Source organism: Rhyacophila brunnea, unplaced genomic scaffold, assembly GCF_057557595.1.
Source record: "Rhyacophila brunnea isolate RB1 unplaced genomic scaffold, BYU_Rbru_1.0 scaffold_6, whole genome shotgun sequence".
NCBI lineage: Eukaryota > Metazoa > Arthropoda > Insecta > Trichoptera > Rhyacophilidae > Rhyacophila > Rhyacophila brunnea.
This window is the reverse complement of record NW_028233276.1, coordinates 34,404,883-34,549,061: the sequence shown is the minus strand read 5'-3', so window position 1 is coordinate 34,549,061 and position 144,179 is coordinate 34,404,883. Positions and strand designations below refer to the sequence as shown.

Genomic DNA, 144,179 nt, shown 5'->3' with positions numbered 1-144,179 from the left:
TCAAAAACGTAAACGAGTGTGTTTTCTTAATACCGAAAATTTCGGTATTTTCGATTCTTAAAACCGGTATTTCGGTATTGATAAATACTGAAATACCGGTCTTGAAATACCGGTATTGCAATCCCCAATTGATGCGGAGCATACAAATTTGATTACATCTCGCGTAGGCAAGTTATTGAAATTAAAATTTCGTCTGCACTTTTATGTGGGCCGGCATCGTCCGGGAGAAATTATTTTGAGAGGTCGCCACACCACCAAAGTCGCCAGTTTGTGACTCGTTTCTTGCACCTTGCCACTTCGTAGAATGTAGCATGTCAATTATTACTGTTGCACAACTAAGAGAGTACATACATAACTCATTTGGGGATTTCCTGAACGCACCGCGCCTTCTTATTGAAACAGTGGCGTTCTCATTCGGGCAAAATAGTTAAATTAATATTATTTAATGAATCGACTACAATCGCGATGAAAGGTGTTAATGACATGTCTGTATAATATGTAGAGAAAATACATCTTGTCGGAAGTTGTCCAAATTAAAGAAGTGAATTTAAGATGAAATCTTTTAATCGAATTCTTTCAATGACATAATGTAACATGATAGTTTTATCCGAGTAGGTAGTGATACGGAGAAGAATGGGTTGGGGAACTCACATGTATGCTGGCAGCGTTCTTCACGAGTATCACCTTGATTGAGGGTTGTGTGGACATCAGGACATATGATTCAAGATAAAACACTTCTTTGATTTGACAATTTCCCTGCGCAGGGACGTTTAATTACATTAACTTTTCAGACATTGGTTGGATTACATCATTAATTACACTTGCACAGGAGTCTTAGATTTAGCTACCGCACAGTCATTATATGGGAACACGTGTTTCAACACGTTAGCCGGATCGGCGCGAAAGTGTTTTATCGAGGACGCGACACATGGTTTTTAGGTGGTTATAGGGATTACTATCGGGTCGCTTACACAAAAGGAATTCACTGATTTATAATAATGAAACGAGCGCGACTTTACAGTTTACATCGTAAAGACCCTGGGCCGCACCGAAGGTGCAACCCCGGATGTCCGCTTCCACTTTGGCGGGAGAATGAATACTGTCGGCCCTTAACTGCAACAACCCTATCGGTGGTGAGACAGCGGGGAGCGGTACGAAGGGAATCTTTCGGTCAAGTCAAAACCTAACGGTGATCTTTTCTGTCGGCAGGTACAATTTTTTTCGCCCATTGCTATTGTTTACTTAGCTTTGTCAGAGATTCTAAACGTTCGTCAGGGGAAATGGTGTTTTTGATTAAATCGCTGATCTGGAATTTGAAACTGTCGGGCACCAGGGCCTTTCTTTTTCTTTTGGTGACAGTAGATACTTCAGTTATTCATTCTATTACAAATCGATATTTCCAGCAGGGAATGGTTCGATTTGGATAGATGAGTTACATGATAAAGAATACACTAGCATTAACACACATTCTACAAATGTAATGCATATATCAATGCTAAATATTTTTTGGAAATCGATATTACCACCGGTTTTTGTGTGAATGACTAGTTTGACTTTGACAGCTGTTGAATAACAGGAATGTATATTATTTACAAATAACACTGATAGTTAATATATTTAATTTGAGATTTTTTTCTAATTCATTTTGAAACGAAAAAAGGTGAATCAATATGTCAAGCAATCTGGGATCTAATTTTGACAGCTGTGGACCACTCGTTGCTTGTGCAAAAATATATGCTCAAGCTTTATTAATCTAACGATGGCGCTGGCGTACCTTAAACTGAAATAACATACAATATTAAATTAAGATTTGTTCAAGCCGCATTAAACTTCTTATTATAAGATTGTCAGAAGCCAGTCTCGACGTAATCCCCGAATGTGGTCAATCTAGTGAATGTTACTAGGTATTTAATATTTTATGATTTGTGAAAATCATATTTTTTAAAATATAAATCTATTAACTTTAAATATTAAGAGGGGTCGTGCACCGCGTAGGTTAAAATGGAGATTTTATGCTATTTTCAAAGCATGATCCTGGACATTCCTTAACCGTTGTAGATAATATATTTATATCATTTTGAAGCCTTATTATCATTTATATTTATTTTAAACATTTGATGACTGCATAAAGTATTTTTATTACATAAAATAGTATTCTTTTAAACCGCTCAATCTAATGTTTTAGAATATAGTCATATTTCAGTACATCCATGTGCAGTGGTGTTAAGATTTTTTAGATTTATTAATTTTTAAAAGCATTTATAAAACCATTAGTAAAATATATGTTCACATTATTATAGTGAAATATTTACGATAAAAAAATATATTGATAATCTCTGTGATCCCAAATTTGACAAGAAGTAGGCATTTTATTATTTAAAAAATGGGCACGACTAACACATTTGAAGATAATTCTAAAGATACTGATTATAAGCTATGTCTTTGACCATTCAAATGTGATAAACATTATACGAATAATGTTTGCTTTATAATAATTATTGACCTAATAATAAGGTAGTATTTTTTTGAAATAGGCCATTTTTATTGGCATTTCCCAGTGGCTAAGCTACAACATACTACCGTAGCCATACATTTACAAAGTATAAATGAAGTAGGGAGTAAATTAAATAGATACATTTAAAATAGATACTTTATAGATGAGAGATTTGGTTGATAGCTATCTATGTTTTAATTACTAAAAAAATACTCATATATAGTACGTACATGAAATTTAGAGTTACCTAATTAATTATTTAGTTAGTCGATGACAACTTCCAGTGCGCCACTGCTAAAAGAGGCATGGGTACAGAGAAGTTACTTCATACTGCAGAGTCCAGTCATTTTTAATACGATGTGTTATTACAACACATACCCTTCAAATACGCAGAACTATTATAAAATTATAATATTATGTTAATATTATATCTACATAATATTTATAATATAAGATGACTGATAATTGATGTGTATTATAATGCATATAAAATAATATTCAAGCTAACGAACCTTCAAACAGTTAACTACTTTTGTTTTATTTTTACGTGTCGTATAAAGGTATAATAAACCTATAGTATAAGTACTGTAGTTAAGTACTCAAACTTAGTAAAATGTGTGTATATCATGTGATTACGATACGTCTTTTCTTGACATATAAATCAACATATTATTATCATGATATCGACGTGTTAATATTGATAATAAAGCCATAACCATGAGATAAATTGTTAATAAACATGAGATATCCATGGTGATTAGCACCTTTTTAAACTATTTTTTAGTCAACTATAACATTACTTTAATTGTTATCCAATATGAAACCATTGAAGTTTGCAATTTCGTGTGTAATTGCGACATTTTGGGATTTGTATTATCCATTATATTCTTTTCTTTTGATCATGTCCGATCCTAATAGGATCATATGGGCCTCCATAAAGTAGAGGTTTGTATTTACAGATTTTTGTTTTTACGAGAAATGGATGTTAGCCACTCGCTTAACCAATTAGGTCCATACTATGACTCCAAACACAAATTGAAAAACAATATGTGTATTTGCCAGACCCAGGATTCGAACTTGCGACCCACTACTTATAAGCCAACGCTTAAGCCGCTCGGCCATTGTGGGCCATCGTCCATTATACACTTATGTATATCGAGTGTGTTTAGGAAAAAGGACGTAACCCTCGATTTATCTAAAAGTCCTTTTATTATATATTAACAATGTATACAACTAAATACACGTTCTGTACAAAGGAAGTAAGCCACAAATGCCGATTTATTATCTAAATTCAGGTTTTAATTGAGCTTTATTTAAGTTTTAATTTAAGGAAAAAAGCATTTACCCTCAATTTTATTGATTTTTCTGTAATAACTTCTTTAATTATCAGTAGATCGAAAAGATATTACACCAAATCATCAATCATCATGCACCCAATGTCTGTGCCTATTTTTTTTTTATTAATATTGAACCAAAATCATTCAAAAAACGTTTTTTGCTTCTCCTGTAAAATTTGATCGGTGTGGGTTACGCCCTTTTTCCTAAACACTGTCGATATATTCATTTTAATATATTATTGTGTAAATGTCGATTTATTAATATTGTAATCATGGGAAAAAATATGTTGAAAATGTATATTAGACAGTTACATATTGGTTATTTTTTAGGAATCTAATGATATGCAAATCTTATAAGTACTAGAAAAAATATCAGTTGGCAGTGCCACCTGTCAGCATTCTGCATGCACTCAATAACACTATTTCGGTAACAATAATACTTTTTTTTATATCTTAGGAAAAGCAATATAGGATAGCAATATTCATAGCTACAGAATATGACGATTTCAATATCAATTAATGACAATGAAAGCCCGTGTATTTTACGTGAGTAAACGTATGAGTTTAAATTTAAATATTTTATATACATACTCAAATTTTGGCTTTTATATATTGGCCTATATGAATTGGGGATGCTTTCAACCGGATATGCTTGACAGCTGTAGCTGCCGATAACAAATTGGATATAATGGTAGTCCGTATTGATGAATGGACGGGTTTACAAAATACATTATTGCAAAAACCCGGATCTCTTTGATACAAATAACGTTGAAGTAAAAATAGGCTTTGAAAAAATGGACTATTATTCGGTTGGCACATACAAGACTTGTCGTCTAATCAAAAAGGCCATTTATTTTCACGAGCCTTCTTCACAATGGCCATCCATTATGAAAGCATTTCGTAAAAGTTCCTCTCTAATGGTCGAGGAATGCGGTAAAATGCCTTTTTCTTCGCGATGACAATCGTTCGCTAACATTAGAGTATCGCAAATTACTTCACAAATTGGAGAAATAAATTGAACCGACTCCCGTTTTTACAAAATAACAAACGACTTTTACGTTACATTATTGCAAACATTATTATCTTTATAGAAATGGCTCTGTAGAGACAAATACTGCAAGAACTACGTTTTGTAATAGTGACGCATATTTGACAATACTTTTTCATGAAATTCGGATTGATATTTCCTTGAAAATCTAATTAATAACTGCTCCTAATAAATTTTAGAACAAAGCAAATACCTATTTACAGCAGCCGATATTTAAATAATTTTGTTTGGAAAATATATACACTTGTAACAATGGATATGAGGAATCATGAATGATATCGAGTCAATTTACTGACTGAATGAAGGCCTCACTAAGCTCATTTTACTCCTCGAAGTCCTTAATTTTTCGCTGTCACGTATTTACAATGGGTTTAGGGTCTTAGAAGTTCTTTAGTTCCTATTGCGTACGACTGTATTTGTCCAGCGATTATCTAACGTTAGGCCTTGTCTACATGGCGCGTTTTGACTCGCGCGCATTCCAGGTACATGTGACCTCATCGAGCCGTCCACATGCAGTCGCGCCGTGACGACTGTCGCGCGCGGTCGAGGTACAGGTGACCTCATTGAGGTGTCCACATGCATTCGCGGCGAATCGCGACTAGTGACGATAAAAAATCTGACCACATAACTATTGTTGTATTGTTTTACCCATTGTAATACATATTGTAACGGCGGTTTATCACATATCTAAAATTTTCACAAGGGTGCCTCCAAACGACAGCCCTCCACTTACCTAAAATCCGTATCCGGAAATTTGTACGTAAACAGTTCACCGCATGACACTTATTCGAGCGCCGCAGTACGTGAAACATGAGTTCGTGTAACATTTAATCAAATGACGAGTTCTTCGTTGAACATTTCACCGTGGAGTATATATGTACGTATGCTACAACATGTGGCGAATTTTATGAGATGTCTTTACTAGGTTAGGTTAGGTTAGGTTAGGGTTAATCTAATTGGAACAGTACTATTTGCAAACTATCGCCGCATTTTGTAAGAGACGTACAAATGTATTCCACGGTGAAATGTTCAACGAAGAACTCGTCATTTGATAAAATGTTATACGAATTCATGTTTCACGTACTGCGGTGCACAAATAAGTGTCCCACGATGAACTGCATACGTACAACTTACATGTAACCCCTAAAACCACCATTATTTGAGTGAGGAAATATTGTTATTCGCAGTAGATGGTGTGTATATAAATTGAAATATTGTTATTTGTATATTTGTCTGTTCGAATTTGCATTTGCAGAAAATTTGAAACTAAAAATGAAAGAGACGGCATTTTAAGTCTTTTTAAGGGCGGTACTTTGCCTAGGGACGTCACTGGCCTCATCACAAACCTTTATATGCCTCATTCTATTTATTTTAAAAGTGATAACACTTTCTTTGTATGTTAGGTATGCACTCCAAAGATTATATTCTCTTTTTCTCGTTTGTCAATCTTTTGTAAAATTATATCTTGAATGTCTTTAAATTGTGAAACAGTTTTTGAGTTATTGTCTACCTTTAATTTCATATAAATATACTTATTTAATTGTATCAATATTACAATCTATTGTTTACTAATAATGGATTTCGTATTATTTGATAATACAACCTTGCATGCTCATATAAAACATATTATTTTTACATCTCGTTTTATTATAAACGATTTTAGTTGTTAACACAATATGTATTTCACTTTCTACCATGTATTACAGCGATTCTTAAAATGTTTTACTCAGTGAGTTCATCGTATTTACAAAATTAACATAAAATTACTTATATAATCTTTTCATTTGCTTTACACATTATAATAGAGAATACATTATTAATAAGACTGTATAAATTTAAACGTAATTCAAAAGGCATTCCTCTTGGCTATAAATTAGTCTTGATAGTTAATTGTAAATGGTTTACGTTTACAACAAAATGACTAGGTGAAAGCCTACATACTATAACACGTCTTACCTAATAGTTACGGGAGAGAACCCTGTCGGTTGTGTGATATTCATTTTTTTTTTTGTGATTTTACCGAGGCTTTGACTGCGACTCGCTGTCATATCGCCTCTTCTCTTCTAGAAGGGGATCCATCGACCAGGTCTTCACTCCTATTCTGTTAAATAACTTTACAATTTTGCCTAGCTCTTCCGTCTTACCCACCGCCAGGACACCCTTCAATTCGTCGACATTCTCATAGATATCCGCAATTCGCATCTGTACTCTGTGAATTTCATATTTGGGGCATTTGAGTGCTATATGTACAATGTCCTCTAAAACATGACATTCATCGCAGAGCTGCGATTCGCTTCTTCCCATGAGGACATCAAATCTTTTGCCAATGGTGTGCCCTGTTCTTAGCCTCAGTATTAACTTAAGTTCATTCCTCGTCAAAGAAGACTCTACAAACCAGGGCACCTCTCGTGGTGATGGTAGAATAGACTTACTCCATTTCCCCTTTTCTAATGATGCCCTATGGTGAAAATCTATCCACATACTTTGGCACATTTTCTTTATAGCCTCATTCCAGTCCAGGTTTTCTGGTATCCACTGATATGGTACCCCTGAATGGCCAGCTTCCTTCGCCAGATCATCTGCCCTTTCATTGCCCTCAATGCCCATGTGCTATGGGATCCATTGTAGGCATAGATCTCCTCCTCTATTTTTCTTGGCGTCGATCTGGTCAAGGATGTGGTATGCTATGGTTTTACTGTTATGTGAGCGAGTTGCTGCGGCAAGATGTTGTAAAGCGCTTTTGGAGTCTGTTAAAATGTCAGCGGATTGCGCCGAGAAATCATCGCTTAAAGTGTATTTAATTGCTTCGTTTATCGCAATGAGCTCCGCCGTCATTATTGGTATTGCTGGATTTAGCTTCCAGCTCTTGTTTATACCTACTTCTGCTATCACAAGAGCTGTTCCTGCTCTATTCTCATCTGTGGACCCATCTGTGTAAAAGTGGATCCATCCTGCGTACCTTTTTTCGCAGCATTTTTTCGACGAGCTGTTTTGCTTTATCGGATACCATGCTCCGTTTTGGTTTGTCTATTCCTTTGACCTCTAGTTTGATAACAGAGCTGCGGTCGTAGGTACCAACTGGCCTCCTCAGCAAATACATACCTAGATATTCATAATACTTTTTAAAAAACCAATATGTGTCCAATTCATATCCAATTCTTTTGTCCATCTCCACTCTTTAAATGGTGTATATGTATACTCCGTGGTGCCCTCAAGATTTTCTGTAGATCACCAGTAGTTATTAGGTTGAGACTCTATTGAAACATACATGCCACGTGGCCGAGCTAGGTCCAGTGGCACACCTTCACCTTAGATATGACGGGAGGCTGCATAGTTCGCTCTCTTATCTCCTTGTTTTTGACAAAATGACACCACGCAGTATTCATTGCAAATACAGATGTTCTGAGTATTTTAAGAGAAGCTCCTGAAGTCGGCCCGACCCTCAGTTAGACCGGTCAGCTATTGCGATTTGGCATCTATGAGGGAATAATTCTCAACCTTTAAAGTGTATGGCATTTTACGACGAGCGAGAAGGTCTTTTCTAATTGACCGTAACATAATATATCAAAGTAGGAATCACGCACACTCTTGAGCATGCCAACCAAGGTCTTGGGAAGTTACTCCTGGGATACTTTCGGCACAACTTTGAGGGGCGCCTAACGTTCTTTAGACCATGGTATACGCCTTCATAACAGGTGGGGAGAAGTGGCGGGAAAGAAAGTCTTTTTAGGATGCCAAGGCGCGTTACTATAAAGCAGAATCGTCAGAATGCAAGCGTTGAACAGGTTCTGACCAATTCGCACCGTGAGTGTAAATCCAACGCATCTGCAAATTTTTCAATATCGAGATTAAATGCAAAACAACTGCAAAAATCGTAAACCTGATAATGTAAAAGTGAAGTATCTGAAAGAACATGCAATATAATTTAGATATAAACCAAATATTATGGTGTTTTTAGAAACTCCATTTCTCCTAACAAAACGAAGACTTCAAACCCTAATATATCCAAAATATGTCTTTTGCAGTTGCTTTGGTTTTACTCTCACGGTGCGAATAATATCTAATTATTTATATTCGGATAACAGCCCCTTTTTGTGAAGTATCTACACTTCTTGGTACTTATTTAAACCTGTTAATATTCCTCGTGTATAATAAATCTTGAACGAATGAGTGAAAGCTAATCTTTCTAAAGACTCTGTTAAAATACTTACTTATCTATGTCCCAAATTGTGGTAGTCAAAATATTCCCACTGGAATGGAATAGTGACATTCCTTTATTAATCTTTGGACACTTGAAAGGGAAATTTCCTTTCTTGTCTATTGTATATTATATTGTAATATATTTGAATAAGAATAGTCAAAGACTGAAATATTCTCTGATTTATTGTATTATATTTGTATTTACATTGGCTATTATCGTAACTACAAATAAGGAATGGAGAAGTTTCTCTAACTTTTCAATTAATAAACGTCGCGTAGGTGTTTGTTTAGGCTATGTCCAAATCTTCTTATTTTTTTTTAAATGAGAAGTTCTACTTTCTTAATGTTATTATTGTCTTGCTTGTATGCGAAATAATAATATAATAAATGAAGTCTAATTATTATTTTAATGAAACCATGTCGTTAGAAATAATAAATAACTTACTATTAAATGATTCATCTTCATATTATTCTAGATCGAACATATTTGTTTGGTGGATTAGTTGCTTATTATTTATTGATATACTTTTGTTTCTGTACTCTTTAATCAGAAAACAAAATGATTTATTAGCATTTATTTAAAAAAAAAAATCGAATAATCAACAACCTACACATTCAATATTCAATATGTTATTTTATAAATTCTCTCAATCGTTGCCTTATTACTTTATCATGAGGAAGGAGTTCTTATTAAGCTAACGATTTTCGTCAGTTATCCCTGGACTCTGCTGACATAAATGAAGAATCTTTCGCGTTCGATTTGATTGATCCAGCGTGCGGGTGTTCTTCCACTTTCTATTTTACGGTTAACTGCCAAACATGACCAGTATCCCAGATGTCACCTCCACTCTGAGTCACATATCCAAATAACCTCACAGTCCATCACAGAGAGGCAGTTGAGCATAATATGTATTTTATACCTACTTTTATATCTTAGTACGCTTTTCAGGTAAACCTGATCATACGCCTATTAAAAGCATTAGGTACTCATTTTTAATCCGCTACTTTTATAATTTAATACCCCGTTTTCTCGTGCATGGATTTACTGTTGACAGTAAGTATTATCGCGGCCATACCAAGAAAATGTATTGGTTAACATGTATTATCCTGCAGTTGCAAGCTTGCATGCATGAATCAAAAACGTTTGGAAGCTTCTGAATTGTCATGCGACAGTAGGGATTTTTTCGATCTGCGCCTGCGCAGTAGTACGATAGTGGCGAACCGGCCGGCAAAAAAACGAACTATACTCATTTTGAGGTTAACCAATTGCCACTACCTATCAAATAGTACCATAAAATGACAACATCGCGTCTCCCTTACTCATGAAGAGTGGGATTGGAGAGACAGTCAGCACTTTTACGTGTAAACAGTTATTGTCACGATAGTTTAAAATACGCACTATTGCTGCCAGTAAATCCATGCACGTCTACAGGCGCTATTAGTTTCCGTTTCATAAAAATCAAGCTTTATGCAAGGTGGAGTTTAGTCAGCGTTGTGTTTTGTTTTGTTTCTGTCTTTCTATATAATTTTCCTATATTTCTATATTATTAGTATTTTCTACAGTCACGACATTTACAAATCTGAAATACTATATTATATTGTCGATTTTTTAGAATATTTATCACAAATATTAGATAAACATGTCATTTGTATAAATATTACGATAAAAGAGAGTACGACAAAAATTTGTTCGAATTTACATAAATCTTTCCTGTTTATTGTTTGTATCACATTTTCTCAAACTCTTCTATATAAAGAACCACGCCATAAGTCTGCCAAGTATTCTTGAAGGGCCAGGAGAAGGATGCCAATAAATAGACATTTAAAAAAGATTATAATATGATTAAAATTTATGATAATAATATTTTATTTTTTTGATTGCTTTCAGGATTTCTTTTAATATTGAGAACTTCAGCAAACGTAGAATACGATTCCTACTACAGTTTACAACGTCAGGGTAGGTGGGAATATTGTTAATAGATAATGATATCCATATTACAGCTAATTGAATCAAGTGTGAAGATGATATTGTGTTTAAAAAATTAGACATTATTTATTTAAAAGTACTTATACAATTTATTAATGATTTTTAGAAGTTATTAAAATATAATGTTGTTACTCGTATTCAAATAACTATTAAATTTACTTACTTATATGCTAAACGCTTTACAGTTCCTTCATTTCAGTCACCACAATGGAGCCCACCTTCGGGCAGAGCCACCTACTCGCCACCTGTTACGTATTATCAGAGGAACCAGGAGCCTTTTCACCAATACAGCGCACCGCGAAACTTCGAATGGCAAGATCCAGGAATACCTTACCAACAACGACAGGAGGAGGACCAGTTTGTCTTGAACACGGACAAACTTCTTGGGTCATTTCCAACACCAGCACAACAAACAACAGCCACAGGAGTTAGGGTTTATAGGAGTGGCGGAAAAGAAAATGTTGAAACAAATAAAGCTCTAGGTGTTGCGGCGGAAGAAATAAACTCTGGTGAAAGTGGAAGACTGTTATCAGATTCTGCATTTTCTGCGATATCAGAAACACTCGGAGCCATAAACACAGTTGGACATTATTTAGTGGATATGGTAGACCAAAGACAAGAAAAAGGAGATACGTCTGGAGAAGATGCTGATATACCAAATGCTTTATATACAATCAGTAAAAATGTATTAGGAAGAAATGTTACAGATACTATAGCGCCATTTGTCAGACAGGTTATCCCGTCACAAGAGATATCTGAAAAGGTAGATTCCGGTTCAAGATCTTGCACGACTCCAGAAGGGAAGCAAGGAACGTGTGAAGATTTGAGTAACTGTCCTCAGTTGTTGCTAAATCTCGGAAACTTACGGCAGAGTCTTTGTTTCAAGAGTTTGTTTGTTCCGGGAGTATGCTGTCCAAGATTAGGCGCAGGGTATAATGAGCTCCCTGTGCAGACGTTGACGCCGATTACGACAAGCAAGCCAACATTTGCCCATCCGGTGACCATTGTTACGACTAAGAAGCCTCCTGTGGTGTATCGGCCTCCGGCAACGACTGCCACATCAAGGCCTTTCTTCGGATCTACAACCATAAGACCAGTCCCTACCAGTACACAATTCGCATCACTGAACAACTACAGCTCGCAGCTTAATTACACGAACTACGTCAATCCTGAAGGTGAGCAATCCATAATAAATTCTTAATTATTTTAATAGTATATTGCCGTTAGGGATTGCAATACCGAATGAAAATGTTAATACCGGTTTTTTTATTGCATACCGGTATTATTTAATACATTAAAAAACTGAAGTATTCATCAGTAAATATACCTATTAAAATGTCTTTAAAAGATTATTTTATAACAAAAACCTACCTTCCTACATTTATTATATTGACATTTAAAAATATGTATTAATAATAACATACTAGAATATAGTAGAACTGGTGATTTTTAGAAATAATTTGTATATATTGATAATTTTAACTAAAGCCTCAAAAAGACTAGTTCATCAAGTGTAAATGAGTTCGTCTGCAGGAAAAGCTTATTAAATTCAACGCTTTTAGTCATCGGTAATTTTATTATAGAAAAAAATGAACATTAATTGTCACGGATGTTTTCTATTTAGAACTAATATTATGATAATTCATCGCGACAATTATATAAATATATTTGATGATTTTTTATTATTATTATTTCACCTCTGTTAGATTCGGTTAATATATTTTCATTTTAGCACCACATAACTTATAATTCATTTGCAAAAACATAAACGAGTGTAGTTTCTTAATACCGAAAATTCCGGTATTTTGTATTTTAAAACCGGTATTTCGGTATTGATAAATACTAGAATACCGGTTTTGAAATACCGGTATTGCAATCCCTAATTGCCGTAGGTTTGTAAGGTACGTGGCGATCTCAGGCACTGCCATTTTAAGCCCTTCTACAGCCTAAATTAAGATACACAAATTAGTGATACGTGATATGTATATAAATTATTTTTTATTGTTATTTTATATATTTATCACAAAGTTAGCTTTATTGCGTAAACAGATCGACGTGTATATTTAATACCGTGTTCGGAAACTTGTACGTATGCAGTTTCCCGTATCACACTTGTATCGGAAGTCGTGAAATGTTGTATCGGAAATATATGTCCGTATATTAAAGACCGTCCAATCTCTTTGTGTCGTATAGTACTGACATAAAATTCATGTCGAAATAAAACACGGTTCTTGTCGGTTTACACTTTACAGGAAGCCAGCAGCAAACAAAATTTGAAAATAGACGATATAATGGATTATTTTTTAGGTTAGGTTAGGTTTTCATTCTTTAATTCATGAATTTTACCAAAATCAGCTATGAAAATTGAATTAATGTTCATATTGAATCTAATAAAATTGGAGACCGTATAGTATACGGTCATCTCTTTCCAATAAGAAAGCTCACGGCGAACTATGCCACGGTGAAATGTTTTACGTACAATTTAATACGTATGTATTTCGTGATTTTATTGTTGTTATTGTATGACAGCTATGAAAGGCCGTTTGTGAAATTTAACCAGTGCCACAAGCCACCACTGAGTTTACAAAAAATGTACATATTAAGATATAGTAATAGACTTGTGCTGCACATTTACTTGCTGTTACATTTAAAATCCATGATTGAAAAACATGGGAATCTGTTTCAGTTGTTGTAACTTTTTAACGAAACGAACGCCTCCTGCGCTTCAAGTAAAACCAACGCAGGTCAATTGAAAAGTAATATAATCAACCAAGATTGAAAATGTTATTATCTTCTTTCGACCATGTCCGATCCTAATAGGATCATATGGGCCTCCACAGAGTAGAGGTTTGTATTAACATATTTTGTTATTTTACGAGAAATGGATGTCAGCCATTTGCTCAACTTATTAGGTCCATACCCTGACACACGCAAATTGAAAAACAATATGTGCACTCGCCAGCCCCAGGATTCGATCCTGGGACCCACGGCGTTATAGTCCAACGCTTAAGCCGCGCGGCTACCGTGGATGTATCACTCCACTATTAATATCTTGTCGTATATATTATTATGTTAGCGATTTTACTAAACTATATATATGTAATTTGTAAAGCGATTTCAGTAAGCCTGTCGAACTTTTTAATGTACACATATATTAAGAGAATGCCTACATATATGACATAGTTATTAGGTAACGTACTCACACGATGTTTTAATGTCATTGCGTAAATATCAATATATCGTAACCATTGCCTTAAATAATAGTCTAGTATGCCTATAAAGGAATTGCCTATTAAATAATAATATAATTGAAATATTCATAATATATTATACGATAACCTTATTTAAAAACCTTAAACCTATAATTATTATTGACAATAGTTACATTTTGTACAGATACGAACTTAGTAGATTATTTTTAAAACAATGCGGGTAAATAAGTATTATTTTTCTTCTGTTTATACCCATAGTAATAACATGATTGAGCGCTGCACTAAATTGAATGCTAATGTCAGTCATAAGGATTTGGATTTATAACCTGGTTTTTGAGTGTGTGGGGTGTTTTAGTATATCAATATTACACAGATGAATAATACATTAACAAATTGACTATGGAAAGAAAAAAGGGCGTAATCCACACAAATCAAATTTTACAGGAAGCACAGAAACGTTTTTGTTATGGTTAAAATACAAAATAGACATCACCTTAAAATGCATGATAATTAATAATTTGGTTTTTATACCCCTAATCTGATATTAATAATTATTGAGTTAATTAAAAAAAAAACCAACAAAAATGATGGTTAATTCGTTTTTCCTTCAAGGAAGTGCCTTTTTTTTTAATTGTTAGCTAAATTTAGATAATAAATCGCCATTTGCAGCTTACATCATTTGGAAACAACGTGTATTTAGTCGTCTACAATGTTATTATGCAATAAAACCTAGGGATTACGCCGTTTTTCCTTTATACAGTCGATTAAGAGGGCTCGCACATCAGAACTCGCCGTATGCGTCTTACGACGAATTCGTCGATGTGACGTCATCGTAAACCAAGAAACAAACGTTATCAAATGGAGCTTCGCAGATTGGCCGATGCAACTGCGACGCTCCTGCATGCGACGAATTGCGTTTGCTAGAGCCTGCATGTCGATATTGAAAAATGTCGATGCGCATGCGCACAGCTGCATAATCGGCCATTTCTGTCTCTGTCGCTGTCTACACTGTCATTGCTCGCTCATCGCTGGTCACCGCGTTTGACGTTTGTTCATACAATCAACACAATAAAAATGGCAGACGAGAGACTTCTCCTTTTTCGCGTTTGACGTTTGCCGCTAGGCAGATGTGCCAGGTTGTAGCATGCAACATTCGCCGGCGGTCTTGTAAGTTTTGATTTATGGCCGTCAGGCACACAAGGCGAGTTGTGATGTGCGAGCCGGCTAATAGTAATACGTGACTATATAGAAAGATGCCCGTGATGGCTGAGCTGTAATATATTCGCTTATAAAATCATAGGTATCTTTTTCGTTGTTTTTTAAATTTTCAAACATGTTTGAACCAGAGCAATATGGATTTAATAGATTGAGCAGATGTTTAACATTAATTATTCGTAAAAACAAATAACTTCTCTCACTAACTCTCTTCGTGAGGCCGCCTAAATCCAAGAATTCACTGTAATCTAAAATAATTGACTGGAAGTGCGGTAAATCTGTATTAATAATAACGTAATATATGTATGTCCGTTAGTTCCGTTATAACTAAAACACAATTATCCAAATATTTATGAAACTTACACAACTTCTACACCAAATAGTACCAACTAAACTTTGAGTGCACTTTCATCTCAATTTTCCATATCTTAAAAGAATATTTTCAACAATAACGTACTCACAATATGACATGAGGCGCAGGAAGAGAAACGTGTCATGAAATCTAACAAGTAATAATATGACATTGTGCATATAATATATCTATTTTCCGTATTTAATGCGGATTAAGTCGTGGGCGGTCGCTGCTTTTATAATACAATGAAATGAATCCGAGTTTTGAAAATGTGCTCAAATTGTTTACAACATATTGTATCAATTTTATTGTTGGCATATTATAATATTTACTGCATAGCCATTGTAATGTCAACTAATGACTCTTTGTAAGATCAGTCCATGTTAAATATAATGTATTATGGAGGAGAAGACGTATTGATCGATTAAATTTACTATAGGTACTTTTGATTTCAGAAACAATATCACCACACTTTTAAAATACTTATTAGAATACGTAAAACCGTGTATTAAACTCATAGTTTTTATCACGGATAAACTTTTTGGCATCCCAATAAATATGTATCTAAAATATATATTTTTTAAGTATACCGATATTCGAATATAAATCTTCCACAGAAAACTAATTATATATTAAATATTCCTATAACCATTCCAACCAATAAAACAAATCATTATAGAACATAGATAAATATTTTGAAAACACCTCAGATATATAATTATATATCTGAGGTAGGTACGTATATTATACCTATCAGAAAATCACGCCCGGTGAGACTTGAAACCACATAGGTAGGTACTATGGATTTGCGACAATATGCTTCACCAATTAATTGAGCTACGTGGATCCTATCTAATTACGACGAAATTAATTATTAGTTTTTTTTTATCTTTGTGCTTAACAAATTGCTTCAATTTTTGACAATCGACTTTTGTGGCTTAATCAAGGCATTAATTACATTAAGTCGTTCGACGTGGACGACACGGCTGCAGTGTCTCCGTTAAACGGCCATTAGATGCAATTAGCATGTTATTTAAATGTGGTAATTAAAAATTAATTAAAAGGTATGCAGTGATTGTGTTAATTACTAACCGACGTCAGGATTTCTGAAAAATTTAATTATAACGTACATACTTGCGCTTGCGAATAATTTAATTAACTATTTTATTATTCAACAAATAATTTATTCACAAGATTTTAGAATCACACATTTTTTTCATTATTAATCATCAGTTTTCCTGTGGTTGAGTGGTCTCGTGATCTTAAAAAAGCGTGTTAGTGTTGTAATAACATCCATTTTGTGAAAGCCCATATTAATCGATTAACGTATTTTTTCCAGAATGTGGAGAGCCAGAATGGAGTGCTGGGAGAGTGGTTGGCGGGACAGAGGCCGAAAGTGGAGCCTGGCCATGGATGGCTGCAGTCTTCCTCAGTGGACCGGCAAGAACTGAGTTCTGGTGTGGAGGTGCCCTTATTGGGAAAAGACACATTATAACAGCTGCTCATTGTACCAGAGACTCCAGACAAAGACCGTAATTTACATCTGATTAATTAATATCGATGAGAGTAAAATTATAATACATTATACTATAATATATAGCTTTCCACTATGCTTGTTATACGAATATTTTATAATAAACATTTTCCTTTTAATAATTCGTCAAACGATTACTTTCCGACTGCCTTTCTACAAGACATGCTCACTTTTCACTCTCTTGAATCTCGTAGGTTACTTCTGCTCTTGAAACATTTTTGCCTGCTATCACGAGGGATGGATTTCTAATCCTGGCATCCTAAAGAATTACAATTTATATGCGCCTGTCAATTACCTACGTGGTCGTAGCCATGACCTATTCTGGGTCAGAACTGTTTCCTTGAGTCATGTCTATCAGGGACCATTAGCGAGGGGTGCGAGATTAGTAAATGCGCTCCCTAAAGACATAGACATTTTCAATGATGCACTTTGCATTTTGTTTTTGAAACTTTATTTTATTGTATAAAATTGTTAATGCTTTTTTTTTTAATTATTATCATTATTATAATAATTATTCTCTCTTGTGAGAGTTGTTATAATGTAAATCTCATGCTATGAACGTCCTGAATTTTGATTTGTTATGTCCACATTGTTTTGTTTTCTTAAACAAATAAATAACATCTTCTTCTTCCACTGCGCTACATCCCGGGGTGGGATTTGGTCTCCTCCACAACCGCTCTCCACTCACTCCGGTCTCTCGCCACACTTCTCCAGTTACCGGGTCTTCCTATATGAAGCCAGTCCACTTCTGCGGCGTCAGCCCATCTCCTTCTTGGACGGCCTCTGGGTCTCTTCCGTTGGGGTAGCCACTTCATCATGATCCTTGGCGCTCTAACTTCAGGCATTCTCTCCACATGTCCCGCCCATCGTAGTCTTTGGGACTTACAGTATCTTATGATTGTTTGCTGTTCAATCAGCTCTTCCAACTCGTGGTTCATTTTTATTCTGTAGTTCCCATTTTCCAACGTGGGTCCAAAGATTTTTCGGAGTATTTTGCGCTCGAAGACAGCTAATTTGTTTTCCTCGTTTTGAGTTAAGCAAGCCATAAGTGACCACTGGCCTTATAATTGTTTTATAAATTAGAAGTTTACTTCTTCGGCCTAGAATTTTCGACCTCACCAGTCACTTGCAGGCATGCCAGCATTTATTCCCGGAGATAAGGCGGATTTTTATCGCCTCTGCTCTCTTATTTTGGGTATTTAGGCTGTATCCGAGATACGTCAACCTGTCCACCCCTTCATATGCATGCTGTCCTATGTCTATATTAAATAACATATTTAAGGAAAAAAATATTGGATTTTAGTCTTCATGAAAACTTACATCTTCGAAGCAATCGTTTAATGCGTATTAGCTTCTTTATGTGTTAATGTCAAAATAATTATGTTTGTTTACTCTATTTTGTTCTATTTAACTATAACCCACGTAGTTTTTTTTCTAATAGATGGTCAGGTATTTTAGGATTTTGCCGTTATTAGTATATTGTATAGATGTCATTAATAAAATACGGTGGCTAATATGAAACAAAGGGGAAAAACAAAAGAAATTTGCTTTAATTTTTTCTGTCTTGGCGATAACGTTTTCAAGTATTATTATTTTAAAATCATTACAAGATAAAAAGAACTTTTTATATACCACGTTTTTAAATTTTCTGTCGAATCATATAAACTTGACAATACTTCTATGTTTTAATAAATACTTTTTTGTACTTGATAGAAATACTGAATAAATATAGAATACTGAAATGTCATTTTGACATTTCATATTGATTTCCATAGTAACGCACGTATATATTATTTTTTTAGTTGCTAGGACCCCCTTAGCAACCAATAATAGTGTTTTACTTTTAACGATTTTTTTCCGAAACATACAAAACAGAATTAACTGAAAATGAATTCAATTCTGCTTAAAGATGGCCAAAAGTATTAAAAGAATGCATTGTCGTCGTGTTCTGATATATTCTAAAAGTTTCAAATGTCTAGATAGTCGGGAAATTAGTTAAAATCTTCAATCGTCCAATACAAATCTTGGACAAACAAGAAAAAGTTTGTACTGGACCCACAAGAAAAAATCTGTACTGGACAAACAAGAATACGAGCTAATAAAAACGTGGTAAAATAACCTGTTAGCTTCTTAATTTTGAGGCCGATTTAATTTTGTCAATTTACCCTAAAACTCAATTTAGCTTCAATGTATTCATTTGTTTTTTAATTGAAAATGCATCTTTTATTTGCTGACCGTATTAATTAATCAATGTTTGTAAAAATGTATTAAAAACTGTGCTATGTTGCTATATATTCAATAATGATAAGAAAAAAATAAAAATATTATTTATATTATAATATCCACCAAATTGATTGCACTCTAGGATTCTAAGAAGACTAATGCATATAATAAATTGTACCATGGTTCCAGATTTGCATCCAGGCAGTTCACAGTGCGACTCGGCGACGTGGACCTTCAGAGGGAAGATGAACCTTCGAGACCTGTCACTTTCAGGGTGTCTGAAGTTCGAGCACATCCGGAATTCTCTCGCGTGGGATTCTATAACGACATTGCTATATTGGTTTTAGATGGTAATGTATTATAATATCACATTAAATGATAGAAACTTGAAGAAAACAACACTAAAATGGCACTTAAAATATCGGAAATGGAATGTTAATGAAATGATAATAAATTCTCAATTAACATTAAACTTAACAGATATAAAATTCGTAAATGTGTGAATTATTTGTATTATATTTTAATTAATTAAAATTAATACTCCAATATATATAACTATCAGTAAGTTTACACCATTAAAGTGACATTATATATTGTTCTTAATCTTTATCATCCAATAAAGATTATAACAGGTTCCGCCCACTTATACTGCATCTTCGGTTTCCAAACTCAAACATTCCGGGGGGGGGGTGTACTTGTTAAAATTGGAGAGCGAGAGGTTTAACCTTTAATACATTTTTTAATATAGCTCCGAGTATTGAAATATTTGAGATATTTGCGCTTAGATTTTTTTAAATGTAGTACTTAACACAAATTTTGGAAACCTCTTCCTCAGAGACACATTGCGAACTGAATTTGTTCACGAAATTGGTCCAGATGCTTGTTTAATTATGTAGATAAGATATTGGTATTGCGATTATTATTGCACCATAGGAGACACAATATATTAAAAAAAATATAATATATAAGCCCAACGTAAATACGTCATCGTCACTTTCGGGTATTGATAAATTCCACTTGCGTACGGTGGACTTGGGTGGACGTTGTTCTACAAATTCTTAAAATAAGTTATTTAAATTCTCACTTGGTGTACTTACTTGTACCTTTAAGTATATAAGTATATAAGTTGGTAAGTCGATAATTTAGGAATTTTGAGTTAACAACGGATTATGTTATTTAAAAAAAATCGAGGTCATCTCATATATAGAACATGCACATAAAGCACAAAGAAATTAGCATTATCTCTAATTTCAAACGTCAAATTGCAATTACTCCACAACATGATTTCGAGACTTAACTTAATATGGCAGTAACCTCACGATATTTTAATCACACTGCTTCTTATATTCATATAATACATACAGTATGTTCACTTTTTTCATTATATTAATTATTTATATTTTATAGTTGTCGCCATTGGCTGTGTTCAACTGTGTTCCAACAAATTCGCTTCCCTATATTGAACTTACATTAGGGTGAGTTTAGGTTTTAGTGGAGGTTGTTTTACAGATTCTTAAATTCTTTTTTAAATTTTCTCTTGATACTGTTTTTTAATACCAGCATTTGATTTTGAATAGTGAATATCTTAAATAACTAAAAATAAACGTTCAGTCATAAAATAAAACATCATAAATACGGATTTTCTTCACGCATAGCATGAGTGTCGATTAAACATGATTTAATATTCAATTTCAAATTAATTTATATATCAAATCGTTTAACACCCACGGTGGCCGCGCGGCTAAAGCGTTGGACTATCACGCCGTGGGTCTCAGGTTCGAATCTTGGGTCTGGCAAGTACACATATTGTTTTTCAATCTGTGTGTAAGTCAGGGTATTACCTAATAGGTTGAGCAAGTGGCTGACATCCATTTCTCGTAAAAAAACAAAATCTGTTAATACAAACCTCTACCCTGTGGAGGCCCATAATATGACCCTATTAGGATCGGATATGGTCGGAAAAAAATATATATATATCAAATCGTCACCTCAATACTACAACTAGATAGCTTGATTTTCACTGTTTTTGAGATAGCTATTGAATATGATTCTACATTTCCTTCTATACAAAATGATATAACTCTAGGTAAGTCAGAAGTTAATGGGAATTGTATTAATTTTGTGTTTGAAAATATTAGATAACTTTAAAACTATAGATGCAATAAATACATACAATAATATTATATCTACAATATTTTTTCATGCAATTGAATATTATTTAATTGTTCCCAATTAGACAAGCACAATTTTCCATTTTTATTTTAAATAATAATTAATTATAGCCTAGAATTCCCTAACAATGACCAAATCAGAATTATCTAGTTGTGGTATTAAGGTGACGAAATAATGAAAAATAATAAGTATATTAAAATAGGTTTTTTCAGTAACATCTTGAATTAGCGATTTGATTTATGTAAAAATAAACAAATCAATGTATATTTGATGTATTTTGCTGAAGTAAATTATTTATATTCGACAACATGCAATTCAATGCCTCGGATGCCTTCGATCGGATTGTTATTTTATCAATATTTAAATTGTTCTTTGAAGCTAATCGTATCAGTTACTACAATAATTTTTATTGGTGGTTAACTTTCAAGTACCTAAAGGTTCGCGAGAAATCGACAGTTATCAGGGAAAGTGTTCTAAATCGTTAACCACAAAGAAAAGGCAAGTTTATTCAATTGTATATTAAACGTTACACAGTTCGATGAATAATTTGGAATAAAAAGTAAATAATAATTAGGTAGGTAACTATGATAAGCAATTTGTGATTTGATGGCTAGTCGCCGACAGCTTTGTCAGTTTTTTTATCATTGAGTACGATATTACAAGCAGTGACGTCTATAGATAAAGTGCGGCCCTTAATTAGACTTAGAATGCCATTATTTTAAGTTTCGTATTGTCTGCAAATATACTTATCAGTTTTATACTGTGTTAAACAGACAAATACATCAAAAATTTTGACATTAGCATACACCACCTACAGCATACCTAAGAATTTCCACGAAACCTACTCTCAAACAGTGGTAATTTTGGTAAATGTGCCGTAGATGCCGTCATAAGATTTTATAACTTTCTTTTTAGACCAAACCAAACCTAACCTAACCAAACCTACCCCAACCTAATATTACCTAATATAATCTTAGTTTGTGATAATGATGCATCAAAATGTATGAAAATTTCAAATTTTCAAAAATAATTACACTGGATCGAAAAGCCTATGCGCCGACAGAAAAGGGTATTTGTTATAATTGTCTACCTACATGGAATAAACTGTTTCCGTAAAAAAAATATAAAAGCCCATGACGGCATCTGCGGCACAATTACCATACTTTTATACTGACAGATTTGTGCGATAAACCGTCATTACAATATGTATACGATATTATGACAATATAACAGTAGTTACCTTGTCAGGACTTTTTATGCATCGATTATTTTTAAAATTAAGATATAAATTCTAATGAAATGACCGTATCAGCTGCTTCATAGAAAACCGCCATTGCTATCAAACGCTGTAATATTTGTATGTGTTCCTTCATTCGCCGCCCTTTATAATGTGTCGTTCCTATGCAACGCATGACCTGCGGAAGTGATTTAAAATTAAGAGGAATGGCGCAACATTGTATTTTACTTTTGCTACGGAGCTTTAGTGTGACAGAACAAAGTAATATCTAGTTACGCCGTCACGAACGCCAAGCTTCCTATTTAGGTATATATTTATTTAGATAACGCTGGGGTCTCACGCGTATGTCGGCATTTGTGGCGCTTCTAAAAATTGCCAATATGTTATAGTTAATAATTTAAACTTTTTGTCAAAATGCTTTTTTTTTTGCTATTCCAGGCCCAGTGCAGAAAACGAAATACGTGATCCCACTCTGTCTCCCCCCGCCCAGTCTCAGGGCCGAACTCTGGGCGGGCCGGAGGGCAACTGTCGTGGGGTGGGGTACAACGAGATACGGAGGCAGGGAGAGTACAGCACAAAGGCAGGCAGCGCTTCCTGTCTGGAGGAACGAGGACTGCAACAGAGCATACTTTCAGCCTATCTCTGAAGGCTTCATATGTGCCGGATATTCAGAGGGAGGTGTCGACGCTTGTCAGGTTAATATGATTTAATTTATTCCTTTTTTATTATATATAATGCAATTGATAGGACAATAATTAATTAGACTGTTACTTACGTATATATTTTATATATGTATGTACCTATATTAAAATTGTCGGTAGCATAGAAGTGCAGTTTACTATAGTACTAATATGAAAATTAGACTGCTCGTAACTAAATTCAATAAATAATACACACTGACCTCTTTATTTGTCTGCACAATTCGACTTAATGTAATATTTTATAAACTTTTGGTGCTGCCGTTTGAGAAAAGGAAAATGATATAGAAAAAATACTTACACGCGTCATTAAATTTATCGAATGTTATCTGAAAACCTTCCCTGGTAACAATGTATGTATTAAAACTCCAGTTGCTTGTGCCAAATATCCTTAAATTCCCTGTGACACAGTACAGTCATCTTAATTTCGGTTGTCCTGGTCTTAACTTGCCCTCAGAAAATGCTATATACTCGAAATGTATCTTGCTGGTAACACCTCGAACATTCTTTGCATTTTCAAATGCCACCTGATCTGTATAGTGCACAGTTCCTCATTACACATCTAATTCCAAATGTTATTTTCCATAACAGCCCCAAAGATTCTTTTTAGGACTCACCCCAGGATTTTCCAAGATATTTATTTCTCCTATTCTGTTTGCTAAGTGTCCAGCATTTTGATCCATACGTCTAACGCAGTGATCGCCAAACGGCTACCGGTTGCTCGCGTAAGATATTTTATCATATTTATAAATTTGAATGTGATTTGTCTCTTAAGATTACTCTCTTAGATACTTGCTTCAACTGTAGAATCTGATGGCCTTTCGTACCAACAGAAAAGTATCCAATTTTAGTTCGGATTGCGCTCAAAATGAAGGCATTGGTAAATATAGAAACAGACTCACAGATGTAGGTACATCTTGATAATTGCACTCAGATGGAAGTGACAAGTTACTCAACGAGAATTGAAAAAAATGTGTAGGAAGGTGAATGCTATTCTTTTCACTAATTATTTTTACTTCACTTATTTTAAGATATTTTTCAATTATTATTTTGTTTCTAAATAAATAGTTAAAGTACGCATTTTATGTTTTATTGGAATTTCGATGTCCTAATTTATTTTATGTAATGTAATAATATTATGTATGGTACGATAAAGGACGATGATACAAATTATAACGAAGGAATATGACGAATATGTATAACTAGCTCACCAGACAATTTCAATTTCTGAAAGTAGCTCAAATCTTTATTGGGTTTGGAGACCACTGGTCTAACGCATTGTTTAATAGCTGTTAATACAAAATACATACATACAAATAAATGATATTCTATCATTTTTGTCCTTATTTGTTCCTGTCCCCAAGTCCAGAAAATAGTTGAAAGAAAAACTAATAACTTTACTAATCATTAAATAATATATAATATATTTATTTAGTTTGGAATGCATAATATGACAAAAAATATCACTACATTGTTTGTATTTCGATAATTTTCAGGGTGATTCTGGTGGACCTCTAATGCTCCAAGGAGCTGGAGGCAGGTGGATCCAGGTTGGAGTTGTCTCCTTCGGAAACAAATGTGGTGAACCGGGGTATCCTGGAGTTTATACTCGAGTTTCACACTATCTCGATTGGATACAATCAAATTTAGTGTAATTTGTAATAATCAGTGCCAGTCAATGAATTACCAGCTAGTTATACGAACATTGTGGACTAATCAAACATTTTAAAGGAAAGGCTTTAGTCAAAATAGCGAGTATTGTAGTTAGTGCCAATACGTTTATTATTATTGATAATTTTAATATTTTTATCGTATGAAGATTGTTCCGGTTGCATGTGAAAAAAATATTTGTAAATATTAATTTATAAAAGAAAGTAAAAAAAATGTTATTATTAATTCATTCTTCATTTTTATGTTCAGTCTTCTAAATGAAAATCGTCAATCATAGTTTTAAATCCCATCTTATTAATTACGAATCTGGATGTAATACTAGCGCAAAATTTTCACACAAGAGATCGTTCTTATTAGTTGTCTTCTTTTCCCCTCTATCTTCCACAGTTATTGTATTATTAAGTTGATTAATCCAAAGTTAAAAAATATAATACAATTCCATCATGACCAGTGATATTCGAATAAATTGTCCGCCGCAAACAACCCCTAGGGCCTAGAGGCTATACAGACGTTAAAAAATAGAATGATCTTAATTCAATGTGATCATAATGATAGATTCGTATTTGTAGGGGCTGTTTCTTCAGGCGTTACTGGGCGGATTTTTTTGAGATGAAAATCGATCGATCGGAAAAAATTAAAAAGCTATTGACTTGGATTTAAAAAAAAACAGTCAAGTATAATTATTTTGAGAATATAGGCGTTACTGGGGGGGGGGGGTTTGAGATGAAAATCGCTCGATCAGAAAAAATTAAAAAGCTATTGACATGGATTAAAAAAAAACAGTCAAGTATAATTATTTTGAGAATATACATTTTTCAGGACACTAAAATATACACTAGGGCACCGTAGTTTTTAATCCACTGATAAATATGTTTTGTAAATTACAACTTGAATATAAATACATAGTTATTTACCTTATTATGTAGTACTTCATTTTCAATTTTAATAATACATTTTTTTTCAATTTTCTGTTGATTATTTCACAGATTAAAATAGGTTTAAACCAGTTTTAGATTTTAATGTATTATTATTTCAGTCAGATAACAATATTTTAAACAGCAATGTTCTCTTGCTTTATGTAATTAAATTTATCTGTCATTATTTTGATACACATACACAATTTATTTAATATAAGTATTTCGATCGCATTGTAAACTGTATCATGGCCAACCAATTTTAGCGTACGAGTATAATTATTAAACTGAATGAAACACGTGCGATATTAAAATACAATATATATGATAAGTATATGTTTTGAACACCACCTGATAAAATCAATTTTGTAATATTGTCATGAATTATCACCAAGTAAGCTCTGAATATCTGGAATATATAATACAATAATATATCAATGAATTATTGCCGTTTCCATTAATAACAGTTGTTATTTATTTATTATTCCCCATTAAATAAATATAAGATAATTTTATATTATTTAATATTGATATACATGGGCCATTATTGTGTAAGTTTTAGGTATAATACAATATTTTCTATGAAGATATTCAAGTTTATAAAATATAGAATTACGTAAATTAACTATCACGTAGGAATACTGTCATATTGTGATTGATTCTTAATGTTGATTCTTTACAGCCTGCTGAATGGAAATACTATACTTGTCATATTATAATATATATATATATATATATTGAAATGTAATTATGTAATTAATAATTATGCAATATTGATATATTTTTTTTATTATTATACCAAAAATGTTTTATACCTGACATTTAATATACATTGTCATTAATTTACTATTGTGAATATGTGTTAAATATTACTGAATAAAGTATTTATTAAGAAGAAAATCTTCCATCTAATTAAATGTATACCTACCTATATCATAATATTAATCAGTACTTAGTTACCAACTTTTAGTTGTCCTTATTCCCGATTCCTTTGGGAACTCAAAGATCGGATTAAAAAAAGATCGTCGAGAAGTCAAAGAAACAAAAATATAATTTAGGTACCTACCTTCAATTTTGCGCCGAAGAATATTGATTGTTGAGACGTGTGGAAGCAGGTCATTAATATCGGTTTGGGCTAAAGATGTTAGATAGATTCAATACAAGTCAAGTGAAATATTTTTTGTAAAATACACTTATTTTATTTTGTAAAACTGCTGACAGGTTTCCATGAAGCAGGCTTGGAGGTTTCTTTGTTAAATAGTTCATTTTTAAAGATGCATATTTTAACAATATTAATGTAAAAATCAATAGAAGCATAAAATATGATATCCATCCAATTGTCGGTTTAGCGCATATATGATTTTTTCGCAAGGAGGTTCCAAAGCTGTCAGGGCCTCGACTTTCGAAGTACTTTAAACTGTCATTCAAAAAAATGGAAATTGTTAGCATATCTCCCGCCATCCGGCTGTGGATAATGGGAAATAGATATAAGTAAAACGAATTGTAGGGTGGCAATTTAGCCGTTGTATTTTATTTTCTTAAATTAGAAAACAAAAAATTATCAATTGTTAGGCTTTAGTGATATATTTCATTATTAATAATCCAGAACTACGTATAAATTAGAAATAAACTATATCAGATATAAACTAATACCATAAGTTAGTAAAGTATTAAAAGTCGAAATAAAAATAAATAGACATACAAGTATTCAAGTAATAAACGTTACGTTTTATACAGTCATGAACATTTATAATGTTTAGTTAGATGTAATTTTTTTACTGGATTCATTTGACTTAAAATATAAACACAGCACTGTGCGATTATAATTACTTATATAATTTGATATTAATTTATTGTAATTAATACAATACACACATGAATTAATAATAGAAATATTATATCCCTGTAGTTTCAATATAATCGTCCATCTTTCGACAAAACTATAAAGTTCACCACGGACACAATCAATGAAAACACGATATTAAATAATATTTTGGATGTCAAGATAATTACTTTCATACCAAAATAACTATGAAAATAACTATTTAAAAAATCACAAGGTTAAATGAAAATATTTTTCAAATTTATATAATGAACGTAATGTAATAGTTTCATTACAAAAAATATGCATATTGGATAATAAACAATATTCGAAATACAATTGAATACATAATATTTTTTATAAATAATCTATATATTTTTTGAAATTATAATATTTGTAATAACTTTCATTCAAACTTTTTATAATGCTCTCATTTAAGACATATTTTTTAAGATGGTATAAAACACTACCGATGCGATATACACTAGTATTTTTTATATTAATTAATACAATATAAATGGCTTGTAAATTATTTAATTTCACTCAGACGTAATTAAAACACCCCAGTAAATAATACAATCATTCAAAAATACAATAATATCTGAAATTTATTCATCAACAATACAGTGATTAGCAGTAAGTAAAATAATATTATACATTTAAGTTGCTAAAGCTATGTTTTTGAAATACAAATTTATTTTAATTAAAAATAAATAATTAAAATTTTAATTAAAATAAAAAGAGAGGTGATTGGTATTATTTTAATTAATATAATATTGTGTTTTCAAAAAGAATTGTTAGCTAACAACATTAATAGTGCATACGTGTATACTTTCATTCTCAGGACTGATCAATATAGTTCAAGTTTTCAAATATATATTATTGTAGTTTTGAATAGTTCTTCTTCAATAATATTTTATCAATATCTTATATTATTTAACTGTATCATAAAATACTGACATAGATAATAAATATTTACCTTTTTCGGTTTACTGTGAACATTCGGGGAACATGTAGAAGTATTAAAATTTTAGTTATCATATTGTATTTGGTAGTTTATTAATTATTAAAACAGTTATTGTTTATGTGTATAAAGTAGTGTGTTGCTAAACATTTATATATTTGGCACATGTAAACATTAAATTATTATTTAAGTGAACATGTAGACATTTATTTCAGACGAACATTTAGTGATACATTCAGTATTTTCATGATTAAATATTTTACTGACTATAAATATTGTGTTGGTTCGTGATCTATTATTAATTTTATTTTATGAAATATAAATGGTAAGATTTTAATAAATTATAAAAGAAACTTAAAACTTTAATTTAAAATTTGAGAATGGTAGATATTTTGTAATGTAATAATTTACGAAAATTTGATAGTGAATTATATTGAACACGAGTTTGGTTATAGTGAGTGATATATATAAAATTGTGTATAGAGAATTATTCTCAGATAAACTATGAAAAATATTGAGCTCAGTATTGCTTATAAGTAATAAAGTAAAATAGCTAATAATGTAATGGACGTTGGACAGAATTCATATTTCTTTATTTTTATAATAATCACTAACAAAAAAGTTCACTCAACCTTCATGTGTTACATAATTAAATTAATGTCCGATTATTGCAAAGTTTGATCTAATTAAATAATTCTAGAATTACAATAAAGCATTATGGATGCCTTTTGAGTTTTAACATTTTATACTGTAAAAAAAGTTTTGGATTCAAAATACAAACGAAGGCTAATAAATAAAGGTATAACATACTTTTTAAATAATATTTAGGGGATTAAAGAATACACTTAAGTAATAAATTTAACAATAATTATAGTTAAATCATTCTTGATAAATGTATATTGTTTTCTAATTCTATTCAGCTACTCATACATTACGTAAATATTCTAATAATTATTATAAACGTATAACAAATAATTATATATTTAAAATTCATTCAAATCTCTCAAACTTCACTACTTATTTAATAATTTTATATAATTTCTTGCATCCAACACATCGTAATACTTACTAAAATATTCTTATTGAAAAATGTGTTTTTACAAGTATAATGGTCGAGCTAAAAACTATATTCCGCAATGACTTTAATCTAAAAAAATGATATAACTAAACAGTGTCAGCAAATTAGAAATATAATATAATATTTTTAATAACCATTATAGAAAATCATTTGTGGGAACATTCTTAAAAATATAATATATATATTATAAAGATTTTTGACGTAATAAAACAAACTTTATCTACATGTCTTTTTTTTTTTAAATAAGGAAATATTAATATATAAAGCTCGACACTCTCTAATTTACAGTACAATATTTACAAGTTTGTGACAGCACTTTTTAAACAAACACAAAATATATATTATCATAACATAATTAAGCTCATATCTTAAAAAATATAATAAATTAATCACAATCCTTGATATACTTTTAATAATAGTATACGAAGAAATTGATAAAATAGGCACAACCCGTATTATTACCAACAATTTTAAAGAACAATATAACATCTATGCCACAGTTCGTAGGTACACATAATTGGGAATTTGTACATTTTGACAGAATAATAATATAACAGATTTTACTCGGATTAATGAAGTCTTCTTCCAATGGACTGTTTTTCTTTTCATCTCGGATCATTAGCTTGGATTCAACATGTAATTTTCATCTCAAATTATTATTATATATTGAATAAATGTTCAATTTATCGTTATTAAAACGTTAATGAATAAAATTGGTTGTACATAGTAATAGATTTATTCTGTTTGTCAGAATGGACACCACATGTTGGTCAAAGTCTATGTGCTCATACCTACCCGTTTTGGATAAATCGAGGCATTTGATTATGATTTATGACACGTTGATTTTGTGTTCAATGTATATTGATGTAATTGGCAAAATTTACTTACTTAATAAAGCTTATCTACTTCTCAAGCTACGTATGAACTAAGCAAACATGATTGACATATTGAATATAAATATTGACCAACGTCTTATTTTTTAGACACACAATAATATATTCCAAGGTAAGACCACCCATACAAATCATTATTGCAATTTCATTGACAAGTCGAGATTATATATTTTGTCAACTTTTCTACAACGTTTGCACAGAAACGATTACAAGTTAGGTATTTAATTCGCAGTATAGTAAGACGATTCAGATTTCAAAGTTAATTCTGTGTGCGAAAAAAGGGGGAGAAGTATAAAATATATATATAAATGAGTTAAATTAGCTAAATTAACCTTGTTGCATACATTCGTAATAAAGACAATAAATCGGCACCGCTAAATTGATATTTTCATCTTTTGGTTCTCCTGCAAAGTAATGAGTCTAGACTCATCTCCTTTCTATATTCGCTCTCAGAGTTATGTCAGTTCCTATCCTAAATGTCTATTCAGTTAAGTCATTAATCCACAACTGAGAAAGTTGTGGTATTTTAAAGTACTTTAATGTTTAAATCATATATTAATTTTATGTACGAGTACATAACAACACTGTATACCTACTTTGTTACGTACCTACGTTTTTAAAATTGGTTGAAATGCACATTCAATATTATATTATGGTATTTTTACATTGATTTATGTACATTTACTTTATTTAACTACATACAAGTCAAATAGTATCTCAATGTATTTATTTAAAAAAAATAGTATAAGCATGTAATAGTATCTGGTGAGAGTTTTTATGTTTTGAAATATAATTAATGCATTTATTTGTTGATTTAACAACATCAAAATTAGACTTACACAGAATAACTTTTAAGCCCGAACCTGTCACTTTATCCCAACCTACCACGAGTGTTCGAATCATGTTTGTATCCACGACAAAAATGATATCTTTATTCCACCTATCTTCGAATCGTTGAAGTTTCTCGAGAATGATTTCGCGGACGGGATATTTCTTGCCCACGACCCCCATAGACCGCGATGGCATTTATTCGTATACATATTACCGTCACACAGTAGATTATCATATACATTTTATTAAATATACTGTACATATATTTAGAAGTTACGTTTACATACAATTTGTTTCATAAAAGTTTCGCCTAAATTTGTGTAGTTTAGGTTATTTTCATTCATTCGTTTTTAAAATGACCACAGCTTTTTCTTATAATGTCTAATGTCAAAAGGTTGAAGGGAGTTTTTTGATTTTCATATATCACTTTAATTATATAAATATTCCTTCTGACTGACATCGCAGGGTAAGGGTATCAAAGATAATAATATAACTGTTGTAAATCATCCGTCACCTGCAAATCCATTACCATTTCATAATTTAAGCAAATGGTTAGATAGATATGTATAATACTAGTAGGTGCGATTCGTCAATGGCAATTAGTATTCTCTAGTGCGCACTAGTGTCACAAATAGTAGTAATAATTTGTTAAAATTCCCAAGAGTTTTTTGTCAGAAATATCAGGCAAGTTTCGCAACAAATTTACCCTGCTCATAAACGACCGGTGGATCTTCCCGGCTTCCCAGCGGTATATATTACACTCGCAGTAGGTAAATGGAATAAAGCCGATGAAGTGAGTATTTTATCATGTTTGCTATGTTCATGTGCCTAGAATAAACTTATGCACAACAAAAGGTAAAATAGGAGCGTGTCACATAAGTCCCTCAGGTCGGATGAAAAAAATCAAGACATACCCGGCCATAAAACCGAAGCAGACGACAAACGCCATTGGCAGACCCCATCAGTTCTCTTCTTCTTCATCTCTGAATAGATAAGTAGACCAGTAGACGAGGTTGAAGAGCGCAAACACCAGAGGGAAGAGGATCCTCGATATGACGTCGATGCGCTTGGAGCGGGTCGGGAACTTGGAGAGCCAGGTCTTGCAGCAGTTGGGTCTGGGCGGCTGGAGATGAACTTCGCATGGGCGGGGCTTCTCCATTGATAACGGGTCAGATGAGTGCCGCATCAGCGGCTTCTGGACCAAAATCCAACACTGATAGTTTCGTCAACAAACATGGACGGAATGCCATTTGTAACTAGGCACTCAATCCCGAAATCCGACAATTATTTAATTCGTATTAAGTACGAATTATAAAAAGTAAAGTAAATTTTGCTATATATTATATTCTTGTTGCTCTTGTAATATTTTATTTAATAAAATAATGTATATATATATTGAAATACTAAAATATTTCATAAATATAGTAGGTACTATATTGTAGGCATGTCCATCATTATCCATAATTACCATTCTTGATAAATGTATTATGTTTGGCTGAATACTTGTTTATCAAAAATATATAATAAATGTACTCAATTTCCCATTAGTCATAAAAATGATAAATTTTGGTCTTCTTTTGGGCAAACATTGCACCCATCGTCAACCTATTATTCTACTGTGCAAAGAGTACAAAGTAAACTCGGCCTCGGTTTAATGCGCAGAGATTCATAATATTACATCTTTCATTAACTCCTGCGGCGGGCCGTGAGAGGTGCAATACGAATTTATCTTATATGTGCGGTCGGTCAAAATTCATCTCGTGATTGACCTGTCGATCGCTATCAATGCGTCGGACATGCCTGCTATAGAGTAACATTTAAATAAAATCAGTTAACGTATCTCGCAGTAAGTCTTAATAAATTAATATTTTCGTATGCAATTATTAGTGATATTAGTAATTGTCTTTCAAGAATTCGGAAAAATCTTAATATTAGTTATTTTAGTTTTTAATATTTACATGAATGCAGCAAATCATAAAAAAATGCTTTATTGTGTATATATTGAGTTGAATATAGATATTAATTAGATTCAATTTTGCAGCGAATTACTAAGAATTGATTAAAAAAAATATTTTTTACTCGGTTCCAGAATCCTACATGGGATCTGGGCCGCCTCCCGAAGAGGTTTCGTAATAGATATTATTTACGAGAAATAGATGTTAGTTACTTGCTCAGCATATTTGTTTCATGTTTTGTGTCCAAATATACATTAAAAAAACAACATGTGAATTTTTGTGGACCCGAGATAACCCGATATCCACGACGTTATAGGCCGACACGTTTCCGCTCGGTCATCGCGGGCGAACAAATATTATTGCTGAGAAAATTGAATTGTCTTAAAATAGAAATAACAAAAGGTTAATTCAAACTGATGCAATAATATTGCAAAGATGAATTTGTGGTTAAGTAAATTATTTGATTTTGTAATATTATATTATTTTATCATGACTGTGTAAAATATGTAGAAACATGCTCAAACAACAGTCAGCTTATCCAAAATTCGAAAAAAAATAACATCAATTCACTGCATGGTTACAACATAAAATTTTAACCAATCAAGCACATTATTTTCAACGCCAGACATTGAATAAATTTAGAAGATTGATAAGTACTTAATTACAATTTCTCCCAATCTTATGGTGGCTTGATCCTGCCATGTTCAAGAGACTTACTATATTTTGTAATGCAGTGGGATAATCTGTATTTGAAACTAATATTTTATTTAAGTGTTTAATTATTATTCAGGTATGAACATTTATTTTTCAATTCTTATGAGTCGCACACTATACGGATGCATGAATTAAACATTATATAATATATTATGGCACTATAATTAATTTGGCACAGGTGCATTTTCTTTGGGAGTGAAAAAATCGAAAACTTTTTCGGAAAGATATATAAATTAATTATTATATTATATTTTGATGATGATGACCAGTTTTTTCTCATCTTGTAAATTAATATTTTTTTGATATATTAATACCATAAAGAGTATTGTTGCAGACGTCGTCGTTAAAGTTAAGAAAATAAAGCCATATTTCGATACATGGGCTATCGATGGTTATAGCATTTTTTTCTAATTATGCTTTGTGCGGCACACTTAAGGTACGTTTATTTAACATTATATAGTAAAATATATTTGGTAAATGAGTAGAGATTGTGATTTTTTTACGAGAAATGGATGTAAACCACTTGCTCAACCTAATAGGACTCTACTCTGTGTCCAAACACATATCGAAAAACAGCTTGTGAATTTTCCAGACTCAAAATTCGAGCCTGGGACCCACAACATTATAAGTCATTATTATCGCTCGGTCATCGTGACTATTGATAGCCATATTTACGGAAGTTTAATTTTGAATTTTGTTTCATCTTCAGTATTTTATTGAACATAAAACATTATATTTTACCGTTTTATGAAATATATTGATATTTTACAAAAAAAAATATATGCCGAGCAAGGAATCAAACTAGCCCGAAAAATTCTATAGCTTCGCTAGGTTGGACTTCTTATACGGTAGACTAGCCAGAGTTTTCTTCCTGTGCGTAAAATAACTCATTCAACACATAAACTTAGGTAGGCTTTATCATAGAAGCATTACCCGTTTCATATGTTGAAGTAGACGGTTGTCACATCTCAAGGACAAAAACCATCAAAATTTATAAGTAAATGCGTTGGATTATAAAAAGCATATGTTTACATGTGTTAGTGACTTGTCAATCCTAATAAAAACAGATGGCTCTACTGCTTAGAGAATAAATATATCGCTGTTTACTGTTGGTATTTTTACCTACGAGTTGTCTTTCTTTAGGTTATTTAAATTGATGTTTCTTAAGAAGTCTTGGATATTATGGAGTCTGGGCCACTGGTTCAGGTAACAGAATTGGAAAGTATATAAAACGAGTTGGGGATGATTATTTTAGGTTTAGTTTCATTATATTTATTGTGTTTAATTCATTTATCTCAATGGTGTGCGGCTAATGATTAATACGTATATTCGCGCGATTCAGTAGTTGGCGGTTTATAATAGAATATGTACCTATATTATTTTTTTTGCACAATGGCAATCGATAAAAAAATATTGGACACCAAATTGTATTTAATTACTGTTAATTTGAAATCAAACCAATGTTGAGTAAAGCAGGCCACGGCCGTATGAGGATGATGGCGCTTTGAATGGTTAATAAAACACTTTTACTATACCGAGTCGGGGCTCACCATTGCAAAAGTCGCATTGCTGTCGGTGTCCATCATATCGGACGCCGCGTCCATGCTTTGCGCACTCTCCTGCTCCCTCCTCTTCTTCTTCATGGTCTCGCGGTGCATGTCGGACCGCGACGCGTAGTTGACGAGCGCGAACTCCAGCAGGGCCCCGAACACAAACGTTAGACACACCCCTGTCCACACGTCGATGGCTTTCGTGTAAGACACTGGGGGCAGTGAGGCGTTTATTCCTGACGTTTGGGTGGCCATGGTCAGAAGGGTGGTTACGCCTATAATATATAAACAAAATAAATCATCTCCACCATAATTAACGGATACAGAAGTAATTATCAGAATAAAAACTGCATACGTTAGATAATGACTAACTGTGTAATACAAAACCATACCTATATGCATAAATAGAAAAGATGATCAATTTATAACAATACATCGCATGTTTTTCGCACTTCCACTAAGCTGTTTTAATAAGAATAACATCAAACGATTATAATGGAGTAATACCACGTAAACGCAAGTTCAATTAATACGCATCAAAATAGGTCGCCGATTTCGACATCGTAAGCTAGACGTCTATCTTTTGATTCGGCATTATTCTAAAGCCGTACATATTATTTATCACAATAAAATTATCATAATTTATTTCACCATAAATTCTTTTAATGGTACATTGTGCCAACACAGCTTCATTATGATTATTTTCTTTCGAGATTTAATGAGTGAGTCCAGTTAAGTTACAATTTTTATGATGTTGTTTACTTATGTCTGTTGAAGAGATCAGAAAGTTAAAAGTTTATTTGCTAAATGATATGAAATCAATAAGTACGACAAAGATTTCAGAATAAAATAAATCATGATAAAAATACATTTTAAATAAAAACAATGGTAAAATAAATATGTCATCGCTTTGTCTTTGCTCATTGCATCAGAATATCACACTCACCGAGTGAGACGCGAGCTGGTACGGCTCCCTGGTCAAGCCAGAAGGAAACCCACGAGACGATGACCAGCATGCAGCAAGGAATGTAAATCTGGATGAGGTAGTAACTGAACTCTCGCTTGAATTTCAGGTCCACCTTCAAACAACTGTATTCACCTGGAATCATAATAATATTAATTGATCAAGTATCTACCTATGAACACATCATTATTATGACGGTTTACCTCAAATTCACCGGAGATGATTGATTTTAATTTACCAATTATTTATTTACTTCATGAATGCTGTATTATTCAGGAATCAATAAAGGAAAAATTCATCGGTAAAGATATTATTTTTATTCATTACACACCGATGCATATTATGATTTATTATATTATGAAAATATTTAAGCTTAAATTGTCCATAATATTTTATTTTGATCATACTTCCGTTGGAGCGTCTGATAATGATAATAGTCATTCCTTCACAACAAAAACTTATTTTGAGTTATTCTCATTTAAATTTAACATACTTATAATTTGAATTTTCCGTATTTTTAAAGCTTAATGTAGTTTGAATTTTATATTTTATTTTGAACTATTATAATATTTCATCTAATATTTGAACATTTTGTGAGATTACAGTTTTTTATGAGTTGATTGGATGACGTATTTTAATACCTAAGATTTTAAGATTTTAACAAACAAGACATTATCCTATTGTAAATTCCCACATTATCACCCACGATGGTCGCGCGGCTTAAGCGTCGACCTATAGCGTTGTGGGTCCCAGGTGTTCGAATCCTGGGTCTGGCGAATACACATATTTTTTTTCAATTGGTGTGTTGAGTCAGGGTATGGATCTAATAGGTTAAGCAAGTGGTTGACATCCATTTCTCGTAAAAAAAAATCCGTTAATACAAACCTCCACCCTGTGTCCGCCCATATGATCTTATTAGGATCGTACATAGTCGGGAAAAAAATCTCAAAAAGATTCACCATAATGCTCTAAAATTCTAAATAAATTAGGCCTGTCCATTTTGTGATTAGAATAAAATACCCAAACATTGTTTTGGACATATTCTTTTTATAAAAACAATATCAGCACGATTATTATTTTGTTTAATATTATATTAGTTAATGCAATTTTGGTTACTTACCTGTGTTAGTCTTACTGTTGCAATAATCAGTAAGAAACTTTTCCAATGTGAAGCGTGGTAGGTGTAAGTTTTTAACAACCTGCACAGGGTCTCCTTCTTTCCATAAAAATACCAAATCATCGGTTGTCCAGCCATCTAGTTTAGCAACAGATATTTATATTAGACAAAATAGTAATTAGCCACATAGTATGCAACTTCTCTAAGCACTCCCATACTCCACACGGCATAAATCACAATATGGTCAAAGCTTTTTGTGGAGTATGGTTGATTTTTGTTTCACAAACACCGTGGTAGTGAATACAATTACTATAATAGTACCTACCAGTCAGAGTTACTACGCTAGCAACGATTTAACTAAAATTCCATAAATAAGGCCCACACTGTAATTGATCGTACGTCTTTCGTGTGATTAATTATAAAGACTTAAAAATATTATTTGTTATAAATTTTTGATTATTCGGCACCGATGATTGGACGCTAGAACAACTGGAAAACTGGAAGGCGGAAATCTAAGCGCCGCACAGGTGAATGAAATATGCTGAATAATCTTACGATTTGAACCGACGAACGATTTTGCAAGTATACAAAAATATACTTTTAATAAGAAGAGAAAATATATGGTTGTTGCAAAAACCTATATCAATGGTGTGCTTACACATTCTGATATTATGCAATGGTCGTCGTAATTCAATATTCCATAAATTTCGTAATATATTTCAACGATAACAATATATTTATTAAATGATCAATAATTGCGCAATAATTAATAGTCTTCAAAATTGAACACATCAAGAATATTATCTACGATATATTTCATTAATTTGTGCGGCGTTAAAAATGTCTATCGCCCAGTTGTCCTAGCATCCGTCGTCGGCGCTGAATCATCCCATTCATTCCTAACACATCAATATGCCTTATTTGTTGAATTTTAATTTCATGATGACATACTATATATTAACTTGACTGGTATTTAATATGCGGTCACAAGATAAGTTGTAGTCACTACTTAATGGTGTATTTTTTAATCAACAGAAAGAAAATCGACTCATTAAATTACTCTAACGGGACATAATGATATTAATATTTCATTAATATGGGTGTAAATATACTATAAATAATCTGTCATTATTTATACATTTTTTATATAATATATTGGTAGTTTTCAGTAATACATATTAATCTAAAATTTTGATTGTACATTTAACATAATACATTCTCTGCTTTCATCATGATACGGAGTTGAAAATATTCTATATGAGTTTTTGAAAATTAATTGCTGTCTTAGGGTGGATCGTTTTGAAGGTGGAAAAAAGTAGAAAAACCCAAGAAAACTTGTAGATTTACAAAAAAATAATGTTTAAAAAACCGTGGAGAAATTATATATGAGTATGCAATGGTTTATTAGCACGGTATTATAAGCATTTTTTATGTGTAATTACTATAGTAAATACGCATGGGAGAAGTGCATGACTGGGAATTTTGGAAGAAGGCTAGAAAGTTTCTGTGTTTTGCAGTGTATCTACTACAGATGAATCGATTATATACCAACGTAATATTTTAATATTGTTTTATTTATTATATGATTACCGGAATTCATTACTTAAGCATATAATGACATTAGCGAATATTCTGAAATGTAATGAATTAGAACAGTAGAAGCGCATGTGTGGGAGGAATGGAGAAGATATGGAAAAGCTTATGTGCTGCAGTGAGGCGATACGAAATGCTAATAATGAGTGCAGTAGTATCTTAAAGTAAGTTACACTACGATTATTTGTGAGACGGGGGTCTTCCAACATAATGCAATTGTTAGTTCAGCGGTGAACTTAAAATAACCAAACGATATAATAATATGTGCATAAATGTAGAATATGTATACTTGATGTATTTTAAAGATTATTTAATATTAGTCAAATAACATAAAAATATACAATACGTATCACTATACCACTTATTTATGTAAAACTATTTCAATTATATTAATATGTTTGTAATATTTGTCAACGTTGTCTCATTTTTTAATACAGTGTCACATAAGTCAAAGATATTATTCTTTTTTATACTTCATATATAAATGATTCTTTCTTTCATAAAAAAATATTTTGTTAATATTTGCGATTCGACAATTTAATAATTAAATTCGAAAGCAGTAAAATAGCACCTAAATTTTCAAATAAAAAGACAAATTATGTTCTCTGTGAAAAAAAAGTACCATACATCAGAATAATTCAGGTTTTCAATAGTTCAGACAAAAAAAATAAATTTATGAATTTAAAGTCTACTAATTTTGCCTCTACTTAAATATATTTTAGAAATTTATTGGTCCAGTGGCACATATTAATATATCTCTCACATAGTGAAAAACTACGCTCATATCTACAAAAAGTTTTGTTGGGGCATTTTCTAGCATTTTATTATTAAATTATTTAAATGTAAATTTAATAGGTACGAACTATAAATAGAAAAAATAAATCCCTGTTTATTATTCATAACTAAATTTCTACAAAATTTACCAATGCCTTAGTAAAATTTCACCTGCGGTATTTTAAATAATAATGCTTAATTGTAATGTTTATTAAAAAATAATAGGTACAAGTACAAACTACAATAAATTATGATTTAAAAAATTTTAATCCCACCCTCATTTACTAAGTTCTACATACAAACCTGGTTCAGGACCATAATATGTCTCGTATTTTCCCCTAAATTCTTGGCACTTTACTTAGTTGGGAACCTTTTTCCATCTAAAAGCTATATCCGGAAAATACTTACAAAATTGCACAAATTCGAAAGCCTTAATATATTAATTTCACATACGTGCCTATTCATTGAGTAAATACTCAGCCATATTATTGTGTATACCTTGATTATTGGAATAGTGGGACCGGAAATTATTAGCGTTATTGATATATTTCAGTAGTGGAGACACTTTTTACACATTTAAGGTTGATTTTGAATAAATTTATGTCATTCAATTGTGTGAGAGAACTTTTATTCAGGGGTTACGCCTAAGCGTTTGACGCTAGCGACAAACTTGCCTTTATTCGATGCATACAATTCACGTAGTTTTATGGAAAGCGTAATACGCATGGAATTAAATAATTATCATACATCGAATAAGGGCGCGTTTGACGCCAACAAATGACGCATGCGTCGGACGCTCAAGCGTAATCTCAGTTTCATACTTTCGAAGTAAAATTCATAACAAATTTCAATTCTTGGTAAGTAGTTCAATTCACAATGTTGAACGAAATTATTCATATATTTATGAGCCTGATTTGTTGAGATACAGATTTCATGAGCCGGTACCACGTACCGTCTGACCCACCTACATTCCGAGGCCTGTTTGTACACAGACAATGCAAGAGGGTTGCGCGTTACCCATAACCGTATGGGGTAAATTTAGATTGATTACTCACAACTAGCCATCCGAAGCGAGCAAACTTGTCTATCCAACGGATATAGCTTGAGGTTCATGGGACAAGACAGTGTCAAAGATATTCGGATGCTGTACAGCACGGAGCCATACGGAAAGATCCGAATGTATACATTCGGCATGATGATGTTGTGGAAATGGCCCTCTTTCTCGTTCGAAAAGAAGAGATCTGGCATCCACACGCGACTGGCCTCGGTCAGCGTTAAATATTTCAGTCGACCTGGAATTTAAAATCAAATTAATTAGATTATTATAATACTATCACAATAGTAATCGTCAGTATACTATAATAATAATAACCTTTGCAAAAAATCTTGAAATACATTTATAAAAGTTTTGATTTTTTATTAAGTAGTTAATAATTAAGTGGATTAAACAATGCATAATATAATATGTATTGTATATCGATATAATAATATTATGACTGCAAAGGTACATTTATGCGGTCTATTTTCAATGGATGATAAATGCGAAATTGATTATTTTGGAATATGCATACAGTCTTGCTATCATCTGCCATCTCTTTAGTTTGATTGGTTCAAACTATTGACATTATAAAATCTACCATTGCAGTACCTTTTCCCTGTTTACAGGTAGATATTAAAGGATGGCACTCTTATAATAAAAAATATATCAGTGTTTTACAATACCATAGATATAAAATCACCATTGACTAAATTCATATATTTATAAACTTTACCCATGTTATTTTCTCTCACTTAAATATGAGCGGCTTATGCACCGGTTTATAATGTCGTGGATCCCAAGTTCGAATTCTGGGTCCGGCAAATACACATATTGTTTTTCAATGTGTACATGGTTGTTAATGTACTTGTTGCTAATACGTTGACGAAGTGGCTAACATCAATTTCTCGTAAATAAATATAATCAGTCACATATTATTATTAAAATTTATGTAAATTCACATTCTATTAATATATCGCGTAAGTGCTATTTATAAACTGATATCAATAAAATTGTATAAAGTTAACTTGAAATTATATTCAATTCATAACTAACTCTTTTTAATTACAATCTATATAATCTATAGTTTTATCTAGCCTCATTGTATATTTTTAAGTTATATATAAAAAATCACAACGATTAATTTTTATATAAGTATAATTATTAAATCATTGTTTATGGCTCACCTCCAAAGTCATTGAATTTCAGTCTCTCGTCAAGCCATTGCTCTCTGAATGTCAACTGAACGCTGTATTCCTGAAAATATTCATAAATGTCAAAAAAACGACCAATCAGTATTGTTCTAGTCTTAATAAGATTCATTATTTAATTATTATGAAGATTTTTTAGAAAATTTATACAGAAAGTCGACTCAATGTCGTAAAATGAAAAAGATTGATGCTTTGTCTTATAAAATCACAGTCACTCGTACAATAAATCACATCTTTAATTAATCAAAGCATTTGTTTGTATATGATATTTTTAGAACAATTGATAGAGTAATAACTAAACTTTTATAAAATTTGTAATATTTTTTTTTAAATAAAAACTCTAAATTTACTAGTTTTTTAATATTAAAACAATATTGATTAGACTGTGGATGAATTTAAAAGGAAACTTAACTATAATTTTTTTTTTAATCTGATTATGAATGTCTAAATTAGTATACATTAGTAATGTATTACAATACTTTACAAATAGACAGAAGGTCGTAAATATGTCATTTTAAAATTAGAATGAATTATTATATAAATCCCATTAATTTGTTTAGAACAGAATTTAAATTAAGTTTCAATCAAATGATTATTTCTAGTTGAAGGCAATAGAGCTAATAAAAATGCTATTAAAAGAAGTTAAATTTGATAATACTGAATTTTAAAATTAACTTTCTTTACTAAAAGCATACAATATTAATACTTAAGTTGATAAATATGCTAAATATTACTTATATAACCAAATATTCTAAGTTCAATATGACATCTTAAAATATAAATGAATACGATTGATTGTTTATTAAGATTCAAACCATGTTGTATATTTACTAAATTTATTATGTCTCGATAATCGTATTTATTTATACTAAAATAATAAATGATACCGTATGAACAATACCTGTGACGTAGGGTTGAAGTTATCTTTGTCAAAAAAAAAAACTCTATCGTATTTTTTTTTAAATTTTGATTGGAATGGAAAAAAGAATATATAATTAAAATATTCGAAAAAGAAAATAAATACGAAAGAAATAAATGTACAAAATAAGATAACAAAGCGGTTTACAAAACAAACAATATAATAAATCATTCAAAGCATCACAGCGCATGCAGTTTAAGTACATTTTCAAACGGGCAACGAGCAAAACATTTACCCCACTTGCACGAGGAGCCACTGCGGCAGACAATCATTACATCATTTTTTTTATAAACAAATCAAACGAAATCTTGGATTGTTATGCATTTCAATTGTCAATTAGAAATGCAAAATTAATTCGAAGCGAAGCACGAAATCATATCGCACTCTATGATTAATTGTTATTAAAAAAATGCTTGCAGACAATAAATAGTCAAGAAAATTATTTAGAAACGATACTATCCTACTCAATTTATTTTTAATTAAAAAAAACTACCATGTATAGGTACTGTCAATACATGTACGTATCAGTGGCGAGGGGTGGAGGTAGGCTATTAAGATTCGACATAAATAGTGCACACTAAATTTTGCCTGTCATACTTATTTGTTTTCATTGAACTAAGAATACAATTTGCAGATAGTGCGGGTTACTTTTTAAAATTCAATTAAACCCTGCCTAACCAAACCATAATAGTTTAGGTATGCTATGGTCGATCCGACAAAAATAGTGCACACCTTTTTTAGTCATACTTGTTTGTTTTCGTAGTATATTCTTGGGTTTTCACCGTGTCTCCTTCTTCCTTCTTTACTCGACGTTTCGGGTTCGTTGCAGAGGCCATTATCAAGAGATATGTTTTATGATGAAATGTAGTGTATGTATGTGAATGTAAACGTTGCTCTAAGAAAGTCAAAAGAAATCCGATTATCTAAGAGCAAACGTTGTTCAGAGTAATCTGTCAATCATTACGACCGGCATAATATTGAAACAATATTCTCAACATCGACAAAGGTCCGAAATATGCTAAGACCAGTAAAGGACTCACAGCCTTTGTACTCGGCAGGTGTATACCAGATAAGCTGTCGTGGATGCCCAAAAAAAAAAAAAAGTATATAGGCCAGACTTCTAGAACGGTACAGAAGCGTGTGAGTGAACACGAGAGAGCAAACGGTCACATTACACGATGTCGGCAATTGCCGAGCACTCGATGGATACAGGGCACAAATTTGACTTCGAGACCAAGATATTGGGTCGGAATAAAGGATATTTCGCACGATTGGTAAAGGAGGCCATTGAAATCCACAGAAACCCTGAAAACATTAATAGGGATGATGGATTACGATTAAAAACGTCATGGCTTCCGGCACTATCAGCAAAATCTAATATTCGAGCCAGTATCTCCGGTCGTAATGATTGACAGAAACGTCGAGTAAAGAAGGAAGAAGGAGACACGGTGAAAACCCAAGAATATACTACGATAAAAAACAACCGTGAAAGCCTCAAACATTATATTGTTTGTTTTCGTTGAATAAAGAATACAAATTACAGATGATGGTGTTTAGTTTTTTTAAATTCATTAAGCCATACCATTATAACAAACCATAATCGATAAAAAATATTTTATAGGTAAACGAATATTTGTTGAGTATTATCCACTATGGCTTGTATCAGGCAAGGTTTAATTGAATTTAAAAAAAACCAACAGACACTATTAGTTCAATGAAAACAAATACGTATGGTTGCCAAGTTTAGTGTGCACTACTTATGTCGGATTCTAACAGCCTAAATAAACCCTTCGCCACTGTTACTTATACTGTAATATGCACGACCCTAAGAACTACAATGGTTTCTAATGATATTTCAGAAACGATTAAAATATATGTAAGTAAAAGCCTGTGTTAAATATCATGAAATGCATAACATTCCTTAGTTTACATAAAATAAAATAATAAATTCATTCATAATTTGCCCACCAATTATAACACTCACATCCAAACACATTATTCTCTCATAAACGTCCACAAAACATTCGTATATTAATTAACACATTTTTTTTCACGTGGCGAGAAGGCCTATGTACAACGTTATTCTAGAAAGAAAAGTTGATTTTTAAAATCATTCGTTACAACAACAAAAAAATGAGCATTACTTTTCTATCTTAAATTTATAAAAAAATCTTTGCAAAGCTTTATTGTTGTTATAATATTAAAAAAACAGTTTCCTATAATTCCTATTTGATTAAACAAAATACATCAATCATTATGATAGGTAGTATAAAATTAATGTAATATATTATATAACCTATTATTTAAATTATAAAAAAAAAACATTACAGTGAACATAAGAACGTATATATAGCCCTAAATTCGTTATCTATGTAATATAATATAATATTTTTGTTTCTCAAAGTTATTGATACAATCATTTCATGGTCGGCCAACATTGTTGAACTTTAATTACAGTTTCAATGTAATAACGAGTAATAGATCGATATTCAAAGTACAATTAAAATAATTAAAAACGTATTAGATATTGAAAAAAATACTACGCTAACAGTGGGGAAAACTATTTTTGTTTCATGGGCAAACGCACTGATTTGGTTACACATTTCTATCAGTATTTTAATTAAATAGGTTACAGTCTGAATTGTGATTTGTTATGATTGATGGGCAACATAATGTAATTATAAATGTCTTAATTTCTTTAAGCAAACGAATTGTTATTTTTTACAGATCTCATAAAATGATCTTCAAAGATATAAATAGATATATACATACTTGGTAAGAAGTCGTTAGCACGAAGAAGAGAGAGAGAGAGAGAATAGAGTAAAAGAAGTCTAAAGAAAAGTGAGTAACCAAAATGTCATTAGGTACACCATATTGCTGTTGTAGGCCTTATGGTTCACTATGAGATACTTTTATTTCTTTTTTTCTTCTTCTGAAAAGAACCAATAGCTTTTATGGCACGTAAAACTTTCTTTGAACGACAACCAAGGTTTTTAATATCAAATCTTTTGACAGAGTTTTACTTTGACGCTTGTAAACTGGTGATATTCACACTATGGTTAATTTAAAACAATACATTAGTGATACTATCTAAGGCCTTTAATAAAACCTTGCTTTACAATTAAATAGCAATGTCCAAGTCATATGATAATCAGTCAAACATAGTCGATAATTACATGCTTATAAGCATGATAACTGTATAGTATATACGTATTTATGAAAAAAGCTCTCAAGTTATTATGTATGTAGATGGGTTTTTAATTTAATATCATTATTATAATTAATAAAATTGGAAAGCTTTCACTTTCAGTTGATCAAACAGACCTCTGTGATTTATATGTGCAGTGCTAGGAAAGAAATCTTTATATTATAAACAATCCTAAATATCATACTTACTAATAATAAAATAATGGATTGTTTATGTAAGGACTTTAACGACTTTCTTCATACAGGCATAAGATTTAATAGAATTACATAAAGTTTTCTCACTGAGTAACACACAATATTAAGAATATTTTGTCTGCCAAAGCCATTAGGTTATTTTCAGAAAAGAAGTAGACTTTTTCAATATAATATAATAATATAAGTGACATATTTTACCCGTCATGCGTTTTCGATCTCGATGAGGGAGATTTTCGTTCACATCGTCAATTGGAACGTGAATTTTTACAGAAGGTCCCACAAATCCCTTAACCTTTAAAATTTTGCAACTAATAAAAATATGCTTTTAAATAATTCTTAATAATGTACTACTAATAAACCATAATTATGAATTATGTGCAAAAATTGTAATAGTGTGTAGAAGTAGATATATTTGTGTGTGTTAGTATTTCTAAAATACAGTGAAAGAAAATATTTCATTTTTTGAGATATCTAATTATACGTGATAGTAATTTTACCTATTGGTGATTATTTATTGTAAATATATCTAAATACGTGAAATTTATAAATATTACGTATACTTACTAATCAAATATTGTATTCCCAACTTACTACGTAGCCACTTACTATTTTTTTATATAATAATTTTATACTTATATTTTTTTTTATAAAACTTGCATACTGAGGTTGATGTTTTATTTTGCAGCTAGTTATATTGAAAGATTATACAATATATAGGTTATATAAATCGAGACTGCAGCATGTTGAACTCATGTGCCAAAATAATGTCTGCATCTGATCAATGATGAATGGCTTTGTATTGGAAAAACTCGATGAAATAATAAATCTGAATACATTCATCACTGTTCATGCCGATATCAACCAAGAAGTTAAAAGAAGAATTGTACGGACAAACAAATAATATTGCCTTTCAAAGAAAACGAATGTAAAGCTTTGAGAATTGTGTCATTAAAATTAAGAAGCCGGATATCTTTTAAAGGAAGTTAGTATGAAAATTTTTGAGAATAATATGTGAAAACAGTACATTATATAGTTATCTGTCCTCTTATGTGTAAAAATGTGGTGATTATTTTAGGCAGGTCATATATGGACTCAATATGGTTCAAATATGGACGATATTTAACCACTCAAAGTGCTACTCTTCCATATACTGAAAGTGATCGTGAGACCCAAACGAAGGTACAGTAGTCCTGAGATTAATGATCAAAAAGAGCTTGCGGTAGTGTACTATAAGTGACCAAGGCTCATGTTGTTTTGCAATGAAGATGCTGATAACTATCTGTATTGTATACAAACATTTTAATCATTTTAAAAATCGATTTATTTTTATTTTTTCACAAAATCAAATAATCTCCAATATTAGATAAGTACTGAAGTTTTATATCATTTCTGTCAAGCACAATAACAAAAATTGATATAGGTATGGGGAATTCAATCTGAGATTTAAGATGTAAGATCTAAAATTTTAAACTGCGAGAAAACCATTTCATTTAGATAATATATTGTATACCAGCGCATTGTGTATGTAGTGTATTTGTATCGGTCAGTTCTACGCGAATTTTTGATATTCTAAAGTAGGTTACAGACGTAACTGCGATGTGCGGTATACTTGCACGTTTTTGCGAACGTTTTCATAAACTTGTGTATGACAATATTTTGACTGTACAAACGACATGACAATGTTTGAATTTCTATGCTGTATACGTATAACTGGACGTGTGCGCTAATCTGAACCATTCGCGTATTTTTCGTTGCGTTATTTTGCAAAAAAAAAAAATCGCAAGTATATTATACCGCTCAAGTACGGAGTGATGCCTGTAACTAGCAGTATGCACCTAAGTTTTCCTATATTAATTTAACGTGGAAAGTATAATATATTATAAAATGTTATTATATGTATGTATAGCTTTGTAAAAATGTTTGTGAATATGTAGAGGGTATGTTGTGCGTGTTGTTTACAGAAGGCGAAGGGAGTTATGGGACAAACTGCAATATTCTTTCAAAATTAATAAATCAAAAACAATTTTTACCTCGTGAAGTACATCGTGTCTGATACAACACCCCCCCACTTAATTTTTCTGCGGGCGGAACGACCAGCTAACGATAAAACACGAGTTTTTTTTACCATTCGTAGCAATTTCTAATGAAAAAAAATGTACCAGTACAAATAATATGTTGTACCGTGGATTATTAAGAGTATTAAATATGATGAGTATAATATGTAATGACACTGCAACGTGAGATGACCATTCATTCATACAGAAGGGGAGAAAATTTGCTTATTACATACTGGGGTACCTACTCGGGATAAATGAACATTGTGACGGAAGTTATAATATTTTTTAATTGGTGATAAAGGGTTTTAATTTTGATGATGCAATGTTGGTGATACGAAGTTTTGTGATATAAATACAACATAGGTGATTCGTATTATACTATTATATTGATGCAGGAGGTGACGTTTAGTCATAAAATATTATAATTAAGGAATTTTACAGATATATTAGTTATATTTTCAATAAATGCCTTCAAAAATAATCAATTACTACCTTAGTCAAGATTTAAAAAAAAAAACATTAAAATACAAATGCATGTCATTCTTTTCGTCTTGTATTCACCTTATAAAACTAAACATTTCCTAATTTATGATAGTTTGCACTTTATATTTAAAAAAAAATAGCTACGGATTTATTTGACTTAGACGATCTTGGTGTAATTAAAATGAACAATATCTGTATATTTTATGTTTTTGTCATTTTTATAAAGTATATTTAGTATAACTTTGATTTTCACGCTGATATCCTATCTCATTATTATATTTGATGTACTGCTACTATATTATCATATCTAAATTAATTTATATTCATAAATAAATAAAAGTGATATTATGTTGCCTATAAATTGGCATATGTAGTGAACATTATGAGTAAATCAATTGCCATATGGGTTGGAAACTGACCTAAACTAATATAATATGTATTAAAAACAGAAATAACTCATTTTTATTTATATTATCATAATAATTAGTCTAATATATTTAATCATACATACATACAGCGGCGTTTCCACATTAAAAAGAATATCTTTACGTGTGGCTTGTCTGAAAGAAATGCACCAAGCTTCATACAATACAATAAAGGACGACAATCAAAGCATGACAGGCACTTGGTAAAAAACCACCACACTGAATATACAAGGTAGCACATATAATCACAACATACATACACTATTTTATAATATATATATTTAGATATATATATACGGTTGGCTATTATCGTATTTATCATATCATTCGTATATCGCAGAAAGCTTTCGATTTGGATTCCAAATAAAATGCGATTCCATTATCTTTTCATTCACATTTCATTTCAATAATAATCATAAGACCTTGACTTATTGATTTACAACACAGAAAAGGGGATTGTTATTATTGATATTTATGAGCAAGGAATACATATCATGCCATTCTCATAGAGAATGCTAGGAAAATTGCATATTATTAAATTGAATGTGAGTTTTTAATGTTAATTAGAATAATATAAATTGTATTCATATACGTATTGATTCATGTTTTTTTTTTTTTAATTTGAATCATATTTTACATATTTTTGGCTAGAAAATTAATTCAAAATATAGTTCCAATACTTTTGTACACATATACATATTATATCTCACGAATAAATTTGCAATAATGTAATTATTATTTATAACATTAAGTAAAAATAAAACATATAAACTCTATGTTTGTTTATAAAAATCAATGGTTAAATACAAATTACTGTTGAATAATCAATTTAGATCGATAATGTTACAAAAAAGTATCCTCTGCTCATGAATATACGTTAACTCGAGGCTAGGTACCTATTATATGAATATTTACAATATAAAAATGCTGAAGAATTTTTATCTTATTCATGAGAATATATTATAACATTATAATCGTAACATATGTAGAACCCATCATGTGCCACAGTTTAACATTGCACTAAATGAGTTTTACGTCTGATACGACGATATGTTGATGATGTTATTATGATCGAATGATATGATGATGAAGCTTTTGTAAAATGAATATGGGAATTGGGTGAAAACATAACAAACTATAATAATATACTATCAGTATTATGTTAGTGTGTACAGCTGTAATTAATTATAATTGAATACCTAATTGGAGTTAAGAATATTATATATAGTAAGCGATAAATCTGTTTTAATGGTTGACGAAAGTAGAAATCCGAATTAGTTTACACAGAAAAAGCTTTCGATCTTTTCTGATTATTTATCCCATATTATGATACATTGCTATATTATAGTTAATAGATATAGTTATTGTATGCTTGCGTACATAATAAATTTAAATTATGACATTAAAAAAGTGTTTGTGCATAGACCAAATTCACTTACCAGGAATAAAAAAATACAAAATTTTAGATAATTTTGTGCAAATTGCAAATTTAAACTATAAACAGAGCTACAGATGTATAGTAACATATTATTTCGGTCATAAGTTTAAATTAGATTTGGCTTTGGATTTGAAAGTTTTCTTTCGGTCTATGAGTTTATTCCTTTTATTGGTTTGTCAAAGATTAAATTGTTTTTCTTTTGTATTTAATAAAAGTTGATTATTAACACAAATAACCTGCGGTAGATATACTTTTTTGTTATATAAATACATAATTTATTCGTGAGATGGTAAATTCAAATTTCAGTGATTACTATTGTAAAATTACACCTTGCATTTATATTATCACATTAATAAAGGACATTGTTTGACAATAACTGCTCTCAAATTCTACAGTGGATAATTAAAACGTGGAAAAATATCGAATGCTATTTCTTTGTGTTTTTTGTGCTCTATGAGAATAATTTTTGATACAAAATCATGATAGTATAGTAACAGTGCACTTATGTAAACAGACATATATATATCTTTCGTCTCTTTCCAAGGAATTGAAGTATATTGTGTTTTTCCTTGGCGAATATATATATCCGAGTGCTTTAAATTTGGCGGCAAAGTGTTTGAAAGCGGAAACAGTCGATCTTGCGTCTTCCGGTAAAACACCGGCTGACATTTTGGGTTGACAAGTTCAGAAATGGAAATAGCAAGACGTCTAGAAATATGCATTAATCCCGACGAACAATTCTAATAATTTCCTTTCGTGTTATACAGTCGTCGATTACAAAAAAAGAATGTTTTTAAAACTCTCTATGAATTCCTTTAATTTATGTTTTCATTGCCGCCAAAGTGATAAACTAGAAAGAAAACGTATACCTAGCTATAAATACATATTACAAATGCAAAATTGAGTCTTTCAAAAATTTATATTAAAACTTAATATTCTAGTTTCCTTATTGTAATGATTATATTTATATATGAATACTTCAAATTATTGCACAGTTTCACTTGCGACCATAAGTAAACTACGAATCTTCAACGGTATGAAGAAAGTTTTAGAATACATGTTATATATTATATCCATGCATTTTAGCTAATATTATTATAATTTATAAATGTATTAAATTTTCTTCTGAACTAATGCTATATGTATCTTTTCTATTATTATAATCAAATTAGATAATATATAATACATAAAACAGAACAAGTTGTATTACATTATAATATCGTCAAGTTATTTCCATCTCCATACTAATAACTCCACTGTTATTTTTACAGATAATTTGAATCCACTGTAGCGACGTTTCGGATGCATAAATAGAAACTTCATTATCACAGCATTCCCTGTTGTGTCAGTTAGTTAGTAGTTATGCAAAATGCAAAGTTAGTTCACCAACAGCGTTGTGTTACAGGTACCTACGGCCAACAGAAAGCTTTGTTGTGCTGTTTGCGAAAACCAATTTCGATTGGGATCAAATCGAATCAAACTGCAAATGACATGGTGGATTTTAGAAGCATGCACGGGATTTTTTTTCCATTTCGGATAGGTGGAGATTTTCACACAACGATTTGTTGGCGTCAAAAAGATTTTTTACATGATAAAAGTACTCATAAATGGTGGCTAGGATTCCACAATATTTCACGATAACGATGTTCAGACGTTTACTAAATAAAAATAAAACTAAATTTATAACTAAAAATACATTTATCGTATTCTAATAAATAATCATCAATGTATACATTTATTAATTAAATAGTAACGGCTAAACATATAATTCTGAATAACCTTCTTAGAATATAGACTTATTTATTATTAAATACATTCAATTCAAAAACATACCGCGATTATGATTATTTTATATGAATTTATTTGAGTTCACATTTTCGTAGCAAAACAGATGTTTGTTATATATGGTGACAATCGGTATAACTTGTGAAACAATCGATTGTAAAATAATGCACGTTAGGCTGCGCGCAGACGGCAAAGCGAAGTTTCGGATTCATCCGCCAAACGTCGTTTACGGGTCGAATGCGTTTTGTTTGCGTTTCGTTTACGGCGATATATCGACGATGCTGTCCAAACATCTGGACAGAGAAAACACAGTTTTCAAGGAGATTCATAAACGCCTTTTTTTGAAACTGCACCCTGCTGCGAGAGTATTTATCTCTCATTACAGTGGTGTACAAGGGTAAATAAATCAATATAAAATCAGTACATAATATTGCATTATACCTACATTTATTTTCCCACTATTGCTTCTTTTGGAGCTGGACTGTTTTATATCGATAGCGTTTTGAAAATTACCTATTATTGTGCCTATTATGTATCATCATAAACTTTGTCTGATCAATACTATCGACCGAGGGTACTTGATAGAGTTTGAATTTAAATTCTAATTGATTTAAGTTTTGTACTATTATTATTTATTAATACAATAAAAAAAAAGATTATAAGTTAATACACGAAGAAAGGGTAAAAACCTTATTACCTAGATACCCACTAAGTAAAGGATGAAGTATAAAAACATAATATTGTGAATAATTTGAATACTTGCATTGTTTCTAAAAACTTGTTGTAAATACTATTAATACATTCGGTAGGTAAGCAGTTTTACAAAATAAAATAAAAAGTTTTGACACAGCACAGCTATGAGAAGAAGTATTTCATCAGAAGAAAGGCTCGCCATAACTAGAAGGTAAACTAAACTAAACTAAAAAATATACATATACCTATACAAGTACATAGGCACATACCTATCAATAGTAGTAGGTAGGTATTCATTATTCTCACTACAATATATTATTATTGGTACCCGTTTACATTTTAGTGTATATATATAATCGCTGGTTTGGAGGTAAAACTCATTATGTGCACTTTTGGCCAAAATGAGTTTTTTCATTATATCCACTAATTTTTACCATATCTCTTGCTGGAAAAAGTCACTGTGACGATAGCTAGCTTATTAACGGAAAAAAACTGGGGAAGAAATCATTATCAGTACTTATTTAAGATTTATGTTCAGGAAAAAGTCATTCCCGCACATAATGATTTTTTCCTGAACTGTAAACAGGTCTTTGAGTAAGTTAGTGAGTGTATTATCTGTGGTTTGCATTGTCGATAACTATCATCTTGTGCCAACTGTATATTACTGGTTGATTTTTTTTTACAAGATGAGAATAAATGATACTTATACTAAATAATCAGAATGATGTTGTTAATAAGTTTAATGTAAATACTGCCTGAACGTTAAAAATGTTATGAATTTCAAATGGACCAATTAATACAGCTTTGGCTGGATTAAGCGAAACTGGATCATTCAGAAACAATGACCGAAGAGGGGAAAAAAAGTCCAGCCAATAAAACTAGTAAGGCAAACATGAAACTGGTTTTCGGTCACATTAAGAGTTTCCCTTCGTAGACTTAACAGCCGCGTACGATACCATAGAATTCTACTGAGTAAACTTTACATTTACAACCTCCGGAATGATTTCCAAATAACAGGAGTGATTGAAAACCTTCTGGCCAAACGAAGATTCTTTGTAACACTGGACGGAAAACGCAGCCGTTGGAGACAACAATGGAACGGCCTTTCACAAGGTGCCGTCTTGGCACCCATACTGTTCAACGTTTATACTAATGGTCAGCCAATCGGAGTCAACACAAAACATTTCCTCTATGCAGATGGTCTAGCCGTGTTATACCAAAGCAATAGCTTCGAAGTGATTGAGAAACAGCTTAAAGATACATTAAGCGAGTTAAAGACATACTACGACCTCAATCAATTTAAGCCAAATCCAGGTGAAACACAGGTAGTAGCGTTCCATTTCCAAAACATGGACGCAGGGAAATTGCTTGATGTCGTTTGGGATGGGGTACATTTAGAACCCACAAACAGCCAACAAATAGCTGGGAATCACCTTAGATCCTATTAGCAACACTGCAATAATACTAAAATGAAGACAGCAGCAACAGAAAAGTATTATGAGAAAGCTAAGCAGTAATACGTAGGGAGCTCAACTACATACACTCAGGGTCTCAGCCCTTGCACTATGCACCTCGGTGACCGAGTATGCCTGTCCGGTGTGGCACATATCTGCGCACACGAGACAAGTGGACGACTGCGCTTAACGAAACCTGCCAGATCGTGACGGGGTGCTTGAAATCTACGCCTGTCACTAAAGTTCTCGTCATGCATGGGTATCAAATGTGCAAAACAAGGCTAAAATCCATAAAAGGCTTTATGGCGACAACAATACGTCTGACCGTCCCACCCGAATAAGATAAGACTATCCGCATGAGCGGCGAACCTAGCCTCTGAGGGTTTCGTAGATTAGGTAAAGCCAGCAGAGCACCTCCCACATGGAGCCAGTCTTGGGTATCACACATGGAAAGCCCTAAACAGACTGAGAACCATGGTAGGGCGCACCCGAGACAACATGGTGAAATGGGGGTTCTTTGATGACCCAACCTGCGAGTGTGGTTAAATGCAAAGCATGGAGCACCTGTTTTTATGCAAGGCTTGTCCAGTAAGCTGCAACTTCGACTATATCTTACAAGCCGAGGAAAATGGTGTTATCTTCGCTAACTTCTGGAGCGACACATTATAGCTATTGAAGACCCGATACGACGAAGAAATTTAAAATAATAAATAATAGAAACATAGATGATAATGGAGAGCTAGTAATGTGGCTCCAAATTAAATGTCTACATTATGAGAAAAAAATACCTGGAATTATCCAATATCGGTATAACCATACAGGACCTTACAGAAAAATTTATGCAGCGGGAAAAGGGAGACGGAGTAATGTTATTCTACAATTAGTAGGTGCATATCAATTCATATTACCAATATCTAATTTGAAAAAAGGATCTTATGAAGTTGTGTAAAAACGGTAACATTCCGGAAGAGCTAAGATATTGGTACGAAAATTTACCATCTATTGATCGCGACACATTAGACACATTACCAGAGCCAGACGTATTGGAAGACATTGTTGAGGAATAAAGAATATTTTTAATGCTGTTTATCTTACCTCAATTTATCATAATTATTGTTTTGTCCTTATTATCATCACCAGTGTATGTGAAATAATTATTATTAACCTCAGTGTATGTTTAATTGTTTTCAATTTTAATTGTTACGAATTCCTATTTTGGTTAAAATAAAACTGTTTTTAAATATTTTTATTCTTTTATTATTATTAAATTTAGTAAGTACCTACTCAAAAAGAATCTAAAACAATAAAAAACATTGCGAAACCCTTGCCAAAGTATTGACATACTATCACTTTACTAACAAACATGTGTGTGGAAAAACTCATTATATACAAAAACTCTTTTTTTTAAATGTTCCTAATTTTTTTACAGAATCTGATTACCTTCAATGTATTCTCTGATTTTTTATACATTTTATGCAAAAAGAAGAAAAAATCTTAATTTGAAATTGGATTTTTAATTGCAAAAAATATGTTCAAACCTCATTATCTCAGAACATCAAAATGTAACATAATGAGTTTTACCTTTAAACCAGCGATATATAGATCATCTAGATGAACAGATTTTAAGGGAGATATTTCAAATGTTTATTTATAATTTATTTTTTAAATATTTATTTGATAAAAGATACAATAGGTATAATAATATAATACATTGTTCTGACAAATTATATACAAAACATCTATAAAATATTTTAATTAAATTATATCTGTTTTTTTCCCCATTGCATAAACGCCACTGTGAAATTCTTGATGACACTAATTATTAAGAAAGAAGGATTTTTTCAATTTTTTCGGACTAAAGTAATAAATTATGTCATACAATATGTGCCTTATTGTGTTCTGCAAACTGATAGTAGTAGTCTTTGTTTTCACCCCTAGTGTTATTATGGAAGAATTTATTTATTGCACTATCCGAAGAATTTAAAAAAAACCTTTTTTTGTCTCAGAGGCCAGTGGCGAACTAAGATGTAAACATTACCTACATATTATTAAGTATTTCTTTTTTACCGTTTTACCTAGATATTTTCATAGTGTAGAAATTATTTCAAATGCCTTTCATGCGGATTTTTGTTAGCTATATGCAAATGCAGACATAGTCCAAATAAGCATTAAGCATTCAAGTGAATCTTTCTGGTTGCAAACAATAATTCATCATGATTGGGTTTTATTTTTACACTGCCCAGACACGTGGTATGACTTAGATGGTAACCGGACAAAACAGGACATGACAAAACAGAACATGACAAAATAGAACATGACAAAACAGAACATGACAAAACAGAACATGACAAAACAAAACAATAACAATACAGAACAGCCAGGTTTTTTCCGGGTGTTCTGTTTTGTCACATATTATAAATAAACATTTGAAATATCTGCCTTAAAATCTGTTCATCTAGATGGTCTATATATATATACACTAAAATGTAAACGGGTACCAATAATAATATATTGTAGTGAGAATAATGAATACCTACCTACTACTATTGATAGGTATGTGCCTATGTACTTGTATAGGTATATGTATATTTTTTAGTTTAGTTTAGTTTACCTTCTAGTTATGGCGAGCCTTTCTTCTGATGAAATACTTCTTCTCATAGCTGTGCTGTGTCAAAACTTTTTATTTTATTTTGTAAAACTGCTTACCTACCGAATGTATTAATAGTATTTACAACAAGTTTTTAGAAACAATGCAAATATTCAAATTATTCACAATATTATGTTTTTATACTTCATCCTTTACTTAGTGGGTATCTAGGTAATAAGGTTTTTACCCTTTCTTCGTGTATTAACTTATAATCTTTTTTTTTATTGTATTAATAAATAATAATAGTACAAAACTTAAATCAATTAGAATTTAAATTCAAACTCCATCAAGTACCCTCGGTCGATAGTATTGATCAGGCAAAGTTTATGATGATACATAATAGGCACAATAATAGGTAATTTTCAAAACGCTATCGATATAAAACAGTCCAGCTCCAAAAGAAGCAATAGTGGGAAAATAAATGTAGGTATAATGCAATATTATATACTAATTTTATATTGATTTATTTACCCTTGTACACCACTGTAATGAGAGATAAATACTCTCGCAGCAGGGTGCAGTTTCAAAAAAAGGCGTTTATGAATCTCCTTGAAAACTGTGTTTTCTCTGTCCAGATGTTTGGACAGCATCGTCGATATATCGCCGTAAACGAAACGCAAACAAAACGCATTCGACCCGTAAACGACGTTTGGCGGATGAATCCGAAACTTCGCTTTGCCGTGTGCGCGTAGCCTTAGTTAAATCTAGTAGTGATATTAAATAAACAATGAATTCGGTACAAATATTAAATATTAATTAATATTGCAATCACTGCTTGTGGTCAATCATTAAAAAATGATTTTATTTATATAGGCTGTTAAATATATATTTTATATTCATTGTAAACTTTCATCACTTAATAAATGACGCAACATTCTGGGGTGTGATAAACTCGCGGTTGTTGATTTTGGTTCGTCATTTTAGTTTGATTCGATTCGATTTCGTGGCGCCGTTTACTTTTTTGTCTTCTATCATCACACTCACCATGTTATAATCGTCAATTTTGCTGATGGATCGAAGAAAGAAGTTGACACGGACGACCGTCGGATCGTCGCCTTTCAAAAAAATACCAAAATTATTCACCTGACAATAATAGAATTAGTGCAACAAAAACAAACAACTTGACAAAACAAAAATTATTTTATTTTAATAAATTATTTTGAAAACATTGTAAGTCCGCATTCGATTGAAAATATTATAGTGTCGATAATCTACGGTTTATAATAAACTATATTGTACCACTTCTATCATATTGTGACACTGAAAAATCAATACTTTAATAATATAATCCGTTATAGTCTTAATTTATAACATTTTTTCAAAAATTGTTTTAATTCAATCATTTCATAGATCAAATACACGAAAAAATGCAAAAAGTTTTTTTTTTTCAATTTTATTACTTAGTTATAATCTAGGATATTTTTTCCCTATTATAAAATATACAATATAATATAAAATTAAGTGATTTCATTTGATCGAAAAACTTTGTCCGTGCTAAAGTAATATTTTTTTAATTACATATTTTGTTTTTTACTCTATTTAGAAAAAAATAATTTGACTAATATACGTTGTATCGCCCACTTTCTTCCAATATGCTCCGAATTCGGAGGTTTGTGTAGAATGTAAATAAAACCGAAAAACATAAATGTATGCTTTGGATGGGCGATGATGATGATGATTGCTATTGTTGAAGAAACCGACTGATCTCAACGCATGCAATAGTTTTGCACATTCATAACTGGTGATAATACCAAACACCAGTATTCGTAATTAAATACCTTTATGGAATATTTTAAAACCTACGACATATTACTGGGTTAGTAGAAAAAATACTTTAGTCAGACTGTGAAAAGGAAGAATACAATAAAATAGAAAAAATATATTTCAAAAATTCTGTGTAAAAATGTACAATTTAGCAATCATTATCAGTAATTTCGAGTTATGCAACAAAATTTTACAATATTTTAAATGATTCAATTAAAAATTTAAAACTAAAACAGACTTAGAGTTAAAAACCTGTAAGTATCGGTGTATGTGTTATTTTCTTAAACCTTATTAATTTTGTTTTGTCGTTCAAAATAAAGCTGAAAAAAAAAATGAAAATAAGTATTCTCTCATTGTATGAAAAAAAAATGATATTGAGTTTTGATTCGTACAAATCCACACACCTGTTTCAATCAGACTGACTTGAGCACTTTTTCTTTATAACCACAGATTTTTTAAAGTGATACAAGATGTCTAAATACTTATCGTGGACAACAACACCCAAGACGAGAAGAACAACGATCAAATAATTAATAATATTGTAAAAAAAAATACAGCCAATCGATCGAAAAGCAATTCCTCGTAATGTTGATAGCGTGATGTCTAAACATCGTAACTCCATAAAGTTACTGCAGGTAAACCGCTCACTTTATACATACCATGACAATGATTCAAAATTAATATAAAATCAAATACATGTATACTGAATTAATAGATTTGAAAAATTGGTCTAAGAATAATGATCATAGTGAAAATGAAGAGAGGAAAAAAATAAAGTACCAACGGCTATTACTCGTTCAAGCCGTTTAATTAAATATTTATAACTAATATTGTATCAAAATAGTAAACCAATAAAAGGCAGAAATAATAAAATATATATATATTTAAATGTGCCACAAACCACAATGATATTTTGACTAGTTGGTAGTATATATAAATTGTCTTGTCAAAAAGATTACTTATATGTTTTCTTATAGCCATATAAATAAAATGTTTCTTTTTTAATGAAATTTCATATATTTTACTTTCTATTCGATTAAGTCATCGTTCTTCAATGTTTTTGATTTTATAAAAAAATGGTTTAAATTGAAATAATTTAATAAATATATCAAATTGCATATATGATTTGTTGACACATATAGATAACAAAAGATATTAGTTTACCTGTGGTTCACTTCTGTTATGTATATTTAAAAAAAATCGTTTAAAATACTACTATTATTACGAGCTAGACATCGTTTAAAGAACAGTTATAACAATTCACACATATTATAATAAACAATAAAAAATAATCTAACATAAAAGACTAATAGCATTTAATAAACAAAATGAAAGTAATAAAAAGCTCGATAGTGACGATTATTACGAATTTGACAAATATTTGATTACCTATTTAAAAAATTATCTTGTGAGCACGTTTGAAGAAATAATATTGTTTGTTTTTATGGTAACGTTGCCTACTTGAAATAATAACGAAAAGAAAGGACGGCATAGTTTATACTTTTTTTTATGAATCCATATAAAATAATTGTATTTTTAAATTTTACAAAATTATATTATTTCTACAAAACTGGTATCCCTTAACTCCCCTGTTTTAAATTTTATTAAAAAATAAATCATAAGAAAAATATATTTTATCAAAGTTTGCAACTTTAAAAATATGATATAAATAAATTACTAACATTATATTTAGTACGATCAGTAGTTGAATGAGTATATTCTATGAATCATAACATAATATATTATATTTTAAAACATTCGGTAATTTTTAATCCAGAATAAATTGATTTTTATGATTAGGCCTAAATTATAATAACGGTTGAAAATTATATAGATGGGGAAAATAAAAGATGGCGAATGAGCACAAAAACACCAGAAGCACTTAAATGATTTGGACTGATAAACTATACGCGAATCTAATTATGATCTATTAGTGTTTCTGGCAATACCGGGGGGTGTCATGGCGGTCTATGGCATTGTTCTGTTTGTCATTTTGTTCCGCAGGGGCTGCCTTTCTGCGGCCGGAAACACTTACCATGGTGACGTCATCGATCTTTGAGATACTTCGGACAAAAATGTTGACGCGGACAATGGCGGGACCGTCTGGCCGGGCGCATCGGAAAACAAACAAAGTTATACATTGTATCTCCAAGAAAAACTTGCGCCCACCGACTTATGAAAGGGGGGAAAATGCTTGTCGTCGTGTTCGCTTGATGGGTTTGCCACGCTACGTGAACGAACTCTTTCGACACAGTCTTCTTCGGTGTTGAAGATATTATTATATGTAAAATAAAAACGAATGCTATAAAGATCTATTTAACTAAGTATATAATATTTAATAAACATTTTTTACACATACTTCAAACAAAGAAACTGTTTATCAGTAGCGAAGGGTGGAGGTAGGCTGTTAAAATCCGCCATAAATAGTGTACATTAAACTTTGTTAGTCATACGTATTTGTTTTTATTGAACTATGACTACAATAATTTACAGATTGCATTGGTTAGTTTTTAAAAATAAATTAAGCCCTGCCTAACCAAACCATAATAGTTTTGGTATATTTCGAGCGATACGACGTGCAAACTTTTTCATTCATACTTAGGTATTTGTTTTCGTTGGATTAAGTGTTACACATATTATTGTTGGTTCATTTTTTAAAATTCATTAAGCCCTGCCTATACCAAACTATACTAGATAAAAATATTATTCTATCTATAAAATATTCAAAGTTATGTATGATTTAATTGAATTATTTTAGATATTCGATAGATAGACGTGTATTTTTTGACTATTATTAATTGTTATAGCTTGGTTTCACAGGGTTTAATTGAATTTTAAAACTAACCAACAATGTCTGTAAATTGTAGTCTTATTTCAATGAAAACAAATACGTATGACTGTCAAAGTTTAGTGTGCACTATTTAGAGTGGATCTCAATAGCCTGCCTCCATCCTTCGCTACTGCTTTTTATAATAATTAAATTAAATCTATCGACTAAAAAAAATAATTATCAAGATTGTATGGTCGTGTCTATCATATTGTCTATCATGTTTTCTGGTAGTTATCGACATTAGATAGGTTTATGTTTAATTCCTTGTTTTCATAATATGCATATTTTGATTAAAACCTAATAAAAACACGTAGGTATAAAAAACTGTTTTAAATGATATAAATAAAAACTTTCGATTGATAATAATTGATTGATGAATACCATATTGTGCAAATATGAAATTTTAAAATCACAAAAATGATATGATTTTGTGAAAGTGGTTTTCAATTTTGTCAACAAAAATGTGTGTGATATTGCAGTGCGCACATAAAATATCTGAATAAACTATACATTGCCGAAGTTTGACCTTAAATTTTAAGTAACAATTATTAGTTTTGGACATAAAAGACGAGATTGAAAATCAGTGAGATAAAAAATAACTTAAAATAATATAGCACTTTGTGACATTCATTTACTTCACGAACTTGTTCATGTGCTCAATCCACAAACGAAATAACAATTTTAACTCTTATATTATCAGTCTTATCATTCAATTGTATTAAAAGGTAATTATAAAATAGTATAACAATACAAATTGTGTTCTCGTGTGATTATCAAGATCTCAAATATTTGGAATGAAAAAAATGCTTTTGCTCTAATCAGTATATACCTCAACAGGTCTAACTTTATGTTTAATTAATATTTTCTATAATTAGTACTGACAATTTAGGTTATAATCACGATATTGTCTCAACTGATTTAATTAAGAGACTGTATCCGGTTCATGGACTAAACATTCAATTCAGCTTACCTGTCTAAAACCGGATGCTGTGTAAGGTCCTGACAATGTTCCGAGAGAAATATAACATAATTCAACTCACCTAATTTTTGTTGGCAACAGTCTCTACTAATCTGTAAAATTTTATTCTATACGCAAAAACTCAAACCTTTTCCCTGCTTCTCTACTCAAAGACAACGATGCAGACTTCCCAGAGTAAAATATAAATGAAAATAATAATAATATATATATACGAAAAATAGTTATAGTTAAATAAAAAAAAATGACACCAAGTTCTCAATTGCACATTGTAAGTAACACACTGAAAGATAAAAAATACTCCTTTATCTAAAATAGCATCAATCCTTCTATAAGGCAGTCAATTATAATAAAACTAAAAAAAAACATCTAACGTTATAAAGTTTAAGGTATAACCTGAAAGGATATACATACATAATTGCCTCGTATGTTCATTGATTTTTAAAATGATGACTAGGAACCATTTACAAAATGTTTATGAGTATTTTTTTAATTTGAAGACACTAATACACTACTTTTTACACACATTTCAACTCAAGCTCCCATAAGATTTTATATGGGCCATTTTTTCGTTTTCTTTACGATAAATCCAATTTGAAGTATATTTGAACAAAATTTAAAGAACTACAATGAACTATACTTTGTAATATTGATGAAAATTTTGTGTATTTTGTCGTTTTATTGTGAAAGTATTTTATATGTATTTTCCCAATTTATCAGTATAAATATTTTATACGTTTGTATAGTGAATAAAAAAATAGTCAATTGTAAAAATAGCCACGTATTTATTAAAAATAACTGAAAATATAATATTCAACAAAGAAGAATAAAATTAATTTTGTTTTTTGTCATTTCTACGAAGAAAGACATACTCGTTAAAGAAATAACAACAAAATTAGTAGTGTTAAGCTTGTTACGTTATATTTTTATTCTTTAGTAGCTTTATCGTAAAGCATTTTCAATGGGTCTAATTTATTGAGAGTGAAATGAAACGAAACCGGTCTTTATTAACTATAAATTTGAAAAAAACTATTAAACAATTAATATTTATATAGATATAGCAAGCATAATAATGATTCTTATGTTGTAAGTTCTTTAACTGCAGAAAAATCAATTAAATGCCAATAAAAACCTCTAATAATTGAAAGTATTTACCAATTAAACGAATATATAATATCTTAATTATTTGAATACGAAAGTCTTGTATTCCGAGTGTTCTGATTTAATTTACGAAGTTAGTGTAGTATAGTTGCAGTAATTTAACATCTAGTATTTGATTTATCTTTTCTAGGGTGGTGTGTGATGAAAACAATCCATAACAGAATATGCAAAATTTTAACGTATGTGCTTAACGACTATTTTCTGGTATTATATTGTGAGAGTCGAATATCTCATTTTTTGGATGTTTGTAAGGGTCTGGCAGGCAGGACCAATTTATAATGATGTTTTTCTATTATTATAATGATGTTTAATCAAATCTCTGGGGGCATGTGTATCCAATCAGAGTATTGAAAGCATGTTTCATAGTGAAGATTAGTTAAGTACAACATCAATAAAAATAATCAGGACAAATTCAATTCGCGAGCATTAGTTTACACGTCTATATTTCACCAATTTTCTAATTAATCAGAATACAATCTAAGATTGGTGATCTGGTCCAACAATGCTATGATCATAACTAAGAAGGAAATAATAGCAGCGGATTCTAATCGTCATAGCGAGAAATTCCTACATTAATAAATCAAAACCATAATATTTAAAATCATAATCCTATGTTTATCAGAGCACACGGCATAAAAATAGTACAAAAAAAATATACAGCACACACACAAATACGAAAAATAACGTAAATAAAATTTCACTCCAAATAAAATCGTGGATTGTAATAATTAATTTATAACAATAAAAAAGTCAAGAGTAATAATAATAATAACAATATTGGTGGTGAGAACAATTATTATTGTTTATGGCAAGACTGGATGAAAACTGTAGTCAACATGGCGACTGTCGCGTTTGTATTATTGTGATTTTGACGGGAGATGGTGACCTGGATTATATCTACTAGGACTTACCATTTTGATGTCACTTATGGTGACAATGCTTCTCACAAACAGGTTAATTCGGACTACTGCCGGGCCATCTGAAGATTGAGCGAGACAACAGTATGGCACACAAAACACGTACATACACATACGACTAACGGGCTTATTTCAAAACTGCGATTGTGGATTTATAGAAAATCCTTCAATCTCCAGACCGTTCCAAATTTTGAATTCAATATGCAAGTCTCAAACTTAAGCGCGGAAAACGCACAATAAAAACATTTCCATAAAGCAGCGCTTATACGAAAAAACGGATAAATTTGAAAACAATAAGAGAATATTAATAATTTTATTTAGAACATTTAAAACATAATTTCCTATTTTTTAACGGAAGTGACATGTTACTTGTAATATATTATGGTTTGTGAGCTACATTTTTAAATGCACATTGTCGGCTAAAAGTTTTAAATTTAACCAATGCAAAAGGTCATATTTTTGTTAAGATTGATCGCAATAATGAAATAAGCACGCAGCATCCACATTGGAATATCGAACGTAGTTTTAATTCTTGATCGAATCGTATTTATAGTAATTTACTGGCAACAATTTTGACTCTCGATCAAAATGAATTCAAATATTCCCAATTTAGACATATTTGAAAATACCATACGCAATCAAATTCAAAAATTACTTATATTATGTTATTATTAATTAATGAAATTTAACACTGACCCAAAATAATCGTTAAAATAAAATAGTTATTAAATTCATTTTTTAAATATAATTAACAATCAGTTACTTAAGTTTTTCAACAATTGAATTAAACAGTGGATAATAAACCCATTATAAACATGACAACTAAAAATATAGATACTGTCATGGATGGTAGGTACTACATTAATAAATTTAATCAAAAACATATTATTATGTATTCCGATTAGTAAATAAACATTGTTTGCTATCTCCCAAGGGAGTATTACCAATGTGGATACGATAGTCTCTCCATAAATGACAAGAATGTTAATCACAATATATGTAAATAAAATATTATCATATAATACTTATAATAAAATAAATATCAATAACAAGTACTTTTCAAGTATAAACCATAGTATGTCCCTAAATCTTAACGAATTTGCTTATTTATAAAAGAATATTGGACACAAACATTCATACTATTCTTCTTCTGGAAAAATATTTTAAATTGTATGTCTCTACAATTAAACCAGCATTATACAGTACCTATATCAACAAAATGTATTTAAAGAAGGATGTGTATACCATTAAATTGGGAAAAAATGGAATTTCACGTAAAATTGTATTCATTGAACACATTATTCGAATATAGAGATATGAGTATATATTATTATTGGGTATATTTCGTTATAGTCCTACCAAAAATACTTAGAGTATATTATATAAAACACAACCTTTGCACCACTTTAAAAATACGAGAGGAATAATTCTAAAATAATACATTTCAGGTGAAATTAATTAGCCTAATTTATTTCTCAAACAGCGTACTATAAGTACTTATTAAAAACATTTATATAAAATGATTTGCCGCTTTGATTAATTATGTTATAACAACCAATAATTCAACGTTAAAATTTAAATTTCAAATTAGGTGCCTATCTACCGAGGTTAAATTTCTATTCTACGAACGATTCAAAAATTATTAAATGTTATTATGCGACACGAATATATTATAAAGTGGCGCTTTTGTTTCATAAATGCAGATAGAAATCTACAAAGCTGTGGCTAATCAAGATAATATGTAAAATATTTAACGTACCTTATAATTAGTGCCTACACTATTATTAGTCCATGGCATTTTTATGATATATAAACTTTCCCGTTGTACTACGTCATGTTTTTTTAATACGAGTATATTAAGATTCCGTCATTTGTAAATAAACATTAAATCTCGTAATTATCAATAATATGTAACTAAACAACAGAAAAAAGTTATTGTCATTATCATTCTAATTATTAAAAACATTAATAGAATAATTACAAGATAAAAAGAACTTTTTATATACAACGTTTTTAAATTTTCTGTTGAATCATATAAACTTGACTTGACTAGCTTAAACGATCAAAGAATACTGAAATGTCATATTGACATTTCATATTCATTTCCATAGTAATGCACGTATATATTAATAATTTATTTGCTAGGACCCCAGACCCCCTAGCAACCAATAATAGTCTTCTACTTTTTACGGATTTTTCTGAAATAACTTTCCATACAAAACACAATTAACTGAAAATTAATTTAATTCTGCTTAAAGATGGCTAAACGTATTAAAGGAATGTATTGACATCGTATTCTGATAATATATTCTAAAAGTTTCAAATATCTAGCTAGTCGGGAAGTTAGTTAAAAATCGATTGCAAGATTTGTACCGGACAAGCAACCACTGGACAAAATATAAGAATACAAGCTAATAAAAACGTTGTAAAAAATAGTTAGTATTTTAAAATTTGGATGGTATATTTTGTGATAATCACACATTCCAAATTTAATTTGAAATGTCAAAATTTTGATTAAGGAAGTAATGCTTGCAAATTTTTTCAAATAAAGGTTTCGAAATAATGATCCATTTTCAATAAATTTCTTTATACTATTATTTTTATTCATACATCATCTAATACAAAACGCATTGTACGCATCTACGTATAGCTTGGCGAGGTAATAAAGGTGCCTACCTACCTTATTGCTTTTAGTAATCTAATGAAAGCAATTTACTGGCTCACCCGATTTTGTTATAATTGAAATTAATCGGAAGAGTACCTACTGGGTTATAGCGGAATGACTGAACATAATAATATAAGCAAGGGTGACCATGGTTTAATACGTTAGAAACCCTAAGAAATAATAAATAATGATACCATATAAGAATTTGTAGCAGAATAATGACGGGTATAGGTTTTTTCTATCACTATATTTGAAAGAATGCTTATTGCTACGCAGAAGTTTCTTCTTCATAAGCTGCAGCCTTTATTTAGTTTTAATTTCACCCAAAACAATATTTTGAACCTCATCTTTTGATGTTGTATCATGATCAAATTAATACATAAGTTAATTTAAAAGCGGGCTGTTCATTGTCGTTTATTATAAAATGTCTTCACATTATAATATAAGTTGTAGACATGGTGACCCTAGTATAATGGATTTAGGTGAATATGCCTTGATCGGCCAAAAGCTTACTACAAAATGGAGAACCGCGCTCAGCAGTAAATTTCGATTAAGCTCGGCAAATTTAATTTCATTCTACGGATGATTGATATGTAAACATTTAAAACTTTGAATTTCATAATAAAAAAAATGTCATTCAGGGGCCTATAATAACATATTTTTATTAAGATTTAAACGATACTCACAGTAATTGATGGACAGTACTGAGACAACGGAATTGTTTTGCACGAAACGGTCCGACAATCATTATATACTATGATTATGGTATATCTTATGAATATTAACTATTTATATCGTATAAATAATAAGGTTTTAATTATTGTCAATATTGTTATCGAAGTAAATGGATGGATATTAATACCTTTCATATGATATGTACTGCGTGAAGTATTAACAGATTAATCGACGTGCCAAAAAATAATTATTAATGATTCTTCTAGTGAAAGCGTTCAATTAAATCTTTCTTCTTCTTTATTGTTTAAATCCACACAAGGAGTTGGATACTATAGTGAATAAATTCATTCTGTCTACAGAAATTCTAAAAATTTACTATTATAACATACATAAAAATTTCCCAGTCATGAGATACGTTTTTTCCAGTGCGTTTCCTCTAACTTTTTCATACGGTATGTATGATTTCATACTTTTTATTTCTCATCACAAGACCTAGATATTTATATGTTTTGTCCTTTATTTGTTTTTTCTCTATTATCTGAATCCACACAAGGGATTTTTAATGACCCTTTTGAAGCTTATAATGTTCTTTTTCTAGGCTTCGATTCCGCATTCAAATTTAATTTAAATTAAATGTATATTCCTAAGTTTATAACAGGTAATTTTAGTGACGTGAAAATGTTGATTTATCGATAAATCCATAACGAAGTCCAAATGAAATCAATCAGGTATTATTATTGAACACGCGTGAATACCTAAATAAATTAATATTGTAGTAAATATCTACTAATCTACAAAAAAGTGTAATTTTATATTTAACTGAAGTTGTACAAATGCATACTTACATAATTTTCAGATATTTTTATTATTGGGTCAAAAATATGACATCACATTTTAGAAAAAAAACAGACTTTAATTGTGCACAAGTTTATTATATAGGTACTAAATTCGGAGAATATTTTTTTAATAAACAAAATTCGTGCTGACACATTGAAATGCATAGCAACGTGTGTTATATATTGAGAATCCATTTATAACTAGCTAAAATATACCTACATAATAGTTTATTAGTAAATATTCATATTTATAGCATCCTAAGACAGTTGTTTCTTTTCATTGGGCACAGAATGGCAGACATGTTTAAATATTTATTTCTTAAAATCCGAACGTTGATTTTTTTTTAAATCAATTGAAGTTTGATTGACCATCGCAGATAGATAGTAAGTATAACAATGAACTTGGAAGAAAGAGACGTACATTCATAAAATACGTTGTTGTGTAATAAAATATCTTCATTCTACCATTTTCCGATCACTCGCACACTATATTTCTCTGGAATGCCAAATTTAAACCATGATCCTAGTGATACAATTATTGTACAATGGTAAATAACTATAAATTTCCATAAGTATCCCTTGTTAGATGTACCAATTAGTAAAGCCAAAATCCAGTTAAAGTGATGTCTACATAATACCTTTCATATAATATTAGGTAGGTAATCGTATTTCCTTAGTAGGACATTACCCTCGGCACATGACCGACATTTGATAGACGACAGAGATCGACACTTTTGTATGTTGGAATAATAATAATATGCACCTAAACCGATTCATTTGTCTGTCATTTGCGGAGAGTGGTTTGAATGCATGCTACTCAATTCCATCCAATATCAGTCATCGTAACCTACCAAAAGTCAGTCGTATACTAGAAGGGCTTTGAATCCATCCTTTGCTGTAGAAATAATATAATAATTATTGAATATTTTTATAACTTAGAATTAGTTATGATCTACGATAAAGAGAACTACCTACCGGTGCCGTTGATCCCTGATGGTCGAATCCTGGCGTCATATCTTCCCGGGCCCAGGATTTGATCGAGAACCTGTTTTTCCTTTTCTCGGAAATTGATTTTGGCATTGTTACAGCTGAAATAAAAGAAATATATTTCAGATTAATTGTTATTTTATTAATGAAAAATATTAAATACAATTATGTAGTACAATAATATTTTATTATCTCTTCACACTTTACATCATCCTAGATAGATAAATATTGTAATATTATTTGATTCAATTTATCCTTGAAAAAAGTCTCTACTAGTTACAGATTAAATCATAAAACATCAATGACTTTTATACTTGAGATTCTTTTTTCCCAAAATTAAAATCACGAATGAATGAACATATTTTTTTGAAAGATCTAAAAATAAATTTAAATCAGTTTATAACCGCCAAATCGTTGCGAACAACGTCAAGAGATGGATGCAGAAAGACTGAGTGTGGCTAGAGAGCGAGTGAACTCAGGATAGAGATACCTTGATACTAGAGTACAGTTTTGCTGTTGGCCATGTACCTGGCTGGTTGTAATATTACCGACGTAAAGGGTCGACCCATCGCGGAGCATAGAGTCGCGAGTTCAAATTCCTCGTCAAATTGACATGCGAATAGCGAACAACCAATTATTGTAATTTACGTTTTTAAACTTTGAATGTTATAAATAATATACTACATATCGTCGGTGTTTTGTAAAAAGGGCGAATCAACCAAAATGCTACTTTACAGGAGGAGGGTTTTTAACTTTTGACATTTATTTGTTTTTTACCTGTAGATGATTATAAATATCTAACAAGCTTATAATAAAGCTTAGAAAGAATACTGTCATTATAATAGGTATTATTATATAATATTTTAAATGGCCTAATATGTCACATTTGCTTTTTATTTCGTAATTTTAATTAATTTAATTTTAATCGATTATCGTTTTTAAGTACTTTCCTGTAGAGATAAAAATTCGCCGTTTTTACACAACAAAGCTAGTAGGGTACATATTGTATTTTCATTAAAAACTCGATTTCACCAAAATGGTTGATTCGCCCTTTTTAGAAAACACCGACGATATTATATATAATTCAAAAATAATATTTAGCTCCCATGTGTATGGATTTGATCAGATTATTCAAACACATACCTACTACTATTGGAAGTAAAAATAAATAATATACTTTCACTGGTAAATTGATATGATATTATTTTGACAAACATAATATGTATGTACGCTGTCGACCACTCGATTTTAGATGACATATTTAAGCAAACGGAAATAGTTATTTATTTATACACCATCTGATGTTTGGTTCGCTTGGTACTTTGATGACATTTAACCAAAGAACATCTTAATACGAAGACTCACTAATACCTAATACTTGAACCTAACATACGTCCATGCAGCTGATAATAATCTATATTAATTTAATTGCACTGTTTTTAAATAGTAATAAATTAAAGGGTGTATTTTTTCTATAAATAATATATACACACATGATAATATGTAATAACGATGAATTTGCAATAACGATGATTGTAATAACGATGAAACTCGTGAATTGATTATTATTTTTTTTAGTTATATCCCTCTTTATCTTACTCGTTTTTATATGCGTTCTCTCGTGCGTTACAGATAATCCATGACAAATATAATATTATTATATTTGTCATGTATTATCTGTAACGCACGAGAGAACGCATATAAAAACGTGTAAGATAAAGAGGGACAGGGAGAATACGTATCAGATATAAACGTTCAAATGCATATTCTAAATTTGAAAAATCGGAGGAATCGTATATTTTAATCAGGTCGTGAAATAAAATAAACGATACTTTCGTAATAGTTTGACAGATGCTAACAGTGCGGTAATGTGATATCAACTGATTAGATTATCGGTAAATTAGTGTGTTATTCAAGAGATTTAAGGATAATTATATTAGAAATAAGGTGTTGTACTCTACCGTAACCTTATGCAACATTCATACACAATCAATGATTTTTATGTTCTTGTTTTCCAAATCAAATAATAATATTTGCAGGTGTTAAATTTGTACTTATAATTTGAACGTGATAGTTATTCAATGTTTAGGTGAAATATGTTATATTGAGTTTATTTATCGGCACACTGAATAGAGTACTTGAATTTATACACACAAAAATAATTAATCTCGTATTATACATTTCTTTTCCAGATCGTAAATTAATATCATTTCAAAGAGATTCATTTTTTTATTTAGATCCACGCATACCGTAGAAATGGGTTAGGAGTAACTATTTTACAAGTGGAAAGTAACAAATTTCTAGATATATTATTCTCCGTTGACAGTATGCCAGACATACCAAGATAAAAGATTAGTAACACATACAATAAAATAACTACATACCTACAGGTTCACAAAAGAGATTTAGATAATTTACGAAACATTTATCAAACCAGAGATTATAAATATTATCTCATGGAAAATAAAACTATTTAATAACAATTTTAACGTATTCGGTAAGATATGTCGCTAACCGCTCTGTAATGGTGTCAAAATTTTTCCACATTAGAACTAAAAACCATAGTACGTATTGTATAGATAAAAAGTCTCATGACGGTAAATATCAGGTTTTTTTCGTTCGGACCCTCAATGTTGGTGAAACTGGTGGCAGAAAATATGCCTCAATAAACACGATCTGAACTACAGAACTAACTGAGATCTCAACAAACCCGGAAGTTTTCATTGTATTTATTCAATAAACAAAACAAATAAAAAAACATCGTTCCATTCAACAATTTCGAATATAACCACCCTCATTGACAAACGTAGTTATACGTTAGGCTCGCTTTATTAATGAAACACTGAAATATGTTATTATAATACATAAGATTTAAGGCACTGCATCAGTGTCCTAAAATGCGGTGTTTACGAGCTCAATAATTCCCATTCATCATTTTTTCTTCTAGATCAGTTCATTTGGGTTGATTATATACATATTATGTTAATTCATGAACGTTTTTGTTGAAACGCAGGACAACTTGTGACTTTGTTGTTGACAGTGCCGAGGCCTGTCATGGACTGACTTGCATATTATATATGTGTATAATGTTACGAAAAAATATTTATTACCTATGTAGTATTATTGAATAAATCATATTGTATCGTTAATGTTCATACATCGTGACAAAACAATGATAAATATGCCATCGTCGTATATGGGAATATTTCTTTATTCATGGTGCCAGTGTTAATAAATTTTGAATTTATCTAGTAACTATGTGAGAATCACTACTTTAAACATTATCCGTAGGTTCAACGTACATACTATAATATTCATTATCGATTGAGAATTTTTACCAGAAAACTTTGTTATTGAATGACAGCAACATAATATGATTATTAAATACAAATGATTATGTCTACATTTGTTTGTATAGGTACCTAATTCATTTTAATATACGAGAAAATATGATAGAAGCTGTCAACGTGTTATTAAAACTGAGTTTTATCTGGACAGTATGCCAACTATATTAATCAGGTGCCTAAATGAAAATTTGTTTCTCTGAAATAATGAGACGTGACTAGATAATTGCTACTTAGCAGATACATGTGACATCTGTAATTTTATTTTTATAAATGGTTAAGCAAATCATTTACATTTGAATTTATCGACTGGCAGGGTGTAATATCCAATAGTTTAAATACGGTCAAAGAAAAATTGGCATCTTCTCAAATATGTTATGTTGTTCAATAATTTTAAATAGTGAAGTATCAATGAAATAATAGTTAATGACTGGACCTGTCTTTGTATTTCCATCCAAGGGCGTGCCGTTTTGAGATAATAATAATATATATATTTTTTACAACATTAAACTATTCATAAAAATAATTGTAAAGTATACATTGTTATAAATACAAATATCAGACTTATAAATGAGTATCTAGTTTGCATATAGCATATAGTTTAGTATATATATATATATAGTATGGCATATAGTTTGCATTTATATGTATTTATTTTATTTAATACCTCTATGGTATTTATATTACACAGAATGAATAAAAAAAGGCTAATGGCTTAGGTTTGATAGTTATGATAATAATTCTTAATACATGGTTGAGGTAGCATAGGTGTCTAACTTTTTGCCTATCATAGACCACAGAAGGAATAAAATTATTCTAATATATAAATACATCCTATAGTTAATAATATATATACTGAAAAAACAAAATTATATAGCATCGTTATTCTCCCGACTCTGTTGACGTTTGGCGTTTCGACGAGTCTTTGGGTCTTTATAAACCTTAGGATTCTATATTGAACCGAAATTCTTTCTCAGTGGTCTGCGCTTAAACATAATTAATTTTTGATAATTCGTGTATGGTGTAGGAGAGGATTCATATATCCGGCCCTAATGATAGCGTCTACAGCTACACCATGAGTGTTATGTACAGCCGTATATTTTTTTTCCTACATACTTAATAGTTTTGATTTAAACTGTATATTTTTTAAATTGTTGAATATATTATAGTATTATTATAAATCTACTACGCTACTGTGTGGCGCCCAGTGGCGTGTGGGAAGAAAGCGCGCGGAACGGCGCTCCGCGACATTCTTTCATGACGGAACGTGAACCCAAACATTTGCATACAGCTTCAATTCCGTAAAATTATAAATCTAATGGACCCAAAATATTTTTTCTGCAAAAAATATTAAAATGAACCGAGAAAAAAAAAATCTTTGCATGTACTTATGTACTCGCGTTAGTAATAAATTACTAGAACTTAGTAGTAATAACAAATTACTACTAATTTCCTTTTTATTACTTACCAAAATATTGTTTATATATTGTTAATCTCAGTTATTTTTTTATGTGGATGATCTAGCCGGGGGGTATCATGACTATTAGAATTAATCAACGTTTGGTGATATTCTTATTTAGTATTAAACAACTGGCACCCAAGGTCATTTTTTGTAGAAGTACCGATGAAAAAGTTAAATGTGGTGCTGAAAGGTTTTGTAATGAATCCTTCCAATTATTTTTGATATATTATTCATGCGTATAGATAGCTCGGAAAATGATTTTAAACTACGTGAAAATTCATGAAATGATATTCGGCAATCCGTCACTCGGACTCAACAATGCGTGTTATGTTTTTTCTTAACGACCTGTCTGTTTTTAAATAAACATATTTAAGTCATAAAAATATCGAAAAATAACATTAAGATTTGAAATTTTAAAACATTACTAGATATCATTATCCCACTGCCTGACGTTTTTATCTAGACAATCTATCACATTATAATGCTTTTATTTTAGAATACCAATTACCCTTGAGTTTATTTACATCATTTACAATTGTAGACCCTTAAAATAGAAACTTTTAGAGTTACACAAACTACGACACCAGGGCTCGAATTGGACCGGACACGTAATGGAGCACAGCTCCAGTCCACAAAATCTCCGAGATTATCACTCTAATATATATATATTTATAAAGACATACATAAAAATAGAAAAATATGTTGATATTTTCATAAAATTATTGAGCGTTCCAGTCCGTAAAATTTTCAATTTCGTATTACAATGCTTGTAGATTTAAGAGTTTACTAGTAGTTAAAAAATATATGCCGTGTATTTTAATCATTGTATGTAAATTAGGATAATAATTATGATGTCCAGAAAAACCATAAACCATTACAGCCCGTATGGAAATTAACAATTTTCTTATATGTACATGTTGAAACGTAGGCTCCCAGAAAATTCAATATTGTAGAAGTTTACTAAACCCTACAACTAACGCCTTATTGTATATGCTCATTTATATAGCATAGACAAATACGAACAGGAAATGACATGCAATAAATCAATTGCATTTCGGCCCTTCAACAGTATAGTCAAATTATGCGCGCAACTCCGCATAACGTTTAACTTAAAATCAAATTCAAAATTGCTATGTAAACATATCAATATAGAAACATATCAATATAGAATGTGACAGTCCTGTATATTGCCGTGTGTATCCAAACTTATCAACAATACAAAACCAAAAAATACCAACACCGTGTATTATTCAACTTTACTGTATCCCGAATATACCATATCACGCATTACACACCAACGCAACCTTCTATATAAGATGGTATTAACATCGGGGCAATCTCAGCATCCAATTGATACCCCCCGCCCCCCGATAATAAAAAGAGAATCGATACGTTCGGTGTTGGTGGAGGATGCTTCATATTTCATGGATGAAAATGTACTCATTTATATTTGATGAGTTTGGCATCAGAGAACGTATTATATCTCTCAGCACTTGTCTCTCATAGACCATTGCTTGTAGACATCTGAGCAGTTTAGAGAGAATTGAGATCATTTGCGGTATCTGAGGAAGGATGTTGCGAGGGCGTGGTTATTTCCAAATGGAGCAATTTTCATTAAAAAAAAACGACTGAATTAAGCAGGATTACTCAATATGGAAGGAGATTGTTGACAAAGTCTATTATTTAAAGTGATCGCCATTCTCAGTAATAAAGAAAAATATTTTATCAATTGAATTGGCGTTTACATGATAAACTTCATTATAATGATTTTTTTTTATTCTACAATACTTGAGATATTTGTATTGACAGCCGTTTTGAGCTATGACAATCATCAGATCAGTAAAAAGTTATCACACAGCTGTCAATCAATATAAATAACTATTTTTTTATAAAGACCGCCAGAATTTATTAAGAAAGAGAGGCATAATTATGTAATTATTTACATTCACTTCTTTATATAATATTTATACTTTATATGTAGGATAAATAAGCCGCTTAGAGTTATAACTCACATTTTCCAAAAAAAAAAAAAGAATAAATCCCAAAAAAGCACTAGAGCACTATTTTTCGTATTCGCAAAATAATAATAAATAGTGATTTTGTCGATTTGATTTTTAAAAGTACTTATAAATATTATTATGCATCTCATTTTGGATTTTAAGATGTAAAATTTGCTATGACACAGAAAAATCCAGATTCCTGTTGGTAAGAAAGACCTTAGGTCCAGAATATAATTTACCGAAGAGTGATTTTTGGAAATGGTTTTTACATACTTAAAAGTGATTTTTGATATCCAACTATTTCTTTAATATATTGATGCATTTAGAATCACTTGGTATTATTATCTGAAAAAACGAAATTGAAAAATGTAGTTATAAGCAACTAAAATGACATACATTACAATAAATATTTTTCGTACAATTGTTCAGTTAACATCACCGATCAATGATTAAGGTACATTTTTTAAATACACTTTTCCTATTAAGCTCAATTTGTATAATCTAAATTAAACAAGAGTGCATAAAATCAATAAGCATCTAGGCATTTAGTCGGATTGGTAGATAAATTATTCATGCTCTGGCGTCTAAACTTTGGTCTGAAACACGCGATAAGGTTTTTTGTGTGTGGGATAAATAATGTTGTACCTACTTCACAGATACACCATGTCAATTTCATTTCTTTAGTAGTTTATCTATTGTCCTTATTGTTTGGTGGACCCAAAAGGTATAAAATAATGTCCTGATTTTAGGCAGAATATCATTTTAAAATAAATAGTTCAGATACTAGATACTTTTGTCACTCTCAGCTCTGTAAATATTACATATATTTACAATATATAATTCAGTGTCAGCGCTAGTGAAATTGCTGACACTATATATGCTGACAGGAAGCATTGTGAGACTGGGTTCAATTAATATGCTATCAGCTCCAATATTAGACTTTACACTAGAGCGTATATAAATGATCTGTTACAGGACAATAGACTTTAAAAGTTATAATAATTAACGAATGAATTTGTTTTACTTTGTTTCACTTCATACCCAGTCTAGGCTTTTCGCATATTTCATTTAGACAGTGCGCAGATATGCATGGCGGGTTATTCGCCCTATTTTAACGTACCTAAGTATATTAATTATTCTATATCCGTTCTATTTATTTTAATATTATATAATACAACATAAAAAGTGATATATAAATATGTATATTTGACAAAATCTGTGACATTGACAATAATTCATCAAACCTCAAGCAGTTAATTCTACAATCTACATAGTTTAAAGTAACGACAAGGTTAAATATACAATATTTTAAATAGTATTTTCGGGTTCAATCTGAGTTCGTCACAGTTAACATTAATAAACGGTGCAACACGTAATTGGTAGTGCAGCTTATAAAGGATGTTATTTTTAATTGCATAGATATATCGAACAGGTTTCCAGTATTAGCAGCCTGGCACCGGCTGCTAAGTCTGTAAATAATCCATGATATGGGAGTTGTGAACCTGAATTCGCTAGCCAAATAAGGATGACAAAATGCCAAAGATGCCAAGTCTTGACTAGAAATCACTATACGAATACTATATACATAGTAGTCTAAGATTCCTAATTTACTGCATACCTTTACGTTTTAAAGTCACGGATACTGAAGGCAAAATATACTAAATGGCTGGACGCTTTTGAGGGGTGGTGCTCGAGAGAAATATACTTTTCTAATTCTGTGGATGACAAAGCGCACAAACGCTTCTATTTTCAAAGATTTTGTTATTCAGGATAGGCTCTCGACGTATGGGTAAATTAAATGATCGTTTTTGTTAACCATTTTGTCCTTAAGAATGCCAATAATATGCTGAGGCTGGAAGTCATTGTAAAAGTTTAAGGACAACGTTAACATCTATCGTCAAACGTACCAGAGATGTATCGGTAAGTGGATATCGCAACCCTCAACAGTGATGATGACAACACGGAAAAAAAGTTTGTAAAAATGAAAAAAATTAACCAATAAACTCAAAAACTGAAAGAGTAGTAAAATTCAAAATAAATGTAAATCTATTCAACAATAGTTTCAATAAATATAATTCCAAAGATATATATACCACCTCTTACAGACACTTTGGCTATTTCAGGTAGGTACGTACTTGAATAGTATTCACCTGTATTTTTACCATCTTTTTCGTACGATTCTAATAAGATCATAATATGGGCCTCCACAGAGTAGAGGTTTTATATTAATAGATTTTTGTTTTTACGAGAAATAGATGTTAACCACTTGCTCAACCTATTAGGTCCATACTCTGAATCATACACGAATTGTGGAACAATATGTTTAATTGCCAGACCCAGGATTCGAACCTGGGAATGGACCATGACGTTATAAGCTGAGGTTTAAGCCAAGCGACCATCGTTTCCTTTTATCTAATAATGAATATCGTCACCTTACTATTAAGACCTCGTAAGTCCGATATTATGGAGAAATGAAGCTTGTTCGACAAAATTTAAACAAAAAAACATTTTAAATCATATCAAAACCTCGGTTCTCTAGACTAGTATAATGTCCATTTATCGACAAATTTTAAGAACTCGTAAGTCTCGTGGTTTCAAACATGGAAATAAAACCTCGTATTTCACAACCAGTTTTAGCATATACATCGATTAGAGAGATGTTTAAAGTATTGTTTTATTACGACTTACGAGGTTTTAATAGTAAGGTGACGATATAATATAAATACATGAAATGTTTACTTACTGTGAGAGTTGTAATGAGGCTAAGAGCAGGAGAATGGAAATGAAGAGCGGCGACGTGCATTGGAGAATCATCTCCAAGCCCCTCGCCGCCATCTCACTCCTCTGAAAATTAAAATTACAAACACATTATTACTAAAATTTATTACATAACATCAAAAAATTACATAGTAAGATAAAATTACCTGGTGACAGTGTTACCTTTGTAACTAATTAGCTAACAATAATTTCTTAAGAAAAGCAATATAGGGTAACAATATTTATAATTAAAGAATGCGTGGGTTTGAATTCCAATATATATTGGTAGGTATTTATTTCGATAAAGCTAAATATACCGGTATTTTACATAAGTTTCGTCCAGAATCAAAGTCGCATGAGAGAGTTACCACGCGGTCCCGATTATGCCATCATTAGGTATACAGTACAATGCGACTGCTCTGGTGTAGAGGGTTACATGTAAGTTGTACGTAAAAAATTTCACCGTGGCACAGTTCGCCGTGAGCTTCCTATCGGAAATCCAATACTATCTCCAATTTTATTAGATTCAATATGAATATTAATTCAATTTTCATAGCCGATTTTGGCAAAATTCATTAATTCAAGAATGAAAACCTAACCTAACCTAATAAATAATCCAGTATATCGGTTACTTTCAAAAAAAAAATTGCCGCTGGCTTCCTGTAAACCGACAAGAACCGTGTTCTATTTAGACATAAATTTTATATCAGTACCTTTACGACCCAAAGCGGTTAGATGGTTTTTAAAATACGACCATATATTTCTACGTATGATACGGCGAACTGCATATGTATAAATTTCCGGACACGGATGTGTAGCGATAAAGAGAGTGTGTGTTATACGTTGCGTTACAGGAAGATGAATCGAGACAAATGTATTTTTTCTTTTCGTGAATCCAAAGAAAATCTATAATCTGCAATGTATGTACATTTTTTATTCACGGTATTGCAAATTTAATGAACAATAATCAATACATTGACATGTAAAATGGCAATATGATGATACATAATAGATTATATGAAGGATGAATATTCAATTTCCAAACAAATAGAAGTAAGAAATAGATTTTGTATTATTATACTGACTGAATTCGTAATCGAGAATAACAATTGTATATTATCAATTAGGTACTAATGTCGAGATGCTGAGTATTTTTTTCATGCTTTGACAGGCGAAGAGAGTTGATTGATTATTATTGACGTAGCTTTTATCGATCTTGTTGTTGTCAATAAGATGAAAATTATTATCTCTTTGCAATATTTTTTCATTGAAAACGTAGTATGGCTGAATGTTAATTATATTAGTACAAAAGCCATCATTTGAACAAAAAAATACCACCTTATCCAGAAGATAATTATTTACTGTAGCAGTATATATAACATAAGTATTATTTTATGTTTTGTAGTACCTAATTATTTCTATAAATCATTTTTGTGTCTACCTCTATACCGTAATATAAACAAATATAATAAATTTGGCAGAAAATCGATTATCATCACATTAAACACGTAGAAATGAATCATCATATTATATAGTTTTTTTTTTGCTGTACCATTATTTTTATTCTACGTCTTTTGTCTAAAAAAAAAAGACGTGGTTCAAGTAATTATTAATGCATTTCTCAAAATCAGATACCTTCTTTGCAAAATAACATAATTGGTATAACAATATATGTGTGCGAAATGAAATAGCGACAATTATTCTTAAAACTTGAGAATGAGAAAAAAATGAGTAGAATCGACGTATATGAATTACTAAATGCCACAGAAAAAGGTAATTGTGCCGCAGATGTCGTCATGAGCTTTTATAGTTATTTTTTTACGATAACAGTGTATTCCATGTAGTCAATTATAATAAATACCTTTTTCTGTCGGCGCATAGGCTTTTCGATCCAATAATTGTTAATTTAAAATTTGAAATTTTCATACATTTTGATGCATCATTATCACGAACTAAGGTTAAATTAGGTAATATTAGGTTGGGGTAGGTTAGGTTAGGTTAGGTTTGGTTTGGTTTGGTTTGGTCTAAAAAGAAATTGTTATAAAATCTTATGACGGCATCTGCGGCACATTTACCCAGAAAAATATAGGAGGTCCTATAAATACAACGTAATACAAAAATCAATCTTCATTTGGCTCTCCTGAAATGTAGTGATTTTAGATGTATCGCATTTTTCCTTTCACTCACAGATGCATTCTCTATGACATGAAGGTATATACTCACACTTAACTAAGAAGTATCACGGTATGTTGAGGCCTTTAAAATATTGTTATATAAACAAATACTCAAAATCCCTTGTACTGACAGGGTGAACAATGTTAACGTCCCCAAAGTAAATATCAACGGTGTACATGACAGAAAAAGACATGGAATTTTCTCTGATTATTATGATTACAGCTCCGTTGAACTGTTCTAGGTATTACTATCAATAAAATAAAGATAATACTGATGATGGTCATTAGATTAGATAGAAGATGGTTTAAGAACAAGAATTGAATAAATCTTTAATACTCTCTAATTCGATATTTATTTGTTGAGGCTCTTTTGGTTACCATCTTGTTTCAATACTATGGAATTCATTAGCTTAGAATTCACAGCCGTCACCCTGCAAAAATGTTACAGAAATAATGATATACATACGTGCTATAGGCTTTTCATGGAAAGACGTACAAAAAAAAGAGTTGAGTCCAGGGAAACGGCGCTACCTTGTGCTTGCCATATGTTTGGAATGAAGTAAGTAACGTTTCAAATAATATAGACGTCCATCGAAATGCTGGAATTTGATCATGAAACAACAAAAACTAGCTTTAAATATAAGTATATTCATTTGAAGACAATAATGATTAGGTTATAATATTAAATATTTTCATAGCAGGGAATTCTTACTCACTTTTTTAATATAAAATAGGTGACATCCCATTTGCTTCAAATTAAAAAAATCTGGCACATTTTATATTAAATATATTAATTCACTACACACACTATAAAACAAGATCTTACGATAAGCCGAAAATTCTTGTCTTGTATTTTAATATGCTACTATTTTAAAATAGACCTAATTATTTTTTTACATGTCCTAATGTCGTTAAAAATAAATAAAACAGTTGTCATTTGTTTTTTGTGTCAGATATTCTTAATTTGAAATCTTTGTGATGTAGATATACTTTTAAAATAGTAATTAGGTAGGTATTCAGAGATATTTAAATTTAATGTGCTGGTAAATTCCAAACACGAACAACAGTTTGGCGCTGCTGTCAATTGTTGTAATTTTCAGGCTGTACAACATTGCAGTGTTAAACTTAATGTTTGTAGCATAGACAAGATATTTGGCAGCAAAAACTACTACATACCACAAATACCAACGTTTTCGAACGCATTTTTTAAAAAATATTTTCTAAATATAAAATGCACATCTACAAACCTAAATGATGAATAGATGGATTCACAGTATTTATTTCTCACATAATTTACCTCAATGTTTATTTTGAACTGTTTTTGTTGGCTCTATAACGTTTATGTTGTCTGAGGTAAACCAACGTATGCTTGCAGTTTTAATATGAAGCAATGTTTTACCGAATACATTTAACATGAAACTGATTTTATAATACAAACATTATACTATTAAAATTTCCTGATCTAATTGCTGAGGTAACCTAAATTCTGTTAATTATTCGGTGATGAATGTTGGTAAATAGTCATTTAAAAAACGCATTTCCATATTTTTTATAGCGCATCTTAAACAAAAGTATACATTAAAACATAGGATTGCGAGTAACTTGCATATATAACAGACCTATATATATATTGGTGACTTGGTCTGGGAGTGTTTTGTAAGATGAGCAAAAATTTGTTAATAAATTTTAACTTGATAAACGAGCGAAGTCTTGCAATACGAGCAAATTGTTGTAGAAAATTATTGTTAAGGCTGTGGCAGTGCGTGCGATAAAAAAATTACATACGAGTGCTTTGGATTACAAACGCGTAACTAGAACGAAAATTTATACTCGCATTTCAATATAGGTACTAAAAAGGGACTAAAATGATTTTTTTTAGATTTCTAATGGGAAATAATTAACCCCGCGAAATATAATATATTAAATCATCATTAAATATGTATGTCTTGGCAAATATAAATACCAAAAAAAAATACGGCATATTTGAAAACTAATTCTAATAGAAAGTTTTAAGGAATAAGTTTTTACTATTAATATATATGTGTATATAAAGTTAAAAAATGAGCATTGTTAAAATTAATATCTATTCATTGGGGGAAATCGGTTATATATTAAAAACAATTATGTACATTCCATAATATATGATGTAAATGAGGAGCATCCCCATGACTAATCGATAAAATACTATGTAATAATATTATGTGTCTATTTACAAATGAATGATAAATTTTACCTAACTATCTTCTATTTTTTACCTAACTATTCTAACAAAATATTTATAATATATTTTGAGAATATCGCAAAACTAATAATCTGGAATTCTACACACCATATCACTTGATCGACTATCCGGCAAGATTCAATTAGTTACGAAACCCTAGAAGCTGTAACATATTATTATCTTTACATATCTAGTAAAATATTTATGGAGATAATAAGTATTTAGCAAATAATAGTTTTTTTCAACAGCAACATGTAGCGTTTTAAATGTTTTAGAAAATGCTTTATTTTATACATTTAAAATAAGTTAATTTCTTTACTTCTCAGGTCAAAACACTCTTACCATTAGCATTTAAATAACAACGTCAGCTTAGTTTATTTTTTGTTAAGTTAATCATTTAAAACTTATATTAGCCGTACCTAATCTATGAAATAAATTTAACCTTTCTTACCAGCTAATAAATCGCTTTTGGTCAAAGTAAAAATCTCATTTGATTGTATCAACACCTAACCACTCAAATACACGCGATAATATGTTTCATACTTACAACGAAATTGCTGAATATGTTTACTTAAAGAATATTCAAAAGTTCAACGATTTGTAAATGAATGCTTGAATGAACGTAACCGTATTAAACTTAGTGAAAATTTTGCTGCCTTAATGCAAAACTACGCTAACTATCAAAGTTCAGACAGCGTTTTATTCCCTTTTATAGAATAATTTGGTATCTGATATCAACGATTTTTTTACACATTAATTAAATGTCATAATCATGTCAATAATAATAATTCGAATCGTCTCTTTATTACAATAATTAATAGACTGCACGCTGAAATATTATTAATTATTATGAAAATGAAATCTAATTGACAAACATCCATTTCGAATAGGTACATAGTAAATTTAATCTATTGTTATCTGTACAAAAACGATTTTAAGTAATGGTTCATTTTAGTTTTTAAAAATTAAGCAGCGCGTTGGAGGTTTCCTGATATTATAAAATACATGTTTGGTTTAAATTTCATTTGGACTAGTTCTTCAGTAAGGTAACGATTTGATGAATTTTATATTTGCTTGTGTTATAGATGTTAAGTTCGTTGTGTTAGAAGTAATAATCGATTTTCTAACATGACTGTAAAAATAATGGCTCCGTTCTTTGACACTACAGCTAAGTTGATAAAACTTTTAACTACTTACTACCTATAAACATACCACATTCGATAGTTATGACGAAATATATGACGTAGTTAGAGCGATGCTGAGCGACATAAATCAATGAAATAGGCTTCATTGAAGAACAGTCGGAAATAATAATGGTAATAATTATAAAATTTATTCTATCGTCATGAAATCGTCTATGAAATATGACTATATTCTAAAACATTAGAGCGAGAGGTTTAAACGAATACTATGTTATGTAATAAAAATACTTTATGCAGTCATAAAATGTTTAAAATAAATATAACCGATAACAAGGCTTCAAAATTATATAAATAGATTATCTACAACGTTTAAGGTATGTCCAGAATCATGCTTTGAATATAGAAAAAAAGCTCCATTTTGACCCACGCTGAGCACGTCCGCCCTTCCAAAACGATGAATTTGTTAGGAAGAAAACATAATAATTCGGTCTGTGAAAAGCTCGTAAGATAGAGCTTACTATAAACATAAAACAAAATATAAATCAAATTTATTGTTCTTAATTCAAAATTAGATAGTAATAGGTACTGAATTCAAAATATTTTAACATGACGTATGTTATGACGTGTTTAGTATTTTTTACGCATTTAATTTTATTTAAATATTATATCTAATGTAAACTGTTACAAACATTTCTCAGAGCATGTTTACGTTAGAATTAAGTAATGTTAAGTAAATTGAATACAAATAAGCACTATCATGTATGGTGGAGGTGTTTAACGAAAGAGTTGTGAATGCAAGTTGTTGGTGCAATAAATTTTGTACACAAAAAGGAATATGTTGTCGATAACTTGTGATCATGCCGATGCTATATTTGATATGTACGAAATGTATTGTTTTTTAATTTAAAAAAAATCCTACATAAAAACTGTGACTATCTTTGTAACACATTCGATGAAATTTATTAATTAAAATATATTTTAATGATAAAAATGTAATAATATAATGAAAGCCTTTAAACGAACGCACATTTATTTTTTTTCTCAACAGAAATTTATCTTTAAATTTTAAAATTATTTATTTTTCTTTTTAATGTTTTTAGATACGTATTAATTAATAAAAATATTTAAAAATGTACATAATCATTAAATTTCATCTGTCGCTAAATATTACAAGATGGTTTTATGATATTATATTATTATGCTCTTTATAGTTATTTAATAACATTAGGACATGTGAATACTCGCAGCATACATGTTGAAAAATACTGCATTACAGAGTGAAATCTAATCTGCAACTACGGCTTATTATGAATCGTTTATTTTGCCACTCGTCTATGGCAGGCGATTGAAGATTCTAACTATAATAATGACTCGATATTATGGGCCAATCATTGTAGATTAATTGAGAGTAACTGGAATTTGGAACTTATTAAATATATGTATTTCTCAATGCTGATACATACATAATTGCAACTCTATAGTGAAATGTATTAAATTAATTTTCTTGAGGAAACTGATATTAGTTTCTTCATTCTTTATGTCTCCTAATAATAGTGGTCGAACGATCTGTTTTCGATATATTTATATAACTGTTATACAAACCCAAATAAAGTTCACTGTGTTAAACATCGTAATGTAGGGAAGCAATTAGTTTATAATATGCAAATATAGCTGGAAAGCATTAAAATGTAATGAAAAACTTTTTCGTGATTACGAATCGCGTAGTAAAATTACAGCCAATTTAATTCTAAAATAGTCATTTCGCTTTTAGTTAAAACATTTGTCAGTAATTGCTATTTAATGTGGCACGTAGTAAGGGTACCGATACCAAAGCGTGTTTTTGCCTGCTCCGTAATGGCGGGTTAATGATACAGTAAATTTTATTCTTTATTTGATGTAAATCGGAAAAATAAAAGCACATGTTGTTAGATTATTATAATTTACCGGAAGTGTGCCTTGACCGTGAGTTGAAAGCTTCATTCGAAATTCAAAAAACTTTTTTTATCAATGTTTTCATATATTTGCTTATATTTTATTGCTTGTTAGTATTTTTTCTTCTTCACCGCCTTATATCAATTACATATTCGAGTTTTCTTAATAATAAAATTGTTCAAAACTCAATTATTATAATTTGTACTAATAATAATTATCGTTCTATTCATTCTACATTTTAATCACTTCTAAATAATACGAAACAAATAGGGACGTCATATCGAAAGAAATTATCGATACTTGTTTAACGTCCCTAGTAGCTGTAAGTACGAATAACATATTAGAATATTTTTCAGTTGGCTCTACCATACAATGTACATATTACAATATTTAGCATAATATCTAGATATTTTCGCAAGATAATATATATAGTATCTATCTAACCATCATTTGTGATTTTAAGCCACTGTGCTATGACCCTGGTCACATAAGTATAATTCAATTTACTATAGTTATATAACACTAATGTAGCTTTATCATGTTAACGCCAATTAAATTAATAATAACCAATATAAATTGAAATTATAATTAATTCTGTAAAAAATTGACACAGGTTATCAGTTGTCAGTCGTACCAATACTTGCTTTGCGTTTTGTCTTTAAATCTCTTTTTTTTATTCTATAGTTTTAAAGCAACACAATGTTGTTGTAGAGATTTAGTTAAATATGTATTTTAATTCACTCATACTAATGAAGTGATTAGGTATTAAATTTGACAGAAAATTTCTTTTGATACAACAAACGTTTTTTTATAAAAAAATAACAGCAAGAAAAACCACATAATAACTCATATCTTAAGAAATAATCTACATCAAAGATGTTTTTCATCACCGCAATGGAACTAAAAATGAAATAAACGCGGTTGGGAATTTAAATAAAAATGTTTGGTATTATAAAAAGTTCAAAGTCACATTTATTATTCAATCTGACTTTTTATGACAAGGTGGCGTGAATTTTTCATTATTTTTTTTATTTGCAATATAACTATTTTCTAAAGAAAAAATACAGGAAAAAATAGTAGAACCCATCAGAGAAATGAATTGTTAAGCCTAGCTTATTAATACTATTCAAATAATGAATGTTGAAAAACGCACATTAAAGTCATACATCGTGATCGAGAAGCAATAGTGGCACAAATCCAAAATCATGTAAATAATTGAAGAAAAAATATAATAGTATATTTTATGATTACCCTTCACTTACACAATACAGTTGATTGCTAATACATAATAATTATATTATTAGGATCAGAACTAACGTTATGTAAACTAAGATAATGATTTAATTAACAATAACCGTATATAATAATTAAATTATATTACGACGGTGTAACATTGTAATTAAATTAGTAAATCACTATTTTAACGGTGTACGCTTTGTATACAAAATTTTAATAATCTAGAAAAAGCTTTGTCATTCTTCTCTGAACATAAAAAGAAAGCATGCTGGTTGGAGCATGAATATTTGAAAAAAGAAAATTCTTCTGATTGTCTTTTATTTATAAAATATTATACGTTATTTTTTTAACATTACACACTATTACAAATAAGCTAATTTGAATACTTTGTATGATCAGTGTTGCCAATATTTAAAATTTAAGATTTAATAAAACGACGCTGAAATAATAGTTGAATATACGATACGCTCTTTAACAGAAATTTCATCCCTGATGGCAAACATAAAAGACAGGAAATATGAATCGACGTTTACTAAATTGAAAGTCAGACAAGTGATTCGACAACTTCCGTCAAACTGTAATTACATTCAGCGTCTGCCATTTTGCAAACATGTTACAGGATCTATTTCAATTTCAAATACATGTCATAACAAAGTGTTTTCCATACATGATAAACATGACATTGTGATCGACAATATATTCATAAATATATTAAGATTTTAATTATAATAATCCACAAAGATGAATGATTCATTTTGAACTGAGAATTAACGATTTTCTGAAATTGTTTAAGTTCGCTACTTATTATTAAGTATATCCTAAGATTTAAGAAGACACATCTTTTTTAAAATAATCAATTTAATTTTAATATACAGAATTTTGAATGAAAAAAAACCGATACAAAGAACAGATAGTTTTTTTTTTTAAATATTGATTTTATAATATAAGGACGCTTGTTGATTGACTGACAGATACAACAATTCTTAAATTAAAAAATAAAAAACAGAAGTAAAGTGTTTATAAAAATTATTAAAGATCAGAAAAATGACGCTCTATTTGCTTCAATAATTTCAATTTTAAAAATGGAAATGGAAAATGAATATGAATATGTCAGTATTTATATACCTACATAATATGTATTATTTGATATCTAAAAACACTTACGTAAGTAACGTAAATATATACCTTTAATTTTGAATCTAGATAATTTTCTCAAGCTATCTAAAGTACGATGCATTTATATTGAAGAGACTATTTTGTTTTTCAAAAATCAATAAATTAATATCATTGAGTGACTTAATATTTACTGTTTATTTTGCATTACTATAATGACATAGTACGTAATCCTTATTTAATGATTAAACATAGCAGTATTATTTCAAAATGAATATTATGCCTCATTATCTATAATATACTTAGAATACATATTTTTGATAATAAATAATATAGATATTAATATCGAGGACTTTATTTGACAGTTATTTCAAATTTACTCGTCAAATCAAAACGATTTTACGAATGCAGACACTTATTTGGACGAAATAGTCAAGGTTTTTATCTGGCTCTAAGTGCAAGAACGTAGTGGTCGCGCGGGGACGGCGCGGCGGCGTCTTGCGAAACTCAAACTTATAACCGTGTGTAAAATGTGCGTAGACAGTGTATTTTTTGAGGCATAATACACACGGTTATACGTTTGAGTTTCGCAAGACGCCGCCGCGCCGCGCCCGCCAAATGACTACGGCCGAGCACTAATAGCGCATGTATACGCGCATAAATTGACTGGCAGCAATAGTGTGTATTTTAAATTATCGTGACAATAACTGTTAACACGTAAAAGTGCTGACTGCCTCTCCAATCTCATTCTTCAAAAGTAAGCAAGACGTGATGTTATCATTTTATGGTACTATTTGACAGGTTGTTTAAATCGGTTAACCTCAAAATAAGCATAGTTTATTTTGTTCGCCACTATCATTCTACTGAGCAGGCGCAACTCGAAAAAACCCTACTGTCGCATGAAAATTTGGAAGCTTCCAAACTTTTTTGAATCATGGATGAAAGCTTGAAACTGCGCGATAATAATGTTTACCCATAAATTTTCTTGTTATGGCCGTGATAATACTTACTATCAACAGTAAATCCATACACACGTAAACGGGGTATAATGCATTATTTTTCATTATATTTAAAAGCACCATGCCTCCCTTATTATAGATTTATTACAATGAAATAAACTCTATACCTCGGCATTATTGATATATAGATTTATAAATTATAGAAATTAGTTTTATTATTTTTTGTCTACGTAAATATCTGTACGTATCTTGTACTATGATACCTTGACACATTATAATATTTACTCAAAAACCATTATCTTTACACAATGTATTGTCGTCCATATAAAAAACCGTGTTGGCTATTACTGATGACCGTGACTGTACACAAAATTATTGTACTTACTTAAATATCTCTGGCGTGATAAATTATAGCGCTTGGATATTCTATTATAATTCTGAATATTACAGGTAATAAACTGGGGTTATCTGGACCGGATATACATAATACGAGAATAAATTGACTAAGGAAATTGCATACCTATATGAAACAAAGAACGGTATGGGATTCCATATTAAAGGAACCTCACCTTTATTATTATATGTACAATGGAAATATTGAAAATTGAAATCGGGGGTTGAGAAATGAACCGGTTTTCAGTTTAAAATTGTTATTTATTGATTTTTGAAGATTTCAAAAATCGTTTACGTGAGAGCCTTTGAATTTTTCCAAACGATTAGCTCGAAATTTCATTGGGAAATTTTACACAACAGGAAGACTTATTAATTTTCTATAGGCACATACAATACATATACGGCGTAATTGTGAATAAATTGTATAAGTGATATTAACTAGTATTTCTCAACTGGTGGTTCGCAAATTTTTAGCGTTCAAATGCCTATGCTAAAAATTCTAATAAAATCTTCAAAACCCATGCATCTGCAAGTGTTTTTACATTGTTTTTTTTTTATTATTAACATAGATTAATGGTTCTACGTGACGAAATTAACTGCGATCAAACGTTTCACTTGAACTTATTGTTTTGCAATACCTCATTTTAAACATAATTGTGTAACATTTAAGGACTATAATTCAAAGGTTTAATCACAATTTGAGTATCCCTATAATGATGATCCTCGTATAGGTAATCTATGGATATAATATAATCCCTTCATGGAAGACATACATTCGTTTGCACTTAAGACTCAAAAGAAAAAACCTAATCGATTTGTCTTTTGATGCAACTCTGGTGTCCAGACATAAAATAAAAACTCTGGCTCAGTTTTGGATGTCACTGGAGGAAGAATACCCATCTCTTAGATACAAAGCCATAAAAGTAGTGTTCCCATTTCGTCTACAAGACTAAGACTTTTTCGTACATGTCAGTCATAAAAACCGAGCAGAGATACCGAAAGGATTTGAATGCAGTGATTCGTCTCGTTTTATTATTGTTTTATATTAAAAAAATAAATAAATTAACAAAATTACATTTTTTTTTAATTTGAAAATATCTTTTACAGTTATTACCGCTTTATCCGCCCGAGCATCTCCGGAAAATTCAAATTATAATATATTATAAATATTTTTTTTTGTGTTAGCGGTCCGCAAAACATTTTTCCTATTTTCAGTGGTCCGCAGATGTAAAAAGATTAAGAAACACTTAAAATTTTATACAATATAATTTTTATATGGTTAAATTAAATTTTGTCAAGAATCGAGCTTCTGCGAAAATTACAAATATTAGTTAAAGATTTTTTACTTATATTTTAAATTAATACATAATATTTTTTTAAATTTATAGCAAATTTAAATTGAAATTACCAGGGTACATTGTTCGTGGAAGAGATAATTGTTGGAAATATATAGTTATCCAGTAGTACACAAGAGGTAGAAAACGTCTTAAAGATATACGAAATAGTTATGTGAAAGTTAAGTGGTAACGTAACGCTTTTAATTGAGAGAAATAGAATCAGCTTGGACATGCCTTCATAAAGCAATAGATTGATACAGGATTGATGATAATGATAATAAATGGAAACCATTAACGAAATATGGAAACCTTGGGTAGAATAAGTGTAATAGACGTTTTGGTATATCTTTAACTACCATATTATGTTTCCACCAACAAATAATACATAATTAGAAAAATAATTGATAATATTAAAAAAAAAATATGTTATTATTTTATTGTTTTTTATTATAAAGATATTTGGAATGTATACTTACTTAAAACACTCGTTACTTAGTCAATATTTTATTTTTAAAATGTATATAATAGTTGTTTATAACAATACACTCTCCACAAAACTTACAATACCACTTTAATCATGAAATATATAAATTATCACTTAAATTTTAGCTCACTAAACTTAAAGCAAACTGAATGTTATCACAATGTTTTAAGTCAAACTAGCTAGTAATGTCATAGACTTCAATCGAGCTTTTAGATTTTAGAACTACGCGCCGCGTGTGAGTGAATAAGTAAGCCACACTCAAAGCTTGCGTACAGACTGGCCTCTACGTATGACTGAGTAGTAAACTTTTGTCGGGGATTACAATTTAATGGGTCCACTTTTTCAAATACCACATCAAATTGTGGCGGCCGGCCAATACGCGGTGCAACGAACGAAATCTCGAGACATTATTTTCTACTCTCTAACTCAACACTTTACCCAACTAACTATATGAATGTTTTAACAATTTACTGATGGATTTACTGTTAAAATACGTAGAATACCTACAATAAAATTTATTGCCAGAGCCTATCCCGAAAAATCGTAACGTGGAAGTGTCACATGAAAGTGTCACATTTTTTGTCGATATCTACTAGCAACTATTTATTCTTGTGTGGTCGCTGGATTCTAAAGCGTGCTCTACCTATAGACCACCGGCGTAATTGTGTACCGCAAAAAATAATTATTTATTTTAATTAACACGGATGCAAACCAAAATATTAGTAATGATAGCACTAAACACGTATTATATGCATGACGTTTTGTTCTTTTGCATACAAAAATTTGGTACTGTTCGGTCATACGGAATACAGCGGAAAACGCATTTTGAAAATAGCCGATAAACTGGATTATTTATTAGGTTAACCTAACCTAACCTAACTCAACCTAACCTAACCTAAACTAACACAAACTAACAAATAATCCAGCTTATCGGCTATTTTCAAAATGCGTTTTCCGCTGTATTCCGTATAACCGAACAGTACCAAAAATTTATATTATATAATTTGTGGATAACTTCCTTCTTTAATTTTATTATCAAACATACTCTGGCTTTTGCTTCCAAAGCGGTTCTCTTTTTTCTCATTTTATTGATATTTTCCTTGAAAATATCTTTGGCAGTTAATACGTAACCTATATAGATATACCTAACAATGTTGTTGCAAATAGATATTGCGATATGCTTTAATACATTAATATACTAATGTTAAGTTAAGGGCTTTCACATCAAAAGTAACAATTTAATTGATACATCTATTGACCGAAATACGAAACATACACTCCACTAAAAATTTTAAATACATTCTGATACGAATTACCTTTGGCGCATCTTTACCAGATGACGCTGTGTTTAACGCTATGATTTTAACTAAAATTTTATTTAATGCATTTGTTTTTGAAGATATATTTGGATGTTATATTAAATATGAAGTAAAATAATACATATTATTTTAATTTTTGAGAGATTATAATATATTAGGAATGCTAATTAATAAATTAACTAATGTTTGGTTAAGTAGAAAATATTAAAAAATGCGAAAGTAGTATACATGTTAATATAATATGTCGTATTGTGTGTTTTTTTGCGCTTTTTTTCGGTATTTATTTTGAAAAATCAAAGAAGGGAACTCAATTATATTTTTTTGTAATTCGTAGTGAGTGAAATAAGAAGTTTATCATGAGCGTTTTTATGTTTGACTGCAGTCTTGTAAAAAATCGAATTCAACTTGTAACTAACAGTCCGTAATATATAGAAACCAAGAGTCATTTTCTTCACTTTCATATACTTAGACTTCGTCTAGATACTCGTATATAGAAAAGTTTTTTTGGACTCTTCAATATAATATTGTTTAAATCAGCATAAATTCGTTATTTTTTTATAGATATTAAACATGGTTAAAAAATCTGTAATTAACTTAATTCAATAACCAATATTGGCGATATTAAAATAGTACTTGAATTGATTTGTATAACTGTAGTATGTATAAAGTGTATACGCTTTAGCTGACTGTCAGAATATTGACATATAATATAAACGTATTATTTTATCAATGTTTTTTTAGATCTAAATTCTAGAGCATGGATCTAATAGAATGAGCGGATATCTGATAGTCATTTCTGTTTAAAAAAATCATGAAACGGTCAATATCTACATCTAATTTTAAAACATCGCTGATGGGTTGATTATTTTTAATAATAATTATTATTCTGTTCCTATAGCCTAAAAGACATTTCAGGGGTTAAATTAAATACATCCAACTGAATGTTTCAATTCAATTCAATTCAAGTCACTGAAGGATTACATTGTTTGCCAATAATAAGATTTATATACCTCACATGAAATTGAATATTCTATTCCATTGGAAACTTGTCTATGCTTGGCAATGATACACGAACATGTATTTTATAATATTGAATTTCACATATTGTGATTGTAACTATTACGATATTTAATACAAGATAAAATTACAGAAGTATTATCTAAGCTGTATTTAGAAGACATTTTGAGATTCCGGTTTCTCGAGAATTTTGTACAGTTAATCCGGAGAATCCTAGAAAATATAAATACAAAATAAAAAAAAAACTTTTGGAAAGGAAACCTTATAATAAAACTCTCGACATTTATTGAGAATTGGAAATCTCTCTATTTTATGGGTATACTGGTACGACCACATTACAATTGCTCGAGTGAGTTGACAAGTTAGTGCTTGGCGACAGATTTGATGATGAAGAAGCGCTTCATGTGACTGGGAAATATGTACCGTGCACCGTCCGATAGTGCAATACTATGCGCCCTTGTGTTACGTCTGTACTGGCACCATCGAATTTGAAGACCTTAACTTATACACCGGCTAGACGGCAGCGACTTGCCTACACGGTATAGTTTGTGCAAAAAACACCTTTCGGTTTGCGCGAGCTACAGTTTTCCTGTCCATACACACGTGCTTCCTGATACAAACCTGTTTGCGCAGGTAAGCTTGTAGTAAAGCATGAGCATCTAGCCGGCGCTTTAGCCTGCATCGACCACACAAGAGCAATCTGATATGGCGAGTAGTGCTGAACGACGTACTGGACCAAAAGAAATGGTACACCTTATGTTCGCTCTATATTCCGACCATGGAGTGTAACAATTAATATACAGTACGTTTATTAATAATATTTCTTTAAATATTTTTTAAATGAAAAAACCGTTAATTTTCTAGAGAAAATATAATGTTTTTTATAGATTAATACAATTAATTATTTTTTTGTGACAAGATTTTATTGAGGAGAATAAAATACTATTATTAATCGTAATAAAATGAATTAATTGTCAAAAACTTTAAAATTAATTAAGCATCAGTGTATTTAGCAAGTTTGATATGTAAAGTTTATTAATTCTTAAACCAAACTAAAAGCCCGTCGTAGGCTAATTAAAAGTTTACGTTTCCGGGAAAACCAACTAAAAAAACCCCGTTGGCAATAAAACTTTTAACACAAACACAAGGAGAAAATTTGTTGTACAAAAAAACTGTTTTCATTACGCTGCGGAATCAGCAAAGATTAAAGTCAGCCTTATTTCTATTCCGACGAGTGGAAGAAGGAAAGAAAGCTCGCCTCAATTGTAAGCCTGGTGAAGAAACTTTCAGTAACAGGAAGGCATAACGTTACTTAGGTATACGGCGTGTTTGAAAATTGGTATAAAATAAATGCTTCCGTGAATTGAATCGAACTTAATAAGTAAACAGTCACGGCATCGTAAAGTGGGCTCGGAATAGATTGATAGAATGCACATTATTGGAAATCTTGCACATGTCTGAAAATTTATATTATTATGTATCTTTTGGCATGGCATAGCATCTTAGCAGGGCTCAAAGGCCTCGATTTTGAGCTTTGAGAGTTAATGTATTCTTTGAATCTTAAGTGTGCATCGCTGCAACCGCGTAACAAACATTCAAGTATGTTAGCGTATACGTCAGTCCTCGGTGAAATAGGAGCTTTACATTACTTGGACATGTGTTCCGAATGACGCTGGAGAGTCCGATACTATGCACCTCTGTAGCACAGCATCAATATTCCATCACGGTGGCCGATCCTTGCTCACCCTGTGGCGGTGCTACCAAATACGCACTACAGACGGGAGACGTGGCGATGGACTGAGTAAAGTGATTTTTAAACTTTTTGATTGCTCTGTGCTCCAATGCTAGAGCCTAAGAGGCTAAAGTAGCAGAAGTAGTAGTTGTATTTTTTAATTTGTTATATTGTGGTAAATATAGACATAGTTTTGAGAGTTATCATTGGTACCTAAAATTGTAATTTCGTCATGGAATAACTCTTACTGATGCAGTTGTGAAGTATTAAGGATGAAGTTCTAACCAATCTAACCCCATAAATAATGTACATTACGCCATGTTGGATTAATATGCTACTTGTTATAATAAGGAGATATGCATTATATTATGAAGCGTTCATATAGGCAGGCATTGTAATAATAATGATAATATAATACAAAAGAGGCATTTCCACAGTTGTTGACCATTTTTCTTTAGTGAGTTGATACTTTGATGTAACAATAAAATATAAGGTTTTAAATAGCTTCCATGAAAGGAGACGCAGTATACGAGCGTCGACGTGCTGAAGTGACCACGTGAAGGAAATTATTGGGGCAGCTTTTACTCTGCCATAAAAGAAACAAAGAACTATGAATAGTGAATAATCTTGATTATTTAAAGATGGCTGCATTCAAGAAAGACATGATCGAGAATATTAAAATTTTATAAATCAATGTTAGGTAGTCAATGCTATTATAGAGAAACAATTAGAGTTATTCTGTTGGCAATTTGTTGATAAATTCACGTGTTTTTTTTTAAATATTAAAATCAAAATTTGAATTTAGAATCATCAGGTAGAACAAAATTTTAGCTATCGGTGATGTATCATAATAAACGTAGCATATAAAGGCTCTTGCTTTTAATAAAATGAAAAATCATGATGTCGATCTTAAATGATGTATTTTTATGTTTTTTTTTTACATTTTAACACTACATGGGGCTATTATAATAGTGTTATAAAAGTAAAATAATCACATAAACACCAAGGCTTTGAGAATATCAAAGATATGTATTCGACACAAATTCCCTGGATAAAAAGCCAGTGTCTTATGATGGTTGCCATAATTATATATTAAACAAGAGAACATGCACTGCGGTGCTATTTTTCTCGCTTCTTATTAGCCATTTTTACAATAGTGCTTCAGAATTACTTTGTTCCTGGGGGTTTTAAGTGTCTTGAACGCTTAGGCCATCCTCCCACGGCGCAACTTATGTCCGTCGGAACTGAAACTAAAATTCCAGCCAGTATCTAGCTAATGTATTTCAATGGCGGCTCGCTGACGGCGAGACTGGACTCTCTCAGCTTCAAAACGGTCGCGAAGAGATGCGACATGCTAGTCGCGCGGTCTCTGAAGTTTCCAGTCACCGTAAAACAGTGGTACCAACATCATTAGATTTCGGTGAAAAATCATATTTTCTTACCAAAATTAGTTAAATGTTAATTGGAAAATCAAAATAACCTTATGTAAACGCTGCAGCGCGCGTGTTGTCAGTTTTTGTACAACACGGTTGATAGTTGAGTTTGACAGTTTGAGGTTATGTAATTATTATTTCAACTGGGTTTCAGTAGCGCCGTGTGCGAAGCATCACATTGGTCAGTTTATGAGTTCCTTCATAAACCAGTTCCATCAGATTTCAGTTGCGCCGTGGGAGGATGGCCTAACACTTAACAACGCGGCCAATTAGTTGTAGCTATATACGTATGCACATGCCAAATACACGTCATTAATTTTAAAGCATATTACATAATAGAAGAAAAAATATTATTCACGTAACTTATTAGTTACACGGTATGGATACAATAAGTATAAGGAAACAATAAGTATGTGATAATCCTACTTTGATTAAAAAATATTGAAATGTCCTCTTTTGAGGATAACACGGTAATGAGGGTATACGGCAAACACCTGAGCACAGAGCATGATATTAATATTAGAATTGAGGTAGCAAAAAGAATTTTTGAAAAATGAAATATCTCTTCTGCAATCGAGACCTATTTCTGGGCACTGGAACTACGTTGTATTTATACTGGTCTACAATTTTTCAACCAGAATTGTATCAGAGTATATAGAAGTATCGGAGTGTGATGATGATTTACTGATCTCATTATTTTACCAATAAGGTAGTTTGAAAGCAATGCTATAAAATAAAAGAACTCATATCTACCATAAAGAGCAGAAAAGCGGCATATTCGGCTATATTTTTCGCAATGAGAAGTATAGTTTACTTTTAAGCTCATAATGCATGTAAATGTAAAAGGATATATTTTGGCTAGGTAAGTGAATTAATATCCAATACTTTATTGAACCTATGCAAAAGAAGAAAAAGATGATCCTTTGTCCTACTACAGTTTTATAGTCTGACGCTAAGATACTAATCAACCGCAGGCATGAGATATTCGATAATAATAAGGTGTTAATCCATTATCTCTTGTAAATAACATACTAGAACACGCCTTATCAAAGAGACAAAAAGAAAACTTGGCACGACCCCAAAAACAACCCGAGTCATTAAGGAATTGTTCGCGCGAACAGAAAAGAACTGCGAGCTTTAAGGAAGTGAATGAAATTTTACTGCTTCGCGAATAAAAATATATAACTCGTACGTCATCGTTGTTATGGAAGAAAATATTCCTGAGTAAAGCCTCACTTTGTAGTTTTTCTTTTTTTGAGCGCCCGGAAAATGAAAGTCATGCTAATGCCCTCCGCGAAAAATGCGTGAAGTAAATAAAGGAAAATAGATCGTGAACACTTTCAGGGTTTCAACTAAATTTGTTTATTTTTATTTAGTTACATCATAAATATACGTGACATAAATGAAATTTAGTTTCCGGCTATATAATAATATATACAATAAGCTACCTATTCCTTAGTTTAGCTTTACGCTCGCCTAAAAAGATTTTTATCATTTATTTTAATTAGGTAATACTCATTTTTCAAATAAGTTATTAGATGAAAATAGACGGAAAAAATACATACACAAACCTTGATATACCTACTTTTAAATATAATATTAAAGTTAGATATATTATTAATATACTATTGAAGTATAATATAATATATCATAATATTAAGTAATAAATATAAAAATAATATAATATACTAATAAAGTTATATAAATTAGATATTTATATCAAGGATAAAAATAATTAAATATGTATATAATTAAATTATCTATAAAAGATTGTAGATTATATGCACGAAGTTGAGTGAATTAATATGTTTTTAAAAAATATTTTTTATAAGTAAGTGATGAAATAATTTGTATTTCCGATACCATAATTAAACTATTTTCACTTAACGTATTTAAAAAATAAAATGTATTCATAATGTATTTGATGCACAAAAATAATTAATTTAGAATCAGAATATATATTTGCATTAGTTGTTAACAGAAGGCGTAGAAAATTATTATATTACTATAATATTATTATTAAATAGAACACTGAATGATTATATTATATTACAATACGTACTAATCTGAGCTTGAAGAAATGTGTACATTCTTCATATATTAAACCGTATGCATTAATTTTCTCATTATTGTTGACAATATAATATTAACTTGGTCGCAGGTTCGAATGCTGTTTACTTATTGTATTTTGGAATCAGGGTATAGATTTTACAGATTGAGCAAGTAGCTAAGATCCTTTTCTTGTAAAAACAAAAATCTGTTAAGGGGGGACATGCTCAGCGTAGGTCAAAATGGAGCTTTTATTGCATTTTAAAAGCATGATCCTAGACATTACTTAAACGTTGTAGATAATCTATTTATATAATATTGAAGCCTTATTATAATTTATATTTATTTTAAACATTTTATGACTGCATAAAGTATTTTTATTACATAAAATAGTATTCTTTTGAACCTCTCGCTCTAATGTTTTAGAATATAGTCATATTTCAGTACATACATGTGCAGTGGTGTTAAGATTTTTTACATTTATTAATTTTTAAACGCATTTATAAAACCATTAGTATAATTTATGTTGACATTATTATAGTGAAATATTTACGATAAAAAATTATATTGATAATCTCTGTGATCCCAAATTTGACAATAATTAGGCATTTTATTATTCAAAAATGGGCAAGATAAACACATTTGAAGATAATTCTAAAGATACTAATGTCTAATAGCTATTTCTTTGACCATTCAAGTGTAATTAACATCCTACGAATAATGATTGCTTTATAATAATTATTGACCTAAGAATAAGGTAGTGTTTTTTTGAAATACGCCATTTCTTTTAGCATTTCCCAGTGGTTAAGCTACAACATACGGCCGTAGCCATAAATTGACAAACTAAAACTGAAGTAGGGAGTAAGGGGTCTAGGACGATTTGGCACCGGACAACTGGACGCCACGGAATTCGAAAATAAATAGACGTTAGGTACTTATAGGTACTTTAAAAAAAATATCCAATATTATTATTTATACTTCAATGATTATATTATGATTTAATAGTTAGTAAGAATGTAAATATGCAGACGTAAACAATGATTTAATCGTGCATATGTTTAAGTTCCAACGAAAAAAGAGTTTTTTATTTTATATAAAGCCTTAGGCATGGTAATTCTCAATCCGCGATAAAGACTACATTATGAATCAATCCAAACTACTAAGTACTAGATAGAAACTGATTAAAATACCTCGTCTACACGTGTCTACAACAGTGCGGCGTCCAATTGTCCGGAGGCCAGTCGTCCCATTCCCGGGAGTAAGATCATGTTAACGCGCGTGTTTGGCTTTTCCAGGATCATGCTTTGAAAATACAATAAAAGCTCCATTTTGACCAACGCTGAGCATGCCCGCCCTTAATTCAAACCTCCACTCTGTGGAGGCCCATATTATATGATCGTCTAATAATCGAACATGGTCAAAAAAAATAAATGTTGATATCATTCCTTTTTGTTATAATACTATCGTGTAGCTTGAAAAAGATAATTCATATTATATCCGGAAATACATACGTATGATTTTTTTTTATATAGATGAATCAGCATTTACTGCTGTAGCATACACTGAAAAAAGGTTGGGCAAAATTTCAATGTTTTCAACGATGTCAAGATTGAGATCGCAAATACTGATCCCTAAATCATGATATTGAATATTCTTTCCTGGCTTGCCAATTCGTATTATACACGCTGAATTAGGTTTTTTCACTCTCCCCCACACTTTCAATTTTAACTGGATATTATTTCACCAAATTGTTGAATTGGCACTATTCGCAGATTCAAATATTGTAAGTGACCTACATTATCGGAAATAATAATTTCAAAATTTCTGTAAGTATTTGATTATACAGACAGATAACGAAAATTTCTGGCATAATATACCAACGAAAACCCATTGTTTTATAGCGGGACTCTATTTTTTTATACAAATATTTATTTATTACTGCAGCTTCCGTCTGGCATATAAATCTGATGATAAGCGATTTTCCGTCGCTTTTTTAAGCTTTAGGCATGCATAAAAACTACCGATTTTGTTTATATAAATCATCGAGTGAAATTTTTATGACCTGAACACGAATCCGCTTCCTTCTTTAAAATAATGTTGGTATTGTTTTATATTTTCTAGAAAAAATAAAATCAATGCATGTTTATTTATCACACGCTGCTTCTAACAAAAAGCCGGAAAAATATACATAGAAATATAAATTAATATTGACAAATTGGGTGTTTTTTTACTATTGTAAAAACGTATAACATAGGAAACGAAAAACTAATACCTATTGAAAAAACCATTCTTTGATTTTAAATCTCAAAAAAATATTCACTGTACATCAATATTATGCTGGATTAATCTCATTTAAAGTCTATTTATATATTATAATGAGACTGAATAAAGAATTGTAAAGATTTTGTTCTACAAGTAATTGTCAAAAGAAGTGAAAACGATATTACTATAAGATAGCCAATGAAATAAAATATTCTAAAGGATTTAAGGTTTGTGCTATTCCATTTGAGTGGTTTTTCGCGACCCGGGTTTTACCTTTCGGCATCTTCAGGCACTGTGTACACTTTAAACTCACCAAAAGGCAAATAAACACTGACGACGAATACTATTAACTCTAACTTAATTATATAACATATCAATACAATAAAGTAGGTAAAAACTTAGCACCTACCTATTAATTCATGGGTCACAATCAAAAATATAACAAACAAATTATGAATAGTTGAAGTGTTTGTAAAAAAACCCCTTACCTTATCAATAATAATACACTCGATAAGCGTATAATAAATCGCCTAAACCTAATAATAGATCATTCATAGACGACTCAAATTGAATAGTATATAACTTAAATCCATTAGAATTTAAATTCAAATTCCATCAAGTACCTTCGGCCGATAGTATTAATATTAGAAATATAATATTTTTTAAATTATTCGAAAACAATAATTTTATTTGATTCGTTGGTTTTTTTGCAAGCTATCACAGGACTGAACGTATTGCCGTCAGCTATTTTTATAATATACAAAACACGTGTGTTGTCAGGTAACAACATGTAAAACAAATATTTTGGATATTTTAGATCTGACCTATTTTTATTTTATTTTTCTCAAACACATGTTGTGTCATATTTGACTATTTGACTTTCAATGTATTGAACTTTTTAAAATGTAGGTATTGGTAATTGATTGCACATACATACACACCGCAAAAGCTTTAAAGTATGTAGTAACGATCTGTTATGTAGGTATATTATACCTATCAAACTTTGCAAGTTATAAAAGTTAATAAACTATAACCATGTAATGATACAGTTTCTTACATAATATTTTAAACTTGATAAACACAAATTAATATAAAGGGCGTCAGAAGTCATTCGACATTGTACCCACGCCAGATCTCATACGAAAGACGTCAATAAACTAATTAAAATGTTATCACCAACAATGTATAAAAGGGGACACGCAACTTGCGCCCTTGTCATTTATTTTAAGGTCTTTGTAACGCGTATTTTCTATCCTCCATTTTATGTATTTGCACTTCCGATTGAATAAACTTTATGTTTTAACTTCCGTGAAAACTTATTGTTTCCCGATCATAATCTCGCCATCTAGTCTAAATACATCCTTGAAGGTAAATTACCTGACGGTTACCTTCAAGACGACGGTCTCTAAACGTAACATCTGTGAGTATTACATCACGAGTTACACAGAAGTCTTGTCTTTGGTAAGGAGACGAAACAAATGTAATAATACGATCACGCCACATCAGGTTCCTATCAACACAAGCTACCTATTTACTTTGCCTTCCTCCCCGATTGGCATAACAGATCGATGAATAACGTAAGATAAAAAACCTTTTTGTCGTATTTTATTATTTTCGTGACATTGTGCAAAAAAGTAATTAACCCACAGAAACAAACTCTTGAATTTTATTAATATGCGAAAGGAAAGATGTCCATATTTTTAACTAGTCATAATACGCGTCAATAATATGTATATCAAATAGGTACGGTGCTAGGCTTACGTTATTTTCGTTTACGAACTATTACTACATACGTTAAATAAGTTGAATTAGTTAAATGTTCTTCTCAGTTTCTTGTATCTGTTATAAAATGAAAGGATATTATAATTATAAATTCTCCACATGAGTCGACTATTTCCATAAACTTATAAGTACACATTATTGTTAAAATCAAACAATAATAAATTATAGTCAAATTATGTGTAATTTCACACAATATGTATAACTTTCGAAACCTCCCAAATGCAAAAAAAAAGCATTTTCCCACGTTTTTCTTAGCTCGTATTCTTGTTTGTCCGGTGGTTGTTTATCCAGTACAAATCTTGCAATCGATTTTTAACTAACTTCCCGACTATCTAGACATTTAAAACTTTTAGAATATATCAGAACACGATGCCAATGCATTCTTTTAATACTTTTAACCATCTTTAAGTAGAATTGAATTCATTTTCAGTTAATTTTGTTTTGTATGAAAAGTTATTTCGGAAGAAATCCGTAATCCAATCCACTATTATTGGTTGCTAAGAGGGCGGTCCTAGCAACTAAATCGTTAATATATACGTGGTTACTATGGAAATCAAAATGACATTTCAGTATTCTATATTTGTTTGTTTCTATGTTGCAAAAAAGCAAAAAAATGATTTGTTGCCAATATTTCCTTATTTGTCCTAAATTATTAATACATAAAATTGTCAAGATTATATGATTCAACAGAATTTAAAAACGTGGTTTATAAAAAGTTCTTTTTAATTATTGTCCTAAATAAACCGATTAATTAAAATAATGATATACACTTTTAAAAATTAAAGATTTATCCGCAGCTAGAAATGGGCATACTATTCTTATTTAAAATACAATTCAATATAAATAAAAGAAACACTAAAACGTTTTTTACAACAAAAATATTGAATTGTACATTTATTGGTATTCGAAATTAGAACACTTAAATTAAAGTTGTACATGTAAGACAGATTATGGTTGTGTTACTTTTTGTTTAATACCATCTAATTGTACAGAGTTATTCCGGCATAAGAATAATATTATTCGAAATATATCTGATGTAGATAACACATGGATTCCATAACAAAGCATTCTTAACTAATAATAATTTGTCTTGTAGAAACTATTATCTGGGTCGAGCAAAATTAATGACAATTTGTAGAAAGATTATTCCTCTCATTTCGCTACTGGCACAAACAAGAAAAACTTTATGTGAGAGAAAAGCGTGAAGAGATTTCTCATTAACTAATATTGTATGAAAACAGAAGATGCTGGCGTGGGCAGAAAATTCTGTATTATCTCACAGGCACGATTTCTGCCAAAACATTATTCGAAGACAAAGGCATGCATTGTGTACTTCCGTTTCTCTTTTATTGTATTCCGTATAAAATACGTATTGTAGAGTGTGTATTTACAGAAGTATTACAAAACATGTGTCTCTGAACCACGAACAATAATGATATTGCTATTATGAATAGGCAGGCACGCAATGTATAATTAATTATAAAAATAGCTGATATTTTTACAATGAATTAAATTGATTTGTTACTGCAGTATTGTTTTTTTAAGTTTATGATTTGAGCTACCCCATCTCTACCAGCCATGTGTATGTAGCCGCAATTTGTGCACGGCCGCCTTCCATGACGTTATAAACGTGTCAGAATGAAAAGATTTCAGTGCCACACCTCCTTGTCCCGAAACAAAGCTGCACGGGACTTATGTAGCAACCATGTACCTTGGTGCTGAAAGAAAGAGCTTTTGAGGAGTCCGGAGTCAAAAATGATGAATCTAAGGAGGGATCGGAATTATTCCTGTTCTCCATATGACGCAGCAAATTTTTAAAACCATTATGTGCATACTTTGACTCCAAACATACATTAGACAACAATAAGAGTATTTGCCAGACCCAGGATTCGAACTTGGAACGCGTGATCCGCTCGGCAATCGGTACTAGTCTAGATTTTGTTTGCCATCGCATAAATATGAATATAGTATCATCATTAATAATATTATTAGTCAATACTGAATGTACGTACACTATGAAAAATCTTTAAAACAATGCTGGACTGAATGGGATTTGAAGTAGGATTTTAAATACTTCGAATAATTTAATTTTTGGTATTAATCCGCATGATCCATAGACGGATATAAATGAAGCGCCTAGTTTCAAAAACCCCTAAAACGGTTTTTGAAAATTTTTGAGTTATATATGTATTTAGATAGATATTTTTATTACCTATATGATGACCAAAGATTGAGCTTGAAAAACCGCCAAAAAGCATCAATACGTATGATCCATAATTAGGGTTCTTTTCAAAACCAGGTAAAATGATTGGGTGTGCTTCTCAAATACCCCTAAAATGGAAAGCCAACGTACTCTTTAGAATGTAAGGAATTATAAAATAAATACATAAAATTTATAGAAATGATTTTTTCTCATTTTTCTCAAAACTATCTAAAATCGTTTTTCTCATTTTTCTCAGAACTACATAAAGTCGTTTTAGGGGCTTTTGAAACTAGCCGCTTCAATATATGTTTTTGAGGTATTTTAAAATTATGTTTATTCCTATTATTAATATCGGTTCAAACTATATTATATTATAAACATGTATACCTATATTAAGAAAAAGAAAACTTTTTTACGGCAACTATTAATTTTATAATAAATTTATTTGTAATGAAAATGGCTGTACAGAAGAAGGCTTTCTTCAAATTCTTTGTTACAAACAATAGAGATGGGCTATAAATTGCGGTAAGCTTTAAGACGTACCGATGAGCTTTTTATGTTTTCAGAATATTCATAAAACCGGGGCATTGGCATTTTATGCTATAATCAATCTGAAAAGACAAGATAAAGCCTTTGAAGACTTTCGTGCGGGCATAGAAGGAAGATTGATGTCCAATAATTACCCAGAAGATGCGAAAATTTCGGACAAAGTGTTAACAAATTAATTCCGTTCGAGCAAAATCATAGAGCAGAAGTGTTAAGATATTGGAAGTAGTTCGAACATTTTTTAACAAAGGTTCTGTGATAATGGATATCTTAATCAGGGTGTTAATTAATTTTAATGTCTGCTTAAATTAGGTAATAAATTAACTTTTGGATGACTACATACGATTTGCAATTTCATTCCTACTCACAGTACCACCCATCATTAGCTATTGTCCGACAACTAGAAATCAGTCGCAATGGTAGAAGACTTCTAGTGACGTGCCAGTCATGGCGACAACGCGTGCTAGAGGCGCGTTTAAATAATGTATCGGCTCTTTTTTAGATGACTCCTTTTCTTCTTTGAAATAAACCAAAAATTTACTAATATTAATTCTAACATCACTCCTGATCGTTTTAGACATAGTTTTACTATAAAAAACTTCAACTTACGTAAATTAACAGATTCGTACACCACGGAAGCGTAAAATGACTTGATAAAAAAATTACGGGCGTTCCACATTTGAAAACCGAAATGCGATTAGTTGTATTGTTGTTTGATGTAATAAAACGCATTTTTTTAAAGTACTTATTCCACTTTTAATCAATAAATTATGACCGGTTTCATTCGCCTCAAAGGGACATTTTCAACTGAGGCGGACGAAATCGGTCCTAATTTATTGATTAAAAGTGGAATAAGTACTACAAAAAAAATGCGTTTTATTAAATTAAAACAACAATACAATGCAGTTCCACCATGAATTGACAGTTAAAAAAATAAAAGCGATTAGTTGTACTGGAGGAGATTGTTAGTTAACCGTTTTAACACGTGGACAAGACGTTCTTGTTCGACAGTAGTGTCTAAGTCTTGCTGTTACATTGTTCATGAAAGATCTCCTGGTAGTGTGGATAATTACACTATAAGAAGACTATAATTCGTAACTGCATAATATCATCTCCCCGCGCAGCGTTCGTGATTTGTAATAACCCGAACGTTAAGTTGCATATTTGAAAAACATGTCTAAAAGACAGTGCAAATGACACAAATCGATACTCGCAGGTGAACACCATTCGTTATACATACAGGGCGTATCGCTAGGCTCAAAGTTCAAAGGTCTGGGTACTGAGAATGTACCTGTAAAAGAGCAGTATTCTGCAGGTGAAGCGACGAGAAACTATGAGTAGCAAGCGGGGTAAATGTGGAAGTCAATGGCACCTGCTAGATTTTCTTAACTCCACCCTTCCTGCCACCTTAAAAATCTTTAAAATATATTATAAGTCAATATTTTTCAAAATGGATCTCCTCCCAAGCCATTTTTATATGTGGATGCCTGCGTTACACAGGGACTAGATATATTATTGCTGCCAGGACGATGCAACTTCCCGAGAAGTGTTAATTGTTATTCTTGGGATGAACAGGGAAATCATCGGCACCATCTAATAAACTGATGTGTTACAAAAATATGTATACAATTTAAATAACATGGCAACGTCGCTTTTTGGCGATATTTTTTGATTATATTTGTTATAAAGTTGAACCAGGATCTAGATGAGAAGGAAGACCATTATGCTTTATAGATTATAATATTATAACCGATTACATAACGCAAAAACTTACTTATTTAAATACGAATAACTAAGTAACGGCCCTATATTAGTATATTGATGTTAAGTATCTATATCAATCAATAAAGTCTGAGCATAGAAGGTTTGTTTATAATCGTTCGTGTTTAATTTTAATAAACATCACGTCAGAAAAGTTTGAAAAATAATTATTAAAACAATATTATCTTTAGGGTGTCGATAAAATCGGTGGCCGTCTTTCGGCTTCTGTGTACAATTCAGCGCTTTTGTATGAAATTCAAAATGGCTGCTGAACTTCCGGCGCCTATACAGACTTACCGCCGAAAACGTTTCAAACAGGATGTGTAGTTTTGAAAAAAAGCTGTCAGCTAAGATATCGATATGAAAAGCTTTTATCGAACGCAAATCAGCAGCCGCCATAGGAAGTTGGTTGTATATTTTTAGCATTAAGTGTTTCATATCAACATAGTTTTTTTGTATATGCAATGTACCTACGGAGTATTAACACACGTATTTGTATTTTTTTAAATTACGTGACACTATTATACGGACATGAAATAAACATGTGCTTATTAGTTTTATAAGAAACCGGTATTTCGAACTAGAAATGAATATTAAATGTATGATTAAAAACATACTACTAAGACCAAATGTTGAATTGTTTACAAATCATTTTACAATGCAGATTCATTTGTATCATATTTTATACTATTCTGCTAACAAAACTCTCAAAAACCATAAAAAATCATCATAATCTTAGAGTCACTCAGAAAGTCAAATCCAAATATTATGAATTGCAGATATTGCTAAGATAAATCTTGAATGTTTTATAATAATAGTACTACTTAAAATGTTTAGATTGATTGACCATTTTGTTTAAATAGCGAAAATTTATCTTTGGTGTATTTTTTTAAACATCATTGTAAAACTATAAAAACTAAAAAACAAAGTAATGGTTATTCATTCAAGGGGGCGGAATTACCAGCGGATTTAATTAAATTCAATGAAAATAGAATTTCCAACGAATAACTTTCAATATCTATATTTAGGTACTATGTAGACAACTATAAAAAAATACCGGATGGCAGTGTCACCTGACGATTTTTAACGATATGCTTAATCCACAGACAGAGAGAGTGTGTGTGTGACAAATAAATTAAAACAAATGTAATATAAGTGTTATAACGTAATATTGTTGGCACTATGGGAGTTTCATCTTGATTCTCAAAATATAAAAAAAACTTACTTAAAAAAAATAACACACTTGCAACAATTATTAGCTCTTATTGTAACAATTATAATAAGTTAGCCGTCTAAACAGTCAAAACTGTCTATCTCGCTCTAAAATTTAGCACAGGCAAGAGAGGTGCTGTTAAAACACAGCACTTATTGTAACAATTACAACTACTTATTGTAATTGTTACAATAAGTGCTAATACTTCGATACATACCTACCCTAGATAGCTGCCGTAGTGGCCGAAAGCAGTCTTGTGTATAGAATAGATGCGCAGGAAGCTTTACCACATATCACAAATACTCAAAATAAACTTAAGAGCATACTTCAGTGAAACGGTGCGGTGAAATATTGGACTCACTGCCAATCGGAGAGTGAAAGTCGAGCTGTGAACACGTCAATTTGTTTTGTGATGACGTCGGGGGAATTAATTCTTAAATCGTGTTAATATGACTAAAAAACGTTATCCATTTACTTGAAAAAGAAAACATGTCAATGAATATATTATTATTAATTACTAATAGAACAATAAACATAACATTAAATGGACGCATGTTGAATTTTTATGACAAATTATGTAATGTTCTGCACGTGTCGTTTGCACAATCTTCGCGTCGCGTAGTCACGATCGTTTTAGACAGTGCCTCAGCTGAAGTATTGCCTTGATAAGAACTAAATCAAATCCTAATATTAGTATGACCTTTAATAATTGATAGTACCATTATTTAGACAAAATAAAATACATATTTAAATATTACATATCAATCATATTTGATCAAACTTTAATTAACATGAATGTTGTGTAGGTAATTTTATATCGTGTTTTTAATTTTATGATGATTAATGAAGCCAGATGTCTAATTTTACGATTACAACACATAAATCAATCATCACATATTTAATTAAACAGTTTTTATAATATCCCACTCAAAACTCTCCGATTCACTTAACATAGATTGCCTGTGAATTGAATTATAAATCATAACAACAACTATGTTAGTATGCATATTTAAAAAAATAAATGAATTGGCGATAGTTCAAGACGTGATCGGGGAAGTAGCAACAGCTATAGATGCAGTATATGTACGAGTATATCTATATCCGTCGTCCATGAATGAAAAATAATATAATATTATATTACTTTCATGGGTCTATAATCCGATATGATCTTGTCCGCCAGACGAAGAGGTTTATTTTTACGATTAATTATTATTGTTATAATGAAAAGCCTTCAAATGTAGTGTGATTTGCCGAGCTGTTACAATAATTGTCCAGTAAATGTCACGATATCATATACAAAAACATAATACATTTACGTACAGATTATTACAGCCTTTGAACACACGAGTATTAGTAAGGGTAAATATCGATAGTTTTGACAGAAAATATAACTTAGGATATAGTAAGGTGCAGTCGGATATAATAACGGTAACACTAATTAAATTTATCCTATGCAATTCGTGCGCAGTAGAAGAAATTGCAATATCCACAATTACAAGGTTAAGTTGTTCTACTGTTAGTTAGGCTCTGGATACAAGCACATATTGAAAAAAACAACATTTGAAATTGCCAGAAACGGGATTCAAACTCGTAAAGTGGACACGTTACGGAAAATATATGTTTATTATTATTTATCTAATGCCACGTGAAAATATTTCAAATGATAATAAACTAATATTATCAAAAAATATCGAATTTATCGGTTTTAGTAGAAAACCTTAAAATGTAATAAAATAGTATAAAAAATTAAAAATGATCGCAATGAAACTATGTGAATGAAGCACTATGTGTTTTTTTATAATTTTATCACAAATTAAATTTAATTCCGTTTAAACGGTTTCATCCATAATAAACTAGGTACATAATATATCAAAAAGCTCAAAATGAAACGTTTTATATATATATAAGTAATCAGGGCCAGTTCTAGCAAGTGCAAGCCTTCTAGTTGTATTTCTTTCCTCACCAAAATCGAATGACGCGGAGATTGCCATCAATGTGAATAGCTTTCTTGAAAAAAACTATTTTTTTTTTAATTTTTCATTATACTTATACACATACATTATAACATTTTGGTAATATAACACTACTGCTTACTTAATCAAGATAATAATTTCCCTGCCTTTTCATCAGTAAATCATATATTATAATTATTATTAAAAATTAAAACACCAAATTCTGCAGTAACAATAAATTAATATATTTATATACCTATTTCACATTGAGCACAACTACAAGTAATTACAACAAGATTGCAAATAATGCAATTCCATTGAATATAATAATATAGCATCGTGGGTCCCAGGTTCGAATCCTGGGTCTAGCGAATACGCATATTGTTTTTCAATTTGTGTTTGAGTCGGGGTATAGACCTAATAGGTTAAGCAAATGGCTGACATTCATTCATCGTAAAAACAAAATCTGTCAATAAAAACCTCCATTTCGTGGAGGCCCATATTATGATCTTATTAGGATCGGACATGGTCGGAAATATCAAATACTTTATTTGATTATATTTTAGATATTTTTTCATATTCTTTCAAAACTTTGTCTTGAATAACCGCTTGCTTAAAATTCGTTAGTTTAGGGTCTACTCGGAACGGATAAATTGTTTTGATCGTCACTAGGGATCCCGAGCTATTTTCGATACCTATGAATCCCGGGATTGATAAACAAAATCCCGAGATTTCGGGATTGATTTTTTATCAATTTTTATGGAAAATAAAATAAAAGCGAAAATATAACAGAAAAAATACTTTTAATAAAAAATAACTACATTAGAAATAAACTGAGTTTGAATGAAGTTTGATTTATACCCATGTGTAGGTTGCCGATTCATTTTATTTTTTCACATAAATTATTAAAAATGGAAACATTGGAAAAAAACAATGCTTGGCACTTTTAACAAAGTAATTCCACCATGATATCATACGTTTTACGGCAGTTTCATATTTGGCTGACTAATTAGATTTATGAAGCGGAAAGGCCATAAGTACGCCATGATTATTTGCTTTACTATTTTAAATCTCGCTATTCCATTCGTTGAGTTTTAGAAAGTCGTTAAGAACCAGCAATCTCCTACTAAATTCACATTATTATTTATATTACAATATTATTTACTCCGTTAAACTTGTGTATTTCCAATATTGAACGTATACGATATTAACAATAAATGTTTTAAATAGTATAAATTATACTAGATTTATTTTTGACCGATTTTATCAATGTTATTTGTAAATATAAAAAAATTGTATTAACAATGGATAAAATGCCAATCCCGGGATTGTCAAATTGTAATCCCGAAATCCCGGGATCAGAATTTTGGCTTGGGATTGGATTCCCTAATCGTCACTGTGTCTGTAGAATGGTGAATAGTTCAAATAACTGATTATTTTTGTGTATTTTGTATACATATTTATTATTATGAATGTATTATTGTTGTTTTTATGAAGGCATAAACTTATTTTAGGTAAATGACGGTGTACATTTATGTACGTGTTATATTTTCATTTTCATATGTCATAAAGCACTAACTGCGTAGCTCAATTTCTTCATAAACGGTAATGGCAGGGTAATTCACTTAACCGTTATCCAGCTTGATTGTGTAGTTAGGTGCAATTTAGCGTCATGTCACTCATTCAATTTACGGTTACTTCATTGTACGTAGGCGTTTAAGTGTATAATTTCGCGAATGAAATAATTTCGCCTAAGTGGTGCAAATATATAAGGTAACATAAAATAATGTACGAATGCATTTAATGATAGTGGTTAGAAATCCCCCTGTCTGTCTAATGCATCTGTATATATATATATATACATATAATATAAATGTGTAGGAGAGAGCGAGACAGTATCAATGGGTAAGGTGAGAGAAAACATACACGTAAATTCAAATTCTAAATTTGAAAAATAAGCTGTCATGTAAACAAATGAATGGTTTATTTTAATCGGATCAGAAAAGAAAACAAATTATAGGATGCACAGCAGATGCTTACATTGCAGTACCAGTATATCGAGTGTTTTAAACGTATTAAAAGTAATAGACGACATTACAATTATTATTTGACAGATTGACGGAGAGATATAAAAAAAATGATTTCAAATAGGAAACACGATTTTGAAAATTATGTAAGTAAGTATGTCTGAAAATGTAAATTTTTAAAAAATATACTCAGTATTGGAAGTGGATAAATCGAAATGAAACTCTTAAAAAATCAAGAAGTGGCGTTTAAAAAAAATGTCTGTTATCGAATACACAATCAATCAAAAAATATAAACATTATTAAGAAGAGCCATCAACTAAACATCGCCGCTTGACAAATGAACATTCAAGAATTTTATTTTGACAAGTGGCACTACTATCTGATATTTTTTCTAGTAATAATATAAATTCCTGTTTTTGTGTAACCTTCACTAATACTTCGCTTCGGAGGAAAATTGGTAATTTACTTTGTACTTAGGTACTTGGTACATTGAATGTATGTTTATATTCAGAAGTAAAAATAAGTGTATTTAAAATTCGCATTAGGATTAAATGATCCATTTACAAAATGTATTAAAAGGATTATACGAGTAGGTTGGATAAAGAGCTTTACCTTTTTTAAAGGCATATAAAAGCTTAGTAATTTCATTTAAGCTAATGTAGAAAATAACATTATAATTTTGTCATATTCCTAATATCCAGAAATATAGTCATACTATAAGTTTACTGGGGACATCAAGTGTGATATTATAGCGATCAAAAATGATATAGTAATTCTTGAAAATAATATAATAGAACTTCCTTGCACGTGTAACGATATCTGTGCGTTTTCCGTTTGTAATTATATAAATATTGCAGTTAAAATTATCTTAAATGTGGTTTCATCAGTAAATAAATTAAATTTAACAGTGTGAGTTATTTATTTAAGGATCTTTAGACTATTATGGGACTTGGCGAGATGAGCAAAGCATTACATTCAAAATTAAACTTAATTTCATGTTGTATATTAAACGTTTTCTTGACACCTTGGTATGACTGAAGCAATTTATTTAGCATGTACTAAAACTTAATATCTTAGAGTTTATCGGTGGTAGATTATTTAGACAGAAATAGTGTATAAACATTTTCTGTTGATGTAAACTATCCTGGCTTTATACAAACTACTTACTTGTTCGACGTAAATATAGATAATATATGGTTACAGTTAAACATAAGTTTGTATTGTTTATAATTACGATATTTTCCTAAAATTTCATGATTTTGTTTATGTTGGCTCTTGCATTATAAACACCGTATGTTGTGAAAAGGAGATAAATAGTAAATAGTGATCGCAAAATAAGTATACGTTTTATAACTTTGCACTTTTTACATACACTGATTCGCCTATTTGCCTAATTACCTCGTATAAAATTAGATCAAATGATATTCACGTGTATTAATAAATATAGTAATAAGAAAATAAATTGATAATATATGTAAAAAAACTATTATTAGAAAAATATATTGCATCATATTTTTCATCCTAGAGCCGGGAGTGCAAAGTTATGAAGAGGCAACTATAATAAGTATTAAAGTTCATCTGATCAAGATTTATATCTGTTGTGCGGTCATCAGACCGTGTTGAAACTGATACAGCTGAAAAAAGCTTGCGCTAACCAGAGCGGCGTGGAGACGTTTTCTGGAATCGGTCAAGATCTAAATTACGTGGTAACGTAAACGATGAATGAGACTTGGAGGATGAATATTATCTCCACTCTGTCATTGGCAACGTAAATAATGTACATCAGTCATGAATAGATCCGACTATGTAAACGTACGAGGTGTAGAAATACACAATAATATTATAGGATTACTTAAACTTGAGATTCGGATTTAGATTTTCTGTTATTGTTACTCTTTTCTGATAAATATGCTTTAGATTGATTTCTTTTTCAGGGGCAAGAATAAAGTTCAAAGTCATAATTTAGAAATGTTCTGTTTAAAATTACCTACTACCCGACGCGAGAAAATTTCTGCTGCAGAATCAATATCATGCCACTTAGCGAGACATTTATAAACCCAATTATGAATTCATTATGTTTCATTGTCAACTATTTTTTTTAAAAATACATATTGTCAAATTAATTCCAATATTTTGGTTCATGGTGAGAGGACTCAGTCAAGTATTTCTTGATTATTGTTATTCATTATTATTTTATTATAGCAATATATTTCTATTTAATTATTTGTATTCCATAAGTATTGAATATACACAATATTTACGAAAATAGCCCAGAAAATCTTAAAAGGTTGTTGGTTTTTCACAAAGTTCCAGGTAAAAGATGGCGAATGCCCCTGAAGTGGAATACAGGTGAACGAATACACTGGAAAACCCATTACAATCACCAGGGGAAAATGAAGAAAGCTTATTCAATCATGAATGAAATGAATGTTGAGTTTGTTTTGCTGAAATTTAATTTTTGAGGTTCTTCCAAGTAAAATGTTTATTTTCAACAATTTAATTATACATATATATTTTGATAAAAAAATATAGCGAATGGGACGTTAACATATCCATCGTGGTTCGAACGGTGAACTTAACTGATGAAGTTACTGATACAGTTCATAATCATGCTAATGACTATTTATTAGTTAGTTCTAATTTCTGAACAGTCCGTAAAGAATGTTGTTTCTCAAAAATTGTGTATTTTCGTTGAATAAAAAAAAACAGTCCAGTCTGTAAGAAGATAGTTAATGCACACATATTATTGAAACAGAAATAAATACATTTTTTTTGGATTGGAGATAAATCAACCCGTGACATACGCCAACAAAACAAATTCCAAGTTAACTGCGAAAAACTCGTAAATAGTAGTATTATACGTGGTTAGCGTAGTGCGCAAACAAGTCGCCACCGTCTATGTGGAAATAGTGCTTTGATCTATTTACGAACTGTGTGCGGAGTAACGACACCACACGCCTAACGGTTTTTGGAGTAATGAAACGAAAGCTCGCTCTTCAAAGCCGCAACGAGCTTTCATATTATATTGAACTTTCGTGATCACAATTTGTATTGAATTTATTTACGAACACATAACAACGGATTCGCGCTTTCATACATTATACTTAGGATTACAGTAATCGGCGAACATAATGAAATTGTGATATTGATCGAGGGTGTATTTTTTTCGACTATAATGAATAGTCATAATATTTCGACTGCTGCGTCAAAAATGGTTTTATCTTTGTATTGAGTGATTATTTTACTTTAAGATAATATACACACCATAATAAAATCATCTCGTACTTCATACTTCAATTATTAATAACATATTTTAATGACGGAAAATTATTTATCTTTATTTTCTAAATACTTTCAATTATGTATGCTTTCGAATACGTACTAAAAACAAAGATTTAGAGTATAATTATTCTTTTGAAGATTTTGTATTGCAAAACTTTTGACGGTGATACCGATGCACTTTTATTATATCTGAAACCGTACCCGCAGAAAAAAATGAATTTGCCGTATGCTGCCGCATTGAAATACATACGAAATAATAATATAACCATCATCTATGTCAGCTGTTGTGACATTTCGGTATTAAATACGTTTAGTATAATATATTATGCAATATTGTGTGGTTATTCATCTAAGTATTTTGAATAATGATGGTTTGCTACATATAGCTTGCCAGTCGATGGTACAATGATTGTCGCGAGATTGTCCTTTCATATTATTATAATGTGAATGTTTTTGTTTCGATACAAGTCGACCATTAATTGTTTGGATTCAAATTAATCAATTTATGTATTAAAGTAGATTTCTAGACTCTTTATAATAAGGTCAAATCTATTTTGGTGATATTTGGACATTTTATAATTTAATTCTACATGTTAAATGCTTGCGGATTTTGGCAGTGCTGGCGAAAATAGTGTAAAATTTAAGTGTGTATAAAGTACCGATAATGTCGATTCTTCATGATTGTTTATCTAAATATTATAAATAATTATATAAAAAAAACCTTTTTTTTGCCTGTAATACCTAGTAGGTATAGAACAATATACATTATACATATGCCCGAATACAAATTATGCTATATTTTGTATGTTTATGTCATTTGCATAGTCATTCATTTGAACGATAACATATTTTTTAAACATTGCTGTCAAATTAAATTTGGTTTGAACAGTCCACAAGGTTAAAATCTCGCTTTAATCAAATTAAAATTTCCAAGACCACTTAGTGACACTTCCGTAAAAATCCCAAAAATATGACTGCACTTACATGTGTTTCATTACATTTACACATTTTTTTCTATGCGCGGCATAATGACAAAACATTTCAAATGTATAAAAATGTTTGTAATCAGTTTTTATACAATGTTTATTTTTTTATCGGCATATAATATCTTAGTCTGGACTAGGTATAAAAATTAACATTTTTTCTATCTCAGTAGCTCTAGCAAATACATCACTAAAATTTGATATTTGTTCCAAATTAAGATGTAATTTAACAATCATAATTAGTCTTATTAACATTTTATCGGTTTAACTTTCATGTATTTAGGCGTTGTCTCTATGAGAGAAGGTTTACCTCACCTTCTTTGATAACAACTATTTATGTATTCGTCAATGCTAGTAGATTAGAATACATCCACTTGAATGAACATAACATATTATGCTGAACGGTTAATAGACTTTGGCGGTTGTTTGGCATCACACGTGTTTAAAATATAAATTATATTAATGATAATAATCACACATAGTGACAGTTTTTATATACACTACATTGCAAACAAATAATAAATTGTAATCAATAAAACAGCTGACAGATTCATTTATAGAACATAAAGTATTCATAACTAGCGATACTACCTGACTTTAACGCGCGTTAAATACGGAAATAAAAAGGAAATAATATACAAAATATTTATTGACGGTGCTATGTATGACGAGATTGCTCGTAGAATCAAACAGACATGGAGCGCATTTGACCGTCTGCGTTGTACATTTAAAAGTGACCTCCATGGTATCCTGGATGTAAAGTGTTTAATTATCAAAGTAATGAAAATGAAGCCGCGTTTCTTGCGAATAACGCACAGTAGAACCTCGATTTTATTATTATCAACTTAACTATGAAACGTTTTATCATCGTGTTGCTTCTCAATACGGCTACCAAATTTAAACACAACACAGTTAAACATATTATGTTCTACTAAATTAATTAATACTAACTTTATATTTAACACAAAAACAATAAATTTCAGCAACACCTGCTCGCAGTCTTTAAATGAATGCAATTAGTAAAATCCATATTTACCGGCGACGTTTCTGAAAAATATTTAATTCAGCCGCAGATTTTCTATCTTACTCTAACGCATAGTGCGGAAATATAAGCGTGCCGAATGCTTACTCACTCGTACGTATGGTTCGTTTTTATTCAGGCCTTGGTTTAATCAATGTATGCTACAAACGATCGCGTATGCATTTGTAATATAGAAATCCAAAAACTGCGAATTGCGCAGCGTAGTATGGACATGGACACCCTTAAACCAGCTGGATAGACAAACTCGTAAATCTCGGTAGATGTACGTGGCAGTGAAAAATTAGCGACCGGAAATATTGGAAATAGCTAGGGAGGTTTATTCAGTAGTAGACTGACCCCTGATGATATAACATGGAAGAAAAAAAACAATGATAATGGTTGGATATAGTTTTGCACCACTCTACCCAGTCGTTCCATTTATATGAATATGGAGTCGGTTCCATTACACATGTACATCAGTATTACACTAGACTGAGAGCTCGAGTATGCCCATATGATCGACAATGGCTGGTTATAGGCGTGTGCCCTTCTACATGTAAATGAATTTACTCCGCGATATGTTCTATCCGACTTTACTGCATGGTTTCAAGTGCGTTATTTTTTAAACGTTATATCTCGTAACTTGTCAATAATGTAGGCAATAAACTGTGCAAGATTTATCAATATTAGGTAATATATTTAATATTATTTTTCTTACTGTGACCGTATATAAGATGGCAGTATTTAACTAAATAAATGTTTCTATTATAATATAATCAACGGTAGAATACAGTAGACCACACAATTCAATAATAAACAATTGTAGCACATTCAAAGGATGGCAACATTAAAGCAACTATTGTTTTCCTGAATACACGATTATCGTTTTAGATTAAATTCTTGGCGGTTTGAGCTTTAAGCTTACACTACACGTGCGTCTATCTATTTGTGTTAATGCTCACGTTAAATAAATGTGTCGATTTAATTTTACATTCAGAAAAAAATATTTGTTGAAAGTCAAAAAGAAAGATATTCTAATCGACTTAAAAAAACAATCAAGTAACTATGTTTTCTTTATTTTTTTAAACTTCTATTTTTTGAAAAAAAATAGATCATACTCTTAGGTAAAACACGAATGCCATTAAGGAAAACTGAAGTATTACTTTAGTTATGAATATCTAAGTGTCGGATTTATGCAACATGCAATTTAATGCAATTTTTTGACAACATAAACATGGACACCTCCAAACCAATCCGCCCCGCACAACACTTGGTCTTAATCGAGCGTATCGCAAGGCCCTACATTTGGATGTGAAGCATCAGCAGTTGTTTACGCCTGGGAATGTCTCAGGAGCAGATGCCTAAGTCTGCTATCAAGTGAGCTTTGACTAAGTTTACTGAAAGACGTAATTTAATAAAAAGTGGCATAGTAGAGAAAGGCACGGAATCTTAACAAAAATAAATGAATTTAATTATTTATAAGATACAGAAAACAAAGCTAAAACTATACGGACAAACAAAACTATGTGAAGAGATCTTCACGTCCGCAATAAGACGCTGCAAATTCCAATTGTTTGACAGTGTCCGATCCTAATAACATATGGGCTTCTACAGAGTGGAGGTTTGTCCTAACATATTCTTATTTATAAGAGAAATGGATATTAGCCACTTGTTCAACATATTAGGTCCAAACGTGCAAACACACATTGAAAAAAAACAATATATATTACTTTGCAAAACCCGGGATTAGAATCCGGCATTAAAAGCCGACAAGTTAACCCTCGGCCATCGTGGGCTGTTAATAATGAATCTAAACCTATCTAAAAGCATTAAAAATAAAAATTAACAAATAAATAAACTTAAAGTTATTACATTAAAAAGTGTCATTAAATAAGCTTTCGCTTAACGCTTTTATCTTATTATTAAGTTTTATGTTTCTACGCTCCATATTTTAAAAAAATGCGTCCCTCCCCCCTATTTGAAATGTATAAAAAATGTTGTTTTTACATGTTAAAACACATTCAATGTATAATTAATATTAAAATTTAAAAAATAAATCATATTAAGTTTGATATAATTTATATTATGGTTTCGTGAAGTTATTTTTTTAAAGCGATATAATTTGTTTTTTGTGTGAGAACATCAAGATGTTTGACAGCTCAATTATCGTCGAACAATTTATACGACGTTATTACACGCATGAAAATATCATTTCAAATAAATTACATATATTCATACGAAAACATTATAATCACAGTAAATTTTCCGTTACGAATAATAAAATATAGAGTCTAGTACAAGGATGGCGAACCTATGGCATGCGAGATGATTTTGCATGGCACGCGAATGTTTCATTTTGAAGAGAAAGGAAATTACTACTATATATTATATAAAAAATAATAACGACATAGGCATGTGTATTTACTTCGGTTTTTCATATTATGTTTACCAATCGATGCGCAAAAGGAAACGATGAAATCATGCATAAATGACAAATCGCATTGTATAAAAATAGCGGGCAAATCCTGTTCAAGAATAATCATTACGTTTAATGTAAATTGTAAATAGTATATACAATTGCATATGTCGGTTCCTAGGATCGGGCAATTAAAAATAAAGATATTCAATCAACAAATCTTATGAAATTATTAATAATCGACATTCATTCAAATATAATAACTGCTTGTTATTTTGCCTCATACATAATCTCTAAAAATTGAAAACCGTTCAGTGATGGAGAATATAATATGAAAGAAGAGTGGTTTAAATGCTTCCACGATATCTTTGAGAATTTTGAAAACAAGGAAAAGTTATTGAAATAATAAAAGTTATGCATTCGGCTAGAAAAGATAGAATATCAAGAACTCAATTATACTTTTTAAACTTTTTAAATGGAATTCTTAAAAACTGATTTTTTAGAAAACTTTCAAAAACGTTTGTTTCGCCATTAAAAACTGCTTGGCATGTCAGACAGTCGAAAAATATTATTTAGGAAATTTTGGCACGCGTACGTAAAAAGGTTCGCCATCCCTGATCTAGTAGATAAGATAGATGGTATTAATAATGAAGAAAAATAATAATTAATTATTATTACAGTCCGTTTATAACTAATTATTACTAATATCTACCGTTAACTACAACTCTACCGGACCTTGCATTACCAGATTTTTCTATAATATAATATAGTTTTATATATAAAAAAACGTCCACAAAAAATCCACAATACTTCAATTATTCAACTTTAAAAATGTTTTTACTCCATATTATCTCGCGTACTTTCGATTATAAATCAAGCTTACTAAATAACTAACCACTCTTTGAAATTAATAAAATTTAATCATCAAAATATTGCTAACATAAAAAAATTAAATAATACAAAAATATTATCCAAATGGCACATGAACCCAAATCCATCGTGATACCAATTAATTTACACACCTCAGATGAGTACCTAGTGATTAGGAAGATAATTAAATATAGGTGATATTCTAAACTGGTCTAGATTGATAAAAATAGAAGTTTAAAAAATGTATGTTTTTGTCGATGTTTCAAATAGGTTTTTAAAAAAATAAATAGTTTTACATTCTTAAAGCATGTGTATTATTAAAATCTTTAATAAAAAAATGTGCGCCTAAAGAAAAGTGTCATCTGTTCGTATACCACGTATGACAAATGTGTGTTTGACTTCAGGGCATAGATCTGATGATAGAAAAGATGTACACCTGATTTTAGATCTAATAATGATGGCATGCCAAATTCATTTCAAGAGATAAAAAAAACATTTATCTCTCAGTATTCATAACATGCACGAAATATTTAACGACACACGTTTCGCTCACGTGGTAAGCTTTCATAAATCTCACCATGTTAACGAAACGTGTCGAAAAATATTTTTTGTATTGTGGTGAATACCAATTTGACAATATATTTTATAAATGCTAAATTTATTAACAATGTAATGTTACAGTTGATGTAAATATACTTTTGAAATATTTTGTCATTCCGATTATCATATAAAATCTAAAGATAGTATTTTACTTAGTATTATTATCACTGTATGCATTATTATAAAGCGTTTGTAAAATAAATATAATCTACACAATATATCTATCGTCTAAAATAAATCTTATCTCGCAGCGCTTCGTTACATCTTTCAGACTGAAAGTAAATATATTGTACCACCTGTTTCACAAATAACATCTAAAAATGCTAACGTTTTGAATAATGGCAAATACTTATATTCGATTAAATGCAAATATTAATAAAAAATATAGAAAGAATTTTAGAATTCATTGCAAAATACACTCAAATGGCGAGAAAATGTTCGAAACAAATTTTTTCACACTCGTTTTTAGATTATTATTTGAGGAAAACGTAATTTAAAAAATACCACATAAATTGATAGATACGTAATTAAGAATAGATTTAAATAATTCATATATTTAATAAGAATAATAGTATATCTTCATAAAATGTCTCATTATATATTATGTAAAACTATTGCCAAACATAAATTTCAACTGGTATATTACGTATAAATTTATTTTCAAAAGTGTATAAGAATTTAATCACCGTACGTCGTATTAATACATTATTTCAGGTTGAGTGTGTCTTATTGTTTAGCATCTGTTTGTGAAGTTTGCATTTATTAGTAATTGACACTTCATATTATCACTGAAAAACGTAACAAGCCTTGGGCGCGGTCAGGATTTTACTATGGATACAAACTAAGATATCAAAATATCTTATGGATATCTATCTCACTCAAATGATCTTTAAAACGAAATCATTTCTTATCACATAACTCGGTAATAAAAAAACATATTGTTGTATGATAGCAATGTTGTGAATAAATTTATATGATTCATAATTTGTTTTTAATTTATAAGGAATCTGACGGACGTCTAGGAAAATGACGCCATTACAGTTATAATTGAAAATATTTATTGTAGTTTCTTCATTCAATATGTCACAATCACTCACTTCACCGCGTTAACAATGTACGATTCTCTATATATATATATTCATATTTAAATTCATTTTCCGATCGCGCTGAAAGAAATTTTAATGCACTGAGCTAGAAAGCCTAGAAATATGACATAAATAATAAACTGAAAGCCATAAATAGTAAAAAAAACATTGAATCTAAATATTAACACTATCAATCGGTCAGTAATTTCAAAATATGTATTAATAAAGCTTACTTATTTTTAATCCGCATAAGTGATAAGCCGTATTTAGTCAAATCCTTTAATATTTTATTATAAAACAGATTGAAACATGTTAGCAATTTTTAGTTAAATTTAAAATAGATCATTCAGCTATCTATATATTATGGTTATTGTTTTATTTTGACAAATGTATTTTAAATCCAATAGTAAATTAGTTTGTAGGTTATCATTTTAGTTGTACGTTTTTATTTGGAATAAATACTTTGTTTTCAAAAAAAACTACTATAAATTTTACTAAGTCTATTTTTATCAAACTCTGAAATAATCACGTCTATGAATATCTTTTTTCCTGAAAAAGTTTTTTATACATCTTGAATAAAAACATAACAGTGTGATGCTGTAACGTGTTAGTAAAAAAAATGTAAACGATAAAGTATCTAAAATTACAAACATACATTATAATTATTATGTTATAATAATACTAACCGACGGTAGCTATTTTAAAATTAAATTACATAATACTTAATGAATAGCATTTTTTAATGTTACTCAACCATAAAAATACGGGAAATCTCATGTCAAAATGAAAATAATAATTATGTAAACAAAATATTATTATTGTCGAATTTTATGATAAAAGCTTATTTTAATTTAGAATGAGATATAAATATATATTAAAATCAGTTACTTTCGGATTAAGTTGATACATATTAATTTAATATATGTAGGTAAAGTTACCATAATTTATTAAGTATTTAATAAAATAAAAAAGGGGAGAAAAAATCGTTGGGTCAAAGAACGCGTTTGGTGCATTCTACGTCATGGCTGAGACTCGCCGCCGTGTTGTCTCGCGAGATAAATCCGTTAATGGGGGCGATGCGTCCTGCAACTGCGTTCGGGCAAAGCATTATCAAAGGGAGAAGAGAAAAGTTGTGAAAACGACTTACCTGCAGGGAAGGTCCCGCGCGACTGCCGACGCCGCTATCGATCATCGCAAGCGACGCCCGAACAGATCAACACTGCCAAGTAACAATGGGCGTCGGTATGATGCTTGAGAAAAGCTTTCAGGACTTTCAGGACTTAATTCGCCTACGGATAGAGTGGTTTTGGAAACATTAAGAAGTATGATTTAGGTAAGAAAAATATCAATGAAAATTTATTTATTTCACGTAATATATTGAACGTTACACATTATAAATTGAAGATATTTGATTAGATTATAGAAGACTGAAACAAAGAAATGGGTAACGATATTAAATTATTATTAAATTAACAAAATAAAAATCATAAATCATGGACGTAGCAAATAAATTTAACCGAAACTCTATCACTATCTGAATCGATTTGGAGCTTATGGCAGAGAAAAGATAAAAGGGGAAAACTCTTGAAGGTCGCCAAAATATAGTGAATTCTATTTCTGATGACGATAATAAACCTTCTTCTATTATAGAGATGAAATCGAAATTTATAAATTTTAAGCAGAGGAAGATCTCTGTTTTACTGATTACGTTAGCTATAAGTAACTTCCCATTTCAGGTTCATTTGAAGATACCTTCAAACTCACTCAACTAGTTAATTACATACATCTTACAGTCTTAAATGAAGCCTTGAATACTTAAATTTATGGGATTTGATAGTGTTTAATTATAGGAATTTTCTTCTAGAAACTGACGTGCGAGCAATTAATAAATGATAATATATGGAGGCTTCAGCATTTATCTTGGCAATACCATCATATAAAAACTTAAATTATGTGGAAATGGTTGCTGTTTTTGATACATGTGGTTGATACCTAATATTGAGAAGGTTTATGTCAATGAATATGCAAACCGAAATAAATTTAGTTTATTATCTAGACGTTTTTTACTTCTATATAGTAAGGCTCTATCTAGTTGTAGTACAAAAGATTTTCTTTAAGTATTTGTGTATAAGAAAACATATTAAAAATACATAAGAACTTCAGAAACATACATATCAGAAGAAATCACAGAAAAAAGGTTGAAAAAAGTAGAATTCGAACTCACTCTCTCCTGTCCGCAAGAGTGCTCGTATCGACAGAGCTGTATATACGTGTATTACTAAATTATACTACATCGCCATCTGCAATCCTTAGATGATCATATTGTTATATTAATGGATTTTTGACCCCCCCCCCCCCCCGAAAATTGGATGTTAGCTACGTGCTCAACCTATTAGGTCCATACTCTGGTCCAAGGACACACTGTAAAACAACCACATTAGAACCTGGGATCCATAAAATACATGCCCATAAAATTGAAACTGTGCGCATTCCTTGTTTCAATTTATGGTTAATTTAAAATAGCTATGTAAAATCTTGTATTGTATTTCGTTTCATTAATAATCAGTAATGTATTTTTTTCTATTTCTCGTTCTCTATTTTACTTTTATAATACTTTATATTTTACTACGTATTGTAGTGCATTGACAAATCCCAATACTGCCATACTGTTGTTTTCTGAATAAATTCATAAATAAATATAAAACAATAGTTAAATATAAGTACATAAACTATTAATAGAATTTTCCACCCTCAAACATACCACAGGCAAGTCTATCTAAGGGCGTCGGCCGGGTCCAGCGGGCGGCGCCTGCGTCGCGGAGCGTCCCCATGGCAACCAGCTCTCAGGTGAGCCTCCCTCCACTGAAGCCTGCACCCTCATACCACTTTACACCCCCTTCATTATTTCCCAGTCTACTCCCCCTCACTCAGACCCATACAAACAAACAGTTTCATATTTATGTGTTGTCTGGTGTAAGAGGTAATCGAATCCATGTTTAATATTTTTTGTTACCACTGCTACTTCATTGGTATGAGTGGTCTAAATAAAAGGCTATTTTTCTTAAGTAATAGTAGGCTATAAATTCTGCAAACTATATACATTATTTTAATATAATAATATACTCACACCTCACTTTCATTTGCTCTTTTAAAACAGCGATTTTATGGTTTGAAACAAAGGTTTTGCTAATATAATAACATGTCGATAACTCATGTTGATTATTGGTTTGCAGCCTGAAACAGCTGTAAACACCAATAATTAAAAAAATACTTTGTTCCAAAACTGTTATAATGAACATACATAATTTTGAAAACACTTCTGAGAAAATATTATTATAACCAATAGGAAAAATAGGACACCCAACAGGAACCGAACCTGCGACTCTCGGGTTTCGCGTCCATGCACATAATGAACCTGTTTAATAAATAAGTATAAGAATTTATTAGTAGAATGTATACATAATGATTTTGAGAATTCAAAATTCTAGGTCTTTACTGAAGAATGTTTAAAATAATCAAAAAAAAAAATGATTCCTTTTTTTTCTCTTTTTTAAACCAAAATATTATTTTTAAAAAAACGTTATCTTGCCCTTAAATTTTCAATTTCTTGACAGTAAAATTCTCTCAGTCTTAAGTTGAAAAATAAATCAAGCTCGCTTATGGACATCATTTTCTGTAGGTACTAAAATGTTTTCCAATATTATAGTTTCTAGACAACGGAGAATATTATCCTAATCTGATTGTGCCAGGTCTAGAGAATATAAAATATAGAGAAAAAATGTATTAACGAACTATTTTTTAATTTATTGGCGTGAATACAGTGGATACATGTCATGTTCAAGACCTGTCGGAATTAATATTTTCTTCTAGTATGTATATTATCTGAAGTTTTTTCAAATTAAAACGTCTGGCAGAGAACGGAGTTTACAATATTCAAACAGTCTACGACATTATAGATTAGGCATACGTTAATGTCGAATCTGAATAACTTCGACACGTATTAGTTAATCCCATCGTAGGATTGCACTGTCTGATACGTCCTGCCTTCCCGAAACTGGCCAGTCTAGGTAGGAAGTTTTTGTTACAAATTTAACAGCTATTTTGTATATACAGAAATAAAACTTAGTATTAAAAAATTTACAGCTACTCCGCTTTCTTGACTACCAAATTCTAGTTCTGGCTTGTCCTCGGAGGACATCAGAAATTTGGGTATCCCACCATATTTATTTATTTTTCTATTATATGTTTTATACGCTTTTTATCACGAACCTCGAGTTTAAAACCTCCGGGTCGATTAAACCGTTGTTATCAAAAGGTGTACTGTAGTTACCCAAAGGGTTTAGCCAATTTATAACAATATTGTTTCTCGTAAAAACAGACAGTGGACGTCAATCATTTAAAACGATTATTGTGGTTTTATCTGGGCATGACGTAATACACAGTATGGCCTTGGCAATTAAACCTCCGATTAAACGTTACCTGATTTTCTTCAGCTCCACTGACATGTATTTAGATTATCTTTATAAAAGAAGGGTTTATTTAACATCTTTCAAAGCAACGGTAAATTTTGGACACTATTATGTTTTATCAGGATGAATCTGTTGGGATATAATACTATGAACAGTATCCCGTTATCCAATCAATGTATTATGAAATCAAATTAACAAAATATTTATTCGTAAATATAAATGACGTAGTTGTTCTTACTGAGGCCACTAACCCAACGGTTTCCAGACAGTGGTATTTTATAGATACAGCTTTTCCTACGCGACTTTGGGGCTAATACAGTGAGACCCTCTCGATCCATGGCGAAGCTGGGGATTTCCACTCTTCAATAAGTTTTCTTTTTTTTTAATAGTTTTTTAAAGATGCATACTTTTTACTTTTGTAGAAGTTTCATAAAGCTCTTATTATATTTTCTGTTTGTTTTACAGCAAGTTTTTTAGCTTTCAGATTTTTTTAAGTTGGTATAATAATTATTATTAAAATTTAGTTGTCTGTCTCCATGTTGCATCTGAGATAAATGTGTATAATAATCCAAACAATAATTTTGCATTACGCAATCGACTGTAGCAAGGAAAAAAGACGTAATCCCAAGTTTTTTTCAAAATAAATTTATTGGATCACAACATTGTACACGACTAAATACACGTTGTGTCCAAAGGATGGACGCTGCAAACACCGATTTATAATCTAAATTTAGCTGGAATTTTTTTAAATGTGAAAGAAGTGGGAAAAACAACTCAACCATAATTTTTGTTGGTGTTTCTTTAATTAACTCAATAATTAATATCAGATTGTGAATATAAAACCAAATTATTAATTATAATGCACTTTAAGGTAACGTCTATTTTGCATTTTAACTTTGTCCTACAACTATAAAAAAAAACGTTTTTGTGCCTCTTGTAAAAGTTGATTTGTGTGAATTACATCCTTTTTCCTTTCTACAGTCGAATTATATAAATATACACAAATTAATACTATCGACAGAGGTTACTTTATAGAATTTGAATTTAAATTATAATTAATTTAAGATTTGTACTATTTCATTTGAATTTTTTTGCGACCCGGGTTTCGCCGTTTGGCATCTTCAGACACTATGCACAATTGCATACTCATGGTAAATAGTGAATGTGTGTTTAATTACCACTTGGCACTTTCAAAAATTGATGTTTGAAGTTTTTTTCTTTATTAGATATGTTTAAAAAATATCAGATAAAAATGTTCTATGACTTTCACATCATATAGCCATGTTCAATCCTAAGAGTATCGTATGGGCCTCCTTAGAGTCGAAGTTGTATTAACAGATTTTTGTTTTTACGAAAAATGTATGTTAGCTACTTGCTCAATCTATGAGAACCGTATTATATTCTGGGTCCAAACACACACTGAATAACAACATGTGAATTTTCCAGATCCGTGACCCGCAATATTACAATATACCTCTAGCCATACCGGACCTGCAACGCGGATTTGATATTGTATGATCATTGCAAGAGTCATCCACGACTATGGAATTCGTACGACTTTGCGACAATGATGCGGAATGTCACACTCTCGGGCAGCATCTGGAGCATAATATATCCCAACTGCAACATACCAATGCGTCAGTTCAAGTGTTTGTAACACGGTCGTACCAGTGTAGGAAGATCCGGCTATTCTCAAAACTCTAACGCTTTGATCAAATGCCACGTCTCTAGGGGCGTCATATAGAGTACAAAAGGACACTTGGTATGGATATCGTATTAAATAAAATATCTATACTGGTATCATATAGAAAGAAAAGTATCATTACCAAAGTATTTAGGTATCCATAAAAAATAATTTTACTTATTTAAATTTAATGTGAGTTTCTGAAATAGTATTGGTGATGCTTTTCAGTGGACTGTAATATAACGGGGATGCTTCCTATGCTGGAGGGGAGGTTATACTAATAATTCCAGGTACTGACTTTTAATGATGATAAGGCGAGCGCGCTGGGCTAGCTCCGTTGTCTGGTTGTCACTCACTAAAACTCACAGGTGTTTTCACTAACACGGTTGAAGAATGACTTACTGTTAAAAGTATGCCTGGCGTGCAAGGATAATGGTGTTAGGTGGGTAAAATATTTACATGAGATTTGCTCTCCCATAAATGGCCCAACCAGGTACTGAGCTATAATTTTACCCTCATACACTTAAGTTTACCATATTCTTAATGGATATTGCCGTGGCCTTTCCTTGAAATTGTTGTTTCATCAAGATTATCACGAATTTAGTGATTATGGTAGGTATATATTTTAGGTAGGATTTAAAAAAAAACTCTTGAGTATATGCATGACACGTTTTCAAATTATGTATGTTCAGGGTATGTATTTTCAATCATAAAAAATCGTGTTCTAAGCCACAATCACTTTAATATCCAATATTTAAATTCAAATGTATTTATGGTATACCTATATAATGAACATGACAAATTATCAATTCAAAGCGTTCACAACATGACATAAAGTAAGTGTTAAAATTTTTCAAATAAAAACACAGGGTAATATGAGTATATTTTAATAAAACAATAATAAAATTAAAAGTACATGGAAGCACACAGAGGTTGATAAACCCTATCTTAAAAACTTATAAAACAACGTCCACCTAAATTCACTCTCACGTTAGTGTAATATATCAATATCCGAAGCGATTTGATTAAACATAATTATTGCCCTCCCAATTGGTATTACTAATGGCAGGTTAGTTCTGTCCCGATTTCTAAGATAATTATCAGAGTCATACTTCCAAGAATGGCAGAGTTTCCATTTACGTCGCGTATAATTCGGAAAAAATATGTGGCTAAATAAAGATCCCTTCTAAATTTTAAACTACAGTATGTAAGCATACCTAAGAGAAAGTCATTCAGATAGAGGTACGAATAATATCCATACAACCGAAGGTAAAGGAGTCTCGAAAATTTCTTCTGGACTCTCTCCTTCATAAGGCCGTACTTCAATTAATTGATGCGGGGCTCAGACAATAGACCTACTTTCACATAGAGTTTTTCAGACGTTCGATTTCTTCTGTTAAAATAAATGATTGATATTTTAATATATTAGCAAGATGGTTACAACAATGGGATAGAACAGGCTCTCCGGTTCATTTAAACTAAATATTCATTGATTATATTATTTATTTATAAATACTTCAAACATTAATGGTTTTTTTTTTCATAATAACTACTTATACTGCATGTAAAATTTAAAAAATAGTTTTTCTCAATCATGGATATGAGGAGGCAAAAGCTTATAAATAAGCTTTCTGGCAGTGAAAGAAGCTTTTTGAGTTTCATATCGAATTTTCTTTAAAAATAAAAAAAATAGATAGGTAAGTATGTAGAAGACGTGTTGGAAACAAGTAAGTTAGCTTGTGAGAATAATTTCATGGCTTCCTGTTGAAAGCTCCGCGGAAAGTTTAAAAAAACTCAATGTTCAATTAAAAGTTCAGAGCGAGCAATGCAGAGTGGAAAGGAGTATGAAATATTACTTCTGCAACTTGGACCATCAATCAAATCTGCATGAAATATTGCAGAATTTGATAATTGGATATAGTTTACCATTTCTTTTAAATTATAACGCTTCTTTATAATATTCGACGTAATTTCGTTATACAGGGACACTGTTGTACGCTAAAAACGATTTGCAGTTGTGTTGGAGTTCTTTGGTAGTATTGACACAGGGTGTGCATAAAAAAATACGGAAAAATAAGCATATTTTTATGACTTATTGTTTTAATAAAATATGGAATAAAAATGCGTACATTAGAACGTAGGTACCTGTATATTATTTACTAATACTGATAGTTACAATTCAATGAAAACATCGTGTATTATTATTTATTTAGTTGGGATTGGGAATATACAATGTTTTGGAATTTATGAATAATTAGCCTTAACGATATCATTATCGTTATTTAACAGATTAGTTATAAATGTATCTAAAGAGAACTAAACAATTAAAGACAATTATAATACCGTAAATACATAATTTTGTTGGCAATGTCATTTAATTATACATATAATCATTAGGACTTCTGAGACCAATTACAAATGGCATTTTCAACTATAAGTATAATGCTGTCAAAGTAAAATAAATAATAGGAAGAACATAATTTCATACATTGGACACTAAAGACGCACCCAGCTATATAGATAACCAGATAACAGTCACTATATGAACACACTGTAGACGACTCCAAAGAATGAGTTTATGACCTGTTTATGACCAGCGACTCTCAATAACAATAGAAACTCCGCCCTTTACGCCCCTGCACTGAACGTCTAACCAATTGGTGATAAAGTAATAATTGCAGGCGGTTCTAAGTAGGGTTTTATTACAGGCCTTAATGCATACACACAAATAATACCAATCCAGATGCGAAGCAATTTTAGCGTACAACAGTGACTCTGTAAAGTGCGTGGACTATACATTTTATAAAGATAAATTTACTTTGAATATAACAAACAGTTTTAACGTTCTTATAAGGCTAGAGGTACTTACTTGAATCTATATTTAAGGGGCCAGGTGTCGTATGAATTCTTCAATGAAAAATAATAATCCATGAGATAAAGATATATCAAACTATCATAAACTATATTGTAAATATTATATCATCGTAAATATACAAATATAAAGTGTCATTCACCAAAATTACGAGTCAATCGCTAACTTCAATGGAAAATTTTACCGAATATATAATACTATACTATAATATACAAAAAATGAGCACACCGTGAGATGCGTACCCGTGACCATGTCTCCCACAAAGGAGGGGGGCTGACAGGGCTCTAGCCTGGGAGCCCTGGCTTCTACGAGGGCCGGCGTAGCGGGAGTTAAGTGAAAAAAACACCATATTTTTTTTCTAATAGTAAAAATTCGCCTAAAAATTGCCAGTGATCAGTTATGCTGAGTGCCAGCAACTCAATAAATCAACTGGATTTATTTAAAAATCGCAAAAAATACACGAAATATCCTTAACCCTAAGGTTCCGTGGAAACCACCTGGGAAATACTACTATAGAAAATCATACTGCCTTTAACCTTAGCGATAGGTAGGGGGGCCGCCATATATTCTGGCCTGGGAGCCCGCTTCAGGATGTGGGGGCCATGCCCGTGACACACGGATCAACTCCAAATAAAGATAATTAGAAATCAGATATGGTGACCTCTGAGTAAACTCGTGACCTGACCACTGAATCTGAACTATAAACCCATTAAACACTCGAGTTTGTGAGCAGTTGCGTCACTATTATGTAACGGTTGTGTCCATGAAATGGATCTTCATGCGAATGGACGTTGATTTACTTCGGAAGCCACCCAAGAGTGGAGTTCTCCTCGCCCTTGTGACTTTCCACCGTCGTGTCCAGTTACATCTCTCTCTCTCTATTTCACATATACACCTTGCAGCGATACTAGAAGCGCAATTTACTCGCTGCATATCGACGTGGCAAGAGAAACGGGACGTTGCGATGGACCGATATAAATGGTGCAAAATCGTACTAATAGATACTTTTGTGAATTGTAATCTACATAAGTTATTAAATTAAATTTCACTTTTAACCGATATAATTTTATTTTTTTTATTTTATTTATTTAAGAATAAAAAAACATTGTGGACATAACAAATCTAAATTCAAGACGTACACAACATGAGATTTACATTATAAATCAAATATTACCCTCACAAGAGAGAAGAAGAGAATATAGAAAAAAAATATATAATAACAACAATAATAATAAAATAATACAGAAAAATAAAGTTTCAAAAACAAAATGCAAAGTAGGTACCTACATCATTGAAAATGTCTATGTCTTTAGGGAGTGCATTTACTAATCCTGCACCCCTCGCTAATGGTTCCTGATAGGCTTGACACGAAGAAATTAAATTATTTAGATACAATTAATTAAAATTAAAAAAAAAAAACGAACTTAATCGGATTTGATTAGATCGATGGCCAAGCGGCAACGTGTTGGTTTTTGAAGTCACGGATCTCGAGTTCAAATCCTGGGTTTGAAAAAAATCACACGTTATTTTTTCAATGTTTTTAGACCTAGGGTAGTGGTTAATATCGATTGCTCATGAAATAAAAATATATTACGAAACAAGCCGGACGCCAAGATCCAAGGATTGTAGAGCCAATACAGTAGGTAAATCAAAGAAAAGAAATTTTCTACATAACGTGCCTCAACGAAAGCTTACGTATAATACGCGTGTATTAAATTTAATATTAAAATTACTACCTAGCGGTAAATTTAATTATAACGTTCAATATTTGCATATAAGAATTAATACAAGAACCTTATTAAATCTTATCAAACGACAGTTTATACAATAATTTACCAACGGTATTTTACTGCCAAATATTTAACTGAGATACGTAAACTCCAGTGGCGGAGGCTTATGCTAAACGATTATTTCATGTTTACCATATACTATAAAATATGACGATATATTGTTTTAATACCCAAGTGCTACAGTATAGATCTCACTTGAATGTTACTAAATGAGTGTGCCTATTCAATATGTTTATATTCGCTGAATACCGTACTCCCAAACTTGTCATCCAATGAAAGAACCATGGTAAACGTACTTAAGGACGACGCCGCATTTTAAAGCTTAACAACGTACACTGAACTGTTCCGGGTAGTAGATGATAGAGCAAAGACCCTCTGTTAGGGGATGGTACAATAAGAATAAGGTAAATACACAGTATTTGTTTTATTTCTTTATTTGATCCAAGATGTTCACAACATGGCATTTAGAATAAAAAGTGGAGGTAAATCAACTAAGTAAAGAAAAAAATAAAGCAAAAAATAATTTCATAGCAAAAAAAAACAACAACAATCCAAGATAATACAAATTAAACAATAAAATAGAATTTTAAAAACAAAACACATAATGCATCGCTAAAAATGACTACATCTGTAGGGAGTGCATTGACCAGCCGCACAGCCCTCGCAATTGGTGCTTTTAAATCAACGTTAGAACCAGCGAAATAAAATTTAATTAATTAATAGAATTATAACATAAATGTAATATTATGTATTTCCTCTATTAATTAAGTTGTTTCTGTCAATTGTATAAAATTAAAGTAAAGTTATTACTTTAGATTAAATTTAGTGTAAAAATATATGCCCTCACCGGACATTTATTGAGAAAACTGACCGTCAACATACTCGTATGTCTCTAGCAAGCGGGTCATGCAAATATACTATGAAAAATTAGATACTTTTGAAAAACTAGGAATTAACAAAAATATTTCTTAATTTTTCGTATTTCATTATTCACATTAATATTTTAATCAGAAAAGGAAGATGAAATTAATTATATTTTATATAAATATACGTGTTTTAAATAGTAATCGAATCGATCACCTTGGAATATAATTTGATCTTTTATATTGTGTTGAATTTAAAAGTTTATTGTATAAATGGAATGCGCCCAAAATGCGATGATTATATTATTCCAATGCGTATATTTTGTATACATATTTGGTGTATGTTACATCGAATGCGTGAAATTGCGTATTACATGAAATGCAAGCCCGTTGCCTTATTCATGAATTAGGCAAATTATCTGCCGAGTGAGTGCGTGAATTCGGCAGGGTATGGAATTCTTAAACTGTCAACATGAAAGTAGAAAAAATAAATTTAATACGGATGATTTTATTAGTTATAATTGGACATAATATAATTATAACATAATATGAGGTTAGGTTAGGTTAGGTTAAGTTTTGTAATTCTGAATTCAACTGAATGTCCATTTTGAGATTAGCTAACAACTGTCAACAAACTATCAAATCATACTATCACAAACAAACAATCGACCATTGCACGATTGATACCCAAGCACGAATCAAATCGCAAACATACATTTAAATGAAATTCTTCCTTTATCATATTATTTTGGGCATAGCAAATGGGAATGAACGTCATTGTAGTTATTGATTGGTATATTTTTATATGACATTTGACAAATTTGGTTATTTGAAAAAAACACCACCGGAGCGCCACTATCTAATTTGCCCAATGCATAAACCAGGCAGAAAAATGACTGCCAAATTCACGCACTCGGCAGTAATTTTGCCTAATTCATGAATAAGGCAAGGGGGTTGCATCTTGCCGATTTCATGTAATATGCAATTTCACACATTCGGCGTAGCATATATATTTATAGTTTAATTTGAGTATACGACGTTTACGCCCGTCCAACGGGAACACTTCGCCACTGGTAAATTCACATAGAGCCATGCATTATTTTGAAAAACTCTCGTAACGTATGTGTTCAATTAAAGTGAACAGTGATGTATGGCTTCAAAAGCTTACATACATTGTAAACAAACGCTTTGATTAAGAGCTTTCCTCCCTTCTCAGATAAATTTTCAACAAATAAAAGCTCTGTCGGAAACATTTCTTTTTTATTTAAGACTGCAAAGCGAGTATATAAATCTCGATTTATTTCTTTTATTCCACTGATTTTAAAACACGTTCATGAAACTGCCTTTTTCCCTTGATCGATTTCTTTGTAAAGTCTTTTAATTTCATAATAATAATATCGAAAAATCAATCTGATCACGTTGCTATGTTACTGTAAAATGTCAAATATTTGAAAATTTTGAAAAATACAATGCATTCGAGACATTTTTAGATAATTTAAATTTAAAAGTATTCTAATTAAATTATTAAATAAGCTTCTAAACATATTGAAAAGAAAAATATTTTTTTTTTAAAGTGAAAGATAAACTAAGATAAATTAAATAACTTTATAAAAAATGAATTCCATAAAGAATCCCATCTTAGAAATTATTTACTATTTGTTTCAACATGTACCTAACCGGTTTTTCGGTTCGGTACATGTTCAAACATGCGCGTTAACATGGTCTTACTCCCTACTTCTGTTATCGTTTGTCAATTTATTGCTACGGACGTATGTTGTAGCTTAACCACTGGGAAATGCAAATAGAAAAAAAAACATTAGATCGAGAGGTTTTATGTAATAAAAATACTTTATGCAGTCATCAAATGTTTAAAATAAATATAAAGGATAATAAGGCTTCAAATTTATATAAATAGATTATCTACAGCGTTTAAGGAATGTCCAGTCTTATGCTCTGAAAATACCATAAAAATCTCCATTTTGACCTACGTGGCGCATGTGGGCCCTTTAGGCGAATTGAAAATAATGTTAATCTAATGTAATAAGTTAATATGTTCCAATTATGTCCGAACATAGTAATTTACTATTGTTAAACTGGCTTCATAATAATTGGCTTAGCTGAAAACGAATAATATATGATTTAGGTGATGAAATAAATCTCCATAGTAATATTATATTATCGATGCCACTTTTATTCGTTCCAAATCTAAAAATATATTATTCAACAATGAAACAATGGTAAAGAGGATGTCCATCTACACCCCCTGAAATACGGAAATAGGTTTTAGCGGGACAAAAATAACAAAGTTATATTTAGACTAGATTTATTTAATGAGTTTCCATGTATTTATTTAAAATCTAGGCCATGGCGTAATCTTCTAAAAATAGAACCTCCATACTGACATTTTCGGAGAATTACAAATATAGACCCATCATCCTTCAAACACATGCATACTAAGATTTGCAATCTCGGACAGAGTTTTCAATTCCGGGATTATTGCTATCGATCTCGATACCAGGATTGGTATAAAAAAACACGAAATTTTATCACATTTAGAGACTTTTATTATGATTGAGTATGATTGAGTAGAGGAAATGGGCTGGACACATAGCTCGAAGAAAGGACAATCATTGGACAAATTTAGTCATCCAGTGGTATCCAAGAGGTACAAAACGTCCGCAAGGTAGACCTAGAGGCCGCCAGATCGATGAAATGATAAAGTTCTGCGGAAGTACGTGGCAACGCAATGCACAGGACTGAGAAAAGTGGAATCAGCTTGGAGAGGCTGTCATCCAGCAGTGGATAGATTAAGGCTGATGATAATGATGATGATGATTATGATTGAGTAGGCAGGGAATAATTAAAAGTCCATAATCTCGAAAAAAGTACTATTTTGTTTGTAGGTTATTATGATGATAAAATGTTCCAGAAATAAATGTACGTAATATTCTTATCATTAACACAATGCTTACGGGCCCTTTTAATTATTTTTGTAATTAACGTGTTAATTTGCATTTGAAAAGTAATTAGCAAAAACACAATTTTGTGCGGCCCGGCCCGTAAGCTATGGGTTATGAATAAGTGATAATTATTTCCATACATTAAAATATTTTTATTACTTAGACAGTGACATTTCCGGTTTGAATCTCGCACAGGACCAGTTTTTTTCTAATACTTATATATGTTTCCGAATATTTATTTAAAAAAGACACGTTTGGCACAATATAACAAATTATTAATTCAAGACGTTCACAACTTGACATTTAGAATAAATAGTACAAGTAAATCAACTAGAGAAAAAACAAGGTTGAGAAAAAAAACAAAGCAAAAAATAATTTGATATAAAAGAAATAAAATAAAAAAACAATAATAGTTTTAAATTTAAAGAATAAAATAGAATTTTAAAAACAGAATACATAATGCATCGCTAAAATTGTCTATATTATATCTAGGGAGGTAGTGCAATAAAAAAATCCTACATTCTTAATTATTTTCAATTATTCATTGAATAAAAAAATGCTGAATTAATCCAGAATTCCCGGTATTCCAGTATTCACAATCCTGGTAAATCGGTCAAAATAAGTCGAGATTGCAAACCCTACAGCAAGACTATCCCCGATCCGTTCCCAGACTTTTCCTCTATACAATTTTCCCTGCATTGACCTATTTCCACTATTCCCTTGCACGTGTATGGGTGTGTGCGAGTTCGGCTTATGACGTCACTGGGTCACGTGACCGGGTCGCCCGTGACGTCATCCGGGAAGTGTCCCTTCCGAATGGGTTTACGCTTTATTTTACGCAAATTAAATTATTTCGTGATTGCTTTTTGCGACACCATACATATTTGTTATAATATATTGGATACATACGTCTTAAATAATAAATACTACAACTAAACATTGACATTTTTTTATACTTAAAGTACTTTGTATCATCCTTTCATGACTCCAATATCTAAGAAATGTGTTGTATGGATACATTACTAACAAGATATATTACACTAAATCTAATTTAAATGCTATATCTGTTTCAATAGACAATATAGCGAGTCTACGATTTCAGATAGGTACATTTAAAAATACGCATGAAAAATTCCGAAACTCGCGAGTAAGTAGCAAACATATTATTTGGATAAATTTTAAATTATGTAAGTAGTACTTATGTACCTACCTATAATTCAAATATTATTATTAAATCTGCACGTGTCATTGCTGTTCACCAAGGACAACGGAAGTAAAGAAGACATCGCGAACCCGACAAAAAGTCCTGTTAAAACCTTTATAGTAGGTAATTAATACATTTTGTTTCCAACCAGTCAGCTGAATTTTTGAATGGAAATATATTTTCGTTATTACTACGTTTAGGTAGCTATTTATATATGAATACTTGTATTAAATAAGGCTCTAAGTACCAAAAAGTAGTATTGCCTGTAATTACAAAATACCGAGTCATCGCAGTAAAATTTCATGAAGCAGAATTTTTAAAAAAAATGTAGTTTTCAGTGTGAAGCAATCACGGCAGCTTCTATAATTTTAGGTATTAAGAACTCGCAAGTATCAACACACGATCGTCAACTATTTTATATTGAATGCCGTTGACCACTGCAGTGCTACTTACACCATTATAAATAAAACACGCCAACGGACTTACAACGTCGACAGGTTTAATTATTTTGCTGTATTTTTTTGACTTGCTTGAGGCACTTAGACTATAGTTGAAGTTGTTGGCGTTGGTATGTAGAACATTTTTCTATAAAAATGTCAGTTTTTATTTTTTTTGGTACTTAGCGCCTTAATTAATACACGTATTCATATTATATAAATAATGATTCTCCTCGATTTGCCGCCCTTCGAGTGACTGCCCTCAATCTGCCTACCCACACGGGATGTCACTGTTACTTCATCATTATTTTATGACACTACAACCCATGACGGGACTTGGCCTCATACAAAAAAAAAATAATTCCACACTATACGACAACGTTTTTCAGTTGCTTCGGTAAAGTACCTATTCTTAAATCTTTCGTAGATCCCAGATCGGTTGTCATGGAATTTACCATAGTGACCAATAATTCAGCATAGTCTCATTATTTTCATATGCCACATGATCTTCTCGCCCCCATAAAGAGTGTACTACTTCATATTATCCATTGACCTCCACATAATAAAATATTATCATCTTTATGATTTTTTATCCTACTGTCTAAATCAGTGATTTCCAAACGGGGAGGCACGGACTGTCGCTGAGGGAGGCGCGAAAAGTTTAACACAAATGTAGCCACAGGTTTGCAGTTTGCAAGTGCATAGTTCATAAAGCGGCCGCTAGTTATAAACTACATTAAAAACAGTCCTATATAAGTTAGGTTGTTTTCAAACCTGTCTGAAGAAATGGGGACTAATTTTATTATACCTCACTTCTATAAGTGCGCAAGCTATCTCATGAAAATATGATATAAAATGGTGAAATCATATTCAAGAGACAAATTTGTTTAGGAAAGATAACTTTATTGCAAAAATTGTGAATAAATCAATGCAGACCCATTTAGTAGAAAAAGAGCACTTTTTGCTAATAAATAAGCATATCAATCGCATGAAAAACAAATAAATTTAAAAATGAGTATATGGTAAAACCTTGTTTATTTTCTTAATTAAGTTTTTTTTCATTTTTTTGTATTAGTATATTATTTGTAGACGTAAAAATATGTCTGTATTATTTAATGGAATAAAGAGAGAGGGGAGGCGCCAAGATTAGATTTTTTTTAAAGGGAGGCATAGTTACATAAATTTTGGAAATCACTGGTCAAAATAGTAGTTTGTCCAACTTAAGCCAAAAATTACAACTTAAGCTTAAAATTATACTACAATAATGTCGACGTAAATTATACTAATGGTTTTATAAATGCGTTTAAAAATTAATAAATGTAAAAAATCTTAACACCACTGCATATGGATATACTAAAATATGACTATATTCTAAAACACTAGATCGAGAGGTTTAAAAGAACACTATTTTATGTAATAAAAATACTTTATGCAGTCATCATATGTTTAAAATAAATATAAAGGATAATAAGGCTTCAAAATTATATAAATAGATTATCTACAACGTTTAAGGAATGTCCAAGATCATGCTTTGAAAGTACCATAAAAACTCCATTTTGACCTACGTGGAGCACGTGGGCCATTAAGTAATATAGAAATATGTGTAACTGATAACTATATAATAAATCCGTAGCATAATTTAGTCGATTATTCTCCCAAGATGCAGAACTTCCTATCCTACCATTAATGATATCTCTTGGTAGGGGGGCAATAATCGGATTTTTAATTTAATTTCGGGTTAATTTATCTTTCAATGGTTATTACTTTCTAGATCAGCTCACTCGGTGTAGGTACTTCGTAGCACTTTTCTTGAGTGGCAGTTTTTGTGACGTCAAGGCTCATCGAGGCTCGTCGAAGTAATTAATTTTGAAACCACCAACGATAAAAAAATAACACATTCTAGAATAGTGATGCCACAAACATTGGTGGTTTATTTCTTACGTCCAAATACGTATCTGTTTGGGAGGTTATTTAATGAACCCCCTTTTTTTGAGAAATTTTTGAGAAATGTGCATCTTTTAAAAATTTTGAATAATTTAATAATTATTGTGTGACTGCTATGAAATATTCTGAGACCGCCTTTTAAATCTTCTGACGAATTGATTGCATCATTTGCATAAAAGAAAATTGCCACTGTTTTTTTAATATATTTTTACATTTTTATTACACTGTTTGCATGGTGTTATTTATTTTATTTTATGTTTCATGGCGTGTTGTAAACGTTTGAAACATGTTATAACAACGTTTTTCTTAGCTCGTATTCTTATTTGTCCGGTGATTCTTTGTCCTGCACAAATCTTGCAATCGATTTTTAACTAACTTTCCGACTAGCTATACATTTGAAACTTTAAGAATATATCAGAAGACGATGCCAATACATTTTTTTAATACTTTTAGCCATCTTTAAGTAGAATTGAATTCATTTTCAGTTAATTCTGTTTTGTATGAAAAGTTATTTCGGAAGAAATCCGTAATCCAATCCACTATTATTGGTTGCTAGGGGTCTGGGGTCCTAGCAACTAAATTATTAATATATACGTGCGTTACTATGGAAATCAATATGAATGTCAAAGTGACATTTCAGTATTATTTCTATCAAATAATTTTTTTTTTGATCGTTTATGCTAGTCAAGCCAAGTTTATATGATTCAACAGAAAATTTAAAAACGTTGTATATGTTACACCGAATGTGCGAAATTGACTATTACATGAAATGGGCAAAATTTTGGCTAATTCATGTAATAGTCAAGCCTGTTGCCTTATTCATGAATTAGGTAAATTTTTGCTGAGTACATGAATTCGCCAGGGTATGGAATTCTTGAACTGTCAACATGACAGAAGAAAAAGTAAATCTAATACGGATGGTTTTATTAGTTATAATT

General features: G+C 30.7%; 2 protein-coding genes across 15 annotated transcripts; one reads left to right on the top strand and one right to left on the bottom strand.

The window, feature by feature from the left end:
• The first annotated feature begins 2,764 nt into the window (after positions 1–2,764).
• On the top strand, positions 2,765–25,364 carry LOC147065604 (proclotting enzyme). The gene is made up of 6 exons (XM_085956924.1): positions 2,765–2,803; positions 11,266–12,241; positions 17,185–17,377; positions 19,792–19,952; positions 23,450–23,706; positions 25,206–25,364. Exons 1-6 carry the CDS (start codon positions 2,765–2,767, stop codon positions 25,362–25,364), a joined length of 1,785 nt encoding a protein of 594 aa, XP_085813050.1.
• A 4,926-nt stretch (positions 25,365–30,290) lies between these two features.
• On the bottom strand, positions 30,291–126,186 carry GluClalpha (glycine receptor alpha 1). 14 transcript variants are annotated; one of them, XM_085956583.1, is made up of 10 exons: positions 126,166–126,186; positions 80,460–80,560; positions 70,899–71,011; positions 61,899–61,966; positions 42,773–42,842; positions 41,605–41,841; positions 38,186–38,320; positions 37,048–37,200; positions 36,102–36,376; positions 30,291–33,032 (listed from the first exon to the last, which is right to left on the bottom strand). In XM_085956583.1, exons 2-10 carry the CDS (start codon positions 80,549–80,551, stop codon positions 32,844–32,846), a joined length of 1,332 nt encoding a protein of 443 aa, XP_085812709.1. In that variant the 5' UTR covers positions 80,552–80,560; positions 126,166–126,186; the 3' UTR covers positions 30,291–32,843. The 14 variants fall into 14 exon arrangements, with proteins under 14 accessions (XP_085812709.1, XP_085812700.1, XP_085812703.1 ...); XM_085956574.1 differs by lacking the exon at positions 61,899–61,966 and adding an exon at positions 65,742–65,809 and having other exon boundaries at positions 30,291–33,077; positions 36,087–36,376; positions 126,166–126,185; XM_085956577.1 differs by lacking the exon at positions 61,899–61,966 and adding an exon at positions 65,742–65,809 and having other exon boundaries at positions 30,291–33,077; positions 126,166–126,185.
• Between the last annotated feature and the right edge of the window lie 17,993 nt (positions 126,187–144,179).

Bases quoted from the DNA above. Each gene is read 5' to 3' on its own strand.
- LOC147065604 (XM_085956924.1), top strand. From the start codon at position 2,765: ATGACAACTTCCAGTGCGCCACTGCTAAAAGAGGCATGG. The intron at 2,804-11,265 runs GTACAGAGAAGT...CCTTCATTTCAG, and splicing joins CACTGCTAAAAGAGGCATGG to TCACCACAATGGAGCCCACC. The intron at 17,378-19,791 runs GTAATTTACATC...CCATGGTTCCAG, and splicing joins AGAGACTCCAGACAAAGACC to ATTTGCATCCAGGCAGTTCA.
- GluClalpha (XM_085956571.1), bottom strand. From the start codon at position 80,551: ATGGCGGCGAGGGGCTTGGAGATGATTCTCCAATGCACGTCGCCGCTC. The intron at 71,012-80,459 runs GTAAGTAAACAT...CTTTTATTTCAG, and splicing joins GCCTCATTACAACTCTCACA to CTGTAACAATGCCAAAATCA. The intron at 59,155-70,898 runs GTAGGTAGTTCT...TTTTTTTGAAAG, and splicing joins ATCAGGGATCAACGGCACCG to GCGACGATCCGACGGTCGTC.